General features: G+C 38.2%; 4 protein-coding genes across 9 annotated transcripts; 2 read left to right on the top strand and 2 right to left on the bottom strand.

Annotated features, from left to right (window-relative positions):
• Positions 1–5,940: 5,940 nt before the first annotated feature.
• On the bottom strand, positions 5,941–44,018 carry LOC104118002 (serine/threonine-protein kinase TOR). Of its 4 annotated transcripts, none has more exons than XM_009629163.4 (57): positions 43,621–44,012; positions 42,151–42,489; positions 42,005–42,079; positions 40,189–40,361; positions 39,976–40,074; positions 38,673–38,832; positions 38,414–38,557; positions 38,072–38,241; positions 37,778–37,982; positions 37,507–37,701; positions 35,766–35,918; positions 34,566–34,687; positions 34,374–34,476; positions 34,206–34,301; positions 32,457–32,587; positions 32,058–32,160; positions 31,793–31,975; positions 31,633–31,725; positions 31,441–31,476; positions 24,170–24,268; positions 23,980–24,078; positions 23,699–23,861; positions 23,486–23,610; positions 23,340–23,392; positions 22,660–22,783; positions 22,370–22,555; positions 21,295–21,447; positions 20,991–21,143; positions 19,780–19,851; positions 19,552–19,686; positions 19,401–19,462; positions 19,155–19,252; positions 18,595–18,704; positions 18,341–18,514; positions 18,177–18,242; positions 18,014–18,082; positions 17,814–17,924; positions 17,352–17,492; positions 17,107–17,235; positions 16,841–17,000; positions 16,495–16,709; positions 15,919–16,125; positions 15,045–15,158; positions 14,764–14,967; positions 14,406–14,486; positions 11,132–11,206; positions 10,984–11,050; positions 10,724–10,884; positions 10,397–10,570; positions 10,185–10,313; positions 9,979–10,062; positions 8,589–8,650; positions 8,443–8,515; positions 8,219–8,353; positions 7,550–7,723; positions 7,213–7,475; positions 5,941–6,322 (listed from the first exon to the last, which is right to left on the bottom strand). In XM_009629163.4, exons 1-57 carry the CDS (start codon positions 43,729–43,731, stop codon positions 6,304–6,306), a joined length of 7,410 nt encoding a protein of 2,469 aa, XP_009627458.1. In that variant the 5' UTR covers positions 43,732–44,012; the 3' UTR covers positions 5,941–6,303. The 4 variants fall into 4 exon arrangements, with proteins under 4 accessions (XP_009627458.1, XP_009627459.1, XP_033517641.1 ...); XM_009629164.3 differs by having other exon boundaries at positions 34,374–34,473; XM_033661750.2 differs by lacking the exon at positions 37,507–37,701.
• A 23,431-nt stretch (positions 44,019–67,449) lies between these two features.
• On the bottom strand, positions 67,450–70,674 carry LOC104118001 (uncharacterized). The gene is made up of 3 exons (XM_009629160.4): positions 70,311–70,674; positions 67,997–70,185; positions 67,450–67,907 (listed from the first exon to the last, which is right to left on the bottom strand). Exons 1-3 carry the CDS (start codon positions 70,495–70,497, stop codon positions 67,833–67,835), a joined length of 2,451 nt encoding a protein of 816 aa, XP_009627455.2. The 5' UTR covers positions 70,498–70,674; the 3' UTR covers positions 67,450–67,832.
• Positions 70,675–88,596: 17,922 nt separating this feature from the next.
• Positions 88,597–105,650, top strand: LOC104118000 (aspartate--tRNA ligase, chloroplastic/mitochondrial). Of its 3 annotated transcripts, none has more exons than XR_691189.4 (16): positions 88,597–89,101; positions 89,906–90,049; positions 91,619–91,728; positions 93,517–93,628; positions 93,817–93,888; positions 94,267–94,358; positions 94,601–94,721; positions 101,172–101,294; positions 101,783–101,978; positions 102,313–102,500; positions 102,619–102,690; positions 103,914–104,012; positions 104,115–104,195; positions 104,285–104,342; positions 104,779–104,908; positions 105,065–105,288. XR_691189.4 is itself a non-coding variant. In XM_009629159.4 (15 exons), the coding sequence occupies exons 1-15, from the start codon at positions 88,607–88,609 to the stop codon at positions 105,232–105,234; spliced, it is 2,133 nt and encodes a 710-aa protein (XP_009627454.2). In that variant the 5' UTR covers positions 88,598–88,606; the 3' UTR covers positions 105,235–105,650. The 3 variants fall into 3 exon arrangements, 1 of the variants encoding a protein (XP_009627454.2); XR_001973614.3 differs by having other exon boundaries at positions 104,779–104,917; XM_009629159.4 differs by lacking the exon at positions 104,779–104,908 and having other exon boundaries at positions 88,598–89,101; positions 105,065–105,650.
• A 919-nt stretch (positions 105,651–106,569) lies between these two features.
• LOC104118013 (agamous-like MADS-box protein AGL62) lies at positions 106,570–107,245 on the top strand. The gene is made up of 2 exons (XM_070196114.1): positions 106,570–106,722; positions 106,781–107,245. Exons 1-2 carry the CDS (start codon positions 106,570–106,572, stop codon positions 107,243–107,245), a joined length of 618 nt encoding a protein of 205 aa, XP_070052215.1.
• Positions 107,246–144,179: the final 36,934 nt, after the last annotated feature.

Raw genomic sequence — 144,179 nt, 5'->3', positions numbered from 1 at the left:
CATTCACTATTTGTATTTATAAACATACTATCTACTCTTAGCTAGGATAACTGTTTAATCCGTCTAATATCTTCCTCCATTTCTTGTAATTCTGCCCTCTAATGTATAATTGGAGAACAATTTCTCTAAGTCTACGATGACTTTCCTGCCTTTCATTCTGAAATTTTCTAGCATTTCGTTCACTCCATATGTGATAAACAGTTGCAGCAAACAATCATGCCAGTACTTCTGCTCTAGCTCTGCTTCCTCGACTTTTCTTGGACATCCAGTTCACTTCCTCATTCCATGCCTTGGGTTGTCTACTTCCACCCATTCACCTTAGTAAGGAGGTCCAGATATGTCTTGCATAGCTACATTCAAAGAACAAATCTGCTAATGTTTCTGTGACTCCCATTGAACATAACACACAATCCTTTGGGACATTTATCTCCTATTTCTTTAATTTGTCAACAGTTGCAAGTCTTTGTCTAATGGCTAACCCTAAAATGAATTGATGTCTAGGCAACTGACGTACTCCCATAGTGAGGTGTTTCCATGGAACCTTTGGATATTGTGGCTGGAAGGATAAATAAGCTTTCTTAATGCTGAAGCCACCATCACTGCTGCACTTTTGCAATTCCACCATGAAGTCCATATCTTCAAACCAGTTTCTTGCATCAAAGATTTTTCTGACGAGCCAGCATGCTTGTGGGGGGGGGGGGGGGGAGGAGGGGGGATTTGTGACTAGGAGCTAGATTTTTATCCTTTATATAGTAACCATGTATCCACTGCACCCACTGGAATTCTTTTCTTGATGCAACTGCCCACAATAGCTTGCAGATAGCTGCTTTTATTCCAAAGATTGAAGTCTATCAACTTTAGACCTCCTGCAGCCCTTGGCATACATAGTGATTCCTATGAGGTCAGTGCTTTCCTTGAGGCTTCACAACTCCCAGTCCATAGAAAGGTTCTGCAAATGCTGGTGATTAGTTGTATAACTTTCTGTGGTAATACAAAGATCTAAGCCCAATATGTTCGCATTTCAAAGAGGACAATCTTGATCAGTTGTACTCTCCCACTATAAGATAAGAATTTGGTAGTCCAGCACCTGATCCTTGATATCATTTTCTCCACAATTGGCATGCATTATTTAATGGTGATCTTCTTGGATGAGAGTGGTACATCCAAATATTTGAATGGCAGCTCACCTAATACAAATTGCGTTTCATTTAGGATATGATCCTTTAATACTTATGGAACACTAGAGATGTATAGTGAACTTTTGTCCAAATTTGCCTTCAAACCAGACACACTAGAGAAATGATTGAAAGCTTGAATCATCAGTCGTATGGAAATTCTATCAGCACTACAGCACATAAGCAAGTCATCAGCAAAGCAAATATGCACCAGCTTCATTCTACTACATCTGGGGTAATAATTGAAGTCCGGGTTATGCTGCAGCTGTTTTAAAGATCTGTTGAGATATTCCATGACCAAGACAAATAGATATGGGGACATGGGGTCACCGTGTCTCAGTCCTTTCTTTGCCATAAACTTTAGAATGATTCCACCATTTATTAAAATGGAATATCTCACAGTAGTCACACACTCCATGATCCACCCAATAAATTTCTCAGAAAATCCAAATTCTAAAACAACAACTTTAAGGAAGTCCCATTCCACTGAGTCATATGCCTTCCTTATATCAACTTTGATAATACATCTAGGAGAGATTCCCTTTTGTGTATAACCTTTTACAAGCTCATGTGCCACAATGATATTATCTAGGATACTTCTTCCTGCTATAAATGCTGATTGTGAGGCTCCAACTATTTGATTTACAATCAATTTAAGTCTAGCAGTGAGAATTCTTGCTATCAGCTTATATAAAGTTGTACATCAAGCTATGGGCCTGTATTCCTTCACATAAGTAGGATTTGTCACTTTTGGGATTAGGGTAAGAGTAGTGCAATTGGCCTCTCTTAGCATTTTCCCAGATTCAAAAAATTATAAGACAGCTACACTTACCTCCCCTATTACATTCCAGTATTCTTTAAAAAATTCTGCATTGAATCCATCCACCCCTGGAGCCTTATCATTTGGTAGCTCTCTCAATGCCTGAAGAATATCCAACTTTGTGACAGGTTGAATCAGCAGCATTTGTTGATCCCTCTGCAAGCAAGGGCCATCCTTGGCAATGTGAGTGTTTAAACAGGGTAGTTCTTGAGCTCTGCTTCCCATCAGCTTTTGAAAAAATGCTATGAATTCCTACTGCACCTGCTTGGATCTGTTAGTTTTACTATATTCTCATTGCATATAGTTGCAATGTTGTTCCTGGCATGCCTATCTTTGAGTTGAGCATAGAAGAACTTAGAGTTTGAATCCCCATGTGTGATCCAAATAGCTCTGGACTTCTGTCTAAGGACTCTCTCCTGAACTGTGGCCCATTTCTCCAATTCCAGCACTAACTCTTTCTCTTCTATAATCAATTGAGCATTGCAAAGGTCTGCTTCCAGATCTTCCTGTGTATCTTTAAGCTTTGCTTGCAGGTCCTCAATTTTTTGATCCAGCTTATTCATCTCTTAGTTCATCTGCTTCACAGCAAGTTCTATTTGCTTTAACTTCTTACAAACTCCATACATAGCATATTCAGGTACATTGGATTCCCATATAGACTTCACCACTTCTTTGAATAAATGTTGCTGCAGTAGAACGTTAAGGAGTCTGAATGGCTTTGGGAGTTTTTGTCTGACAATATTAGTAGTGAGTAGTATAGGAGAGTGGTCTGAATATCCAGGATTTAAGTAGTGAGCTTCTATACTACTATACATGCTAATCCATTAGGTATTGCCAAATGCCCAGTCTATCAAGCTATAGATCATGTCTCCAGAATCCCTCTTGTTACACCAAGAGTACTGGCATCCCTTTCTTCTGATCTGACCAAGCCAAACCTCATCCATACAGTCTTGAAAATCTTGTGTTTCAATTTGTTGAACTGGTGCTCCATTAATTCTGTCATTAACAGATAATATGGTGTTAAAAGCCCAACCTCTACCATCATGCTGTTGATTGATCTCACTTGTCTCCAGATGTCTTTCCTTCCATCTATGGTGTTGTATCCATATACAAAAGTTGCATAGCATGCAAATTGAAAGTCCTTATCTTTTACCTTGCAGTGAACAATCTGAGGCTTTGAGAACTAGATATCAACTTCCACCAGTTGTGGTTTCCAGAAGACCCATATTCTTCCATTTGGGCAACCTACATAATCACAGTAAACCTGCCACTCTACCCCTAACTTCCTTTGTATCTTCCCTGCTCTTCTAGCCTTAACTTTTGTCTCAAGGCATCCCAAAAGAGCCACTTTATTCGTAAGTAGAAAGGATTTGAATTCCTTCTGCTTGTAGGGCTTATTCAGCCCTCTAATGTTCCATGATCCAAAGATCATGGAGGCTGCTTGGTTGGAATAATGCCCCTTACCACTTTGTTAGTGGTAACCTCTGGTTGGATTCTCAAAGCACTGAACTGATTCCTTCTGAGCATAAGTTCTAGTTCATCAATCCCCTGGTGCTTATCAGCAGTAATTGGCATTGCTTTCTTTCCCCTGTCAATTTGTTTCCTCTGTTGTTGCCCATCCCCTTTAGCTTCTTGTTCATTCTTAGGTTGCTCCTTGCTAGTATCCTGCTCAGTTACTTGAGCATTAGTCCGATTGTCCCCTGTCTGATTAGGCACATCCTTAGCTTTCCATTCCAACTTCTTTTGTTTCTTTTTGTTATTTTGTTAAGGATGTTTAGGTTCTGTTGGTCCCTCCCTGCATTTCCCTGTGATATGCCCTACTTTCAAGCAATCTTGACAGTACATTGGCTTCCATTCATACTCAATAGATTGTGAGTAGTATTTTCCATCAGGAAGTTCAAGGAAGAGTGAGTCAGGCAAAGGCTGGGATATATCCACCTCGATCAATATCCTAGCATATGCAATCCTTTGCTCTTGAGCAGTTAGTTTATCAGTACATACAGGATTCCCAAGACAGCTTGCTATTCTACCCAAATTGCCAGGGGACCAGAACTGAATTGGCAGATTTGGAAACATAACCACATAGGAATAATTTGAGTAGATTCCTTATTCATTTGAAACTCTGAATCTCACTGTTTAAGAATGAATGGCCTATAATTGAACATGTATGGCCCTTGTTGGAGAATCGCTACTTTATCTTCCTCATTCTCAAATTTGAAGATAAAATATCCATTATTATGAAGAAATACCTGAGGTGTATTGACGAAATTCCAGACTCCATAGACGAATTTGAGCATTTCCTTGAAGGTAGGGTTACCGCCAATCACATAACCAATTAATGCTAGACTCCACTTCTGATTCTGGTCAGCTATCTCTTCGGGATTTAGTTTGACTAATTTCACTCCGTCTTTCATTACAGGTGGAAAGTAATCTAGCTTCAATCCCGTGTGTTGCTCTTTATTTCCTTTAACTACTTCAGCCATTGTAGCCTTGACTCCACTAGATGTGGCAGAGAAAGTCAATTTCCTCGCCGCATTCGTAGCCCCTGCATCATGCTCCGGCGGAGTTTCTGCAATGTCCAGTTTGGAGCCTGTTTGTAGCACAATAGGAGCACTCCCCATTCCTGGAAGCCAATGGCCTAATTGAATCATAGCTAAGATCTGAGAAACGCCTGATTCTGGTGTTATCTGCCTAGATTCCAGCACTAGAGCTTTGGGCGAGACCGGCGCCGGACCCGGTTGCTTTTTCTTCCTCGTCATCTCAGATTGGGCACACGTTAGTAAACCCTAACGTAACATGCGCCGAGAGATTTTCTTGGCTTCAAAATTCATGTTACTTCAAGTGAAGTTTTCCAAATCGAACTTCTACGATAACGAACGGGAAAAAAATTCCACGATAACTTGGAAAAAAAACTTCTGCTGTAACTTTCTCAAAGTGAAGTTCATGTTCAACCGCTATCTTTTAACTTCAATTTCATATAATTTTTTATCAATTTCAACTAATTTCGTCCATACATATCTTTGAATATTTTAATGAAAAATACTGGAATTTTACAAAGAGTATATTATGCTTAATTTCTTAACCTATTAGGACCGGAAAATATTATACCTCTTTCGCCTATAATATATTGTGTTGGAAGAACTTTCGTCGGCTTCAAAATTAACGAGTAAAATGACATTCACTAATCACTACTGAAATATTTAAAAGGTAAAAAATTATCATTAATTATAATAGAGTATAACATGCTTTTTCTTATCACAAAAGATTACTCTGCTTTACCGAACTTTTCTCAAACCTCTTTTTCATTCAATTGGATAAAACCCTCATTTTACTTTAACTTGGAATATCCAAAAAGTCTCTTCCCTTCAATTCTATTTGATAGTCCCTTCCATCTACTCGAATGATGCACTAAATTAATAAATAGCATTTTCGATGAATTGAAGGAAAAGATGCTAGCAACTAGCTGACTAGTACTACTACAATGCGTGGTTATCATTAATCAACATCGCGGTAGAATATTAGCCAATAATTGTGAAATATTCCAAACACGACTTAATTTTTTTGCTGACAGCGAAAATAGACTTCACCGTTCAAGTTCCTGATGTAGATACGTTACCAACTCCAAAAGAACACACATACACGCGATCCAAGCAGTGGCCCAAGCTACTGAGCAATTACAGAAGATTAAATGTAACGCCCCACCTTAATTCATTCCTAAATATACCTCTAAAAACAGCATGCCCATACACTACCACGATCTCGAACTTACAGGTTGAGTGAAGAATATGACGCAGAGAAACCCAGATTCATCAATCAATTTTTTACTTTTGGACTCTGCAAGTTGGATGTAAGGTGATATCTTTGTAGATTCGGTCAGTCAGATAAATGGATAGATGAAATTCGCCGATCCATTCATTCATGCGCAAGAGGGTGATAATATCAAACTAGGGGACCGGAGAGAAAATACTCCTTTCATCATCAAACAGGATTACCAGATATGCTGGAGATCATGAATACAAAAGGCTTTAGATGCAGACAACCAACTAATTCTCTTCACAAATATCCATTTCACTAAATAAATTGCTGTACTATTATTTATGCACTATTCTAGGACTCTAAAAGACTTATTTAACTTTACTTGGAGCTAGATTACATACAGCCGATAAGCTGACTTGCTTAATACAACAAATTGCTACCAATAACTTAGGAATTTACATATACCTCTAAATTATGTACATGATGGACTTTCAAGAAGTTCCCAAAGGATACATTATGTACAAATATCTACATATAATTATCATCTTTAACCTACCAAAATGGACACCACCTGAAATAAAAAACAAGCAACCAATGATTAGACCAAAGAACAAATAAATAACTTTTTACTCTGCATTTCAACCCCCAAAGCCCCCGCCCCAAAAAGATAACGAGAAAAAAAGATGACAAAGATCATGATGATGATGATGATTCACTGAAGGCATTCAGTTGGGCATTAGATACCAACAAGCTTCGCAGATCACTTATCTGATCTACTTTAAATTCAAATCAGGACATTAATTACTAGGGGTCTTTGATTTCTCGACTGGACAGTCCTTTAAGGGCTGTGCATAGGAAATAGACATATCTGCTAAAAATGACACAAGGACTAGTACATGAAATCCAACATTCTGCAATCTATGGCATGTAAATGATCAACAATGCAATATATTTGACTATTGGCATGCAAATTCTCAGCAGTTACAGGAAATGTTCTTATGGTCCAAGTGAAATCTCTTTGATTCATATGATCCTTTTTTGGTCGGCGAGTGGCGGGGTTATTCTAGTCTCCTCAATTCTTCTTCTTAAGCCATGAGGCAAATCTACGGGTTTATCATACATTCAAGGAAAATAAGGGCCACCTATTCTTATGAGTTCTCGCATATTGAAAGTTCAATACCAAGGTGAAATATCAGACAGTAGCATATCTGAGAATTGTTTGCTAAAATAGGTCAGAACTACTGAGCAAGTTCACGCTTGGTGGATGCAGGCTCTTTCAGTGCATTTTTAATGTATTCCAAGTGATTTGGAGTATATAATTAACTCAATAATAAAAAACAAAAAAAATACACCAAAAAGTTACGTTCAGAGCAAATGAAACAATCCAATGAGAGAGAGAGAGAGAGAGAGAGAGAGGGAGGGTGGGAGAGAGAGAGGTTATCCTGGGAATCTGGATCGTACCCAACATAATTTTGGCAAAGATTTTCATGAGACGACGCTTGTTGAATAAGTTTTTGGACTTGTAGTTTCACTGATAAACCATGATCAGCTTCACGCGTCTCTCCAGAAATTAACGTACTGTGGTCCAGTGCATGTTGTAGAGAGCTCGCAGATGTAGAAGCAGCAGTAAAATCACGTCCTGTGAGTTTATTACTCATTCGAGCCATAACAGCCACAGCACGTTCATTTAGAACCTCATTGGCATCACCTAATTGATTGACCGCCTGGAATAAAATTAAAAACGTCAGCATGAAGCATGCATGCCCAGGATACTTGGCAAGCATAATTGATTTAAAACCTGAAGCAGTTCTCTCTCCCTTGCACCCCTTTGTGGCTGAAGAAGCTCTCTATTTGAAGAAGATTCCTCACTGTTCGTAACAGGAGGGACATGTGCACTGGCAAGTGTGGACATTTGCGGAACTTCATTGAAGTTGAAAAGACGCCAATTTATAAGTGGATCGTGAACAAAGGCCTGAAAAGAAAAGAGAAGAGAAAGAGGAAGAATGCAATAAGCTGATAATTTGAAAATGTAATCAAAGATCGCCAACATTTACATTTACAAGACAAAAATGTCAAACTCCCCATTAAGAGCAACCTTCCACATAATTCAAGGAATGAAACCAAGCCATCTCAAAGTGATGAAAGGTGTCCCCCTTTTCACTGTGAGTTTAACTTGCTGTGACAATTATTCATTTTCAATAGTCTTAATTAAGCCTTTCAATCATTCAACATGGAATTAAAGGACCGGATAGATTCTAGTTTTTCAGTTATCTAAGTCATTCCAACTTCAGTTGGACCATAGAACCCTTCTATCACTCGTCTGTACTTGCAGAGTCTATATTCGAGATCTTTTTGGACTTGAAAAAACCCGTAAGTGTACAGCAAAAAAGGAGAGTTCAGCAGAGACCGAAGTACGGTAGCTGGGAGAAAAATATTTAACAAGGGAAGACTGATGCCAAGAAGTTACCTCCATCATAGCCATAACACTATCTTTATGCAGTCGGAGAACTTGCATTACATTCTCACATGTTGACCGGAAATTTCCCTCTATACCACTAACCTCCATTGCTTTTACAAGCATTCTAGTGAGTCGAAAGGGAACCTATACATAAAAGTTTGTTAGGAAGCTATTAGTTCCCGTTAAGAAAGAACGACAATTTGGAAGGCCATCTTTTGAATATAACAGTTTACCTTCTCTGGAAACTTCTCCCGATTCATTGAAGCTTCAAAGCAATCTCCAAAGTCAATATGCAGAATCTTCCCACTGTATGACGAACATAAAAATATTAAAAATTTTGTCATCAGCAAGAAAATGCAATAGCAAAAGTATATAGTACCTGTATCGGTGAAGCATGAGGTTACTAGGATGTCGATCACCCAAACCAAGAAGGTATCCAACCTGGACAGAGCAACCCAGATTCAACAGATGTACACAAGAGAAGCAACTAAAAAGAAAGCATCTCCATGTTTTAGCTTTGCCATTCGAGCTACCCAATTTACGAGATATTAGTTCCATCGAAGATGTTTGACGCCATTACATCAAAGATGTTATCCTACAGAACTTCACATGCAATGATTTTCTATATCAAACTAACTTAACGCCACCTATCTAATATTCTCTTTCACCATTAATAATACAATAAAGAAGCCAAATTCACATCTTAACTTAGTCTCAAACCGAATGACCTTACATAAGATAGGACGAAAGGTGTTTTTGCGAGTAAAACAGTATCTCTTCAGGTCCTAGGTAAGGAAATTAATGACCCTGAATGAGTAGAAAAGTAACTCTTCTTTCCGAACTCGGTCAGCAAATTAACTATTCCTCATCTAAAGTAAGCATTTTAAGATACAACAACAACAACAACAACAACAACAAGCCCAGTGGAACCCCACAAGTGGGGTCTGGGGAGGGTAGTGTGTACCCAGACCTTACCCCTACCCTTAGGAGGTAGAGAGGCTGTTTCCGGAAGACCCTCGGCTCAAGAAGATGAAAAGCAACAATAGAAACAAGAAGTATCAACCACGAAGGCAAGAAAGAAAGTAACAGCAGGAAGGAAGCAATAGCAACAAGCAGTAACAACGGCCATTTTAAGATACAAAGATGTCATATTAATAGCCCAAAAATAGTCCTAGCTGCAGAATTATACAGGTTACTAAATTTCTGATATGCGTTATGCCTTCATAAGGCTGCAATAATTCTGATCAGGCACAGCAAGATCATTTCACCAAAGAGAGGTTCACCATATAAATGCAGCTTATATGAAAGCAAAACTTGTGCGGTTACTATGCATTTGCCTTGTTGTAAAATAATTTCGGCCAACCCAATAATTGCAAATGAAATTCCATAACAAAGTAGTGTTCTCATATATAAAGGCAATGGTTGCATTTAGATTCTGACATATGATTAGAAGCCTCCAAAGACCTTAGCCCCCTGTACCCAGTGTCCTCTTCCTCTTCTCAAATGAAAAGGGGAAAACAAGGAAAGAGGTTATCCAGTGCTAGCCTGTTTTATAGTATTACGCAAGGCTGATAAACAAGTCAATTGATTTACTTTCCTGTTTTTCCAGAGAGAAAAAACGATTATTGTTCATATAGCAAACCCACCCCCACAAAATGCATTGAAGAAAAGAATAAATAAATAAACAGGGAAGCATTGTTCTCATTCGAACCTGAACAGAGAATAAGCTTTAAGAAAGGTTCTGAAAAAAAGAAGGAAGGATCACATACCATACTCATGACAGCCAAACTTCTTGTATAATTTGTTCTTCTGCCCAGCCAGACTTCAGAAGTACGACTCTTTAACCAAAGAACCTATATGACCCAAAAATAAATACCTTAGGAAAACAATAAACAGAACGAAATTGCTAATATTTATCTAACAAAGATGTTACTGCAATAGGCTGAAAGTCAAGTAGTTTTCATAAAATACATACCCTTGATAAGTCATTCCCTTCTGTATTTTGCAAAGCGTATTCAAACACCTCCACCTTAGCAATAAGTGGCAAATTATCATAATCCGGTGCAAAACTCAGCATCAATTTATGCTCTTGATTTAGGGTGATCTGTAAAATTGGAAGAATATATAACATTTAGGCAGAAATACTAGTCTCTTTCAAATAGGAAAAGGTCTAATGATTAAACAAACCTTCCGGGCATCCCTATATTCTCGAATAAGCTGGTGCAAGGTGTCGCAATTTGGAACCCATCCTATCAGTCCGCTATTAGGGGACAATGGAATGACAGCATATCGTTGAATTGATAAATCTTTCTCTGCAGTCTTTCTAGAATTCTCGAGCAAAGTATTAACCAGACCAAACAACTGGTGCATAGCAAAAATCCATTGTATTTTTTAGTTTTAGGTTGAAGGAAGAAAAAAATAAAGCCTCACCAAATGTTTAGGAAACAGAGGTAGCAGAATCCTCCGAACCAGCCTCCCTGTACAAAACATAACTATACACAACCAATTGCTAACCTGCATGACACGTTCATCTTGGCGTAGATCTTCGTGCCCTTTGAGCAAAAAGGCATAGTCTTCTCCATCACTCCCATGGATTGTCAATTTTCGAGGCCGTTGTTTGGATGTAATTACAACAAGTTGGGGTGCAAATGATGCAATTGTCACCACTGGTGCATCTGAGATGAAAATTTTGAAGGATGATATAACGCCACAGTATTAATACGCATGTCACAAAACTGGCTTAACCGGTGTCCGAGTAATAATTTCAAATGTACCTGCTATATAAGTTCCAGGAACAGCTAGCTCCAAATTTCGACACTCCAATAACTCTGGGGAAACAGACTGGCATGAAAAGCAAAAAAACTTAGTTGAAAATGGTGCAACATGACTGATACCAATAACAAAACATAAGATGCTGCTTACCTGCAAATCCAGGGTTGTGAGTGTTTGAAGCTGCTTATCTATCCGCCTGAATACATGATAATAGAGATCCCAAGCCTAGCAAGATGAGAATTTGATTTGTAAAATAATGGACTGTTAACTATAAAGTTTACAGTACCTTCTCAGAAGAAAAAAAAATAGAAAACTATTATACTCTGTCGCAACTAGACAAAACATGAAGATTTCATTTTGAAATAAAATATTTAGGAAAAGAAGAAATTATTTTGTTATGGCCAAGTTAATGGAGATGCGAGAAAGCTTGAGGGACCTTCCTCCTTGCAATTCTTGAGCAGCATAACCACGGCTACTTATGAGCAACAATACTCATTCTACTTCACTCAAGTTTAGGGCCGGGATCAAAAAGCTACCAGCATGTTGCAGAGCTTTCGGCCATGGGAAGATTGGGTCTTTTGGCTCTCCCAGGTCCATGTGAAGCTTCTGCTTTGGCAGCAACGTAATGACGCAAGATTCATATAAAGATATGCACCGTCAGGGGCATATAAATCTTCTCATGTTAACTTTTTTTAACTATTTTAAGGTGAGTAGTGATCCACAAACAAGAAGTGCATCTAGAAACTTATATAGTCATGTCTCGCCAAGTCAAACTGCGAAAAATAAATAAAGTAGGAGGCCCTCCTAGAGAAGTTGATGCTAATTTACAAACTAAACTGGAGAAAGGAGAGATGGGTTAAGGTGTACAATTAGCATCATAACAAGACAATAACACCCTGCTAGTCTACATTCTTTTTTTTTTTTTTGAGAAGCCCTGCTAGTTTACATTGTACAACAAGCTAATTGCTAACAGAACGTACAGTAACGAGGAAAAAGGTCTTCCAATCCATGGACATAAAACCCTTATATTAAGACCAGTACGTACTAGACATACAATGAACTGAATTTACCAAGATGTCAAGAGCCCTATCTCTCCTCATTCTCCTATCATTTTCAAGAGAAGAGTTCAAAAGGACAAGCCTTCCCCAAAATGGGCCTCATTTCCTAGCATCGTTGAGGTGGAAGTCGTGGTCCCTGTTGTAATTTCTTGCAAATATTAAGAGGTTCAACGTCTCAAGTCCGGAGGACCTGAAAAGACGGAACTACTTTCTAAGGTCCTTCTATTATCTCCTTCACGCTACTCAATCCGAACTAATGAGTGCCGGTAGCAGCATTGAGTGATCCTCTTCATCGACACCGATAACCTAGGGGTTACATATTGTGCCAACTCTGCTCTGCTATCTCGAATAAACCGGATAATTTTCTTGCCTCTCTACCTTCACAAGGTAGGGATAAGATCTGCGTACACACCGGATAAGTTATTGTTGTTAGTTTACTTGGAACCCTATACACATATAAATGTTCAAATTATAGCTGAGTGCTGACGAGTGCTTCATGATGTGAAATCCTTTTTGTTTTGAGAAAAGCCCTCCAAGTGTGTCGACTTTCGATATTCCACCCTACTCCCCTAGTGGCTTGTAGTTCGATACTTTGATCTAACATTGTCGAGCTTATTTCGGCATCTCAATAGCAAATACCGACATCATTACAACAGACCTCTTCAACTAGAGAAAAGTTTGGATCGTTACATCTGGACCTACGGGTTTTTAGCTTTCTAATCGGATCTGGACTAGTCTAATTAGTGAACTACTTACATTACTTCTCTAGGCCAGTTCACTAATCCAAGGGAACGAATGCCTATTCTCCCTCATTCTTGATCCTTCTATTCTCACCATTTCAAAATTCCAGACGACCGCACCCCAGGGTGTAGCCTAGTGGTCAATGAAGTAAGTGAGAACCATGAGATCTCAAGTTCAAATTCCAACGGAGTCAAAAACACTAGGTGATTTCTTCTCGTATGTCCAAGCCTTGGTGGACAGAGTTACCTGGTACCTTTTGTTGGCAGGAGGTAGCATGTATCCCGTGGAATTAGTCGAGGTGCGCGCAAGCTGGCCCGAACACCACGGTTATCATAAAAGATCTAGACGACCCCACAATTCTACTTTGTCTTCGACCTAAAAAAATCCTCCTTGCCTACTTTTTTCCTTTCCTGTCTCCCACCCCTATCATCTTTCTTTTCACCTCCCTCTCCCCTAGACCTCAAATATAACCAAAGTCTATATCCTAGTTCTCAACCCCACCCCACCCCCACCCCCCACCCCCCCACCCCACCCCACACACAAAAATTTTGACCCAAGTCATGTCAGCAATGTTACACCCACGAAATATGTGTCTCCCACCTTCTTGAAGAAATCTAAACACCATATTGAACATCCACGAGTCTCCCACATATCTCCCACCCTCTTTAAGAAATTTAAAGAGCACAAGTGTGCTGTGCTAGACTCTCGTGATTCTGATGGGCACTAGTTCTTCTGTTGCTCTTTCATCAATGCACCTAATTGACTCATTCAATCAGTCGGACTTCAGAAATTACTCTCCCGTATCCATCTCTAGTCTTCATCAATACTCTCATGGCTTCTTCATCGTTAGCAAATCAGAGGAGAAATTTGAAGTCTCCTAGTTGCAGGACATCAAGGCCCAATATTCTTCACGCTTATGTTGCCTATTTGAGGACAACTTAACATGATCCACACAAAATTTTCAATTGGGCAAGTAGTCAAGAAGTTTTTTCAGTTTTTGAAGTTGGAATAATTGAATGAGTCAAAGAGATGTGTCAATACTCACGGCTCAGGGCTTCATCGTCGTTAGCAAATCAGATAAGAAATGCGAAGTCTCCAAGCTGCAGGACATTGAAGCCCGATATTCTCCACGATCATGCTGCCTATTTGAGAACAACTTAATATGATCCACCACCCCATAGGACAAAACTTCCAACCAGGCATGTAATCAAGAAGTTTTTTCTCCCCTGAGTGTGTTTGTGGAGGAGTAGATGGTGGGTTCCTTTCGGGCATCTACTCTTCTACATCTTCCTTCTAGTTTCAAAACTTTCCATTTCAAGCTGTATTTGTATGTTTGTAACTTAAGCTTCAGGAATTCTAGGAGAAGTAAGAGCATGTCTCTCTAGCCAATTTATTGCTCGCAGAAAGGACCTCCCATAACAAAAAGGATCATAATTAGTTTCCTATCCTAAAATTGTGAAACGCATCATCCAAATTATTAAGACAAAAGTTATTTAAAAAAACTTTTTAGATACTTGGCACTAGCATTCATCTCATAGAAAATACAAAATAACAAGTTAAAAAGAATTACAAATAAATAAATTAAAAGGCAAAGAACGAGAGAGATGCCAATGTCAAAACTGTACCTGCGTTAATTCAGCATCTTTACCAGTTCTCCGATACTTCATACAACATTCATAGGCCTCCAACAACTCAAGACGGTATGCCTGAAAACATATGTTTCAATCCATCGTTAAATAATGAGTGTTCTCAGTTAGTTAATGAAGTCCAAGAATAATTAACACAACTAATAGTAAGGAAACACCATACACAGAATCTAGCCTTAACTCGCTCAAGCTTAGCCAAACCAATATCATTGCTTCGGCAGACTCACCCAAGCACAGGGAAAAGCAAATGGAAAGGCAGGGAGAATCTACTAACATTGTTAAAGTATGTATGTCACGATAGGGAGAACATAAGCACATTTTAATTAGGAGCAATCACCTGGATGAATGCTTTCTCCTTTATAGTGGTATTGTTCCTCATTGCTCCTTCCTCAAGCATTTCATGCAGAGGCTCTAACACCTTCAGCATGCCCTCGATGTTGTGTTCGCCAAAATATAAACGGCTGGCCTCTTCCAGTGCCTCATGCCACATTTCATGCCACAGTATCGCAACCCTGATAAGCTCCTTTGAGACAAGTTGGGCCTTCAAAATCATGCCAAAAGTCAGAACAGTACATACAGAAACCATCAAACTATCACAGTAAACCAGTTCCAGATCACCTGATCAACGAGTACGCCGCTGTGCTGTCTAACTTTATCAACCACTTCTTGAGCCGCAGCTCTGCGCAAATTGCTAATTGACTTACATGCCACAAGAAGCGGATACATAAGGGCCTGCAGAAAAGGTGCACATATATTAAAAATTGGACAACTAAGAAGAATTATATAAAGGCAACCACAAGAGGTTAAAGATATACTATAGTCTCACTTGCTCAGAACAAAGAAATAAAGTCCTTTTGTGTCTGACCACTAAAATAACTTATAAGCACATGCCATGATACTTTGCTCCTAACTTGAGTGCAATGGTACTGTTACCCTCTCAAGGCTTTCACGTCATTAGGTTTAATTCTGATATACTACGTATTCTCAGCGTTCATTCATTTGCATGTGCATGTCCAGCACTTCTACAATTTAGTAAGACTGCACTTGTTAATTATAGTGTTGCCTAAGTACATTTGCATACACAGATTTTTATAGGAACTAGGTTATTGCTCGTACAGCTCTTCTGTGAAGAGAATGCTGTCCCAAGGTTTAGATCATTTCCATTTATAATCTATCTTTATTATTCTTATAAAGCTGCATGAATAACTTCAAATTACCATGGTAGCTCAGCCATGGATCCTTCATAGCGGGTCTTCCCGTTAAAAAATAGTTAGTTTATGTTCCAATAGCTTATAACAAGGTCAAATATCAAATAAATTAACCCAAAAATAGTAATAGTACACAAGCCATTCACAATTACGCGTTAAAGGAGAAATTAAGAGGGATAAAGTAGGGGGTGGGGATTAAAAGCATATATATTTCACGGGGAAAACAATGATGATAAGATAGCAAAATCAAAATTTTTGCTAGGTGGAAAATATCTAGCAAATACCTGTGGATGACTCTGTCCAATTCGCACTAGCAAGGATTGTATCAGCTCTCTGACAGCATGGTTATTTGAATGTATCCGTGCAATAATCTGAGGTAAAACAACCAACCATGTGTTGATGTTAACATGTGTGAATCCTTTCTGCAATGCCATTTGGACATCCGAAGTAGCTCCGTGGTTAAACCACAAAGTAAGAAGACGAAGAATATCCTGAAACTCAGAAACACGACGATTAGAAAAGTAAAACTATAATGTAACAGAAAAGTCAATGGTGAACATTAGTGAATCTAATAGGAAGGCTTGCTGGATAACAAGGCAACTATGACACAGCGCTGAAAATTAAATTCAATACAACACGTTGATTCAGCTGAACTTGTCCAAAAGATGCATGCGCTTAAAATATAGCAAGAAGCCAGCAAGAAAAGGACACCATGTCACTGCAAGGATACAAAATGCTAAGCAAACACTAAGCTAAAAAAGGACATTTAGCAGCAAGGACAGACCAACGACACCTCCACATCACACAAGGTAGTCTTATAAGAACAACTGAATTAAATTAGCTGCAGATACACAAATTACCTGTAAACTATCATCAACACCCTTAGCATGTGCTCCGCATGCTATAGAGTGAAAATAACCAGTTACGGCAGCAACAACAAACTGTGAAGCAATATTCGCAAAACCTCTCAGTGTGTAATGAGACATCACTGCGGTATTGAAAAGTGCCCAGGTATGCCATGCCTTTCCCCACTTCGTTGCACAGTGAGTAGCATTTCTAAATGCACTAAGAATTTCTGACAAAGACAATATTATCCAAAAAATAAAAATAGTAAGATACGATATCATTAAGATGTCACACCACCAAGAAGAAAGCCTTATTATCTTTTCTTTTTGAGAAGGGGAGTGGAGTGTCTTCACGCTTTACCTTGTATAGAATCATCATCCAAACCAGGAGAAAGTGCCCACTTCCAAGTGCCGAGTCTGAGATATACACGAGCAACAAGTGGCACACCAGAAGAAGCAACTAATCCATTCTGCATTACTGGTTGAAGAGCTGCTGTTCTTGAGAGGTCCATGGCAAGGTCCTTCGACATCAAAATTAAATACATGAGACAGACCACGAAGTAAGATCATGATATTTATGGCTTGTGACAGGTATGTGATTGTAACTTTATCTCTGAAATGCAATACCTGCAACCTAGCAAAGGCTTCCTTTCGCTTATGATCCTCGCCAAGTGACCATTGGTACTTTAAGTATGCTAGCATCACCTGAGGGGGGCCATGATACCGCACAGTTGCAGGAGTTGATTCTGGATCGAACTGCAGGACAAAAGAGATTCATAGAAAGTCAGAGCACAAATAGAGCAATAACAAGAAAGCTATGCCACAAAATAAAGCACACTTCCGTCCACAACCCATAGGGATAAATTACTAACCTGTAAAAGTTTAACCAATGTAGATCTAGCTTGGCTAATTCTGCCATTCTTCCGGCAAAGTGATGCAAACTTGATCCATGTTTCAATGTCTTCTGTAGGAGGCAATACAAGTGCCCTCACAGCTAAAAGTGCTTGCCAAACCTGCAAAAAATAAGAATATGTTGCAGATAACAGAGGAAGAATGTCAGAGAAATGATCCACCAAAGCGGGAAAAACTTATAACTTTTATATATATACATATATACATATATACAGCGAGAGAGAGAGAGAAAGAAAGACAGACAGAACATGGAATCACATTAAGACAGGAAAAAGACCAGACACACAAAGAGCTTCTGTAAGATGCCATGAATTTGAGAATAATGAAAGCTCTCACCTAAGCACCGCTCAGATTGAAAATGTAAAAGATCATGAATATACATCCAAAAACATTCTCACCCATTGTGAGAAATTTGATATTACCTCAACATTTCTTTTTGTACCCTTTATGCGCTCATTCCACATATTGCGAACAAGAGCTCTTCTTCCTTCAGCAACAGCGTTTCCCATAGGAAGAGTACAGTATTCAATCACCTAATTAGAAAGAAGAAAACAAATCATTAGATCATTAAAAGCATAGTATTTAGGAATAACTCAATTAAAGAGACTAAAAAGTATATCACCTCTTCTAATTCAGAAAGCTGCTGAACACGGACCATGTTGCTGTAAGCACGTTCATAGCTCTCAAGAACCTAAACAAATCAACTGAGAACTGTCAAGATTTTTGCAGTAAAATCATCACCAAATGACTATAAAGTGAGGATATGAGGAGATGAAGAAAGATACCAGTGCAGCGAGCTCGGTCGCCAAACATTTCCTTGCTCTTTCAACATATTCACGTGCTTCATCATACTGATGGAAGAATGAACGCAAGTACAAAAATTACTCACACCAGAGCAGAGCACGTCACAACACAAAGCAAATCAATAAGTGAGAAAATGAAAGACTACCTTCCCTCGCCGAACTAGAAGAACGACCCTGAAAAAGGTGCCATTACTACTTCCATCACCACTGGCAGCAGTATTTCCCAAGACTCGGAGTTTGGTTTCATCACCATCATCAAGCCGAGAAACATACTCTGCCATCTGATCCCACTCACCCATGTTCCAGGCAGCACTAGCAGCCTAAACCAATCCAAACATGCATTCACTACTGATTATCGAAACAATAAAAACTCTTATCAATTACATATAAGTTGACAAACCATTGGTGCCATTTCCAGTCGAGCTGCTGGCTCAGCTGGCGTCCAGTATTCCTTACAAAGATTGTTAAGCTCCTCCCACCGAGCTAGAGCAGCAAGGCATCGCATACGCCCTTAAGGAAACACAGAAAAGATACAGATCTTCATCAAGTAAATTAAGTGCACATAATACGGTAACAAATAATATTCATTGTTCCAACAATAACCAGAAGCATAGCACGAACTTGATGTTACAACTTAACTAAATTCCAAGGGCCTACACTAGCATTTATTTAAGCCACCAAGCAATTTAAGAACAAGTGACAAAACAGCCTCCCCTGAAAGCATGATAGAGATTATCACCAAGAACCATGTAAGTATTACATCAGGTAGTTAGAGGGGGGCAATCATTTTCCTTGGGATCTTACCTTTTTCAGTTGAGGAATCTCAAAAGTAAAGATCAATATTCTTTGAAAGAAAACTCAGATCTAGCACGATTTACCACTTGGATCAAATAAGTTCCATAATTGGGCGAGTAGAAAGCATAGATCAGATTATGCAGTAAGTGATCAACTAATACAAACCTAAAGTAGCATCCAAAGCAAGATGTGGACTCGAAGCTTGTGACGCCTTAGCAGTGTATGCTTTAAGAGCATCATCCCAGCGTTGCAATTTCTCATACCTTGAAAAACAACAAATGAAATGACATCAGAGAACGGGAAGATACATTTGAGACCACCATTTCACGTTTAAAACTTATGCGAACTATAGTGACCAATTAAGATTAACAGGACAAAAGAACACGGCGCTACTAAACAGTATAACAGTACCATGACTCCTTCAATTGAACCCCCAAATGCTGCTGAGCATATGTTAATATTCCAACAGCTGCCTGAAGATGCCAAGCATGACAAAGTTTAATCGCCACAAAGTCACTGTGAAACATAAATAAGATGCAACCAGCAACTAAGAAATCAAGACCTCATGTTGATGTAATTGATTATTTATATGGATTAAAGCTTCAACTACAGCAACAGGATTTGCATCCCTCCTATTTGAAAGTGCGCCTTCAAATTCCATTTCCTTGTAGTGTAGGGCCTTTGCAAATGCTCGACACTGAGAGGAAGAGCTCATTATCGATACACCTATTTTACTAGTAACAACAGATGGTATAGATCAATCAACTGCATAATTTGAAAATACACCCACCTTCTCCGCAAGAGCACCAAGCAGACGGATATCTATAGGAAGGGGTCTCTCATCGTGTTCCATAAACTCCGCCTGCAAAGTACAATCAGCCAAACTACATAAAAATTATAGATTGCTGCTTTATATATGGCAGATTACTGTCTCATTACACAGTTCTTTCATATATTTGAGCCAATCATTTCAAAAAAAATCTAGTTAGTCACCCAAGTAAAAAGTATGGCAGTTTTGAAAATATTTCAGAAACAGTTCCATATCATTTGACGATGCCCATGACTCCATAGTCTAGACTCTTCAGTCATTTTATTAGAATATCATTTATTATCATACTTCACCATCCCTTCCACAAGTTAAAATGCACAAAAAGCTTAGTACTTGTCCTCGAGGAACTAGTATCATAAACTAAGATATGTCAAAAATAGGTGTATTTTGCACCAAGTGCACTCTTTGCCCAAACAGCCTCCACGAACCATTCCAACTTCTTTTCTTAAATAAGTATGAACCTTTCCAACTTGCAAGTAAATTTCCTCTCGGATCCCAATCAAACATACTTCTAACCTAGAAGACCCTAAAAGAGGCAAACGAATATGATCCCATATCAAGTTCCCACACAAACACGAATTTTCCGAGCTCAGGTTACTCCTTCATCAACAGTAGTACTGCGAAAACAAACAAACAGAAATTTTCCAATGCATTCGTTAAAACTACAGTACAATCCTGGTGATTATTCAAAATAATTATCTAGTCATTGCCCCCCATCCCTCCCCCGCCTTATAGTTAAATTATGATATTGTCCCAACACCTCATCCAAAAAAATCAACATCCAATAACTCAAAGACACGAGATAATACTATTACCATTATGATTTAAAGTGTGGCTGTACAGCTCTGAGCACTTCTGCTTTTCCTAGGGGCATGTCTATTACAGGAAAATTGGAGAGAATATCTTGTTAAGGTAATTCTTCTGGAGATTCTTTTTTTTTGGGGGTAAATAATATATTATATAAATATTTGCACTAAGCCAGTGCAAGAATATGAAACAGCAACATCTTTTATACATACATTGATTCTCCTAACCATAGATGATGAACAAACATGTATATGCCTCTTTTTGGAGCTCAAATTTCGTATTAACCTCATTTCACGTGAACATCAATGGATCAATAGTTTCAAAATCGAAGAACATGCTCCACTTGAGAAGAATGAAAAACTAACCAAGTTCAGAAGTGTAGCAAGAATTTCAGGAGGGATATTTGGAGAAGAAAACGCCATTTCTAGACTACGTACTAGCTGCCTTTGACTAGCCTCATTAAGTTGTGACCAGCAACTAACAAAACCTGCAGCAAACAACTCTCGCCCAACAAAAGGCTGCAAAAGTTCAACATTAGAAAAGAGGAACACAACCAGAAACCCCTGGATATTTCTAGCACCTCCTCTTTGCTTGAAACTCTTTTAACTTTTGTTTCATTTTCTTCTCCTTGAACAACAATGAGGAATAGAAGGTTGAAGAGGATACTACCTGCAGTTGAGCGAGTCTTGCACAAGTTCGCAATGCTGGACTAGGTGATTCTTTCAGAAGTTCAATGCTGAAATGCCTCATCCACTCTGCCCAATCCTCTTTAGTGCTTCGTTGAGAAGCCTCACCAGCGGTACGCAATCTGCCATCATTAACCTACATAAACATAAACTAGAGTCAAAATACCTGACTAAACATCATGGGACTTTTGAAGAAAAGCAAACAAGCAAATAAATAAATGAAATGAAATAAGGCAGACGTGAAAATAGAAATACAACAATCCCTACTACAACTCAAACTACAGGCACTAACTTCATATCTAACATCATGTTTCCTACATTAAGAAAGGAAGGTGCAATGATGGGCAAGGGATTTGACTCCAAAAATGGATTGAAGGCAGCCCCCACCTAACTGGATACCTACAGAATTCCTTTTATTTTTCTATTATATAAGAAAAGATTATATCTCCCTTCTTTGGTAAGTAATAGGGAAGTAACTTTTTTCCAACAAGAAAAAATAAAGGAAAGAGAGGGAGTAAATGAGTTTCATAACCTCCATGTCAGCTTTTTCAGCCCTTTCTAAATTGGACAGACAAGAGGGAATATATATCTGCTTCCCTTACAATGGTACCAAAAACAACACAAGGTAACTAATGAATTATCTACCTAGTGGAAGTGATCAAAATTTCCTTGTTCCTTCACACTTTGTCTCCATTCATGAAATCAACCATACTGTAAATATCTCAAGACAGCAAAGCATATTCTAAGCTCACTCGGAATTAGATTTATAGCAAAGTACAGACAGAAAGGCGCATACTATCACCTTGCCAGACAACTCCGTGCTGTCAGGAGTCTGCAACTTATGGCAAAGCATATAAATAACTAGCAAATAAGTAGGACTCTTCCCCTTATGTGGGGAAGGGAAGCGGCATTTCGTTTCTTTTGTTTGGTAGAGGGAGAAGGTGCTGTTATAGTTATGGATGGTCAAACTCTTAAAGCAGTCAGAAAGGATGTCATCCCTGCCAGTAAGTACAAGAAACTTAAGTTCCAGTCCCTCACAAACAAAGAAGACAAACTACCTGATGGCTTTTAAGCTGCTTATGCATGTCCGTCCCAACCTCGTAGTGGTCATTCTCTCCATCACTCAAAGGATCACTGATGACCTCAACCGGGAACCGCCGATTTAATCTCTGAGCTGCGGTGCTCCCCAAAATCAGTGGCTCACGTTTTTCCAGTCGTCCTCGGATTTCTTCAAATTCCTTGTGCTGTATATGAAATACTTATTGTATCAAGAACAAATTCCTCAGCAGTATAAACCTTAATAATGTTGGGATGCTAGTGATGATAGGGAAAAAAGACTAACTCAGACCTGCAGCCTATGTTTAACCATAAGCTTGTGAATAGAAGGAATAAAAATGGTGAAGTCCTCTCCAAGAGCATGAGCTAGACAACAGAGTGCATCAACAGCATCCTTCCTGAGCTCTTCTTTGTTCCTGTAAATGGAAGGGGCACCCACAATTTATCAACACAAACTCCAAAAAAAATATCTCAGAGATCACATAGTACAAAGCTTTTATCAGGTAAGAACTTGCAATCCGGTCTGCCTCGGAATTAAAACACGATTTGAGTGATAAGGTAAAAGACCAGTAATAGAATCATCCAGCAATTGTCATGAAGAATAAGGTAAGAATTGGCATGAAAAGGAAAGATAACTAATTTTTTAACAGAACTACTAAAATTGAAACACTAATAAAATGAGTAGCCACTCAGAATTCTGAGTTCAGCCAAAAATTACTTGATGACCTTCAGTAAAAGGAAAGGCAGTTACAACTAATATATACTCCAAAGTAATAAATTAAAATAAAAGGTTGTTTTTAACACAAGTGAGTCCATAGATAGAGGATTTGATATCTGAGAGTGTACCCACTAGAGTCAACATCAGAACAACGTAGAACAGTAAATCTTTGTCATTTCATTTGTTATCTATTTCTTGAGAGAATAAGTCTCATATATTCTCGGTGAATAATGTGAGGGAAAAAAAAATCAGACCCGTCCAAGACAAGCTTCAAGTGATGCACAAGAGAAGATATGTGTCCAGTGACCTGCAAAATGGAAATAAAGAGAAGAAAGGAGGTAAGGAAAATATGCCATCAAATGGACAAAATGAGCTTGGAAGGACTCCCTTTTAGACCAACCTGCACACGAGGTATCAATCTTGTGAGAGTTTTGATTGCACCGCGTCTTACTTCTACTGAAGCATCCAATTTAAACAACCGAATAAGTGCAGGAAGAAGCAGATGCATATGCTCATCTAATGTCCCTGCAAAGTAAGATGAGACCAGTAGATACCTCAACATCAAAGTGATACAAACCAAGACATGGAGCAGAGAAAACAAAGGAAGACTGACCACCAAAAACTTCAAGCGTGTGGAGAATAGGAATAACGTATGTGTAGTCATTAAACCTCTCTGCATCAGTAAGAACTTGAATACAGCAGGGAAGTATATCAGCAAGGTACTTTCTGAACTCATCGTTGAGTGCCAAGCAAAGTTGCTCCACGAGATGCAGAATCTAAAATCAGAAAATAAAATGACCAGTAAGATCATTAATCAAAGTATCTGTTCTAAAATGCCCCACACGAAAAGTATGTGCGGTATTTTAATACCAACTGAAATTCTAATGGTCTTACAGGAGCAATGTGAACAGGTCTGTTAGCAACAGGCAAGCTGAAGGATGACCATATTTCTGATATCAGAGAGAGCAATTCTGGCAGATACTTACGGATGTGCTACAAACACAAAATCATTTAAAGATCTGAAGAAAATTACTAATCCAAAAGAATGACAAGACAGATAATATTATTAAAACGAAAATATTACCTGGCGGACAATAGATACCAAGGTTCCAAGCTTCCATGTTATAAATTCTTTAAGACCATCCTCACATGTTCGTACAATATGAAAGAGATCAGGCAAAACCTACAGAAAAAATAAAAGAAAGAGTCATAATTTTGAGCATCTCTGCAAAAACCATTCCGTAACAAATCTATATTATTATAAAAGCATGAATATAATATTGGATTACAAAAATAACCTTCTAATATTAAGCATAATAACTCACAATAAAAGGACATAACCAAAATTCTAGACATTAACCTAATAATCCTATTAGTTTTAGGACATATACTACACGTTAGGAATCCTACATGATTACCTTTAGGAATTCTATTAGTATAATTACTTTCGGGCATAAACATATAATACTACATGTTAGCATGTAAATCTAATACATTTAGGAACACGTTACGTACTTCTTAAAAATTTCTATTACTAATTTAATTTGAAAACGTATTATAATATCCTATTACTAATTTAATTTGAGAATGTATTATATTGTTCAAATCCATTTAGAAAAAGGAGAGCCTATATATATTATTATAAAAGTACGAATACAATATTGATAAACCATAATAATCCTAAAATATTAATTAGAAGAACTCATAGGGAAAGGACATAAATATAATAACCTATTTTTTGGACTGCAATACCTTGTATGTTAATTTTATTAATATTTAAGATTTTAACATTATAAAAATTTATCTATTAAATTCTTATTAAAAATATGTACAAAGGTTTAATAAAATCAATTTCATAAGAATCCTCCGTATTGGCAATACGTTACCACTCCAAAATGTCCAATACCAAGAAAAAATAAAAGTAATGTTAAATGGAATGCATAAAGCATTGAAATTGATAAAATAAAATATCCCCACGATAATATACTTTTATATTTATATTTAAACTGTTTTCCTACTCAAATAAAAATATATTTATCCATTTTTTCGTGTAATATTGAAAAATATACCCAATTATTAAACAACAACTAAGAAAATAAAAATATGTGAGAAAGAGAAAGAAATATGGTTGGTAAGAGTCAATACCAGTAATAATTCTGCAAACATAAAGATCTAAAACTGAAATGTTAGATCGATCTTTTTACTCTTTGAAAATAAAATTTATGGTGAATAAAATTATAATTAAGATTAAATATTCAAAACAAGATATGAACTAATATTAAGATCTAGATCAACATAAAATAAATTATTTTTCATGTTAAGACCAAATAATTAACCCTTTCAATTAATTATTTAGCAAGAGAATCTAATTCAATTATTTTTTTTTATCATCATATGAGTAAAATTATTTTTCAAGTTAAAAAAATCTTAGGGTACATAAATTTATTTCATAAAAAAAAGTGTTAGATTAAAAAAAAATTAGAACACAAAGTAAAAAATGTTAGTATAGTATTAAGAATCAAAATGCCATATAAGTTTTTGAATAAACACAATCAAAGCTAAATCCTGAACAAGACAAGCTTTCAAGACTATATTATAAAGAATCGGACTCTGGTATAGCGGGATTATCCTTTGTAGATGTCTCCGATGTAATCGAAATAATATTTCTATGTCATGCATTACTTGCAAATGTCATATCAAGGGGCATGATACTAGGGTTGTGCATGGATCGGATCAGATCGGATCGGATTTAGCACATTTCAGATTGAAATTTCGGATTTTTGATTCTACAAAATGCAATCCGAATTAATATCGGATCGGATCGGATCGGATTTTAAAGTTTGGATCAGATAAATATTTCGGATTTTCGGATCGGATTATACGTATTATTAAGACTATTGCTAATCTAATCGGCTAATGCATCTGCCTTATCTGCCTCTTCTGTGTTCTGTGCTAATACAAACATCGCTTTGCTTTTCATCCCTTTTATCAGCATTGCATCTCTAAGAAAATATTTCTCTGGAGGTTCGAGTGTTATGTCTTTAAGTTGCAAAACTCATACTTATATTTTCTTTGTAGAAGAGGCAATACAGCAAGAAAAATTCATGTTTATGCAATTATGAGGGTACTATGGTGCCAATATAGCTAAATTCAGCAATTGTAAAGGTAATAACTTGGAGGAAGAAGTGAAGGAAGTACTGGATATCTGAAATTAAAGTTTAGCATTTATACATGCCCTAATAATTTCGGATCAGTTCGGGTTAAAATTATACCAATCTGAATCCGATCCGGATATCCAAAATTTTAATAAACATAATCCGAAATCCAAAATCCGAAATTGAGCGGATCGGTTCGGATTTTGGATATCTGATCCAAATGCACAGCCCTACATGATACTGTTAGCAATAATAACAAGTGGTGTACCAACAACAATTTTATTACGAGGCCACTCACTTTAGACATGATATTTCTCTTCAAACAACTGAAATAACCATCACAAATATATCAAAAGCAGAGCAATAATACTAAATTTATAACGAAAGCAAAATTGATAATATGGGATGAAGCGTTTATGGCCAAGTATCAGATGATCGAAACAATTGCGTAGAGTTCTAGAGATATATTGAATATCAATGACCCGTTTGACGGAAAATTAATAGTTTGGGAGGTGATTTCTGTCAAGTACTACCGGTAGTTCCAAAATCGACGAAAGTAGAGACTGTAAAAGCTAGCTTGCCAAAATTATAATTATGGCCTCAAATAAAAAAGATCCATATGCTAAGAAATATAGAGTAAGAACATATCCAATATTCAGTAACTTCTTTCTTCGTGTCGGAAACAAAAAAAGAGCATCCAATAAAGATAATTTGGTTATTCCAGAACACTTGGTTATCAACCCCAATGGTAATAGTAGTGCATTTAATAAGGGAAATATTTCTATCATTAGATTAAAACGCAATTCGCAAATTGCATGATAGAAATTAAAAAGTTATCTTAGCTAGCAGAAAAAAATATGTTGATCAACTAAATAAAATGTTGATAACAAATTTTATGGTAAAAACAAAATGTTTTTCCGTTTTTGACTCAGCCGAAGATGATACCAATAGTTACTACGGAAAAAAAATACTTAAATACTTTAATACCAAATGGCCTCCTACCTTACATGTTTGTTGTCAAGTTTATTATTACTTACGTCTGTTAGTTCACCGTATATATTATGGACTAAGTTAAATTGATATTCCATTATATATAAGTTCATTTTGAAGAAAAATATGACCATCATGCTACTGAAAAACTTAGATCCGCCGAATAGCTAATGTAATATCACACATATGATATATAGAAGTTTTGACAATAATGTCATACATGCAAAATTATGATACTGGCAAATGTGCTTCTAAGTATATTTTTATCCCCGAATTCAACTTTCGTCTTCCGAAACTAAAGAATATCCTTTTAAATTTGCGTGAAAATAATTTTCAGTATGTTTATATTTTGCAATTAAAATAAATAAAACACAAGGATAAACATCCTAAATATTGGACTATATTTACCGCAATAAATTTTCTTGCACAAACAACTATATGTTACACTTTCAAGAGGGATATCAATATTGACAACAAAAGTTCTGGTTATGGCAGAGCAACCAAAGCATTAGAAGGAAACATACACAATAATAATATCGTTTACAAAGAATTGTTCAGTAAGATACCATCACATTAAATACTTTTAAACTTTAATACATAATTATCTAACTAACGTGACTAAATTGATCATTTGTGTAAGTTCTGATGAAGTCCTATCATTTTGAATTCACGTATTATACTAATGTAATCAGTAATATTTTTCGGTATTTAGATGATTGTTGTATTATTATACATAATTTTTTTCTCATTAATTAAATTTTGTTGTTCCGTCATATAAATAAATGTTTAAACCATCACGTGCCATTATTACTAGTGTTTAGAAAAAGTATCTGTCATAGATACTTGTGATGACCCAAAAATGTCATCTTTAATTTAAACATTCATTTATGTGTTTTATGAAGACGTTGGGAGCTTACCTGCTATGAGTTAAGTATCACCTGAATAGCTGATGTTAATGACGTTCATTTTCTAGAAATATATTACTTATGAGGCCACTGTTAGTATTGGTTTCATTATATGTTACGTTGATTGGATTATATGTGTGTTGTTAGGATTGGTTTTTTGGATTCTCTGGCAGATGGATAGGCCCAGTTACAAAGGAAACTCTGGCGAAATTTTTGGAAATTTTCGGAGTTAGTAAAATTCGGGAAATTGAAATGTGCGAAAGAAGAGATAAGTTATGTTATGTGTTTGGGGGCAGACTCTACTTTTCATTCGAGGACTATTAACATGATGGACATCTATTGGATATGATAATAAGTGTACGAGGCATATTATAAGTGATATGGGGTCTAAGGAAAGTCCTAAGTCTAAGCCAAGTTGGAAAATTTCATAATAGACTAAAGTTCCAAATGAGTACGCACAAGACCTAATTTGGACGAGCATATCTACATATATATATAAGGAGTTATGTGATGGACAGTCTATCAAATGAAAGATCTTCGAGTCTAGTTTCTAACGCTTCAAACCGTTCGTCATTTGGATATGTATACAGAAAGTTATGGCCATTTTACTGGACTTGTGTCATATGGGCGCCCAGATGTGCGGCCGCGCATACTTGAGACTTTCTGCCTCAGGTGCGCGGCCACTTGCCCAGGTGCGCGACCGCGCACGTAGGAGCTCATTTAATACCCCCAAGGCCGGGTAGGGAGAGGGGTTAAGTCATTTTTGAGCCAAAACCTGATATTTTTAGAGACAAGTGAGAGTGTTCTAGAGAGAGGAAGAAGCTCAAGTGTCTTGTTCATCAAATCTTGCCCAAGCCTTGAAATCCAACAAGAAATTTTTCAAGTTCTTCATCTAAGAGGTAAGGTTTCATACCCTAGTTTTTCAATTTTGGATTTGGAGAGAAGATGGTTGATTAGGAGTATGATTCTTGGGTGTAAGAGTATTATTTATATATGCTTATACCAATAAGGTTTGTGGGAAGATTTTTGAGTTCAAATGAGTAAAGATTGGGTTGAAAATGGTAGAAATCTTCAAAGACTTTAATTTAAGATTTGAAAGTTCATTTGACATCGAAATTTGATAATTTTTGTATGGTTAGACTCGTCTCGGAACGAGTGTTCAGATTTCGTAAGTTTTTTCGAGATTCGAGACGTGGGCCCCACTGATGATTTTTGAGATGAATTTCGGATTTTAATCCGGAAAATTAGTAAATTCATATGGAATTAATTCCTACGATTTGTATTGAGTATATTTTTTTGACAATGATTTGTATTGAGTATATTGAATTGTTTATGACTAGATTTGAGAATTTCGGACACGAATTCGCGAGGCAAGGGTTTATTGGATTGATTAAATTGGAACAAGTCGAGGTAAGTGACTTGTCTAACCTTATGTGGGGGAAATTTCCCCTAGGATTGGTATTGATGTGATAATTGTAATGTGTTGAAAGTCGTGTACACAAGGTGACGAGTGTTTACACGGGCTAAATGTGAAAGATTATATTTTTAAATTGTGTAAATCACTGTTGCATATTAATTAAATTATTTTATCTTGTTATACTCTTCTTCATTGATCTGATTTATATACTTTAAATTTGCTTGACCTTCTCCTGCTAATTGTTTTTACCTGTTTAGCTGAAACTTGGTTTCTTTTATTCTGTGCATTATTTGAAGGTGAAATTTTTTTAATTTAAATATTATTAAAAATGAAGTATTTTACATTTAAAAATTTGATATTTAGACAAGGTGTTAAATTTGTAAAATATTATTTTTGCTGAATATTTTGTAAGATTTTCGTACTCATTGTGATGGAGCTGTGAGCTCTATATTGTGAAAAAATATTATTGTTGATTTAGTTTGGCATGAGCCGTGAATTCTTTATTGTGGAAAAATATTGTTGATGTTATTATTTTGGCAAGTTGAATTATTTGCGCACTTGAGGTGCAAATTGTGATATATTGTGATATTGATACGTATGCGGTGGTATAAGGTCTGGGTGTTGAAACGCATGCAGTGAGATAAGGGTGGCTTGATACGCGTGGCTAGTAGGGGAACTACTAGAAGTCATGCGGTGTGATAAGGGTGGCTAAAACGCGGGATGCTATTTCGGGGAAAAATATTTTCTTTAAAATTAAATGTGAAGGCTCCCGCGGTGATATAAGGAAATGAGATATTGTGAATTTATTTATGATTTGGGATTACGAAGCGGTACCTCGGGAGTGCCCTTGTTGATATTTATTTATGGTCGCAGTTGCCTTTGATTATTGTTGTGATTTTCTTAAAGTTGAAAAGAATTCTGTTTTGTTTCCACGAGCTATTATTTGCCATTATTTTGTGTAATTAAATGGTGACATACTACTTGATTCATTTCCATTGTCATTTTATTTTTATTATATTGTTAAACATTTTACCATGCCATTATTATTTTCCAGTAGGGCCGACCTGACCTCGTCACTACTCTACCGAGGTTAGGCTTGGCACTTACTAGGTACCGTTGTGGTGTACTCATACTACGCTTCTGCACATCTTTTGTGCAGATCCAGGTACATCCTACCAGCCCAAACATCAGTGAGCTACTAGTGTACGGAGACTTCAAGGTATATCTACCAGCGTCCGCAGACTCCGGAGTCCCCTTCATCCTTATTATGTTGCTTCCTTATTTCTTTAGAATCTGATATATATAGAGAAACATTAAGGATAAATTCTTAGAAGCTTGTGACTTATTTCTACCGGGTTTTGGGAGTTGTAATTATGTGAATTGCAGATTTATTTATTTTATATTTTTATTGTTATTCCGCATTGATAGGCTTACCTAGTCTTAGATACTAGGTGCCATCACGACATCCTGCGGAGGGAATTTGGGGTCGTGACAATACTAGTGTTTAGAAAAAGAATATACGAATTACCACCACTAAAATTTCAGTATATTCTACTTTAAGTTTTCAACTTGCCCAGTATCACTAGCTGGTTGTCCCCTACTTTTACATGTTTGAAAGTAAAGATTTGACTTTTCTTTCGGCAATCAAAGAGTAATGCCGTAACGATTTGAGTTATCTTTATTCAGCTCAGATTCATTATCTCTTTCACCTTTTCGGAATGTCTGCCGGGCGTGGAAACTGTTCGCGAACCCTCAAAGAACCACATTTGATGAACTCACATTTCAAACATTAATTTCCAGCCAAATTAAAAAGTAAGGCTACAATGGAATGAGAGCAACAATTCCCGTATCTGTCCTTATTGTAATTTATGTGAGCTAGTAAACTAACCTTAGGCAAATAAGGGACACAGCCGAGGCCCATGGACTGTACATGCAAAAGTGAGAAGACAAAAACAAATAAGTCCCAGGACTAACAGTGCCAAAAGTAGAAAGGAACAAAGCACGATAGTAATATAAGAATCCTGCTTAAGAAAGAGCTGTAAAGCAATGAGAAACAAGATGCCCAACTGAGTCTCCAGACCTTGAAAATAAACATAAGAGATCCAACCACTTTCTGGTGGTAACTTGACAGAGATGGATCCCTGAGTATCCGCATGAGTGAGTTGATAGCAACCTGCAGCAGTAGATTCCAGTTGGACAAGCTAAAAATGAAAACAATAAGTTCCAGGTTTAAGTCTCACAGTGGAATAATAATCTTCAGATGTTGCAAAGGAGGGCCAGAGATCCATAGGCAATTCATCCATTGATCTTATATGTTGACCAGGATCACCGGTCACCCGGGTAACTTCACCATGGGATCCAGGTAAGCTTTGCTGATTGCGCTTGTGCACATGGGGATCTAACGCACCCATGATGCCAAGAACCTACAAAATTTATCCTCAGTGAGCTTACGTACTGCCTAATCCTAGGAAAAAAACAATATCGGACAACAGCGATTGCAGTTACCTTCAAAACCTCTCTTCTGGTTGACCAAGCCAGTTCACCATTAAGCAGTTTCAAGAGTAACCCAAGCAACTGAGGATACTCATTGTATGGAGTTATGACATATCTACAAACATTACAAACAACAAAACTTTCAGGCAAGATTTTTTAATATTCAAAAATTATAGTAGTGCACCGGAACCACGAATAAACGATGTGGTGCAAACTACCAGCAAAAAATAATGGAAGTTTGAAAATTATAGATAGCACGCCCAAGTCCAAATGATAGAAAAAGTACGTATGTGGCACAAAAAATATTAGAAATAAGCCCCCATCATAAATTTTCTAGGAACCAAAAGAAATAGTAAGCAAAAGACTGATCGCAAAGGAATAATGAGATCAAAGGCTGAAGAAACCACATACCCTGTACTCTGTACAACTTGACCAAGTGTTGAAACGGCCACTTCCCGTTTCGTGGCAGCTGCCCCATCCAGTAGAGCTTCAACGATTAATGGCATAAGTTCTGAAATATACTGCCGCATGGCAAAGCCACCCTGAAGAGAGTACAGAAAAGAAGCAAAACACGAGAGTCAGGGGTCTCAAAATGCACAAAACTATCTACATGCATGATGACAACATTTGATCGTCTTGGATCTTTTAATGCAATCAAAATATCTGATATATGCAAGGATGTAGAGTCATGCATGGGCTTTAATTTGTATCTCAATCTAGTGATCTTTTCATTCTAGACCTGATCTTTTGGCCCCTGCCTTGCTAAGCTATGATATCATTTAAGCTGCAAAACAATTCTTGACTGTATAGAAAAACAGAGGGCACAGAAAAGACACCAAAAATGCAGCCGAAAGATCTCAGGGAAAGACCAAACTATAACGTTCAAGAAACACTCCATCTATCTCAATTGTTTAGGACAGTTTAACTGGACACGGACACACGGCGCTAAGAATACACCTTTTAAGACATAGCACAGTTGTGCATAAAATACCAAAAGTAAGTACCATTATACCAAATAATTTAGTTTTCTTATTTAGTACAAAAAGTCCCATCATAACAAAATAATTTGTATTTTAAGTAGTGGGACGTACAACAAGTCACGTCAACGACAAAATGGGAATGTAAAACTTAACTAGTTTCTAGATAGAGAAAAATAACAATCACTTGTTTCTTTTTTTATAACCTAGAAAAATACCAATCAGTTTGAGGCGGACAAAAAAGGAAACAGTGTCAAGCAAATTCAGACAGGGGGAATATATCCTATATAGGCATTCAATCCACCCAGGTCACCGACAGGCTCGGATACAGGCTGACTTAAGCCCCTTATTTAATTTTCAATCGGAAATGCGAGACAAAAGTTGGAGTACAAATAAATCCAATGCGACAAGGAAGTCAACAGCACAGAATATTGGAAACAGCCTATCCATGAAACAGGAATAATCCAGCATTCGTCAGTTCTCCTAGAACTTGAAATGCACTTTTACTAAATGAAAGAGGCTGAGAAAATAAAAAAGAGAAAGGAAGTAAAATTTAACAACAGAGGATCATATCATGTCTTGAGGTAAAGTTAAAAAGTACACATATAACTGAAAAGTACTGTGAAATACCTTTATTTTATTGAAAACTGTAAATCACCTTACGATAGGATGTTCTCACTTAATAATCGAGTAAAATTAACAGACGCATAAAATAAGATCAAGTACCACAAAGCTAAATGCAGAAAAAGGCAACTCTTAGGTCACGGTGATTGTGATGATATAGGAAAAGATTAGAGCAAATAAGCGCACATTGAGCAAATGATATATCTGGGTCTGGGTGAGCTAAAAAAGAAATATGTGGATTCTGTTCATTACCATCGATGCTAGAGAAGCAAGGAGAAAAATAAACTAAACTTCTGGCTAATAGGAAACACACACTATTGAGGAGTTGAAGTCAATTTATTTACAATATCATTTCTGGTAAAGCCCAAAGTCTTTTTTTCCCATCCCAGTGGGGAGAGATGACAACCAACCCTCTTTACAGTATAAGAAAGCATTTTACAGTTTTAATGTATAAAGAGCCAACGAAAGAAACAGTACACAAAGGAAACACGCTAAGCTTCTCTAGACACTGCTGCATGAGAGAGATTAGGTAAGGGGGATCAGTGTGGAGACTACATACCACTCTGGCAAGATCTCCAACAGTCACTAGAACTCCACTAATAATGCCACTATTCGCATTGACTCCTGTGCCTTCACAGAGTTTCGCAACAAGAGCCTGAAATAAATGGAATTACAAAAGAAAAAGGAATGAAAGATGGCACAGTACATATAAGTATAAATGTTGGACCTTGTGTATGGGAGCAATGTATGGAAGAACTAATCGTTCACAATTGCGAATCAAGCAACCCAATAACTTTGCACTCTCTTCTTTACATTTATTATCTGCACTGCTAACAGGGTAAGAGATGTAAACATAACAAGCTTCAAGGAGATCAAAAAGGAAGGAGACTCTTTCCATTATCAAAGGCCATATGAATACCTTTGTTCTAGGTAAGTTAACAGCTGAATAAGATGGCGACGAAGTGCTGGAAGAACATATGCTGGATTCTTTTCAGATAGTCTACCAGCTAGTGAAATTGCATAGTCACGAACTTCAAAATCCTGGAAAAAGAAACTATGCACATAAGCATGGTAAAAGTACATATATGATGGAGAAGAAGACAAGGTAGTCCATGTCCTAATAAATCATATAAAGAGGCATTCTGCTGCATCAACGCTAAAAAATAGGTATTAGATATTCAAAAAAACAGACAGGACTTTTTCGCAGGTTGAAAGTTAGGCTCTTGTATATTTTCCTCATGTCCAATCTCAATGTTTTATACTTCTAAGCTCTTATTAGCCAAAAACTACTTGAAATTTGCACATACACAACGAGCCTAAATATCTGAAATTTTAATTCTGTGTAACAAAGAGCTAGTAACAAAAGAGGATCCATGTGTCCCCCGCTTCTTACACAAGCGATTAAATTGCCTACAACACAATTTATCTTTCTCAAATTGCAAGCGATCAAAATGGCACGCAATGCAGCATGCCATGAGAAAATGGCCTTCAGAATGCTCTAGAGTCTAGACTTCTATAATGACTTCCAAACAAGGGCTTCAGTTAGCATCATTCAGTCAACTTTGTTGACTTTTTCTGTCAATGCTAAAACCTAAAGGACAAATGCATATACTTTCTTAAGTAGCAAAAGCATTTATTCTACTCCTTTCTAATATATAAAATCCGTCTTCTAACAAAAATATCTATAGGAAAGTACACCACTAGAATACTTCCCATTTCGACTACCCATAGCTCAAATGAAAGAGGAGACTTAACATATAGGATTGTTTTGGAAAGTAAACAAGAAAGATTTTGAGTGAGAAAGCTTGCAATAAACAGCGGTTGCAAAATGAACGGCTGAGTTTCGAAAACCATGCATTAGTTTATCCATAAGTTTTTAAGAGCACGGACGTTACTCCCCTTCCCTTTCCTGAATAAGTATATATAAATAACCATGAGAAAGTGCATTTTGCCTTCCATTTTTGCATTCTTAATCTTTTTTCCATTTTGGGAGTTGAACGATGTGCTAAGTAGTTTTATTCATGTACTGAGGCATATAACACTGGCGTCATCTAAGCAGGCAATTACAACACGTTGAAGAGATTGACATTAATAACTACAGACCACGTGAATTAAATACCTCGTCATTTAGAGTGGCAAATATAGCTGTCAAACTATCAGCCTGAGCCAGAAACTCATCGAATCCTCCATCAGCATACAGAGAAGAAAAAATCGAATGCCGAACAGTAACATCAGCGTCCGCAACAGCAGCAATGAGAAGTTTTTGCACAATCTGTCAAAATTAACTCAGTTAAAAAAGACTCCTAAATCACCATGCGGAAGACCAGAAATCAAAACCTTAATATGCATGATGTCAAGGAGTACTTATCCACCAAGTGGAAAAGACACTTAACATGAGAAACTGCTCAAGGTTTATTGACAGTCTTCTGGAGATTTATTTCTGTAACAAGATTTTGAATCACTAAGAACTAAGATTACCAAGTGAAATGACCTCAATGGCCAGCTAATTATATGATCAGGCCAAACATGAGACTACGAACAAGTACAGAGATACTCGCAAGTTTTACTCACACTACAAAAAACATTATCATGAAGAGAATGAAATAAAATGGTAGAATCCAGGAACTTGAAACAATTTATCCCAGTAGACCATACCCATCTGCCATAGAGACCAAATGACTTGAGACACCACCAGAAAAGCACATCATAAAGCTATACAATTTCTCTTTTTCATGAAAAGCCAACCCTTGAAGACCCTTTCTAAAATCAGTCAACGTTCAGTAAGAAAGCACAAAAAAACAAAGAGAACCAAAAGATAAACCTGTGAATCTCCCCTTGCCTAAAACCATCATTATAGTCCTATATTGACAAAGTCTAGAGGGTAAAGTAAATTGAAATCATATGATACCAATTGTTTTGGAAGAACTTATAAAAATGACATTGAAATATGATTTATAGAGTAATGGCATAAAGAAGAGATCAAATGTTGCACAGCACACACTATACAAACACTAATGACCAACGGAAAGAAATTAGGACAGTTCTTGGGATGAAGCAATTAACATGTGCCAAACATTGGACTTAGCTGACCTATGAAAAGAAAGTCTAAGTTGCGCGGACTCTTGGTTTTTGGTGCCGCACCCGTCTCGACACGGGACGGGAGCGGGTGGGGGAGCGGGATACGTCCCGGATTCGGTCAACTAACTTCGGATACTTTGACCAGAGTCCATCGACAAATTTGGGGGGAAATTGAGATTTTGATTTCTCAAAATTAAAAATAAAACAGATTTAAGACATGCGAAATGGCATACCTTCAATATTGTAGTACTTTTGTCTCATATTTGCTGCATTGTGTTCCAGAAAAGAAAAAAAAGAATTCAAGGGGTCGTGTTCTGAGTTCGGACTTATAGCTCTATTTTTTATAATTTTAAATTTTTTTAGCCGAATCCCCGCACCCGTATCCATACCTGGAACCGCACTCCCGAATTTTAAAATTTAGATTTTGCCGAATCCGACACTCGGATCCGTGCCCGTATTTGGGATGGACGGAGTAAGTAACATATGCTAAACTTGGGATCAGTCCAACCACTAAAAGCTAGCTAATCTTTATAGCAGGCATCCAAAACTCAATCCACTAAGAGAGACGCCTGCCACCTCTTTCACGAAAAGGGGATAAACCGGCTGAGAGATTGACAGAAAAACTATATTATTGAAGCTACTAATAAAACTGAATTATACATCCTTATACAGATATTAGGGAAAAGATTCTTTTCATAGGCACGTATTTGAATGCGCAGATAATTAGGAAGTGACGAACCAGGGAACCATATAATACCAAGAAACATTGTTTAAAAGCAAACCTCTTCAACAAGTCGACGTCGCTTTCCACTGGCACGATTGATTCTACTAGGACTAAACTGGGTAGAAGACATCGCCAAGAAAGAATTTGCTACTAGTTTGCAGCAACATAGCGCAGCATCTTTTCGTGTAGCTCCATCCTCATCTTCTAAATATACAACAACAGACTCCCTTGCAAACTCAAGAAGATCATGGCCCTATAATGCCACAGGTCTTCTATCAAAGTAAACTAATGAGAAGGGGAATAGAGTGCACAAAATATAGACGACAAACCTTGAAATTAAAACGAGCTAGAGTCTGCAAAGCAAGTTGAACTAGCGCAGGACCACTCAGTTCTGGTACTTGGGGGATAACTGTTGCAATATGCCCTCGACTCATAGCAGTTGATTGTCTTGAGAGTGCATGATGAGATCTGGAGAGAATTGCTGAAATACATTCAAGCAGTCGATCTTGAATGGTCGGCAACAAAGATGGAATGCTGAGACACAGAAATACACATGTTATCCTTGAGCAACACCAGACAAAAGAACCCAGTTCATGAAACTTCTGCTCAAATTCAGAAATAACCTTTCAGTTATTTGCTCCAAGGCTTCCACTAGTGTCAGGGAAAGCCCAGCAGAAAACATAGCATCCAAGAGACCACGAACATGAGGCTCCATGGCTGGTCCCATTGCTTTAGCAATATTTCCAACACATGCCAGAGCCTCAAATGAGGGCCTGCCTCTGCGGGGAGCAATCTGAGAGAAACATACGCATGTCAGGGTTATTGCTTCAAGCATATACATGTCACAGAAAGAACCTACAACACCTGGAAGATAACTTCTTTTAATATAAAAACCCTGAAAAGATAAGTTATCTGGAAACAGTTTCAGTTACTCAAGTACATCTGCAATGACATATATGGCATACCGCATCACGCAAGTGAGAGGTTATTGTCGGCAAATAGTTAATGAGTTCACCATCCAGAGCACCAGCCATCTCCCCAAGAGCGATGAACCCACTGGCACGTTCTGCAGGTATTTTAAGGACATGAAGTATATGATTCATGCATATCTGTAGAAGCAAAATCAACAAACTTGAGGTTACAGCAGTCAAGATACAAGATGTAAATCTCAATCACCCAGATTTTCCAGCTTGAATCATTAAAATGAAGTCAAATGTCACAAACCGTTAAATAGTTAGTCACAAATCGATCACGCAGGAAATGGGCAATTCGAGGAAGTAGAGAAGTTATGCTGAGACGAACTAGGCGATCTCGGTGCTCCAGGTATCTTATAACAATTTCCGCAACCTCCCTGTATCTTGACATCATGAACTCTCCTGTATTCCTGCACATTTTGATGAAGAAATCTGCATGCATCAGGTAACATTTATCATACCACATCCAGATAATAGTGGGGCCAATTCCCACATCATGTGACTTGAGCATATTATTCAACTTGCGCCTGTAATCTGACATTATTGTTTATGAAGGAGACAAAGGCAACTTACTCAAATAATAAGCAAATAAATCCTTGAGACTATAGTAGTCATGGAACATACTAGCATAAGTGCATACATGGCGATACAGCAAAGAAAAATTTGTCCTCCTATAGCTTACTCAACCAGTTGACCACCACCCTCTTTATGCAGTCATTCCTCGCCTCAGTACCTACCCTTCAGTGTTATTCCTCGCCTCAGTACCTACCCTTCAGTGTTATCAAAGGCAAAAAGCGCAAAAAAGCTCTAAGGTCTGTTGGGGCCTCAACCGCAAATAAAGCGTGGGCTTTAATGAAGAAAGGTGAAACTAATTCCAGCAAAACAAAATCACAGCCTATCATAAAACTGAAACGAAGAACACCAACTCACACATGTTTCTGAAGGTATGATACCCATCAAATTTGTTTAAAGTACAAACAGAGAAATCCATGGCAAAGTAACAAGATAATATCTTGTACAACTTGACCACATAGTATAGCTCAACAGAGGATCCTGTACATATACATAGTCAACTAATGATAACTGAGAAGAGGAATACCAGCAACAGCCAAAACCCAATACTTTTTGCAGAGGACTGTGAAAAGGACTGAAAACCCCAATACTTTCTTCATTAAAAGGACTGAAAAAGGAGGTACCTCGACAGATCGTAGTCAAGCTACAGACCACAAATACATTATAGATACAACGGCTAATAAGAACAAGCAGGTAGTACACACTTTTTGGTATAAGTCTTGTACATGGAAATTCTTTCCCTCATTTATAAAATTATTTGCTTTATTCCAAAAAGGGAACAAGAAGGTAGTAGATGATTGCACCTAAAACACACATGTAAGTGGCCTCAGACTTGAGGTAGACTGACTCCTAGGTCCTACATGATATAACCAAAGATTTTAAGTCTCCAGATTATCAGACAGCCATGATAGCAATTTAAAACAGCACAAGGAACTCTCAATTATTTTCCTAAAATGAAAAATTACAGTTTGATAGCAAACCTTAGCAGCTCTCCCACTGCGAGAAGGGAGCCATGTATACTATGAACAGGCGCAGTTCTGGTCAATCCATCTTGGGTAGCCTCAAACATCTTATAATACCTGCCAGCACCACCAATTTTAGAGCAGATGAAATTTGCCACAACGTTCATAAGATATTGATAAAAATGACATTTTACTGAAAAACAATAAGGGAGGAGAGAGAAGTAGACATACCACTGAACACGCCATCGGGTCTCGCGCTTTTCAATAACGCGAAGGCAGGCACGCAATGCCTCGACAGCCTTCTCTCGAACAGCCAATGTTGGATCCTTCAGAGCAACCCAAATAACCTCCACAAAGTCCGGCACATGAACATTGAAAACAGTTGAAGCATTTTCCGCCATTTCCTAAATTCAAGACAAAGATGGAAACAGGAACAGCATCAGCAAGTACTTAGTAACTGGAATTCAATAACAGCTGCTATGTGGTGGGTGATATCGAGAAAGAGAAATTATAGATTTGTTTGGGGGGAAAGAGAATTTTAATTAATCTGTAACATAGATGTATGTTTTTGCTAATTTTTTCTGTGACATGGCATATTTAAATCATGTGAATGCCATACTTGACTTAGTTGGTTCATTACACAATCTGTAATGAACAATTACTGGAACTTGACAATAAATTATCTTTACCTATCAATGAAAAGAAAATTCAGGAAGGTTGGACCCATTTAGAAACTCCAGATTGCCAAATAGGCACTTGAAAATTAATGGGGACTCTGCTGTTTAAAGTTAGCAGCTAGAAATGATTGAATAGTGTACGGATAATAACTTCTTTAACTGTATTACTTGACAGATTAAATCTCAGTGGCATATAATACTTGGCTTTCAGTAATTGATTAAGACAGAATTTGGTTTAAATAACCTACTCTCTAGCAAAGTATGTGTATTTGAATATTGACATGTTACCTTCCCAATTGATCATTTATGGCTATTGCTTACTGAAATGACATTGCAGCTTGAATGTGTGTTTAGCTATTTGAATTTCTTTTGACAAGCTACAACATAAAGAAGTTTATTAAAGTAATATAAGAATGACAACTATATTTCTACAATATGAACCAGTTCACTCTTCGTTCCACGATAGCAGAAAAACACTAGCTAATCTTTAGGATATGATTCTAATAGTAAATACTTTGTATTCAATTTTGAGATAGCTTAGGTACTTTCTAAGACAGTGACTGATACAATGGCAAGTTGGACAGTGGAAAAGTTTTTGGATGATTTGGCGAGGACAGAACAGTAGAATTTTTGAAGGGCGGACTGTGGAGAGACTGTATCAGAAAAAGAAGGCTTCATTTCAGTTGTATCTTCGGTGAAAATAAAATACTCCTCTCTTTTGGGATATTTAAATGAATTTTTTGAGGTCTAAAGTCAAATCGCTATATAATATTACCACAATATTAGTGTGATATCTAATGAAAAGATCTTGATTTAACCTATCAACAAAAAGATCCTGATTTATCCAAAAAAGAGTTACCAACTTAAAATTTATGTAATGAAAATCACCAGCTTAAAGTGTTCAAAATGCTCAATGACGTAAGTTTCACATTATTTCAATGCTCTATGTTCATATACACCAAACAGCCACTGAGCATCCCCTGGGTTAGTAACTACGGTTATGTAATGTTTCAATAGTAACTAATTGCTCCAACATAAAGAATTACACAAGATACTTGTACTTTTATGGAGAATGAATAGCATTAACAAAATGAATAAGACAACACCGAAACTGGAAAATAACAGAACAAAAAAGAATTGACAGAACAATCCGAAGACGACCACCAAATGGTGAAAGACCTATCTTCAAGCAACGGGAAAACATTATATGACAAGTTCACCAGCTTTTTGTTTGTAAGCTAGCAGTCAAGTCTATAACATTTATATATAACTCAAAGCTTCCCCATCACATAAAGATGAAAGAAATAAAACCCAGCTTCAAAGCTTCTGCTTATACATCATCAAATCATGAAGGAAGATGCTAATCGTACCTTTAATATTAAGACGGCAGCAAAGAAACGATACTCAATTCTTTCACCACGAAGCCATCCTAGTGCAACTTTTACCTGAAAACACGAAAGAATTGAGATCCTGATGTCAGAGAATGAGAAATCTGAAGTAGCACAATGTTACGCACCTGACGTTCCACTTCATCTGCAGTCATTGCACCGCCAGATCTAGCTAGGTGACCCAGAACTTTACTAGCAAGGACCAAGATTTCACGATCACGCTTTGTTTCAAAAACAGCTCGCATGTAATTGGAGAATTTTGCCACTTTTGATGCATTTTCACTGATGGTGACATCTATTAGCTCATCAATAGCCCTCAATGCTCCCAGATTTTCAGAAACTTCATTACTATCAAGAAATGTAGTAATACGTTCATATAGATGATCCATAAAACGAGCAAAAGCTTCTCCACTGAGATCACGAGCTTCTTCCTCTACGAGCCGCCTCAAGGCCAATGTAGCTCCATCCTACCAGGGAGTGTAACATAAGTAATACAGGCATGGTGCAAAAGTTTGCAACATCGACACAAGTATTTAAAATGAATTTAGAAGAGAGAGGAGTGCATCCAACAACATGTAATCTAAAACAACAAAAACAACAACACCACACATAACATTTTAAATGCATATACATTTAAAGCAAAAACCCACATCAGTATCAATATGAAGCACTATGTGCAGAAGACTGCTCTGTTAACCCTTCAATAGACAAATGAAACTGGCAAAAGTGAATGAAAATACAAAAAAAAAAAACCTGGTATTCCCATGATTATCCAAGCCAACGGTTCACCAAGATGGTCTGATATAAAATTAAAAAACAGGACTGTTCCATCTTTCTCAATAGATAGAGGAGGAAAATAAACAAGCGTAATTAACAAGAAGCTTAGAGGAGAAGACTTGTATATAAACAGTGATCGGCCACTTCTATCTGATGGCATGATTTCAAACAGGATTAGTCATGATAAATATTAAAAACAGGGAAAGAGAAAAGGAAAAAGGTCAAAAGTGATTATTGACCTTTTCTTTCTTGCCTGAAACTAAAGTGTATCTAGAATTGTGCTGTCTTTCTCGATATCATCTTTTGCATACAGGGTTACAAATAACTATGTCCAAGATTTTCGATGGATAATCAAGAAACAACTCAAGATGTTTTTTGTTTTACTTCTAGTGTGGAATGGAACTTGCAAATGAAGCTGAATCTATCTTAGAGCTCCTATGGATTTAGATAGGATTATACTTAATGTACATAATTCCAGCACATTGTTAGTGCTGTTTATGACCATTTCAAAAAAACGCAAGATATGCCATGAGCTAAAATCTTGGATAAAGTTACTCATAAAAATCTATAATAATAACAATAACTGTGTCCAAGATTTTGTTATGGCATATCTTGTGTCCTCTTTTTATCCTCAATTCATCATACAATCGAAATCAGAGCACTAGATGTATGTCTGGTCACACTTACTCACAATTCAGTCAAATGTAACAGCACAAATAAAAAAAAAAATACACAGCAACTTAAAAGAGAATGGCAAAACGAAAATTAAGTTAAAGAACGAATTTAGCAAATAACTCCAAAAAAAGAGAATTTGAAAGAACCTTAGGATTGCCTCTGGTGCAGAGGTCAGCAAGAACTCTATTGAGAGCATCAATATTTCCGGCACCGGTGGTTGCAACTGGATAACGGATCGCCTGACTGGTGGTAGCCATGCTGAATTCACACACGCGCCACCACAAAAAACCCTAACACGATCGACAGAACATTTTATTTTCGTGTGATGTGCTGCTGCTATACACAACAAGAGAAATTATAGCAGTAATTTGTAAGAGAGTGAGTGAGCTTCTCCGGAAGAAAGTAGGATAAATCGACGTTAGGTTTTTAACGGGTAAAAAACCCTTGCCCACTGTGATTCCGTTTTATTACAACGTTGTGTTGGGCCTGTGGGGCGGACACGTTTACGCGCTCCGTTTCCGTTTTATTCTCGGTGAAGGAACGAAACAACATTTGATCATTGCTCTATTTGCTAAATTGCTAGTATTTGATTCTGTAATTAAATGAGACGTTAACTTATAGCTTGTTTGTATGGTTGTTACGTATCCAATGCATTATATTGTATTATTATATTTTAATGTAAATGTTTATTGTTTTTCATGACATCAACAGTATAAAGAGCATTATATTGTATTATTATATTTTAATTAATAAATGTTTATTGGTTTTCGTACCATCAACAATATAAAGAATAAACTTATAATGTAATACACAAAAATTAGGTACGGCATAAATTACTATATAAAAAATGCAGGGTAAAGAATAAAATATGATTATTTAATAATAAGGAATTAATGACAAGATAAGAAAAAAAATAAGATAACGAAATGACCATACCAAATATGATGTTACATGATTTGGCACTTTTCATCATATATGATACGATAAAATTTAAGTAACAATCAAAACAAATATTGTATTTAAGAAGAATTAACCCAAATAGACGTCCACTCAATCACTTAAATTAAAAATAGCCAGTGAATGTATAATATATGCATACTTTATGTATTATACCAATATAATTATGTATAATCAATGAATAGTCTGTGTATATGGTTAGAAAAAATAAACAATTAATATGACCGATTATTTATATAAACATTCGTATATTTATAGTAACAATACCATATAATACATAATAGTCATCCAAACAAACTATTAATTAGTTTGGATTGTACATTATCCGATGAATAACCTATCAAAGCTGAACAGAAGTATAAGCTGCTATAAGATGCTAAATAATTTTGATTCAGTTACTAATTAAGTGAAATTATTATGTAAAGATTGTTTATGCATCAATAATAAAGAGATTGTTATATATGAATTACTTACTTTACAAAAAAAAAAAAAAAAGGCCAAATACATACACAGCCCATTAAAGTTGTCATGGATTTTAATTTACACATCTAAACTAAGGCTTGTTCCCATTAGACACTTAAAGTACTTCTAAAATGTATCTATTAAGCCCTTCGCAGATAACCAATCAAACAAATGAAGTGTGTGTAATGCACACGCGGATGATGTGGCAAATTAGCGAATTAAACAAAGACATATGGCGTTCTAGGTTAAAATATAAAAAAAAAAAAAAAGGATTTTGAGCCAAAAAGAAACAGAAAACTATTTTAACGTAAATATCCCTCCCCCTTCATCGTCTTCATTGCCCGCCCCACTCCCACCAATGCTGTCACTCTTTCAATCTTTTTTTTTCATCGCTTCAGTTCAATCTAAGCTACTTTACTAAGGTTGAAGTAAGAGCAAAATGGGCGATTCTCAGCTTCAAAAGCTTTTGGAATACATTGATCCCTCTTTAACCTACGTTACCACTATACCAAATCCATAATCTATCTTCTAAATCTAGTGGCCTTCCTCATTTTTGCAATTAAATAGTGTGTAAATGTACATATTTTTTTCTGAAATGTAAATATTGATATATCCGATTGATTGAGTCTTATTTTCGATGAATTGTTCCCGGAATCATGCTCAATCAAAAACTGACCAAAACCACTGAAGAAGACGGAGGGACTCCTTCTGATGCAGTAAATTTGAAAAACTTGAGAAGTGAGACTTTATGCCATATTTTTCAAATAATGCAAGCTGGATAGTCTTGGTCTGAGCGGAAATAGGATTTCGAATCGCCGTCGCCGATGAGGAGAGAAGATGACAAGAATGGTGGCAATGGTTCTTAGAAAAAGTGATTTTTTAAAAAAAGAAAAAATATAATTTTAGACCAGTTCATGCGCCCAAACAACATGAGAAACACTTCTGTGGCCATGCCAGCCCATTGTGTTTGATAGGTACACTTTATTGAGGTTGGAGTGTCTAATAGGAACAAATCTTAGGCCTCATTTGTTTTTTTTAAGATTAAGACGTATGAAACTAAATACACATTTGAATATCAAGATGTGTATTAAGATATCTGAATCTGAATACACATCTGAATATTAAGAAATGTATTAAGATCTGAATACTAAATGATTAAGACTGTTTGATTTTTAATATTTGAATGTATAAAATTTATCTTTATTTGAAAATTAATAAACATAAAATTTTAATAAAATATTAACTGATCTAATATTCTATCAATAAAATATATAAATTTTTTATAATATAGTAGTTGCTGGTGGTGATTATGAATGCCGACTATAGGCAGTGATTGGTGTTAGGTTTGTTGATGGCGGTGGTAGCTAATGATGATTAGTAGTAGTGGCAATTTATGATTGAGGATGGTGGTGGTGAGTGGTGATAGTTAATAATGGTGGGTGGTGGATGATAATTATGATTGAGGAAGGTGATGGTGGGTGGTGGCAGTTTATAATGATGGGCAGTGCCGATTATGGTTGTTGACGGTGATGGGGTGGTTAGTTGTGGTAGTTGAGGTGGATGAGTGTTATTTGTGGTTGAGAATGATGGTGGTGGGAGTGGTGGGAATAACGGATGGTGGTAGTCGATTATGGTGGTAGTGGTTGAGTATGGTGGTGGCGGTGGTTGAGTATGGTGACAGTAGTGGCTGCATGATGATAGTTGATAATGGTTGGCGGTGGCGACAATTAATAATGAATATGGATGATAGCATTTTAATAAAATTAAGTTTTTGTTATGTATCTTAATCATACAAACCTATTCAGACCCATTAAGGGGTTCTGAAGTGAAAAAAATAAATACACTTAATGATTAAGATATGAATAATTAAGATTCAGACTTAAAAAATAAATGCACTTAATGTCTGAGATCTGAATGATTAAGATTTAGACCTCCATTAAGTGCAAACAAATGAGGCCTTAGTTTAAGTGTCTAAATGAAAATTCGTGCCAACTGTAAGGGACCGCGTATGTATTTGAACAAAAAATAATAACATCCTATGTTAGTCGGCCCAATCTCACAACCAAAAAGAGCCCATTTTTAAAATTTTACTCGACATAGTTATATAATGTGTAAAAAAAAAAAATTATATCTGTTAACCTAGCGTGAAAAAGAGAGCTGGACAATCTTCTTTATCCATTTTCTTTTATTTTTTCAACTTTCAGAGTGAAGATGTCAATGACGAAGTCAATCAAGAGGTCACCGGCAAAGTTAACGATGTCATCGAAAAATAAATCTTCTGCGGTGGATAATCTTCTTTACCCATTTTTTCCCTTCAATTTTCAAGGTAAAGAGGTCAACGCCAAAGTTAACGAGGTCATCGGAGAATGAATATCTGGTGGTGAATAGTCATTTTACCCACTTTATGCTATTTTGTTCTGCCGAAAAAGAATCCATTTAAAGTTGAACCATTTTTGTGTTTTAGCAAATGATTTGTTCTGGTGTATCATTCAGACAATTTTCAAGTTATTCAAATGATATTCAAGTTATTTATCTTCTTTTATAAAATAAAAAAAATCCATCTCCATCTTCTCTCCTCTTTAATTTTTAGATCTCACTTCCTTTGAAAAACTCTCTTTTGATATTTGGTGCTGAAATAGAGGTGTAATTGTGAACACAAGATGTTTTCTGGTGTAAATATTGTATAACCACTCCATACATACTTATACATTGTTTATAAATGTGTATATTTATATATAAATGTGTATATGTTTATAACATTACAAAATTATTTATTTCTCAATGTATAAGGATATATAGTCAAGGGTGAAGCCACAGTATGGGTTGCGGGTTCTGCCGAACCCAATAGCTTTTGTTCAAACCCTGTATTTGTATTAAGAAATCTAATAAATATGTACAACTTATTAATTTAGAACCCAATAATTTAAAAGGATTATACTAGAACCCATAAGATTCAAATCTTAGCTCCGCCTATCGTATATATACATTGTCATTATATAAGAAGCCTCCACCGAAGTTTGACACTTCTCTTCTTCTTCTTTCTCTTATTTTTTGATATACATTATTATGCATTCGATATAAAATTTATACACAGTTATACATCATTATACATATATTGCACATGTATAATGAAATTAAATTTTGTTTCACGTTTTCTTTCTTTTTTAGAACAATTCATGTATAAATCTACCTTTCTTGTTGATTTATCCGCCAAATCACGAACTTGCAGCAATTGCTTTTCAATTTTACCATATAAGCTTAATCAACGAAATTGAAAAAATGTAAGCTACTTGGTTCTTTATCTTGTTTACCATTTTTTTTAGGAAGAATCCTTTGGGAAATGTTACATACTTCTTTATGGTCACTATTTATGATAATTTTTTTACAATTATGCGTAGCCTATTTTAGCTCAAACTCTTTATTGTAATTATATAATTATAATTTTTGCAAGCAAGTCGTGCAATTTTATGTTTTGATTTTAGGATGATATAATAGGAGAGATCGCTAAAGATAAATTGGGGGAGAAAGATCAAAATCAGATAATGTAATAATCAGAAAATTCCAAGACTTCATTTGAATAAGATAATAGTCCTAATGAAACTCCTCTGCTGAATAAAAAACCCAGAAAATACTTTTTTTTCAAACTTCAGCTTATTATTTTTGGGCTACATATTTGTAAAGTTATGACTGGCTATTAGATTGCAACACATGACTATGGGTTGTAATTACGTGTAATTCTCCCAAATATTTTTATGTTTAAACTATTTAATTTGTCACATTTTATCCCGGATAACACGTAACACATAGATTCTCACATTATGTGATGGTCAACTCCTAACCTCTATGATAGATTTAGACCTATTATTGTCATGGATTATCAAATTGATGAAATCATGGAACTATAAAATGGATTATCAATCGTATTGATGAGTTTTTTGAAGTCATAAGGACATAGCTGGTGATGATTCGATCGAATTGGTTGTTAACCAACGAGTGTAGCTTGATTTTGCATTGTGATAAAAGATTTTGGTATTTTTTTGTTTTTTTCGTTCTAAATAATGGGTTTATTTTGTGATATTTAATTGTATTGGGAATATTTGGTGTGGATTTGTATCTATATATACTTATACTTATATTTATATTAACTAGTTTAAAAGTGGGAAGCTCTAAAATAGAAAGTTGAAAGACTAAAATATCATTAATAACATTAATAAATAAATAAATAAATAGTATTGGAAACGGTGTCATCCGTTTCTACTTTCTAATAGTTACATCTTTCACTATAAGGTGCGATAGTTATTTTTTCACTACCTATAAATATTAAATTATTATGCAATTTCAAGCACTTTAAACTTTTAATTGTAGCGTCAAAAAGTTTATAGCACTTAGAGTAATTTTAGCACTGGAAAATTCCACCACTTGAAAAATTCCACCAAAATAATCAAGTCTGGAACAATCACATATGTTCCAACCACTATATGATGAACCCTTGTTAGTTCAAGCATTAAAGAAGGGCCTTGTATAGTTTTAACCGGAGACAGACGGATATAACATTTCAAGGGATTGTCATTGATCTTGCTATATGTAAACTACTCCTCTATTAACTAGTACTATCGTAAGTGTTTGTCGATGGACTTGGAAAATATGCCCATGCTAAAGCTCGATTGAAAATGTCAATATTGAAATTTGAATCGAATAGACTTTTATTTTCTAGTCGAAGAGACCCGCATAAATCAAGATATACTTCGAATCGTCATGAGCTTATTTAAGTAGAAAAAATTATTTGATTGCCAATTGTTTTATCTTTTCACAAACATACTATTAATTTATTTTGCAAGGTAACTATTCAAGGAAACTTTTAACAAGTAACCTAGATTATTATGCTGGTGTAAAATAGTGTGGCTAAAATATATTTTAACTTTTCGATACTATTTAAAATAATATAACAACTACATGGCAACTCTAGTTTGTTATTCGAATCTTCGTAAAATATACTAAAAATATGAGGTATTATCAGTAAATGTGTGATATTTTTCACTCATAAGCACAAATATTATTTTCTATATATTGATCATAAGATAATATATATTTTACATTAATTAAAAATAGATATAACTTTTGTTATTGTTGCTATAGCCGGTGAAATTTTTGATTTTGCATTCTATATTGTCATAAGTGTGATTCCTCGTGTATTAAAAATATTGTTCTATCTTCTTATACCTATGAAGACATTTAACCTAGAATTTTCAAGTTCACTAAAAAGGTATAAATACCATATATTGAAGGGTTGAAACACAAATGCAATTAGTGTGAATACAAGTCAATACAATGTTCTACTCTTGTGAAGCTGTTTTTCTACAATTCATTTGAGTTTATTCTTCTATTAAGTTAGCTAAATATGATCAATGTTCATTATTTTCAAGACTACATGCCTTCTTAATTTATTTTAATCAAACATATTATTAATATATATATATATATATATATATATATATATATATATATATATATATATATATATATATTAACATGGGATATAAGCGTCTAGTTAAATTGATAAAAGCAAGTGCATATTACTTAGAGGAAACTAACTTATAATTAACTATATTAAAGAGAACATGTGCTCGAGATATGTCACAATATCATTTAGAATCTAACTTAAGAATATAAAATCCAAAGAGACAACACGTAGAAGAGGAATAAAATATTTTAAACTAATTTAAAGTTATAATTTAAAACAAAATATGACATTATTTAATTATAGGTAAAATATTAATATGGAAAACTGATTAAAATTTTATAGTAGGGAAGAGAATGTATAAAGACAAAAAATAGAGATAGTGTGAGGATACTTATACTTTAAATTTATTTAAAAATAAATAAATTAAATAATACTCAAAAATATTATTGATAGATTTAGATCATAAAAGAGTTTTGAGTAAGAGCATAAAAACGTAAAAATGCATTAAATTTCAAGAATAAAAAAGTTATATATATCGATGATAATTAAAAAGGTAATAAGCAAGAACCAAAAAAAAAGGTATGTGTAAATATTTAAAATAAGACTTATTTGAATTTTAGATGAAAAACAAAGTGGTAGTGAAATTTTTGTTTGTATGATCTAATATGCTAAAACTAGACAACTTACCAATGACATTTTAGTATTCTTTAATATTGACGGTGAAATGAAATGTAAGTACTAAAATTACAGGGTTAGATTGTTGTAAATATATATAAAAATAACTTATCCATTATGAAATTTGATAAATGATTTTATGTCTTACTTCTTAATTAATATCTAATGATTATATATAATTTGTATATATTTATATTTTAAGGTTATTTAAATATAATTCAAATAATCCAAATTACGATTCTGATTTGTGTTCTCACATCGCTACTAGTTTGCGTATTAAAGAGAACATGTGCTTGCTATATGTCACAATATCAGTTAGAATCCAACTTAAGAATCCATATCCAAAAAGAGACAACACGTAGAAAAGGCATAAAAATCAAGCTAAGCTATAAGTTACTATGTTTTAATATCTAGGAATATATACAATATTTAAATCATTGAGATTTGCTGCGAGCTGCTAAATATCCTCACGAGTGGTTTTTATAATTCCCATGTGAGATGTGACGGCTACTTTTATTTTTGGTAACCATATTAGTCAAGATATTTTTTAATTGCATTGGCTTCAACAATTACAACCTCGCTTTACAACTTTATGGACTAGAAATAGTAGGCTTTGTAAAATTACAAGCATAATGACACGAATGCATAGATTCCTTCAACTTATTAAATTTTTTAAAAAAATGCTTTTGACTTAATTTCATTTGATTCCCATAATTCATTATTAAAGCACCGTGCATTTTAGCTTTTCAGATATACCAAATAATATTGTCCCTCAATTTCATCAGTTGTAAAGAGTCAAGCAATTGTTTTACTTTTACATTCAAATACAACTGATGGCACAAAACAACAAAATCATTGACCTTTTTCAGTTGGGCATAAAGATATTTGAAAAGCATATATTCTAATGCATACATGACTCGCGAATGACATTAACTCTATTTGCTAAGATGCAGCTAACAGGCAATATATTTTTTATAAAACTGCATTTTAACATCTCATCTGACATTCGCATCAAATAATCAAGCATTCATGTCATTTAAATGATGTTTGCAACGTTACAGTCCTCTTACTTTCCTTCTAGTTTTTCACAGAGAAGGATTTAATCAGCCAAAAGTTTTAGGTTCAGTTCTTCACATTTCATAGAAGACTGTAAACTAGAGCAAACTAACTGTTTTCAAAGAAATGAATATGAAATTGGCCTCTAGGAAACCAACTGGCTTAAGAGATTCGAGTACACTGCTAGCCATTGAAAGAAGGATCTGGTCGGGTGTTTTCACATATGCAATTTAGGGACTCATTCTATAGAAAGAAGGATCTCAAAAATCTCATATCCCCTACACAGGTTGCAATATACACTTAATTTCAGGTCATTTTTATCTCACAAAAGCTAGAGTAAGGTCAGTCTGGTAGGAAGTTCTTTGCTCACGCTTTTTATCATGAAGCAATTTTCACTCTAATTCTTGAAAACTCGGTCTTAGGTTGAAAATAACCAGAAGCACTCTGAGAAAAAGCCATAAAAGTTGGTTCACATAGTAGAATAAGTTTTCAATTCATTGCGAGATTACTTGAAATACTGAAGATCATTGACTATACAAGAACCCGAGGTAAGTTCCCGTATCACAATATATTAGTATAACAAAGAAATCAATGTATTCAAACTAGAGATAAAGTGTGATGACCCAAAAGGTCATCTTTAAATTTAATAATTAATTATGTATTCTAAGACCTTAAAAAAGTACTATTTTATTATTTTTCGACTTACGTACACAGTCCGTATAATTTTTCGGAAAGTTTTTATATGAAAAATTGATTAAAATGTGAAATAGAGCCTTAAAACTCATCTGAGTTGACTTTGGTCAGCATTTTGAGCAAACGGACTCGGATCAGTATTTTGATAGTTCCGGTAAGTCCGTATCGTGATTTGGGACTTGGACGTATACCCGAAATTTAATTTGGAGGTCCCTAGCTTTAATTATCGCCAGTTGGCGAAAACTAGAAGCCTAAAGGCTTAAAGATTTCAAAGTTTAACTACAAATTGACTTTTATTGATATCGGGGTCGGATTCGAATTCTGAAAATTTTTATAGGTCCGTTATGTCATTTATGACTTGTATGTCGAATTTGGTGAGAAACGGAATTGTTTAAAAGTTATATTGGGGGAACGGGTTGCACGCCGCAATAGAAACAAGTTGAGGGATTGTGACTGTTGAGTTGATTTCAATTATTAATATTATTTATTGGTCTTACTAATATTCCCGTTATTATTATTGTTGTTATTACTACATGTTAAATGTAAGTGACCCGCCTTAGCCTCGTCACTACTTCGTCGAGGTTAGGCTCAACACTTATCAGTACACGGGGTCGGTTGTACTGATACCACACTCTGCACTTCTTGTGCATATTTCAGAGTTGGTCCCAGTGGCGTACCATAAACTTGCTCGGATTTCAGCTACTCAGAGGAGACTTGAGGTATAATTGCACAGCGTCCGCAGTTCTGAAGTCCCCGTCTACTTTACTTTAGCTGTGTGTTTGCTTTCAGACGACTTTATTTTATTCAGATCCTTATTTGTATCATTCTAGAAGCTCGTGCACTTGTGACTCCAGTTCTGGGATGATATTTAGATATCGCGATTATTATGAATTATTTCAGACATTATTTTCGCATTTGTTTCCTTGGTATTAATTAATTTAAAATTTTGTTAAAATGGCTAATTATATTCTAACGTTGGCTTGCCTAGCAAGTTTAATGTTAGGCGCTATCACGGTTCCGAAGTTGGGAATTTCAGGCCATGACAGTTGGTATCAGAGCACTAGGTTACATAGGTCTCACGAGTCACGAGCAAACTTAGTAGAGTCTGAAGGATCGGCACAGAGACGTCTGTACTTATCTTTCAGAGGCTATAAAGTTTAGGAACAATATCACTTATGTAAGGCCCCGTAAAATTTTGCAAAAGAAAATAATATTTCGTGGCGCCGAATTGGTTTTACGTGTTGAGGATTATAGAAATTCTTCCATTGGGTGGTTTGAAATTGGGGAAGCAGAGTTGATAGGGCCAAACCTCGTGCATCAGGCTATGAAAAAAGTTAGAACCATTAAGGAGCGGTTGAAGACTGCTCAGAGTCGTGAGAAATCCTATTCGAATGTTCGTCGTAGGGATTTGGAGTTCAAAGAAGATGATTGGGTATTCTTGAAAGTTTTCCCCATGAAGGATGTGACGCGATTTGGTAAGAAAGGGAAATTGAGTCTGAGGTATGTTGGACCGTACAAAATCATTCAGAGGATCGGTGAGGTAGCGTACAAGCTTGAGCTTCCACCTGAGATGTCATTAGTACACCCGGTGTTTCATGTGTCTATGTTAAAGAAAGTAGTTGGAGACCTGACAGTCATTGTTCTGGTTAAGACTATTGAGGTTAATGAAGAATTGACTTATGAAGAAATTCCAATTTCTATTATTGATTGACAAGTCCGAAAGTTGAGAAATTAAAAAATTACATCCGTAAAAGTGCTATGGCGAAACTAACACGTTGAAGAGGCTACTTTGGAGGCCGAAGAAGAAATGAAGAAAAAGTATCCTTATTTGTTTGAATAGCCATGTATTTATAATGTTGTGATCTATGAAAAATATTCTTAGAGTTGCTTTCTATGAATTTTGTATCATTTGTATAATTGGCGTTAAGGGTGTTCTTTTCTGGGTGGTTTGAAATTGGGGAAGCAGAGTTGATAGGTCTAGACCTCGTGCATCAGGCTATGGAAAAAGTTAGAACCATTAAGGAGCGGTTGAAGACTGCTCAGAGTCGTCAGAAATCCTATTCGGATGTTCGTCGTAGGGATTTGGAGTTCAAAGAAGATGATTGGGTATTCTTGAAAGTTTTCCCCATAAAGGGTGTGACGCATTTTGGTAAGAAAGAAAAATTGAGTCTGAGGTATGTTGGACCGTACAAAATTATTCAGAGGATCGGTGAGGTAGCGTACAAGCTTGAGCTACCACCTGAGATGTCATTAGTACACCCGATGTTTTATGTGTCTATGTTAAAAAAGTAGTTGGAGACCTGACGACCATTGTTCCGGTTGAGACTATTGAGGTTAATAAAGAATTGACTTATGAAGAGATTCCATTTTCTATTACTGATCGGCAAGTCCGAAAGTTGAGAAATAAAAAATTACATCCGTAAAAGTGCTATGGCGAAACCAACACGTTGAAAAGGCTACTTGGGAGGGCGAAGAAGAAATGAAGAAAAAATATCCTTATTTGTTTGAATAGCCATGTATTTATAACGTTGTGATCTATGAAAAAATATTCTAAGAGTTGCTTTCTATGAATTTTGTATCATTTGTACAATTGGCGTTAAGGGTGGTCCTTTCTGGAAATATATTGCTTGTGAGACCACAGTTTGTGTTATTTTGTATTATGTTACGTCATTGGATTATGTATATGCTGTTAGGGTGTGTTTTTGGGGCCCTCTAACATGTGGATATGCCTAGTTACAAGGGAAACTTTGGCAAAATATTTTGAAATTTAGGGAGTTAGTCAAATTTGGGACTGCTGGTGTATGGTATGAAAACTGAGTTACATAAGATGCTAATAACAAGTTTTGACCCTCATTCGAGGACGAATGATCCTAAGTGGGGGAGAATGTAAGGTCCCGTAAAATTTTGCAAAAGAAAATAAGGTTTCATGGCGCCGAATTGGTTTTACGTGTTGAGGATTATAGAAACTCTTCGCGGCGAGCTTGCTCGCCGCGGCTCGGACTTTTTGGGTTAAACAATGTACCGAAAAGTAAAGAAAAATTTTTGGCGAAAAAGCGCGTTTATGCGGTCCATTATGTGACCGCATAATCACTCTGCGGCCCGTATAATGGCCGCATAAGTGAGCAGGAAAGGGCCATTCTGGAAGCAGCTATGCGGTGCGACCGCATAGTGACCGCATACACAGACAGATTTTTGATCATTTTTGTCATCAATTATGTGACCGATATGCGGTCCGCATATATATTATGTGGTTGTATATGCGACTGGAGAACCGTTCCGGAGCTTCATTTTTAGGTTTTTAAAACCCGACCCTATTTCGTTAAATGCACTCTTTGGGGCTTTTTGAGCTATAATCTAACATTTTAGAGTGAGAGAGAGTGCCCTAGAGTGAAAAGGTGTTCTTCAATTTTTGCTCAAGTGTTGGAAGATTAAGAAGGGAAACTCGCTAGGTCTTCATCCTAGAGGTAAGATTCTACACCCTAACCCTCAATTTCGAATTTTGTCTAGAAATGGGTAATTAGCAAGCTAATTTTGGGCATGAGGGTTATTTATTTTACATGCATGTGTTATCAAAGGATATAGTGTCACAACCCAAAATCTAACCATGGTCGTGATGGCGCCTATCGTATTACAAGACAAGCCTATTCCCCAAAATATTACTACTAAACCGATTATGAGAATTTAATAAAGCATTTCAACATTTGAATTTCTCATAAACTAAATCAACTTTAAATATAATTTTAGAAATACGGAAACGAGCCCCAAACATCGGGGTGTCACTAAGTCATGAGCGTCTAAATCTATGAACTAAGAAATGAAACTGTCTAACTGTCAATACAATCCAAAAAAAGAAATGATAAAAGGAGTAACAAGGTCCTGCGGACGCTAGCCGCTACCCTGCAATCTCCACAGATAGCCGGCCTGAACTCAACGATCGCCGCGCTCTAACTCACCTGGATCTGCACATAAAGTGCAGGGTATAGTATGAGTACAACCGACTCAGTAGTAATAGAAATAACTAAGGAACTGAGCAGTAGTGACGAGCTAAGTAAAATAGCCCAATTATTTATTTTCACAATTTAAAAATAAACAGAAATAAACAGGTAAATTCCATAACTCAGTAAATGCCACAAAGAAGTTTAACAGATAAATGTAACAACAACACAAATAAATACAACCTCACAGCAGTGTCACTCCATCACTCACCACTCGTACTCAGTACTCAACACTTAAAACACTCAACACTATGCGCTCACTGGGGGTGTGTACAGACTCCGGAGGGACTCCCAAAGCCCAAGCGCTAAGCACGGACAACTCGCGTGCCATCATATCAATACCCGGATCCGCACGGTCAACTCACGTACTACGCGGACAACTCATGCGCTATGGTATCAATACCTGGACCCGCACAGTCAACTCACGTGCTACGCGGACAACTCACGCGCTATGATATTAATATCCTCACAACTAGGCCCTCGACCTCACTCAATCATGTACCTTACTAGTCTCATCATCACCAACAAATAAGGGAACACAGCCCACATCAAGTATCACCGCATATTAGCAAATAATAAAGACTGAGGTAAACATGTACAATAATTTCTATGACTGAGTACAAATAATGTGAGCATGAATAAAGCCTAAGCATGATCTCTAACATGAAGGCAAGCAGGTTCAACAACAAATAAACACATAACCACATATAATAGCCACTAGGCCTCACAGCCTCACGGGACGGACCAAGTCTCAATCCCTCGCGATGCACACCCACATGCTTGTCACCTAGCGTGGGTATCACTTCCAAACCATCGCGTGATGTCAAATCTGCGGGTTTATACCCTCAAGGCCAGAGTTAAAACTGTTACTTACCTTAACAGCATAAAGATCCTACTCCGGGATGCCCTCGTCTCTGAACTCGGTCTCCAAATGCTCTAAATCTATTCACAATCAGTACAATACCATCAATATATGCTAATGGAATGAATTCCGCAAGAAAAACTATCAAATTATGCCAAAAATTCAAAACCGACCAAAACCCGACCCCGGGCCCACGTCTCGAAATCAGTAAAAAATGGCAGAATAATAAACCTTGACCTCTCCCGAGTCTAACCATACCAAATTCATCAAAATCCGACATCGTTTGTTCCTTCAAATCCTTAAATTACTCTCCAAAAATTCCAAGCCCTAACCCCTCATTTTCACTAATTACCTTGATTAAACAACGGAAAATCACCATATATACAAGTATTAGGGCTCAAGTAACTTACCTCAATGAAACCCCCTTGATTCCCTCTTCAAATCTCTCCCAAAAGCTCCAAAAACCGAATAGAAATGGTGAAGAATGAACCAAAATCGCGAAGTATGATATATAGAATCTGCCCCAGGGATTCCGCACCTGCGGACCCTTTCTCGCACCTGCGGACTCGCATCTGCGGTCCCAGGTGCACATATGCGAAAGTCACTTAGACGCCAAGCTTCGCACCTGCGGCTGCCCCTTCGCACCTGCGGGCTTGCAGGTGCGATCCTCTCTTCCGCACCTGTGCTCAATGCCAAGCCTCCATTTTCCTCATCTGCGACATGCCATCCGCACCTGCGGTTCCCAATTTGCAGGTGCGGCCACACCAGCAGCTTCCAGCTGCATTTTCCAACTTCCAAACTCCCCGATACCCATCCGAAATCATCCCGAGCCCCTTGGGACCTCAACCAAAAATACGAACAAGTCATATATCAACATACCAACTTAGTCGAACCTTCGAATCACCCAAAACAACATCAAACCGTCAAATCACCCTCGGATTCAAGCCTAAGAACTTCTAAATTTCCAAATTCGGCAACCAATGCCGAAACCAACCAAACCACGTCCGAATGACCTCAAATTTGCACACACGTCACAAATGACACTACAAGCCTACTCCAACTTCCAGAATTCCATTCCGACTCCGATATCAAATATTCCACTGCAAACTGAAATCACCAAATTTCCAACTTTCGCCAATTCAAGCCTAATTCTACCACGGACCTCCAAATTACATTCCGGACACACTCCTAAGTCTAAAATCACCCAACGAAGCTAACCGAATCATAAAAATCCAAGTCCGAACTCGTTTACTCATAAGTCAACTTCCGGTTGACTTTTCTAACTTAGCTTTCTAACTAAGAGACTAAGTGTCTCATTTCACTCCAAAACTACTCCGAAAAAAAACCTACCAACTCGATACAACTCAACACAATTGAACAACACATAAATAAGCAGAAATGGGAAAAACAGGTCTATGACTCTTGAAACGACCGGCCGGGTCGTTACATATAGGAAGATTGTTGAGCTAAAAATGGTAAAGATTGGGTTGTGGGATGATGGAATCCTCCACAAAAGGACCTTGAGCCTTAATCCACACTTAGTGTTTGATAAAATGCTCAAATAAGCTAGAACCATGAGCAACTTCCTAATTTTGATTCAATTTGTTATATTTCTACAATAGATTGAAGTTGCTAAGAATTCCGGAACATTTTAGAGTTTAAGGAAGCTTAATTGAGGTATGTTGGCTAAACTCTTCTCTTAGAATTGAATCACACGATATTCATGAAAAATATGTAAGTCCCGAGTGGTTCATTATAAAAATTGGCTATTCCGAGTAAGATTGCGTTAAAAGATATATATATATTCGACAAGTATCTCAAATGCTTTATTCATGTTATGTTATCAATCGAGAATGTGTTAAAATATGGGTTGTGCATTAATAATATTTCGACTTCAAGTCAAGTTCAAACGAAGGCTATTATGCCAAATTTTGTGAAATATCTCCATGTGCTTTAGACTTTAAACTGCTCACATGTGTACTACACACTTTGATTTGAATTGTATTTGTTGTTATTGATGATGATGATATCCGAAATTGAAAAGGGTGAGCATGAAATACTGAATATGGCCAACGTGCCAAGATTGATCTTATAATTATGGCCATTAGTGCCAATGAAATGAAAATATATGAAAGTAATATGAAATGTGATGATTGATATAAAAAGGTTGATGTCTTGAATAAGACAGCCTAGCCGGTCGGGTCGTGATCGGACACCATGCCGCACACATGGTGGTGATTGTGCTGGAAATTATATTTGAAATTGTGATTGTGGTCGATGTCTCTAATGGATAGCCTAGCCGATTGGGTTGTGATCGGACTCCGTGTTAAAGACGGTGGTATTGATATTGAGAGTAATTGTGGTTGATGTCTCTAATGAGATAGCCTAGCTGATCGGGTCGTGATCGGACTCCGTACTGATAATATGGTGGTACTGGTATTGTGAATAATAGTATTGTGAACAATGGTATATCGATACTAAAAACCTCCCAATATGAGATATGGAAATTAATTTGAACACTGTCTTGATCGTAAATTGAGGTTTGATATTGATTAGTGCTTTCATTGATATTATAATAATCTTGTTTGTATTATTTGTCATTCTATTGAGAGGGTTTTTAGTTATACATACTAGTGCTATTCGACGGTACTAACGTCCCTTTTGCCGGGGGCGCTGCATCTTTAAATGGATGCAGGTGGTTCCACAGTAGGAGATATTGATCAGTGATAGAAATACATCTTTTTCCCAGCTGATTTGGTGAGACCCACTTCATCCCGGGGTCATAAATATTTTGTACATTGTGTATTCTGTTTGAGGTATAGCCGGGGCCTTGTTGCCGACATTATCATTATACTTTTCCTTATCTATAGAGGCTCCATAGATATAGTGTGGGTTGTGTATTGGTGCTGGGAAAGACAAACTATGTTATGTTGTGGTTGTATTACTTGTCCATTTGAGACTTTAAAAATGATGAAACTTATGGAAAAAAATTGGTAATTGCAGACATGACCACTTTATTGTTTAATTAAGGAAAACATATATTCTCTTTATCCATGAATGAGTTTGGGTAGAAGGAATCTAACATGCTTGCTCGGCCGGGTTCACTCGGTTAAGCGCCGGTCACGCTCCTCGGTTTTGGGGCATGACAAACTTCTTTCTTATTCTGTCGTGCGATCTTATTCTATCATCGATAATTGAACTATTATATTCTTATTCTCTCGCAGATGGTGAGAACACGTAATACATCTACCGACAGACAGGGACTAGAGCCCCCGGTGGCAACTATGGCCAGTGGTAGAGGTCGAGGCCAATGTCGTGCTAGAGGCCGAGGTAGAGGTAGGGCTCAGTCTAGAGCTCGAGCAGCCGCACCTGTTGTAGAACCTTAGGCGGAACTTCAGGAGGAAGTTCCAGTTCAAACTGTACCAGTTGGACCAATTTAGGTCCCTGAAGGATTTATAGCTACTCTAGTGCTTCTGGACACTCTAGTCCATTTGGTAAGTCTTATGGAGGGCATGGCCCAGAATGGTACATTTCCAGTGGCACCAGCCGTCTCACAGGCTGGGGGAGGAGCACAAACTCCCACTACTCCCGCACCAGAGCAGATGGCTCCCTAGAATCAGGCTCTCACAGCCCCGCCAATTGGGGTAGTTCAGTAGTTGTTGCGGCATAGACCGGTGATAGGCCTGCCATGTCTTTTAAGGCCTTATTGAGACTGGATAAGTTTACTAAGCTCTTTGCAGTTCACTTCAATGGTACACCTTATGAGGACCCACAAGATTATCTTGATTGCTGCCATGAGGTGCTGCGAAACATGGGTATAGTTGAGGCCAATGGGCTTGATTTTGATGTATTTCAGATGACGGGTTCCGCCATGAAGTGGTGGAGAGATTATACATTGACCAGACAAGTTGGATCGCCTGCACTTATCTGGGAGCAGTTCTCACAACTATTTGTGGAGAAGTTCCTTCCTATCACACTAAGAGAGGATTACCGCAAGCAATTTGAGCGTGTACAGCAGGGCAGCATGACTGTTACTCAGTATGAGTCCCGTTGTGTGGATTTAGCCCGTCATGCTCTCCTTTTACTACCTACTGAGGGAGAGAGAGAGAGAGGAGGTTTATTGAGGGACTCACTCACCCTATCAGGCTTTAGATGGCCAAGGAGACCGGAAGTGAGATTTCCTTTCAGGCAGTTGCTAATGTCGCGAGGAGGATCGAGATGGTTCTTGCACAGGAGAGAGGGCAGAGGTCTGATAAGAGGCCTCGTCAGTTCGGTGGTTTCAGCGGTGCCTCGTTTGGAGGCAGGGTAATTTTGGTAGGGGTCATTCTCCTAGATCGTTTCATTCAGCACTTCAGGCATCTCCCGGTGCTTTAGGGAGTCATGGTCCTATTATGCTTTGCTTTGGGCAGGCAACATTTAGTGCACATTCAGCTCCTATCAGTGCACCACCACTCCAGAGTCACTACAACGGTTATCCGGCCCGTTCGGGTCAGCTTTAGCTTCAGCAGCCACGACATCAGGATGGGTGTTATGAGTATGGGAACATTGGTCACGTCAGGAGATATTGCCCTAGGTTGTTGAGTAACAGATCTCGGCAGGGTTCTCGTGTCATCATACCAGCACCGGTTACTTCACCGCCTGCTCAGCCAGCTAGAGGTAGGGGTCAGGCAGCTAGAGGTGGAGGTCATGCCATTAGAGGTGGAGGCTAGCCAGTTAGAGGTCGTCCCAAAGACACAGTTCAAAGTGGTGGGGCCCAGCCCCGATTTTATGTTTTTCTAGCTAGGTTTGAGGCCGAGTCATCTGATGTTGTGATCACATGTATTATTCCAGTTTGCCATAGAGATGCTTCAGTTCTATTTTATCCAGGATCTACTTATTCCTATGTGTCCTCCTATTTTGCTTCATATTTGGTTGTGCCTTGTGATTCTCTGAGTGCTTCTGTGTGTGTATCTACACCGTGGGAGACTCTGTTGTAGTAGATCATGTCTATCGTTCGTGTGTGGTTGCTATTGGTAGTCTTGAGACTAGTGTGGATCTTCTACTTCTTGATATGGTAAATTTTGATGTCATCTTTGGTATGGATTGGTTGTCACCTTATCATGCTATATTGGATTGTCATGCCAAGACAATGACCCTAGCCATGTCGGGGTTACCTCGGTTAGAGTAGAAAGGAACTCATGGTCATTCTACCAACATGGTTATTTCTTATATGAAAGCTCGATGTATGGTCGAGAAAGGGTGTCTAGCCTATTTGGCTTATATTCACGATCCCAGTGCGGATGTTCCTTCTATGGATTCAGTACCAGTTGTTTGTGAATTTCCAGAAGTATTTCCTGCAGATTTGCTGGGGATGCCACCCGACAGAGATATTGACTTCTGTATTGATTTGGCTCCGGGCACTCAGCCCATTTCTATTCCACCATACCGTATGGCCCCGCTGGAGTTGAAAGAATTGAAGGAGCAGTTACAAGACTTGCTTAATCAGGGATTCATTAGACCCAGTGTCTCGCCCTGGGATACACCAATACTATTTGTAAAGAAGAAAGATGGCTCTATGCGGATATGTATAGATTATCGGCAATTGAACAAGGTCGCTATCAAAAACAAATATCTGCTGCCAACAATTGATGACTTATTTGATCAGCTTCAGAGTGCCAAGTTATTTTTGAAAATCGATTTGAGGTCTGGTTACCATCAGTTGAAGATTAGGTCATCTAATGTCCCTAACATAACTTTTCAGACTCGGTATGGGCATTGCGAATTCCTAGTGATGTCATTTGGGTTGACAAATGCCCCAGCAACATTTATGGATTTGATGAATCGGGTGTTCAAGCCCTATTTGGATTCTTTTGTGGTTTTATTCATCGATGATATATTGATTTACTCCAACAGTCGAGAAGAACATGAACATCATCTTCGGAGTGTGCTCTAGACTTTGAAAAATAATCAGTTATATGCCAAATTTTTAATTGGTTAGACTCAGTTGCCTTTTTTGGGGCATGTTGTATCGGCAAAAAGCATAAAAGTTGATCCTAAGAAGATTGAGGATGTTCAGAATTAGCCTAGACCTACTTCAGTTACAGAGATCCGAAGTTTCCTGGGTTTGGCAAGTTATTATCGTTGGTTCGTGGAGGGGTTTTCATCTATAGCAAGCCCATTGACCAGACTGACCCAGAAAGGTGTCCCATTCAGATGGTCAGACGAGTGTGAGTTGAGTTTTCAGAAGCTCAAGACTGCTTTGACTACGACGCCGGTGTTGGTATTACCCACATGTTCAAGATCTTATACGGTGTATTGTGATGCATCTCGCGTTGGACTTGGTGCAGTATTGATGCAAGATGGAAAGGTGATTGCATATGCGTCGCGGCAGTTGAAAGTTCACGAGAAGAATTATCTTGTTCATGACTTAGAATTGGTAACCATTGTTCACGCGCTGAAGATTTGGAGGCATTACCTCTACGGTGTCTCGTGTGAGGTATTTACTAATCATCGTAGCCTTCAGTATCTGTTCAAACAAAAGGATCTCAATTTGAGGCAGAGAAGATAGTTGGAGTTGTTGAAAGACTATGATATCATTATTTTGTATCACCCCAGAAAGGCTAATGTGGTGGTTGATGCTTTGAGTATAAAGGCTGTGAGTATGGACAGTCTTGTGTATATTCCTATTGGTAAGAGACCGTTAGCTGCAGATGTTCAGACTTTGGCTAATCAATTCGTGATGTTAGATGTTTCGGAATCCAGTCGGGTTCTAGCTTGCACCGTCGCTCGATCTTCTTTATATGAGCACATCAGAGAGCGGCAGTATGATGATCCTCATTTACTTGTCCTTAGGGACACGGTACAACACAGTGATGCCAAACAGGTTGATGTGGGGGAAGATGGAGTTCTGCAAATGCAGGGTCGTGTTTGTGTGCCTAATGTGGATGGGCTTCGTGAATTAATTCTGGAAGAGGCTCACAGTTCCAGGTATTCTATTCATCCAGGTGCCGCCAAAATGTATCAAAATTTGCGGCAACATTATTGGTGGAGGAGAATGAAGAAGGATATAGTTGCATTTGTAGCTCGGTGTTTGAATTGTCAACAAGTTAAGTACGAGCATGAGAGACTTGGTGGTTTGCTTCAGAAGTTAGAAATTCCTGAGTGGAAGTGGGAGCGTATCACTATGGATTTTGTTGTTGGGCTTCCATGGACTTAGAGAAAATTCGACGCACTTTGGGTCATTGTGGACAGGTTGACCAAGTTAGCACATTTCATTCCAGTGGCAGTTACCTATTCTTCATAGCTGTTAGCTGAAATTTACATTCGTGAGATTCTCCGCCTTCACGGTGTGCCTGTGTCTATTATTTCAGATCGAGGTACGCAGTTTACCTCACACTTCTGGAGGGTTGTACAATGTGAATTAAGCACGCGGGTTGAGTTGAGTACAACATTTCATCCACAGACAGACGGACTGTCAGAGCGCACTATTCAGATATTGGAAGATATGTTTCGCGCTTGTGTTATAGACTTTGGAGGTTCTTGGGCTCAGTTCTTGCCACTTGTGGAGTTTGCTTATAATAATAACTACCAGTCAAGCATTCAGATGGCTCCATATGAGGCATTATACGGAAGGTGATGTCGTTCGCCAGTTGGTTGGTTTAAATTGGGAGAGGCTCGGTTGTTGGGTACCAATTTGGTACAGGATGCCTTGGATAAAGTCAAAGTTATTTAGGATCGACTTCGCACATCTCAGTCTAGGCAAAAGAGTTATGCCGACCGTAAGGTTCGTAATATTGCTTTCATGGTTGGAGAAAGAATATTGCTCCGGGTTTCACCTATGAAAGGTGTAATGAGGTTCGGAAAGAAGGACAAGTTGAGCCCTAGGTATATTGGACCCTATGAAATTCTTGAAAGGGTGGGTGAAGTAGCCTACATGCTTGCACTACCACCTAGTTTATCAGCGGTTCATCCGGTGTTCCATGTGTCTATGCTCCGAAAATATCATGGTGATCCGCCCCATGTGTTAGATTTCAGCTTAGTCCAATTGGACAAAGATTTGACTTATGAAGAGGAGCCAATAGCTATTCTAGCCCGGCAGGTCCGACAGTTGAGGTCTAAGAGTTATCCTTCAGTTCGGGTATAATGGAGAGGTTAGCCAGTAGAAGCATCTACCTGGGAGTCCGAGTTGGACATGCAGAGTGAATATCCACACCTTTTCACCAACTCAGGTACTTTTCTAATTCCGTTCGAGGACGAACGTTTGTTTTAGAGGTGGAGAATGTGATGACCCAAAAGGTCATCTTTAAATTTAATAATTAATTATGTATTCTAAGACCTCGAAAAAGCACTGTTTATCATTCCTCGACTTGCATGCGCAGTCCGTATAATTTTTCGGAAAGTTTTTATATGAAAAATTGATTAAAATGTGAAATAGAGCCTTAAAACCCAATTGAGTTGACTTTGGTCAACATTTTGAACAAACAGACTCAGATCAGTGTTTTGATAGTTCCGGTAAGTCCGTATCGTTATTTGGGACTTGGGCGTATGCCCGGAATTTAATTTGGAGGTTCCTAGCTTGAATTATCGCCAGTTGGCAAAAACTAGAAACCTAAAGGCTTAAAGATTTCAAAGTTTGACTACAAATTGACTTTTATTGATATCGGTGTCGGATTCGAGTTCTTAAAATTTTCATAGGTCCGTTATGTCATTTGACTTGTTTGTCGAATTTGGTGAGAAACAGAATTATTTAAAAGTTATATTAGGGGAACGGGTTGCCCGCCGCAATAGAAACAAGTTGAGGGATTGTGATTGCTGAGTTGATTTCAATTATTAATATTATTTACTGGTCTTACTAATATTCCCGTTATTATTATTGTTGTTATTACTACAAGTTAAATGTAAGTGACCCGCCTTAGCCTCGTCACTAATTCGTCGAGGTTAGGCTCGGCACTTACCAGTACATGGGGTCGGTTGTACTGATACTACACTCTGAACTTCTTGTGCAGATTTCGGAGTTGGTCCTAGTGGCGTACCATAGATTTGCTCGGATTAGAGCTACTCAGAGGAGACTTGAGGTATAACTGCACAACGTCCGCAGTTCTGAAGTCCTCGTCTACTTTACTTTAGTTGTGTGCTTGCTTTCAGACAGCTTTATTTTGTTTAGACCTTATTTGTATCATTCTAGAAGCTCGTGCACTTGTGACTCAAGTTTTGGGATGGTAATTAGATATCGCGATTATTATGGATTATTTCAGACATTATTTCCGCATTTGTTTCCTTGGTATTAATTAATTTAAAATTTTGTTAAAATGACTAATTATATTCTAACATTGGCTTGCCTAGCAAGTGAAATGTTAGGCGCCATCACGGTTCCGAATGTGGGAATTTCGGGTCGTGACATAAAGGCCCATGATGTACTATCAATTGGCAGTAAGATGACTACATGTTCTGCAATTGACAGTATAATTTATTCAAAGGAATGTTAAGGCCAATGGCTAGTTTTAGAACTTTAGCATGGTTTCTTTTCCTCGACTATACGCGAGACATTGTGTGATTGAGAGGCTGGAGCTATGACTTGAATTGCAAGTGTATTGTTCAGTACAGCTTGCAGTTTTAGCAGCAAACTCAATCTATGTACGGAACATTCAGCAGAGTTTAGCTAAAATGATTCATTCTATTATCAACAAAATGCTGCTATGTCTTGCAAATTAATTTTAAAACTAAGCCAAGAGATGCATATTTTCACAAAACTTCAGATTTTAAAGGTAAATCAATGTACCACCAAAAGGTTGAGCGAAGAAAGGAAGAGTAAAAGATGAAGCAACGGCAAACGATGTGTAAGAAGTTACTCCAATGAATAACATTCAAGAAATGAAGCCAACAATCAGATCATCCTAAAATTTATAGAAGCAAGGTCAAACAAAGCGCTATCTATGCACAAGCTACAGGAAATCCTCAACTAATAAAAGAAACTTCAACTGACTGAGGCAGCATGTAGAAAGTTCCGCTAACAAGATAAAAAACATCAGCTAACTAAACATTAAAATCCTAAAAACCACACTTGAATCACTTCAGTTAAGTCATAAGGTATAGTTAAGGAATGACTATGCCTAGGATTGACTTGCTGAGAAGCCAAAAAAACAATTTCCTTCAGTGACATGCATAAGTGACGTGACTTCTCTGGTTTCTGCTCTAGCACACACGCAACCATCTTCAGAATCAAGGAGGGGTGACATGGCTTCTAATTCTGCTTGAGCGCCTTACAGGGGTGATGACTTCTTCCCCTACACTTGCCTAAAATTTCACAATGAAAAAATCAGAAAGTGTTCAAAGTAGTACAGAAAAAAATAGATTTGGTAGGTAATGTACTAGTCAGTACTCACATGCTTGATAGGAATCCTCTCATAAGTAGTGAAACTTCCATAAGAAGGTGAACCCAACGAATACTCAGACGCAGCCAATGACTCTCTCCTATTACTCTTTCTTGGTTTCTTCTCCATGCTTTGAGCTTCATCATTTGCTGATTTGGGATATTTCTTACTATAAGATGAACTTATCTGAAAGCTGCTCATTTCTGAGGGACAAGACTCTCCCATGACGTCAACCTCCGTTGGCCAGTTTTGAGAGGAATGTTTCTCTTTGACAATATGATCAGAATAGACTACTGACTGCAGAGTCTTATCGTTTTTCGTCTTCAAATAGATAACTATAGCAGCTAGCACAGAAAGGATAACTGAGGAAATCCCAAGGATCTGATATGCTCCAACATTGTCTCCAAGTCTATCATCAATTGGAGAGTGCACCGTTTCAACAGAAGAATCATCTTTCACTAAGCTTTCAGGGTTGTCGTTCACTGACTCAACTACAACATCAGAACTGGCATCATTATCAACATTGAAAGATTCGGTTTCAGCCAACTCATGCTCCCCTTGGTCTAGATCCCTTTCTGAACTAATAGACTCATTCCCCTCAGCTACTAGGACAACAGAAACTTCTTCGGTATCCAAGTCATGTTGTCCTTGTTCTTGATCATTTTCTGAGCTATCAGCCTCATTTTCCTCATCTAATTTAATTGCTGAAGCTTCTCCAATCTCCAACTTATGGGCTCCTTCAACTTCCTCTTCATTGCCATCATCATCAAAATCAGCTTCCTTTTGAACTTCTTCCTCTTTGGGCTCAGTTTCAGACTCTTCATCCTCATCCAATTCAGCAAGTTCAAACCCTTTATCCAACTCCACCGAACCAGTACTCCCTTTCAAATACCAGTAATCTATGCTACTATCTTGTACATCAGTCAAGTTCATGAATTTTAAAGGATGCACTGGAATATCTGATGGAATGCTACCAAGGTCATAAATCAACTTTGAGAAGTAAGAAATGGCTTCACCAGAGAATTGCTTAAAGTAACTATTAGCCTTCACCAACACTGGAATGTCTGATGGAATACTCAGATTAGAAAATCTTAAGTCTATGGACCCAGGAGTAGTAGTAAGTAAGGGAGAATCAGTAACTGAGATCAATACTAAAGCAATCAATAGTACCAACAGCAGAGAAAAAAACTTTGATATTACTGAAGATCTTGGCTTTGTTCTCATTTTTGCTTCTGCAATTTCCTCAGCAGCAGGTTCAGGAATTTTGGGTTCCTCTTCCTCTTCTTGATCAACTGCTGCTTCAAGTAACATCTCTTCTGAAGAAGAACCATCAGATTCTTTCGGCGATTCTTCAGCAGTTTGAGAAGCAGGTTCAGGAATTTTAGGTTCCTCTTCCTCTTTTTGATCAACTGCTGCTTCAAGTAACATCTCTTCTGAAGAAGAACCATCAGATTCTTTCGGCGATTCTTCAGCAGTTTGAGAACTTTCACTGTCCTCTGTGTCTGAAATGTTATCAGACAGTAATAACTCAGACAAGAAGCTGTCATCTAGACTCTTTGCTCCTCCTACTACATCCAATCCTTTTTCCTTATTGAGTAAAACCTCAATTCTTGGGTTGGGTTTGTAGTGAAGAAACTGAGGCCTGGGGGAGAGGTAATTGGTTTTAGGGTCATATGGAGGTAGAGAGGGATCAGCATCAAGTGGGGCTATTAAAGTAGAAACCAGTATTGGCTCATCATTGCAAATATCAGAATCCATGGTTACAGTATCAGAAATGAATTCAGAGGGTAAAGGTACTTCCAAAAATGTTACCTTTTTAGGGATTTTGTTAACTGGAGGTAGACCTTGTTCTTCAACAAGAACGTTCTCCTCCTTAGGGTCCAATAAAATTTCAGTTTTTTTCATAGATTTTACAGTACTGTTGCTCTGTTCAAAACCCACATCATAATTTTCGGAAGATGCATTAAAAAATGTAGCTTTACCGTCAGATAAGGAAATTGAAGTTCTAAGAGGGTCATTTCTTTCCACCAAGATTTTCTTTTTAGGGGATGAAGCAATCTTGGAAGAGGCTGAAATTGTTGGAGACATAAAATTCTTTGAACCCTTTGCCGCCGGTGACCTCAGTTTCGCTGATTTCAACTCATTCTCTTTCTCTTCAAAACCCCCTTCTTTCCCTAAATTAGACACCCTTTTAGCAGAATCTACAACAACAACAACAACAAAAAACAAGAAAAATACAGCAAAGTGATTAATCAAATCAAGAAATATTGCAACATATTATTGACATTTCAAATAAAGAAATTGAAGTGGAGGAAGGAGAAATTACCAGCAGGGCTATTGGCAGGTGTAACGGGGTTGAATCCTCTGTGGGTTGAAAGAACTGAAGGTCGTGAAAAAGGGTTGCCGTTAAAACTTCTCCTTGCTGTAGAATTGGTGTTTTCAGAGGTTCTTGGATGAGGAGGAATGGGTTTTGCAGAAAGTGGAGAAGGAGATCTGTTAGAAGAACCCGCCATTGATGGACTATACCAAGAAAGGTAAGAGAATCGTTTGCAGAAAATAGATAAGGAAATGAAATAGGGTAGTGAATTGAGAAAGGAAAGTGAATTTTTTTAGAGAGGATATCTTGTGGGTGTTTGATTCTATGAAGATGCTGTAAATCTTTTGTAACGGCTACTTTTGAACTTTCGGAATAGGGGTTTTGGTATTTGAATGCTGCCTTGTTTTGACCGTTGGAGTGAAACGATCAAAAGCAGTGACTTTTGATGATTTACTTCCTTTTTTCTTGTGGCGATAAAGGTGGATTTTGAATTAAGATAACAAACTTTAATTCAAATAGAGCCTGAATTAGGGGAAAAAATAAAATAAAGGTATATGATGTATATTTTTTTTTTATATTAAATCTTGTTAAAAGTTATGTTCTTCCGACCTTAAGTAGATTAGAAGTCGTATGCTTCAATAACTTAGTAATTATTATACATAACACAATACAACGTGCAAAAAATATAGGAGATGATACAAAATCTATATCTTCTATATCTTATTATATTAAAAGAGGGTAGTATGCATCGTGGTTAAGCCAAATGGCAAGCTAAAATGAAGCCACTTGGCAACTTTAGGATAATATTAATAATTAGAAATCTATATTCTATTAAAAGGAGGGTAGTATACACCAATAATTATAAATTACAAATTATAAATAAAAACATAATTAATGGAAATAGTTTAATGAATCTTATACATAATCTAAATAGATCTTAGACAAATCTAATATATATATATATATATATAAATCTACTCATAGATTTTCTTCTATATTAGCTAGAAATATCTATATTATATTAAAAGGAGGATAGTTGTGACGACCTGACCGGTCGTTTTGAGAGTTATAGCCCCGATCCCATATTAACTGCTTCCCCCGTATCTTTTTCTGCTATTGTGACTTATCGGGAGGTTTCGTTTTGGTTTTTGGAGTATTTTGGGACACTTAATCCCTAAACGAGAGCTTAAACCTTAGAATTTAGACCGCAGTCGGAACTGTGTGAAGACAACTCCGGAATGGAGTTTCGTCGGTTCTGTTAGTTCCGTTAGGTGATTTTGGACTTAGGGACGTTTCCGGATTATGTTTTGGAGGTCTGTAACTCATTTAGGCTTGAAATGGCGAAAGTCAAAATTTTGGAGATTTTGACCAGGAGTGGAATATTTGATACAGGGTCGAATTCTGATTCCGGAAGTTGGAGTAGGTCCGTAGGGTTGAATACGACTTGTGTACAAAATTTGGGGTCAATCGAACGTGGTTTAGTTGGTTTCGGCATCGGTTGTCGAATTTGGAAGTTTCAAGTTCTTTAAGTTTGAATCGGAGGATGATTCGTGATTTTAGCGTTATTTGATGTGGTTTGAGGGCTCGACTAAGTTAGTATGGTGTTTTAGGATTGGTTGTTATGTTTAGTTGAGGTCCCGAGGGCCTCGGATGTGTTTCGAATGCTTAACGAAGGACATATTGGACTTAGAAAATTTCTTAAGTTTGCTGGTTTCTGGTGTTTCGCACCTGCAGTGGGGGAAACACAGGTGCGGGGGCCGCACGTGCGGATGATTAAGTGCAGAAACAGATTTGGAGGGAGTGGTCAGGGGTCGCAGATGCGAGGTGAGTTCCGTATCTGCGATGCCCGCAGATGCGCTGGAGAGATCACAAGAGCGATGGAGGACCGCAGAAGCGGACATAGGTCCGCAGGTGCGCACACGCATGTGCGGCCTTTTAATCGCAGAAGCGGGCGATGAGTTTTAAGTGAAAACCGCACCTGCGAAGGAATTTCCGCATGTGCGGAACCGCAGATGCGGTTGAAGTTTGACTGGCAGAAAAAAAGGCTAAGTGCGAGGGTTTGATTTCATTCTTCATTTTTGGACTTGGGAGCTCGGAATTTATCGATTTTTCGAGAGATTTTCAGAGGAAGGTTTGGGGTTATGATTCCTAACTCACTTTTGGTTGTATTCCATTAATCTATAGTTATTTTCTTAATTTAATTTCGGATTTGGGGTTGAAAATTTGGGAAAAAGTTGAGAAAAGTTATTAGGCCGAATTTTGGGATTTTGATCGAGATTTTGGTATCAGATTTGAGTAATTTTGGTATGAGTGAACTCATGAGTGAATGGGTGTTCATATTTTGTGACTTTTACCCGATTCTGAGACATGGGCCCGGGAAGGCTTTTTAGGGCGATTTTCCAATCCCTTGCTTTAGCTTTGATTTCATTAGCTAGTTTACTTCCTTGTAGTTATATTTATGTTATGTAATTGATTTTGGCTAGATTTGGCCATTCGGAGTTGGATATCCGTGGAAAGAGCATTGTTACGGATTGATTGAGCTTGGTTCGAGGTAAGTGGCTTGCCTAACCTTGTGTGGGGGAACTCCCCTTAGGATTTAGTACTATTTTGATATGTGAGCGCCGTGTACGTGAGGTGACGAGTACGTACATGGGCTAATTGTTGTAAAAACCCCATTTCTGTTAAGTAATAACCTGTTTTCCTTCTTATTTGAGTCATATCAGCATGTGTAGTATCTTGTTAGATTAGAACAACATGACTACTTGCCTTAATTGTTTATTTGAACTCTGCGTAGCATGTCTAGTAAATTTCCTTTTTTTCCTTGTCTTGTAATTAGTTTAAATTATAGGATCTCGTGTTGTAGCTGTTGAATTCTATTGTTTGAGTTGTATATTTACTTTTGGGACTACGGAACGGTATTCAGGGAGATCCCCCTACATATTTACTTTTGGGACTACAGAACGGTATTCCGGGAGATTCTCATGTCTTGCATATTTACTTTGGGACTACGGAACAGTATTCCGGGAGATCTCCCTGCACATTTACGTTTGGGACTACGAGACGGTATCTCGGGAGACCCCATGTTGTTATTTCTGTGTACTAAGGTGTTACATTTCTATGTTTTCATTCTTGTTAAATTTCTGTCTTTATTGTATTGCGATATTTCATTCTGCCTTGTTTTTATTATATATCTATATATACCAGTAGGGCCCTGAACTGACCTCGTCACTACTCGACCGAGGTTAGGCTTGGCACTTACTGGGTACCGTTGTGGTGTACTCATGCCCTTTCCTGCACATATTTTTCGTATGAAGATCCAGGTTCCTCCTACTAGCCTCGTCCTTAGTTGTAGTCACTGCTATTTTCGGAGACTTCAAGGTACATCTGCATGCGCCAACAGATCCTTGGAGTCCCCCTCTATTCCCCTATGTTTATTCTTCCCTTATTTCTATAGACAGTGATGTATAGAACAGTTAGAATCTCGTAGAAACTTGTGATTTACAGTATTCCGGGTCTTGGGTGTGTTATGTATATTCCGAGAGTTGACTATTGTATATGCCGAGGGGCATCTCAATTGCTTATATAGATTATCTGCTACTATTAGTTGTTAATTTTCATGTTTTCATTTCATTTCCGTAAAGTGTTAGGCTTACCTAGTCGTAGAGACTAGGTATCATCACAACAATTCACGGAGGAAGAATTTGGGTTATGACAAGTTGGTATTAGAGCTCTAGGTTCATAGGTGTCGTGAGTCATAATCCGATTTATTAGAGTCTCGCGGATCTGTACGGAGACGTTTGTACTTATCTTCTGGAGGCTATGGAACTGTAGGAACAATCATACTTCTTTTGATTCCTTGTCGTGCGAGTTATTGGCATCAAATTCTAAAATTCTCTTTTCTATTCTTTCTCACAAATGGTGAGGACCTGTACCGAGAGATATGACGACCAGGCACCCGTGCCCCCTGCTAAAGCCGCCAGAGGCCGGAGTCGGGGTAGAGGACGACCACGCGGTGCAGCCAGAGCATCCGCGTGAGCTACGACAGAGGAGCCCCCATCAACTCCAGTTGGAGGGCAGGCACTAGAGGTTCTTATTATTGTACCAACCCTCCAAGAGACTCTAGCCCAGTTCATGAGGATGTTCAGCACCTTAGCTCAGGCTGGACTGATTCCACTAGCTCCATCCACATCTCAGGCCGGGGGAGGGGCACAAACTCCTGCAGCCCGTACTCCTGGGTAGAGGGTCTAGGTTGATGAGGCCCAGAGTTCATTCCTATGCAGCCGGTAGCTCCTGTTCAGCATGAAACCAGGACAGCCGCTTCTGAGGTGGAGTAGCTCAGACTTGAAAGGTACAAGAAGTACCACCCACCTACCTTCAGCGGATTGGCTACAAATGATGCTCAGGGTTTTCTGGAGGAGTGTCATCGTATTCTCCGTACTATGGGCGTAGCGGAGACGAATGGGGTTTCTTTTACCATTTTCCAGCTTAGATAAGCAACCTATCAGTGGTGCTGTACTTATGAGTTGAGTAGTCCAGATGAGGCAGCCTCACTCACATGGACTCAGTTCTCGGATATGTTTTTGAGAGAGTATGTCCCTCAGAGCCTCAGGGATGCATGGCGCTTTGAGTTTGAGTAGTTGTGCCAGGGTTCTATGATTGTGTCAGAGTATGCAGTCCGTTTCAGTAATTAGGCCTGATCTGCATCGGCCTTGGTTGCTACAGTTCGGGAGAGGGTTCGTCGCTTTATTGAGGGACTCCACCTCAGCATCAGGATTAGTATGGCCAGGGAGTTGGAGATGGATATCTCTTATCAGCAGGTTGTGAGCATTGCTAGGAGATTGGAGGGCATGCTTGCTAGGGACAGAGAAGAGAGGGAGGCCAAGAGGTCTTGAGAGACTGGTTATTATTTTGGAGTTCGTGCCCCAGCAGCTCGCCATGGTAGGGGGTTATGTGAGTCGCCCCGTTCATTCAACTCTTCCAGCTGCCAGTGGTGTTCCAGCCCGTTCTAGACCTTAGGAGCCTTATTATGCACCGCCAGTATCTAGTGTGCCTCATGCTCGGGATGCTTTTAGCGGCCAGTTCAGCAGACCTAGCCCGAGTCACTCACAATAGCCACGCCCTCTGATGGGTTGTTTTGAGTGTGGCGACACTCGCCATATGGTAAGGGATTGTCCCATACTTATGAGGGGTTCACCTCCACAGACTTCTCAGCCACCACGTGCTCCACCGGGTCCTCAGGCTATGATTCCAGCACCAGCTATCGGCCCACCTGCTTAGCCATCTCGAGGTGGAGGTCGGGGAGGTCGAGGTCGCCCTAAAGGGGTAGGCCATTCCAGGTATTATGCTCTTCCGGCTCCTGTAGAGGCAGTTGCTTCTGACTCTGTCATTACAGGTATTGTTCCAGTCTGTCATAGAGATGTGTCGGTATTATTTGACCCAGGCTCTACGTATTCCTATGTGTCCTCTTATTTTGCCCTATATTTGAGCGTATCTCGGGATTCTTTGAGTTCCCATGTTTATGTGTCTACTCCTGTATGAGATTCTCTTATTGTGGAACGTGTATATCGGTCGTGTTTGATTGCTCTTAGTGGTTTTGAGACCAGAGCCGATTTATTATTACTCGACATGGTATATTTTGATGTTATCTTGGGCATGGACTGATTGTTGCCCCATTATGCTATTCTTGATTGTCACGCTAAGACCGTGATACTGGCTATGCCAGGCTTACCGTAATTAGAGTGGAGAGGTGCCTTAGAGTATACTCCCCGTAGAGTTATTTCATTTCTTAAGGCTCAACGAATGGTTGAGAAGGGGTGTGACACGTATTTAGCCTATGTGAGAGATGCCAGTATTGATACCCATAGAGTTGAGTTAGTTCCAGTAGTGCGGGATTTCCCAGATGTGTTTCCAGCTGATCTTCCGGGCATGCCGCCCGACATAGATATTGATTTCGGCATTGATTTGTTGCCGGGCACTCAACCCATCTCTATTCCTCCATACCGTATGGCTCCTCCTGAGTTGAAGGAGCAGTTGCACGAGTTGCTTGATAAGGGCTTCATTCGGCCCAGTGTGTCGCCTTGGGGTGCTCCGGCCTTATTTGTAAAGAAGAAGGATGGTTCTATGCGTATGTGTATTGATTATCGCCAACTGAACAAAGTTATAGTAAAGAATAGGTATCCATTACCTCGTATTGATGATTTATTTGATCAATTACAGGGTGCCAGGGTATTTTCCAAGATTGACTTACGTTCAGGCTATCATCAGTTGAAGATTCGGGAGCCAGAGATCCCGAAGACTGCCTTCAGGACCTGATACGGTCACTATGAGTTTCTTGTTATGTCTTTTGGACTGACCAATGCCCCAGCAGCCTTTATACATTTGATGCACAATGTGTTTCGGCCTTATCTTGACTCCTTCGTCATTGTGTTTATTGACGACATTCTGGTGTACTCCCAGACTCGGGAGGATCATGAGCAGCACGTGAGGACTGTGCTTCAAACTCTGAGAGAAAAGAGGTTGTATGCAAAAATTTTGAAGTGTGAGTTTTGGCTAGACTTAGTGGCATTCTTGGTTCATGTAGTATCGAGTGATGGGATCAAGGTAGATCCGAAGAAGGTGGAGGCAGTGCAGAGTTGGCCTAGACCGTCATCAACTACGGGATTCGTAGTTTTCTTGGTTTGGCGGGGTATTACCGAGAAGGGTGTTCCGTTCAGGTGGACAGAGGAGTACGAGGAGAGCTTTCAGAAGCTCAAGACAGCTTTGACTACAGCCCCAGTTTTGGTATTGCCTACAGGTTCGGGGTCCTACACTGTATATTATGATGCATCTCGGATTGATCTTAGCGTGGTGTTGATGAAAGACGGTAGGGTGATTGCCTACGCGTCCAGACAACTGAAGGTGCATGAGAAGAACTATCTTGTCCACGACCTTGAGTTAGCAGCTATTGTTTATGCCCTGAAGCGCCACTATTTGTACGGTGTTCCTTGTGAGATTTACATTGATCATCGGAGTTTACAGCATCTGTTCAAGCAAAAGGATCTTAATTTGCATTAGCGGAGGTGGTTGGAGCTACTTAAGGATTATGATATCACTATTTTGTACCACCCGGGAAAGGCCAATGTTGTGGCCGATGCTTTGAGTCGCCGGGCGAAGAGTTTGGGGAGTTTAGCATGTCTTCCAGCAGCAGAGAGGCCCTTAACATTGGATGTTCAGACTTAAGCCAACCAGTTTGTGAGATTGGATATTTCTGAGCCAAGTCGGGTGTTGGCTTGTGTGGTCTCTCGGTCTTCTCTTTATGATCTTATCAGGGAGCGTCAGTATAATGACCCCCACCTGCTTGTCCTTAAGGACACGGTCCAACACGGTGATGCTAAGGAGGTCACTATTGGGGATGCTGGCGCATTGAGGATGCAGGGCAGGCTATGTGTGCCTAATGTAGATGGTTTGCGTGAGTTGATTCTTCAGGAGGCTCATAGCTCGCGGTACTCCATTCATCCGGGTGTCGCGAAGATGTATCAGGACTTGAGGCAACATTACTGGTGGAGGAGAATGAAGAAGGGCATAGTGGAGTATGTGCCTCGATGCCTAAATTTCCAGCAGGTGAAGTATGAGCATCAACGACCGGGTGGGTTGCTTCAGAAGTTAGAGATTCCGCAGCGGAAATAGGAGTGGATCACTATAGATTTCGTTATTGGACTCCCACGGACTTAACAGAGGTTTGATGCGGTTTGGGTGATTGTGGATAGGTTGACCAAGTCAACTTATTTCATTCCTGTGATGACTACATATTCTTCCGAGCAGCTGGCTCGAATCTACATCCGTGAGATCGTTAGGCTTCATGGCGTACCGGTATCTATGATCTCTGATCGGGGTACGTAGTTACATCATGGTTTTGGAGAGCCGTACAATATGAGTTGGGCACTATAGTGGACCTGAGCACAACATTTCACCCTCAGACGGACGGACAGTCCGAGCGCACTATTCAAATATTAGAGGATATGCTTCGTGTGTCTATGATGGAGTTTGGAGGGTCATGGGATCAGTTCTTGCCACTTGCAAAATTTGCCTACAACAACAATTATCAGTCGAGCATCCAGATGGCACCGTATGAGGTTCTATATGGTAGGCGGTGTCGGTTCCCAGTGGGTTGGTTCGAGCCGGGCGAGGCCAGATTATTGGGTACAGACTTGGATAAGGTGAAGGTGATTTCGCACAGCCCAGTACAGACAGAAGAGTTATGCGGACCGGAGGGTTCGCGATGTAGCATTCATGGTTAGAGAGCGGGTCTTGCTTCGGGTATCGCCTATGATGGGCGTTATGAGGTTCGAAAATAAGGGCAAGTTGTGCCCGTGGTACATTGGTCCTTTTGAAGTGTTGCGGCGTGTTGGGGAGGTTGCTTATGAGATTGCCTTACCACCCCAGCCTAGCAGAAGTTCATCCGGTATTTCATATTTCTATACTCCAGAAGTATCACGGATATCCGGCTCATGTATTGGATTTCAGCTCAGTCCAGTTGGACAAGGACCTATCTTATGTTGAGGAGCCAGTGGCTATTTTGGACAGGCAGGTCAGAAAGCTAAGGTCAAAGAACATTGCTTCAGTAAAGGTTCGGTGGAGGGGTCAGCCGGTCGAGGAGGCGACTTGGGAGACAGAGCAGGATATGCGCAGCTGTTATCCTCATCTGTTCACAGCTTCAGGTATGTCTCTATACTCGTTCGAGGACGAATGGTTGTTTTAAGAGGCGGATGATGTGACGACCCGACCGGTCGTTTTGAGAGTTATAGCCCTGATCCCCTACTAACTGCTTCCCCCGTATATTTTTCTGCTATTATGACTTACCGGGAGGTTTCGTTTTGGTTTTTGGAGTATTTTGGGACACTTAGTCCCTAAACGAGAGCTTAAACCTTAGGATTTAGACCGCAATCGGAACTGTGTGAAGACGACTCCGAAATAGAGTTTCGTCGGTTCCGTTAGCTCCATTAGGTGATTTTGGACTTATGGACGTGTCCGGATTATGTTTTGGAGGTCTGTAGCTCATTTAGGCTTGAAATGACGAAAGTCGAAGTTTTAGAGATTTTGATCGGTAGTGGAATATTTGATATCGGGTCGGATTTCGATTACGGAAGTTAGAGTAGGCCCGTAGGGTTAAATACGACTTGTGTGCAAAATTTGGGGTCAATCGAACGTGGTTTGGTTTGTTTCGGCATCGATTGTCGAATTTGGAAGTTTCAAGTTCTTTAAGTTTGAATCGGAGGATGATTCATGATTTTAGTGTTATTTGATGTGGTTTAAGGGCTCGACTAAGTTCGTATGATATTTTAGGATTAGTTGGTATATTTGATTGAGGTCCTGGGGGCCTCGGGTGTGTTTCAGATGCTTAACGGAGGAAATATTGGACTTAGAAAATTTCTGAAGTTTGCTGGTTTCTGGTGTTTCGCACCTGCGGGGGGGCGTACGTGCGGATGATTAAGCATAGAAGCGGATTTGGAGGGAGTGGTCAGGGGCCGCAGGTGCGAGGTGAGTTCCGCAGATGCGATGCCCGCAGATGCGCTGGAGAGATCGCAGGAGCGGTGGAGGACCGCAGAAGCGGACATAGGCCGCAGGTGCGCACACGCAGGTGCGAACTTTTGATCGCAGAAGCGGGCGATGAGTTTTAAGTGAAAACCGCACCTGCGATGGAATTTTCGCAGGTGCGGAACCGCAGATGCAGTTGTAGGCCCGCAGAAGCGGTTTGAGTGGCAGAAAAAAGGGCTAAGTGCGAGGGTTTGTTTTCATTCTTTATTTTTGGACTTGAGAGCTCGGAATTTGTCGATTTTTCGAGGGATTTTCAGAGGAAGCTTTGGGGTAATGATTCCTAACTCATTTTTGGTTGTATTCCATTAATATATATAGTTGTTTTCTCCATTTAATTTCGGATTTGGGGTTGAACATTTGGGAAAAAGTTGAGAAAAGTTCTTAGGCCGAATTTTAGGATTTTGATCAAGATTTTGGATCGGATTTGAGTACTTTTGGTATAAGTGAATTCGTGAGTGAATGGGTGTTCATATTTTGTGACTTTTACCCGAATCCGGGACGTGGACCCGGGAGGCTTTTTAGGGCGATTTTCTAATTTTTTGCTTTAGCTTTGATTTCATTAGCTAGATTAGTTCCTTGTAGTTATATTTATGTTATGTAGTTGATTTTGGCTATATTTGGGCCATTCGGAGTTGGATATTCGTGAAAAGAGCATTGTTACGGATTGATTGAGTTTGATTCTAGATAAGTGGCTTGCCTAACCTTGTGTGTGGGAACTCCCCTTAGGATTTGGTACTGTTTTGATATGTGAGTGCCGTGTACATGAGGTGACGAATACGTACACAGGCTAATTATTGTAAAAACCCGATTTCTGCTAAGTAATAACATGTTTTCCTTCTTATTTGAGTCATATCAGCATGTGTAGTATCCTGTTAGATTAGAACAACATGACTACTTACCTTAATTGTTTATCTGAACTATGTGCAGCATGTCTAGTAAGTTTCCTGTTTTTCCTTGTCTTATACTTAGTTTAAATTGTAGGATCTCGTGTTGTAGCTGTTGAATTCTATTGTTTGAGTTGTTTATTTACTTTTGGGACTACAGAACGGTATTCCGGGAGATCCCCCTGCATATTTACTTTTGGGAATACGGAACGGTATTTCGGGAGATCCCCTTGTCTTATATATTTACTTTGGGACTACGGAACGGTATTCCGGGAGATCCCCCTGCACATTTACGTTTGGGACTACGAAATGGTATCTCGGGAGACCCCTTGTTGTTATTTCTATATACTGAGTTGTTACCTTTCTATGTTTTCATTCTTGTTAAATTTATGTCTTTATGTTATTGCGATATTTTATTCTACCTTGTTTTTATTATATATATACCAGTAGGGCCCTAACCTGACCTCGTCACTACTCGACTGAGGTTAAGCTTGACACTTACTGGGTATCATTGTGGTGTACTCACGCCCTTTCCTGCACATATTTTTCGTGTGCAAATCCAGGTTCCTCTTACCAGCCTCGTCCTTAGTTGCAGTCGCTGCTATTTTCGAAGACTTCAAGGTACATCTGCCCGCGCGCAGCAGATCCTCGGAGTCCCCCTCTATTCCCCTATGTTTATTCTTCCTTTATTTCTATAGACAGTGATGTATAGAACAATTAGAATCTCGTAGAAGCTTGTGACTTACGGTGTTTCGGGTCTTGGGTGTGTTATGTATATTCCTAGAGTTGACTATTGTATATGCCGAGCGGCATCTCAATTGCTTATATAGATTATCTGCTACTGTTAGTTGTTAATTTTTATGTTTTCATTTCATTTCCGCAAAGTGTTGGGCTTACCTAGTCGTAGAGACTAGGTGCCGTCACGACAATTTACGGAGGAAGAATTTGGGTCGTGACAGTAGTATACTTCGTGGTTAAGCCAAGTGACAAGCTAAAATGAAGCCACTTGGCAATTTTAGGACAACATTAATAATTAAAAATTATAAATAAAAATATAATTAATGAAAGTAGTTTAATGAATCCTATACATAATCAAAATTGATCTTAGACAAATCTAATCAATATATCTATATTTATATTTATATGTATATTTGTATCTATATATATATATATATATATATATATATATATATATATATATATATATTGATCTACTCATAGATTTTCTTCTATATTAGCTAGAAATATGGAGGTGAGAAATTAATTAAAAACTATAATAGAAAAAAATAAAAAATATATAAAGACGTAAATTGAGATAACCCGTGACTATTTATACTTTGGAGTAAGTTAAAATATAAAATAAAACTAAAATTTTCTTAAGATATTATAGATTTATTAAATTTAAAAATTAAATAACTTCAAGCAGCAAAATAAGATCTTACATAAAATATATAAATTATTTATAAGGTAAGAGAAAAATTAAATAATCAGTAAAAGATATTTTAATAATAAGAATAATAAAGTTATATTAATATTGATAAATCATACAAACGAATATTTTATACGTAAATATTACTACAACATTTAGATATAATGTGTTCAAACAATTAAGAAAATTATTTTCTATGATTAATATTTGAATTGAGTTTAGTTAGTTTAAGTTTAAAAGCATAACATAATTTTTGAAAATACGGTCCAATTAAGAAAATAGAATGATAAAAATTATTTGAATCTGAGATCAGAAAGTTTTTTAATCTTTTTCTATATTATATTAGAATGAGTGTGGTAAAAATAGATATTAAATTCAAACAAGCTAATAAAAATTCACATGACAATGTAATAATATTAAAAATAAAGAATAAATAGAGAAAAAATAACAATTCAGATTTTTATCATAGAGAAAAAGGGTAAAACTTATTTAAATTTGAGATGAGGAAGTTGTTTATATTATGATAATAAAAGTCATAATATAAGTCCACATAATTCAAGTCTAATAGATAAAATTAAAAAACTAAAAATAAATTAGAGATAATGTAATAAATCATAAGTTTAGAAAATAAAATAAACTAAATATACAATACTTAAAAATATTCTTAAATTTTAAATAATTTAAAATTTTTGAGCAAAATTTTTAAAACAAAATAAATATTTATTTTATAATTAAAAAATTGTATATTTATCTATATATTATTAAAGAAAAGTAGTTGATAATGATATTAAATAAAGTTACAAGTTAATGAAAAGCCACATGAAACATAATAAGACTATATATTAGATTAAAAAAAAAGCAAAATTCTGTTAAATTATTAGAAATGAAAGGAAAAGATTATTTGAATTTGAGATTAGAAAGTTCTTAAAACTATGATGAGAATGCTCAAATTATGGATAATATCACAAAATTGAAGTTTTATTTATGAAAAATAAAAAAATAATAAAAAATTTTTAAAATACAAAATAAATTTCTAATATAGATAATCTTACTAATGAAAATTAAAAATTAAATTTGTATCTTAAAACTAAAAAAGAAAGAAAATTTATGTAAATAAATAAGATGATAGTGAAAACATTACTACAACATTTATATATAATATGTTCAAACAATTAAGAATATATTTTTTATGATTAATATCTGAATTGAGTGCAGTTAGTTTAAGCTTGAAATTATAGCATAATTTTTTGAAAATGCGATCCAATTTAGAAAATAAAATGATAAGAATTATGTGAATTAGAGATGAGATTTTTTTGTTTTTGAAAATATTACGTAATGAAATAAAATGACAGTAAAAATATTACTACAATATTTAGAAATAATATGTTGAAACAATTAAGAAAATATTTTTCTATGATTAAATAAAATTTTAAAAATACAAAATAAATTTCTAATATTGGTAATTTTACTAATGAAAATTAAAAATTAAATTGTATCTTATAGCTAAAAAGGAAAGAAAATTTAACTGCATCTAATACAAAATTAATTATAAGAAAACTCAATACATTTGGAACATGATAATCAAATAAATTATGTATTAATATTTTAGACTAATTAAAAGTTACAATTTAAAATAAAATATGACATTATTTTGGTTATAGGTAAAACATTAATATAAAAACTAATTAAAATTTATAGTAAGGAAGAGAATGTATAGAGCTAGTGTGAGGATACTTATACTTTAAATTAATTTAAAAATAAATAAAATAAAATAATTAAATTATATTTAAAAATATTACTAATAAATTTAAATGATTAAAATATTCTGAATAAGAGGATGCAAGCATAAAAATATATCAATTTTCAAGAATAAAATATTTATATTTATTAAATACTATTAAAATAATAATAAGCAAGACATTAATTTAATTATAAGCTAATAAAAAATTATATGATAGTATAATAATATTAAATAATAAATAATACAATAACTATAAGAAAAGAACAAAAAGAAAAAAAAATTACGTAAAAATGATGTGATGAATAAGACATATTTGACTTTGAGATAAAAATAAAGTGATAGTAAGAATTTTGTTAAAATAATATGATCTAATGTGCTCATACTAGACAGATCACAATATGACATGTTTAGTATTCTTTAATATTGACAGCGAAATGAAATGCAAGTACTAGAATCAAAGGGTTAGGTTGCTACAAATATTTAAAAAATAATTTGGTTGTCTACTACAAGATTTAAACAATAATTTCATATCCTGCTTCATAATTAAATTCTCATGTTATATAATTTTTATCTGAGAGATTTATATTTTAAGGTTAGCACATGATTCAAACAACCTGCATCGCAATTTGACATGATTTGTCAGCGCATCGCACGAGTACTAATACTAGTGAATAGTAAAAAAAAGAAGAAAAGGAACGAGATTCGAGAACTAACTTGATTAACTGATGATAATCACCTATTTATTATCATAGTTTATAAACATCTATATTACCTGAATTTTACTGAGCTCAAGACTACAGTTTCCTCGCTGGCATGCTAGGAAATAAGTTAAAGCAAAAGAAATCGAGCATCAAAACAAGAGAATGAGACAATAACCGAAGTAGCCTACCGAATATGTGATTTATTTTCTAATGAATAGTTGCAAGCAAGTTGAAAAAGTACGGATATAGCCGAAATTTGCTCAAACTTACCAACAATTAGCCGGCAAGCACTAATTATAAAAAATAGCCACGAAAAATTGCAAAATTTAAATACTCCTGTTTGTAATCTTTCGATTATGTTAAAAATCTTTTTGATCAAATCTTGAACTTCCTTCGAGGCTCTCTTTTTTATATCATTCTTTCTTGTTAGTTTAACGTTTTAGAACTTCAGAAACTAAAATTACTCGTACTTTGATTTTTACACAAAGATAACTTAGAAATTGCACGTTCCTCTCTTTCCTTAGCATTGCAAAAGGTAGTTAACAAGGGGGAAGTGAACATTTAGCCACTAATTAGAGTTTTTAGCCACTATTTAAAATATATTTACTCTTTAGCCGGTGCTTAATAAATTTTTACTTGCCCAGACGAAAATACCCTTGTGCTAGACATGGGTATTGTGTAAATATTAAGGACATGATGTCCTTAACTTCATGAATGCTGTGTAAATATTAAGGACAACGTTTCATGTATTTGCACCTTTCGTTGTTAAACTTTAGGACATCATATCATTAACTTCATATGTGTAGTGTAAATGTTAAGGACATGGTGTCATTAAGTTCATGTGTGCAGTGTAAATATTAATGACATAATGTCCTTAACTTGTATTTGCACCTTCTGTTGTTAAACTTTAGGACCTCATGTCCTTAATTTCATATGTGTAGTGTAAATGTTAAGGACATCACGTGTGCAATGTAAATGTTAAGGACATGGTGTCCTTAACTTTATGAGTGTTGTGTAAATATTAAAGATATGGTGTCCTTAACTTCATGAATACTGTATAAATATTAAGGACAAAGTGTCCTGTATTTGCACCTTCCGTTGTTAAACTTTAGGACATCATGTCCTTAACTTTATATATACAGTGTAAATGTTAAGGACACAGTGTCCTTAACTTCATATGTGCAGTGTAAATATTAAGGACATCGTGTCTTTAATATTTACACAACACTCGTGACAAAAGGGTAAAAATATATTTTTGTATTCATTTTAATAGAGTAGTGGCTATTTTTTCTCATCATTAAAAATACTGGATAAAAATTAAATACCATATTAAAAAGTGATTATCCCACGCCATTTCTACTTAACAAGGTCCTCTTTCCCTTTGCTTGAGCCTTGATTAATCATCTAGTCTGTATTACAAATTTAAACTCTAGGCAATATGCAAAGTTTGAGAAAGATTGAAAGTGATTTAGACTGGTTTGGAGTCAAATTTGTAGTCAAAATCGAGTTTAAAAATTTCTTTGTGATACATGTATGTAATATGTATCTCACACATAAGTATACATGGATACACATGAGATATATATTTGATATATATGGGATACATAAATGATACATGTGGATATACAAGAGGATACACATCTCATCTTCTTCCATGTTCGTCTTTCACTTTGATTTTGGCTCAATTTTCAATTCAAACTATGTCAAATCTCTATCAAATCGTCTCATGATTAGGATTCAAACTCCTTGAGATGTACCGATCTATTCCAACAACATCCGCTCGAAATAACGGAATTACGCCAGCAGCTGACTGCTAAAACCTAACTAATTATAAACATAAAGGAATTGAAAAAATATGCTAGCAAATGACTACTAACACCTAACGCAATTATAAACACAACGGAAATGAGAAATACGCTAGCAGTTGAGTGCCAAAGTTTTCATAACTTAAACAAGCTAAGCAGCACAATGGAGTTAGGCTTTTTCTTCAATGGGTAGTACTCAACTCTTCCTTTTAGGATTCCTCATCCCAACGTTCTATCTAATTTACTTAAAAAAATTACATATTTAAATATTTAGTAATATTTATCATAAAAGAAAGATGATGTCATCTTGTGATTTTATTTTGTCTAATTGAACTTGATATTTAAGAGTTAACCATCAACTTGGTTAGCTTTTATTACTATTAAGATCGACTAATGAAACAAGACGAATAAGAGCTTAAATGCAACATAAAATAAAACAAAACAAAAAATTAAAAAATTATGAAAAGAAATGATTAGAGTATATGATTAACATGATTAATATACAAAAAGGGAAGACTTATGGTCACTTAAATACTAAAAATTAATTGGCTAATATTTGGTAGCATCCGGCTATTATTGATAATATTTTATGAATTGACTAATATTGGTAGCATTGTTGCTCTAAAAGGACAAACTTGATAGTTTCTCAAAAAAAAAAAAAAAAAAAAGAATAGTTGCGTACAACCTTACATTTGTTGTATCCCTTACAACATAGAGTCTTATTCAATTGGAGAATTTTCCTTCCTCAATACCAACAACAACAACATACCCATTATTATTCCACACCATGGGGTCTGAAGATGGTAGTGTGTACGCATACCTTACACCTACCTTATGAGGATAGAGAGGTTGTTTCCAATAGACCCTCGGCTCAAGAAAGTAAAAACACCACATTAATAAAAATATAGACAAAAAGGGACAGTACCAAAAAGTCATATAAAAGCACAATAAAAACAACAAGATAGTAAGGTGATCAACAATGAAAGAAATCAACGGTTAGTCATAAAAATCTACTACCAACGAAAGCGAGACTGCGTGCCAATATTACTGTTATGAACACTCTAGACTACCTACTATACTACCTTAATTCTCGACCTCTATACCTTCCTATCAAGGGTCATGTTCTCGGTAGAAGGTGCGACATGTTTTGCCTAATCACCTCTCCCCATCTTTTCTTTGGCCTACATCTACCTCTCCGTAGGCCCTCCAATGTCAATCTCTCCCACCTCCTTACCGGGGCGTCTGTGCTCCTCCTCCTCACACGACCAAAACCACCTAAGCCGCGCTTCCCGCATCTTGTCCTCAATTGGGGCCACACTCACCTTGTCACGAATAACCTCATTTCTGATCCTATCTAACCTGGTGTGCCCGCACATCCATATCAATATCCTCATCTCTACTACCTTCGTCTTCTGGACATGAGCGATCTTGACTGACCAACACTTAGCCCCATACAACATCGTTGGTCTGGCCACCACTCTGTAGAATTTACCCTTAAGTTTCGGTGGCACCTTCTTGTCACACAAAACATTGGAAGCGAGTCTCCATTTCATCCATCCCGCCCTAATACGATGTGTGACATCTTCATCAATCTCCCCATCCCCTGAATAATAGACCTAAGGTACTTAAAACTCCCTCTCCTAGAGATGACCTGCGAGTCCAGCCTCACCTCCCCTTCCCCTCCATGAGTCTCGCCACTAAACTTACACTCCAAGTGCTCAACTTGAAACCTTTAGATTCTAGAGTTTGCCTCCATACCTCTAATTGCGCGTTCACACCGTCTCGCGTCTCATCAAACAATACTCCTTCCTCAATACCCTAACAAGAAAAATAAAATAATGTCTTCTACATAATTTGCTTTCTAGACGACCAATTATTTAGGTTGCTATAGCTAAAATTGTCATAATATTTTCAGATTATTTTCAATATTTAAAAGCATTTTTTAAAATAAAATGCATATCATATGCATTGTATTATTCAACAAAATATTTCAATACTTCGTCGATTCCAATTATATGATGATATTTGATTTATGTATTATTTTGTGGTAGTAAAATTATTGATTGGAAAATTCAACTAATCTGCAATTTTAATTATAATCGCGTTACATTAATGAGATATATATCGCGTTGTGCTAATGCGACTTATAAATCGCTTGGGATAAGCCGAATTATGTATGAGCGCACACAACGGTCCAATTCAATCTGCTCCAAAACCTCAAATCTTGTCCACAAAACTGTAAAACCTCTAAAGCAAAAAAATCCTTCCCTGTTCTTCGCCATGTCCCTCTTCTTCCGTTCCTTACCCACCATAGGTCTTCGCTCAAAACCTTCCCCTCTCACTTCTCTACCTTTCTTCTTCCTTAATAATTTCCACAACCACCCCATTATTATTACCCCAACTTCACTTATCAGTAGCCGCACGCTTTCTTCCGCCTTTGCCACTGGTCCTTTAACTTCCGTTGAAACACTTACCCCTAGCACCAAAAATTCTCTATCTCCTACAACTACTGATACCCTTCAATGGGTTAGCAGGACTCAATACTGTGGTGAATTATCGGAAAACGATGTGGGTAAACGGGTTCGGCTTTGCGGGTGGGTCGCCCTTCATCGGATTCATGGTGGTTTGACTTTCGTCAACCTCAGGGACCAAACTGGAATTGTTCAGGTGAACCCCCTCACCTCCCCCCCCCCGTAATATTTCAATGCAAGTTGACCCTAATTGAGCCGAATGGATTTAGATGATTCATATTAGAATCCAAATTAGTTTTTTATTGAGGATTAGTTGATTATTGTTATCCCCATTGTTATATTAGGGAAACGCCACATGTTATAAGATCTTCTATTTATGTATTATGATAGAAATTTGACACTTTTGAAAGTTTGCCTGAGTTATCTTTAAGTGACCCCTGTAGTATTTGAATGAAATGGCCACAATAGAGCTGAACGAATATAGAAGATTCTTGTACTGACACAACTATTTTTGGATTGATGCAAAGATAGATCGATTGATTGTTAAACCCATCTTTATATGCAAATGTGACATATTTACAAGCTTTTATCTTTATGTATGATGCAATTTGTTTTTGAGGCATACTTGATTGATTGTATTTTTTCCCGATTTTTATATGGAAATGTCACGTCTTTACAAGCTTTTATCTTTATGTATCATTATAAAAATTGACGATCTCTTAGGTTGCTGTGTTATCTCTAAGGAACCCGTTAGGTATTTGAATGAAATGGGATCTGAATAGAGCAGTATTTATATACCGGCAACTAGTTTTGAATTGATGCGAAGTTGATTGAATAATTGATGTCCCAATTTTCTTATGGAAACGTCATTTCTCCTCAAGTTATTCTCTCTATGCAGCATTATCTGTAGAAAATTGTAGTCTCTCAAAGTTTGGTTGTGCTCTCTTGATGTAAGTGATAGACCCTAAGGCTAAACTGGTGATGAAACTCTTCATTTCAGATTACGACACTTCCTGATGATTTTCCTGATGCTCATTCTGCTGTGAGCGATCTGAGGCTTGAATATGTAGTTGCCATTGAAGGTGTTGTTCGGCCTAGGCCAGCTGACTCTGTCAACAAAAAGATGAAAACTGGCACGATAGAGGTAACTTGAGACGACTTTTGATTCACCACAATTACTTCTCTCTTCTTCCATCTTTTTCAGTGAGTGTCGAACTTCTGTCTCTCCTCATTTATAGTATTAGTTTAGTTTTTTACTTGATATAATTGCGTTCATTGGTTGCTCGTAACAATTGAGAATCATGTGGCATTTCTAAAGTTATATTTACCTTAAAAACTTATAAAAGATCCTCAAGGCATGAAGCTTTTAATGAGTTTACATGACGTTCCAATTTGTAATGGCTCTGATATTGCAGAATCTTACTTATGTCAAGTAGAGCTTTTCCATTAGCTTCCCAGCTTTCTCTGGCGACTGCTTTTGTCATGAGGCATGTTCATAGTATATTATGCTGGGGGATCTGAATATTTTGTTCAATGGTACAAGCATCTTGTATGCATACATCTCTCCATAATGAACGGTAAACAACAAACAGGATGCCATAGAACTGATCAAATTGGTGTAATTGGACTTTAGGACTTGTGATAACTAGTAAAGGTTTTTAGGCTGTAGCTTAATTGCAGCTAAAATAGTTAAATGTTGCTGAAAAAATGAGAAAGAAAAAATGGCATACATTTTACGGTTGGATAAATTGACCTCTAATTAGGAGTGAGCATAATTTGGGCAAACCCGAAATCCAAACCAAAATTCGAATCTTTTGGATATTTGATTTGGATTTTAGGATTACGGATTGGATTTCGGAATTAATTTTTAAAATTTTTGGATTTCGGATTGGATGTTGGATTTAGTACTTTGATTTTTGGATATCTGAAAATCCAATTTTTTTATACTTTATATTTAATCCATTATCCATATGCCTATTACTAATACGTTCAATACCATGCCAATTAGACATTATCTCATATATCCGATACTAATTACTAAGTTACTGTCAGAATACTTTCTATCTGGACATGACTTTACTATTGTTAATTCTTATCGGCCTTATTAATATCTCTGTTGCATTTTCTTGATGATGATTTCATTACTTGAACACTTTATTTGGATGATTGCAGTGAGAATGAGGAACTTTTTAGGCAATGTAACATGAATACTTCATTTGGATGTTCATTTTTGTAAGAAGAAGAAACGTCTCAACTTATAGGCTTAAAACCAATAATCCAAAATATTCAAACCGATTAATCCGAAACCGAACTTAAAAAATCCGACCCAATCCGAACTTATTTGAATTGCATTTGGATTGTCATTTCTTCAATCCAAAAGCCGAATATCCAAACCGAAATTTTCATATCCTATCCGAGCTGCCCGAACGCCCACCCTTACCTCTAATCTAAAGTGCTGTTAAGTTTCTGAATAAGTACCAAAGTATTACTAGTCAAATTAAATCAGAAACTGGACAAGGGCCTTAGTCAAATTTCTAAAGCTGAGGTTCTTATCATCCAAGGACGTTTGTCTTTTCACTTTCATGATCTTCTAATTATTTCTTAATTGATTGGATCTGTTTAGTGGCTTTGACTGTATCCCGTCATGCAACTTTTTTATATGCCAGTTGCTTACCAAAGTTTTTATATTTCCACTAATTGGTTATGCGCGCAGGTTGCTGCAGAGGATGTCCAGGTGTTGAATGCAGTAAGATTGAAGTTACCCTTCTTGGTAACAACTGCAGACGATGCAAAAGATTCAGCTAAGGAAGAAATCAGATTGCGGTAACTAATGAATCTTCTACAGCTGTTTGTTGAATCTTTTGTTTGTTTTCCTTTTATGTTTCGTATTCGACCTCATGATCTGCTTCAGGATTCTAAATTCTTATCTTCCCTTGAACTTGCTTTAATTCTCATCTAGTCTCGTATCTATTTGCTGTGACCTTCCTCCATAGCAGTTGATCCTCAATGCCAAGCTCCCAAATTATTTTCTTATTAGGGCTTTGCTAAAGCCTTTAGGTCCCTTACTCCTAAGCTTCCAATCTTCACATGGGATGTGAGTATGTCCTAATTTGTTAGTGGGTACTTCTTTACTCCTTATTTGTTTCCCTTAGAAAGTTCCTTGGCAGTTTGCCCGACTCCATTGCCCATGGTTGCAGGCATATGCACTAGAGACATGTAGTAGGTGGAATACCAGATAGAGTGTTCTTTATCAGTATCTCTTTGAATCCTTTTGGAATAGATGTGTTCCAATCTTCACAGGAGATGTAAGTATGTCCTAATTTGTTAGTGGGTACTTCTTTACTCCTTATTTGTTTCCCTTAGAAAGTTCCTTGGCAGTTTGCCCGACTCCATTGCCCATGGTTGCAGGCATATGCACTAGAGACATGTAGTAGGTGGAATACCAGATAGAGTGTTCTTTATCAGTATCTCTATGAATCCTTTTGGAATAGATGTGTTCCAATCTTCACAGGAGATGTGAGTATGTCCTAATTTGTTAGTGGGTACTTCTTTACTCCTTATTTGTTTCCCTTAGAAAGTTCCTTGGCAGTTTGCCCGACTCCATTGCCCATGGTTGCAGGCATATGCACTAGAGACATGTAGTAGGTCAGTATCTCTATGAATCCTTTTGGAATAGATGTGTTCCAATCTTCACAGGAGATGTGAGTATGTCCTAATTTGTTAGTGGGTACTTCTTTACTCCTTATTTGTTTCCCTTAGAAAGTTCCTTGGCAGTTTGCCCGACTCCATTGCCCATGGTTGCAGGCATATGCACTAGAGACATGTAGTAGGTGGAATACCAGATAGAGTGTTCTTTATCAGTATCTCTTTGAATCCTTTTGGAATAGATGTGTTCCTTTTACCTTCCTGATTTTCTCGACCCTCTCAATCACCAGATTCCAGTAATGAGCATCCCTTTTGATGGATGCCAATGGTAACCCCTGGCAACCCTGCTATGGGGTAATTTTGCAGCTAGCGGATGTTCTTCACCTCTTCCACTAAAATGTTTCTAACACTTACAAGAGCATGCTGTTATTGACATGTTGTTAACAACCCATTAAGGATTCCGTCTTTGAGGCCCGTATTTTACACTATTTAAAAGCCGGTGTGAGGTTAGTATGACTGAAGAAGAATACAATGCTTTAGAAGTCATTATAATTTTGAAGGACAAAAAGAGAGAACCTTATGGTAAAGGTCCTCCCCCTCCAACCTAAAGGCGAGTTACCAAGAGAGCAAAGTGGAAAGGGCTACTTTTTGGCTCGTAGGTTGGAAGTTTAGGGTGTTGGTTTGTCATATTAAAAAATAATCATTATTTTTTCCATTGTAGTCCTGTGTTTCACTTTTCTGTCTCTTTTTCTACCAATGCTTTTGTATTGATGTGATAAGGGCGTAGTCCAGCTCTCTTGGACATATCAAATATCATCTTTGATCCGTTCTGGATCTTGTATGTGTTCGGTGAAGACAATCCTTTTCTTCATTGCAGAAACTGTTTCCTTATCCTAAAACTTTTGACCCCGTTCTTACATTGATGCATTGCTTCTTGCTAGAAATTAATCTTGTACACATTTTTAGATATCGATGCCTTGATTTACGCCGTCCACAAATGAACTCAAATATAATCTTGCGACATAGAGTAGTGAAACTTCTCCGAAGATACCTAGAAGATGTGCATGGTTTTGTCGAGGTAATACCTTTGCTCTCTAATTGTATTTTTATAGAATTTGGACATCTATTCTTCTTCTTCTTCCTTTTGTGAATAGGTAATCTGGTTATCTGGTTTTGATGAAAATGTTTGCATTGTTATTTTTTATTTTTTTTTTCGTGGCTTTTGTTGTTAGTGTTGACCCCAACATTCTCATGGTTACAAGGTAGATTGAGACTCCAATACTATCTAGATCTACTCCTGAAGGTGCTCGTGATTATTTGGTCCCTTCTAGAGTTCAGGTACTCTTTACTTATCTTCTGTTTTGGCACTTTTTGTGTTCATTCAGTCCCTCTATTTGCTGTCATTTTTTTAAAAGGTTGTTGGTACAAAAAGAAGCGAGTTTTCTTGCAAATAACACTTCTTGTTCCTCCAGTCCTCTGATTTATTCTTCTTTCTCTTTTACCTTTGAAGTGAAATACATTTATGGAGAACAAGGAGAGTTGTGCTTAACAAAATGAGAACTTGTCCAAAATTATTGCCCTTATGATGGATAAAAAAACATTACATCTAACTGATATTTTTTTCTGATGGACAATACTCATATTTCAATTGGAAAACTCTTTTTCTCCAATTATTTCTTCATGACATGGAACTTATTTCGTGGTTGTGTTATAAAGTCAGGAACATTTTATGCACTACCCCAGAGTCCTCAGCTGTTCAAGCAAATGCTAATGGTCTCTGGTTTTGATAAGTACTATCAAATAGCAAGGTATTTCATGTGTATAATAGCATTTTAGGATATTTCTGCATCAGATCTCTTGCATGCAAAATTCATGGTGATCCAGATATAAAAGCTCAGGCGTTTTCATCGCTAAAAACTGTGTGAAGCAATATAGTTTTACGAAACCTAAGAGTAGTTATCTTATTCTTATTATAAAGAAAAAAAATGTATGCATGAGCATGTACCCCGTGAGTTATGACTCACATTAGTCTGTATGGTGTAATTTTCAGGTGCTTTAGGGATGAAGATTTGAGAGCTGACAGACAACCTGAGTTTACACAGCTGGATATGGAAATGGCTTTCACTTCTATGGAGGACATGCTGAAACTCAATGAGGATTTGATTAGAAAGGTTAGTTAAATAGTTTTCGAATGTCAATGCACGGAGTAAGCTCGGTCGAGAATTAAAAAAACAGCATGTATTTGATAATGTATGTGAGAAGGCACGGGAGAAAATATGTTATTGATATTTGAATTAGTGAATAATACTACACAAGAGGTCCTTATTTATAGCTATACTATACAAGGACATACTACTCCTCTACCAATGCGGGACAATACTACACTATATACATGCTGTAAATTAACACTCCCCTCAAGCCGGTGCATACAAATCATATGTACCGAGCTTGTTACATATATAACTAATACGAGGACCAGTGAGAGATTTGGTGAAAATATCTGCAAGTTGATCATTTGACCTCACAAACTTTGTAGCAATCTCTCCTGAAAGTATCTTTTCTCTGACGAAGTGACAATCAATCTCAATGTGTTTAGTTCTCTCATGGAACACCGGATTTGATGCAATATGAAGGGCAGCTTGATTATCGCACACAAGTTCCATCCGACTGATTTCACCAAATTTCAACTCCTTGAGCAATTGTTTGGTCCAGACTAGCTCACATGTTGCCATAGCCATTGCTCGATATTCTGCTTCTGCACTAGACCGAGCAACTACATTCTGTTTCTTGCTCTTCCAGGACACCAAATTTCCTCCTACTAAAACACAATATCCAGACGTAGAACGTCTATCAGAAGGTGATCCTGCCCAATCAACATCTGAGTATCCAATGATTTGCTCATGACCTCGATCCTCAAAGAGTAACCCTTTGCCTGGAGCCGATTTTATATATCGAATAATGCGGACAACTGCATCCCAATGACTATCACAGGGACAATTCATAAACTGACTTACAACACTCACAGGATAGGAAATGTCGGGTCTAGTCACTGTGAGATAATTTAATTTTCCAACCAGCCGCCTATAGCTTGCAGGATCGCTAAGCGGCTCCCCCTGTCCTGGCATAAGTTTAGAATTCGGATCCATCGGAGTGCCAACAGGTCTGCAACCTATCATCCCGGTCTCCTCAAGAATGTCTAAAGCATATTTTCTTTGAGAAATAACAATACCTGAGCTAGATTGGGCAACCTCAATACCCAGAAAGTACTTCAATCTGCCTAGATCCTTAGTTTGGAAGTGCTGGAAGAGATGCTGCTTCAGATTGGTAATACCATCCTGATCATTGCCAGTAATAACAATATCATCAACATAGACTACCAGATAAATACAGAGACTTGAAGCAGAGTGCCGATAAAACACAGAGTGATCAGCTTCACTACGAATCATGCCAAACTCTTGGATAACCGTGCTGAACTTACCAAACCAGGCACGAGGAGACTGCTTTAGACCATAAAGTGACCGACGCAAGCGACATACAAGGCCACGAGACTCCCCCTGAGCAACAAAACCAGGTGGTTGCTCCATATAAACCTCATCCTCAAGATCACCGTGAAGAAATGCATTTTTAATGTCCAGCTGATAGAGGGGCCAATGACGAACCGCAGCCATGGATAGAAAAAGGCGGACTGAAGCCACTTTAGCCACGGGAGAGAAGATATCACTGTAATCGAGCCCAAATATCTGAGTATATCCTTTGGCAACAAGACGGGCCTTAAGTCGATCAATCTGTCCATCGGGACCAACTTTGACTGCATAAACCCAACGACAACCAACAATAGATTTACCTGAGGGAAGAGGAACAAGCTCCCAAGTACCACTTGTATGTAAAGCAGACATCTCGTCACTCATAGCCTGTCGCCATCCTGGATGAGACAACGCTTCACCTGTAGACTTAGGGATGGAAACCGAGGACAAAGAAGATATAAAAGCATAATGGGGAGATGACAGCGATGATAGCTCAAACCGACATAATGATGATTAGGGTTAAGTGTGGTCCGTATACCTTTCCAAAGTGCAATTGGTGTACTAGGAGCAGGGTCCGCAGCAGGAGCAGGGTCAGGTGCAGGACGAGAACCAGTTGGGCCTGATGGAGGACGCAAACGACGATGATAAGTCAAGAGTGGTGTTCCTGTGGCTGGGGAACTAGGGGGAACAACACTAGACTCCTCAACGGTTGGTATGGATGAAACCTCTGTGGTCGAAGGTGGAGGAGGAGCTATAGTAAACTCCTCAAAGGTCGGTATAGGTAAGACCTCAGATATATCATGGTGGTCAGCAGAGGTAAAGAAAGGTTTAGACTCAAAAAATGTGACGTCAGCTGACATAAGGTACCTACGAAAATCTGGAGAATAACAACGATATCCCTTCTGAACACGAAAATAACCAAGGAAGACACACTTGAGAGCACGAGGAGCTAACTTATCTTTCCTAGGGGTTAAGTTATGAACAAAACACGTGCTCCCAAAAACACGAGGTGGAAGAGAGTATAAGGGTGACTGGGGAAACAATACTGAATGCGGAATCTGATTCTTGATGGGAGATGAAGGCATCCGATTAATCAAATAACAAGCTGTGAGAACTGCATCGCCCCAAAAACGCAACGGAACACGAGATTCAATTAGAAGTGTGCGAGCAGTCTCAATAAGGTGCCTATTCTTTCTCTCAGCAACCCCATTTTGCTGAGGGGTATAAGGACAAGATGTCTGATGAATAATTCCCTTAGAAGTCATAAACTGCTGAAATTGAGAAGATAAATATTCTAAGGCATTATCACTGCGAAAAATGCGAATAGAAACACCAAATTGGTTTTTGATTTCAGCACAGAAACTCTGGAATATAGAAAATAACTCAGAACGATCTTTCATTAAGAAAAGCCAAGTACATCTTGAATAATCATCAATGAAACTGACAAAGTAACGAAATCCCAAGGATGAACTGACTCTACTAGGACCCCATATATCAGAATGAACTAAGGAGAAGACAGACTCTGCATGACTCTCAACACTACGCGAAAAGGAGGCTCGGGTATGTTTCCCAAGTTGACACGACTCACAATCTAATGTAGACAAACTAGATAAACTAGGCACCATCTTCTGAAGTTTGGATAAACTCGGATGTCCTAAACGTCTGTGGATTAGATCTGGAGGATCTGTAACTAGACATGTTGTGGAAGGACTGAGTGAGTTAAGGTAGTAAAGGCCTTCTGATTCACGTCCTGTACCAATTGTCTGTCCCGTACTGCGGTCCTGCATAATAAAAGAATCGTCAATAAAATATATACCACAATGGAGGGCACGAGTCAAATGACTAACAGATGCAAGACTAAAAGGACAGTCAGGGACATAAAGAACGGAATCTAGGGTGATAGAAGACAACAGATTAGCTTGTCCAACTCCTTTTGCCTTAGTTTGACATCCATTGGCTAAAGTAACAGTGGGAAGAGACTGTGAATATACAATATTTGACAAAAGTGATATATTACCAGAGATGTGATCAGAAGCGCCGGAGTCCATGACCCATGGGCCAAGAGTGCTAGACTGGGAAACACAAGCAAAAGAATTACCAGAAACAGAAGTATCAGTCTGAGCAACTGAGGCTACTTGTGGAGATGTCTGCTTACTTGCTCGATACTGAAGGAGCTCATTATATTCTTCTTTAGATAAAGAAAATCCTTGGTTACCTGGAGTCTCGGTCTGAGCAATGTAAGCATTTTTGGGTGGACGACCATGTAAGGAATAACACATTTCACGAGTGTGTCCAAGTTTGTGACAATAAGAACACTTGGGTCTAGATCTTCCAAAACGACCTCCTCGTCTATGCTCCATAGTTTGAGATGCCCGAACATCCATTGTCTGGGATGCAAGAACAGAGGAATCAAGTATCTGTGATGAGATCACTGGTGGACTTGGTGCTGCAGCAAGGCGGAGTAATCGAGAGAATAATTCATCAACTGTCGGGACAGACGGACTAGCCAAAATCTGGTCGCGTACTGAATCAAGATCATTAGGAAGTCCAGCGAGGGTAAGAACGAGAAACATCTTTCTGTCGCTGCTCTTGTTGTTTTTCCACACTAGCCGAAACTGGCATCAACTTCTCAAATTCCTCCATGACTGCCTGTACTTGACCCAAGTAAGTAGACATATCCAATTCCTGCTTCTTTAAGTTTGTCATCCGTGATATCACATCATAGAAGCGAGATATGTCATTAGTGTATAAGGTGCGTGCCTTTGCCCAAACCAAATAACATGTCTGGAATGGACGAAACAAGGGCATCAACTTGGAATCAATAGATCGCCACAAGATGCTACATAACTGAGCATCGATTTTTGCCCAAAGTGCTATTGCCTTTTCATCTCCATCGCTAGACTGTTTGATTAGATGATCTTGAACACCTTGACCTCTACACCATAACTCGACAGATGAAGCCCAAGCTAAGTAGTTTGAACCTCCCATTAAAGGTTCCGAGGTAATAATAGCACTAGAGTTTCCAGAACTCATGTTTCTAGACCCAAAAGCATCAAATCCCAAAGACATTGTTGCAAATTATTGCCAAATAGGAGAAAGAATCAACTGTAATCCACTGAAACAGTGTACGGAAACACAGAAACAGAATACTGAAACTGTAGCTGCCGGAATCTACTGTAGCTGTTGGAATAGTACTGTAGCTGCCGGAAAAAACTCAAAGTTGTCGGAATGAAATGAAAACAGTAGGGGTAGGATCGGAATTACCAGGCGACCCAACTGTTCTGAAGGAAGATTTTCAAAAAATGGCCGGAAGTGGTCGTACGCGCGGCGCGTGAGCTTCTGGTGGCGCGTGGAGGCGCGTGAGGCTGCTTCTGCCGGAGTTGTTCACTGGGGTTTGGTCGCCGGACAGTGACGACTCTTGTGGTAGTGTTGGATTTTGCACAACACTGACAGAAATGAAGCAGATAGAAAACAACCTTAAAAAAAATACTGATTTCTCTTTCCCGGAATCGCTGGAATTTATGCACAACGATAAGTCTCTCACAATTGCTCTGATACCATGTGAGAAGGCACGGGAGGAAATATGTTATTGATATTTGAATTAGTGAATAATACTACACAAGAGGTCCTTATTTATAGCTATACTATACAAGTACATACTACTCCTCTACCAATGTGGGACAATACTACACTATATACATGCTGTAAATTAACAATGTAAAAGGCAGATTACTGGAGAAAGTGTTTCCTACAGTAGTGCATCTCAAGTTGTTGGGAAACACTTTCACTATCTTAGAATTTATGCAACATGGACATGCCTATGGGGAAATACATTTCTCCAGAGATGCTGGAGATGACAAAGCTGTGAAAGGATTGCCGCATTTATATTAGTTATTTATTAAATCACCAAAATATACATGTGGTGTCAATCCTAGGGTGTATGGTTGTCAGTACTAGGTGATGGCTACAGTGTGGTAAGATATGAAAAAAGATGCTACAGGTTGAGCTATGGACCTTAGTCACATTACACATAAAGTAGCTACAGCCTTGTGTGTATCTTAACAGAAGTTTTCCTGCAATAAAATATTAAGCTGCTGTAGGGTTTATTTTTTGGTTTCCCCCCTATTTAGTGTGCGTTGAGCATCTTCTTTTGCAGAGACGTGGGTATAATTGCTGAACTGGGATATATAGCTACATTTCTTGAAATGTGAGCTTTGATATGCAATAAAATATTAAGCTGCTGTAGGGTTTATTTTTTGGTTTCCCCCCTATTTAGTGTGCGTTGAGCATCTTCTTTTGCAGAGACGTGGGTATAATTGCTGAACTGGGATATATAGCTACATTTCTTGAAATGTGAGCTTTGATATGCAGTGGAAAGTGAAAACTCAAAGTCTTTATCTTTTGTCAGCATTACTTGAACATGGGTTTGGCATGCATTCTTATCAGTCAATACTGGCACATGGGTATTACTTGTGTTAGCACAAAATCTATCCTCTTTTCTTTCTTCCAAGTTTTAGCACTCTTCAAAGATTGTAAGTTGTGTGCTTATGCTTATGTGACATGTCTTGTAGCTGACCAAAGAAACATGTCTTGTAGCTGAGCAAAGAAACTAAATGATGTTAAATACTGGTGGTGGTTATAGTTGTTCGAGTCCCGCATGGCGCACTGAGTGTTTAAGACATTTATCTTTGGAGGCTCCTTTGGCCAAGATCTCTATCTAGAACTTCAAGTGTTTAGAATGAGGTGGAATGACGTCATACAATTTTGTTTAAAAATTGCTAAGCAGACTATTCATATGCCAAAAGAGTGTCTTGTCAGAAATTCATGGGATGATTTGTCTAAAGTACTTAATGATGTCCTTATTTTTAGTTTGTCTTTACAACAACAACATACCCAGTATGATTCCACAAGTGGGGCCTGGGAAGGGTGGGTGTACGAAGACCTTACCTCTATCTTGTGTGAGGTAGAGAGGTTGTTTCCGATAGACTTAGTTTGTCTTTGCACGGTAAAAAGATTCAAAGCAAGTGAAAACTTTTACCTTTCTATCCAGGAAAAAAATTCAAAACAAGTGATGCATGGTCACATCTTTTGTTGCAGGTTTTTCAGGAAATCCAAGGTGTCCAACTGCCAAATCCTTTTCCAAGGCTTACATATGCTGAAGCAATGAGTCGATATGGTTCAGACAGACCAGATACTCGTTTTGATGTCGAATTGAGAGATGTAATTCTTCTGCAGACTCCAATATAGATCTTTGCTCTTCTTTGTTTCTGTTTGTCTTGACAGTGTATTTCTTCTTTCTTGCTATAATGGACATGTATTTGTTGTCTTGTTGACATACCTTATTCTTTCTCTTACTCTTTTGGATTGGGGCTTTTGTTTTAGGGCTCAGGGGTGGGGTGGGGGGAGCTGGAGGTGATCATACCAATTAAGTTCGAGCACAACCCAATTCACTTGCCTTGAATTAGTATATCTGAATTTACCTTTTTCACAATGATTTTGCTCTTTTCTGTACAACTGATTGTGTTAAGAGCATTTAGTCTACAAGCTTACTGCTTCTGCGTTGCAACTTCCGCTCCTTGTCTATATAGTTGTATTATCTGCATAGGTGCTCCATATGAAGAAATTTAACCAAGTATGTCATTTATGATACCACCCTTAGTTTGGATTTGGCAGTGTTGCTGATGATCCTTGTTTTGTTTCACATGCAGGTGTCCGGCATTTTCTCCAATTCCACATTCAAGGTTTTCTCAGATGCCTTAGCAAGTGGAGGAATTATTAAGGCCTTATGTGTGCCTTCTGGGACAAAAACTTATTCAAATACTTCTTTGAAGAAAGGCGACATATGTAAAGAAGCAATCAAATCTGGGGCAAAGGGTTTGCCTTTTTTAAAGGTCTTGAATGATGGTAATGAAAGTTCTACTTATGGTTCTCTTTTAGCCTTAGATGAAATTCTTCTTTAAGTTTAGTAACTTTGTGGGGTTAGTCCACTTCCCGCAATGAAGGGATTTTCTCAATAATTGCCATACAAATGAAACAGTTCTTTCCCTCCCCCACAAAATTTACACATCCATGGCTTCCAAGTAAGTGTGAAGAAGAAAAATTAGGTCCAGGGTGTGGGCCATATCGAGGCTTCAAGACCTTACACTTTATGTGGATGTACCTTCACGTTTCTCTCTCTTGCCTTACTTATCAGAAAAGTTTCTCTCTTGCCTTATATTGGTTATTTGAAATTTCTCAGGGAGCATTGAAGGGATTCCCCAGCTGGTTTCTAGTTTGGATACGGAAAAGAAAGAGGAATTGCTGAATCAGTTGTCTGCGGTACCAGATGATCTTATCTTGTTTGCTGTTGGTCACTATGCAGAAGTCAATAAAACTTTGGATCGTCTGAGAACATATGTAGCACACGAATTGGGTTTAATTGACAATGTAAGTTTCTGATGTCCAAATTTGGGTCAACATGATGTGTTTATCTGTAGAAGAGCTAGGTTCATGACTAGCATCTTGTATGTCCTGATGTCCAACTTTCTTTTGTTTGTATATCTAGTCCAGGCATTCAATACTCTGGGTGACTGACTTTCCAATGTTTGAGTGGAATGATTCAGAACAGAGATTTGAGGTATGTATGGTGCCTAGAATTATCTTCCATGATATATGTGCACGACTAGTCCATCAGTCATTTTGCTTCTTGGCCTTAGGTGGTTTACTTTTGAATATCAAAGAGAAGTAAAATAAGCGAGCCCAAGGTGTCCTTTATTATTGTGAGGTATAGCCGTATAGAAGTAAAATAAGCGAGCCCAAGGTGTCCTTTATTATTGTGAGGTATAGCCGTATAGTGCCCTTTTAATGATGCAAGAGGTCCATGAAAGAAAATCACGGAAGAACTCAATGTTTAATTATCAAAGGAAAGGATTAAGGAGCACCAAAAGATCTCAATGTTTAATTATCAAAGGAAAGGATTAAAGAGCACCAAAAGATCTCAATGTTTACATATAATGCTACTGCTTTAATAGACTAAAAAGAACATTTAATGCTACCGCATACTTGGCTCGTTTGTTGGTGAATATGAGCTTCACAATTATTTTATGTGGTATTGCTCTTACCTGTTACAACCTTACTAGCTGGAGAGATACAACCCTCATGTTTTCAATGGCCAAAATAGTTTATCATGATCCTACCCTGATTTTCTCTAGTATGCATTCCTTTTTCAGTACCTCAAAACTCTACATATCAAGATCTAGAAGGCGCAGGTCAATAAATCCATACCAATCACGAATTCTACCTCTAGAACTCTCACCAGTAGCATAATATTGGCATGCGATGATTTAAATGGAGTATTATAGGCAGTGAGGATTCATATAGCCGGCCTAACTTGTTTGGGATTGAGGCGTAATTGTTGTTGAATAAGAAATGTGACAACAACCCAAGATTCTAGATTCTAGAAGTTTGTATTTCGCTGCTTTTGATATTATGAGCAAATTAGTGCCTTACATTAATTGTTAGGACTTTGGACTGATCTAGCAAGGATATCCTTGATTTTGCATTTAAGTTGTTTCAATCAAATAGTGGCATTTTTCAAGAAGGGGAGCCTTGGAGTAACGGTGAAGTTGTCTCCGTCTGAACTTTAGGTTACGGGTTCGAGCCGTGGAATCAACCACTGATGCTTGCATTAGAGTAGACTTCCTACATCACACCCCCTTGGGGTGCGGCCCTTCCCCGGACTTTGCATGAACGCGGGATACCTCGTGCGCCGGGCTGCCCTTTTAGTGGCATATTTCAAAGACTAATCTGTTTCTCGGTTATGATATCTCGTTAAGTGAAGTGACCACAATTTTCCTACAGGCCTTGCATCATCCTTTCACCGCACCTAATCCAGACGATATAAATGACCTCTCTTCTGCCCGTGCCTTAGCTTATGACATGGTTTACAATGGAGTTGAGGTACATGAATTCATGCTCTCTTTACTAGTTGCTTCTGTGAGAGAAGGTAATAATGTGATGGAGATAAATTATGTTCTGTTGTTACCTTACATCTTGAATTAGATTGGTGGAGGAAGCTTGAGAATTTACAAGCGTGAAGTCCAAGAGAAGGTTCTCAATATTGTTGGCATTTCCCGAGAACAGGTAAGCTGACTCCTTTGGTTTGCATTGCATTTGGTGGTTGTCCAGTTTTATAGAATACTCCAGATATGCACTCTTTTTGTTTGTGGCAGGCTGAAGCAAAATTTGGCTATCTTTTGGAGGCTCTGGACATGGGTGCTCCTCCTCACGGTATTGCTGAATTCTTTCTGTTGTTTGACACTTTATTTGTTCTGCTAATCAAATGTTACAGAGTTTTTATACAACAACAACAACAACAACCCAGTATAATCCCACTAGTGGGGTCTAGGGAGGGTAGTGTGTACGCAGACCTTATCCCTACTCTAGGGTAGAGAGGCTGTTTCCGATAGACCCTCGGCTCCCTCCCTCCAAGAACTCCCCACCTTGCTCTTGGGGTGACTCGAACTCACAACCTCTTGGTTGGAAGTGGAGGGTGCTCACCACTAGAGCAACCCACAACCTCTTGGTTTTTATGTGAATACTATATTATGAAGAACTACCTTCCCTATCCGCTATGACAGATATAGCTGGATTTAAACTTCTATAATGTCATGGTGATCTTTTCTCATGATTTTCGGTATGGCATTCATTGATGAAGTAGTCCTAGACCCCTGGCCTTGAGGAATAGATCTGTCCCTTTGTAGCCAAAGGGACAGCTACTGCTATTGATTCTAAAGTGGAACCTCAAACCTGAACTGGAACGAAATTGGAGCTTTTCTCCCCAGGAAATTTCCTTGGTGTACATAGTAACAGTCCTGATCTTACCTAATTCCTTAAACTATTTTTAGAGCAGTTGCTTCTTCAGGGTTATAGTTTCTATTATGATGTTATTTGGCCTGAGAAAATCTTGCTTGGTTCGTGTGGGTGGTACTTAAAATATGAGATTGTTGCAGGAGGAATTGCTTATGGGTTGGATAGATTGGTGATGCTCTTGGCTGGCACTAATTCCATCAGGGATGTTATAGCTTTTCCAAAGACAACAACTGCTCAATGTGCCCTTACTCGTTCACCATCAGAGGTCGATCCACAGCAGCTTAAAGATCTTTCATTACAGAAGATGTAGGTTCTTGATTTGTTTTAGGAAGTACTGTGTACTGGAAAAATTGGAAAATCAAAAGGAGATGGTGGCTAGCTGGGGCAGGGGTAAAGTCCACAGATGTTGGAGGAAATCCCTGTCATTATGGCGATATTGTTATCCTAAACAATTTTTATTGCAAGTAGAAAAGGCGCCATCATTCCCCACAGTTTCTTTGAAATATTACATTGTAGCACCAAAATCATTAGGTTCCAGTTTTCATAGCTGAGAGTAAAGATGTTACTCTGATTTTCTGAATATCTGCTTTGTTGACATACTGATAAAGGAAAGCGAGTCTTTTTAATAATGTAGATAATTATTTGACCTTGGAATATTTGGTGAAGTTGACTTATACTGTTGTCTTGCCCGAGTATTAAAGTAAAATTTCGATCTTTTTTATTTCACTTGATTAGGATTTTGTCAATTTTTTTTTCTTTTGTATTATTTTTCGTTGCTGATGAGTATTATTTTTCCTCATAAAACCTAATCCTAATCCTAATGCTAATCCTAATCCTAATCCTAATCCTAATACTCACGACAAATAAAAGAATTTGTAATAAAAAACCTAAGCTTTAACGTGAAATAAATTATAACTTTTATAAATCTAAATGCCCTCGTACACTTGATGTGACACACACACACACACACACACACACACACACACATATATATATATATATATATATATATATATATATATATATATATATATATATATATATATATATAAACTCATTAAAAAACAATTGCTGATAAATTGGTCAATACTTTTTGAAACATTATTCATAAATGGAAAAGTCGTGTTATTAAATAAAAGGTTATACTGATTATTTAATATATTCTTTTTATATATATATATATATAAACTCATTAAAAAACAATTGCTGATAAATTGGTCAATACTTTTTGAAACATTATTCATAAATGGAAAAGTCGTGTTATTAAATAAAAGGTTATACTGATTATTTAATATATTCTTTTTAATACGTTTCTTCAATTTGTTCTCAAATTATAAAATGGTGGTCAAGTGCAATCCAATAATATAATTCTAATTAATAAAAGTATGTATTGTCTAGTTATGATCATTAAGGACTAGCGCAGTCGAGACAAAGAAACAAAGAATGGAGGCAAAATGGGTTTGGTTCAATTCCTTCATAAAAAAGAAAGAACACAAGTTTCTAGACTCCCAAGTTATTTGAATTCATTTACCTAAAACAATTACAATGAGAATGAAAAATAACAGTTTCTTACGTAAAGCTCTTGGTGTTGAGACTCAAAATCACCAATTTCTTTGTTTCTCAAATCCCGAGTGTTTAATTAGCCATGGCAAAAAGGAGTAAGGGTCGCCAAAAGGTTGATATGGTGAAGATGCAGAACGAGAGTAATTTACAAGTGACTTTCTCTAAGCGTCATGCTGGTCTCTTCAAGAAGGCTAGTGACCTTTGTACACTATGTGGTGCTGAAGTCGCCATTGTGGTATCTTCCCCGGGCAAGAAAGTTTACTCATTTGGCCACCCTTGTGTGGATTTGGTAGTGGATAGGTTTCTCACAAGGAACTCTCAACCAAATAATGGGCCATAACCAGCTCATTGTGGCTCATCGAAATGCTAGTGTCCGTGATCTCAATATGGAGTTCACGAACATTGAGGGGATTCTCCAAATGGGAAAAAATTGCAGAGAAGCCCTACAAGCAAGGAAGAGAGATAACAGTCATTGGTGGGAAGCTCCAATTAAAGAACTTAGCTTTTTTCAACTGCAACAACTGAAGGAGGCAATGGAAAGCATAAAGAAAAAAGTTGAAAGAGAGGCACAAAACCAACAAATGGTGACTAGTAATGCATTCCCATTTCTCACCTTTGGAAGTGCCTTGGATCCTATTGGTGCTAGGGCAAGATCTTCCTATGGCTCTTTTCCATTTCAAAATAAGGTTTCAAGACACAACTTTGGTGCGCCTTTTGCTAACAGGGCTTGTGGATGTACTTCTTCAGAAGTTCCTTAGTAGTTCGACTGTCATTCCAGGAAATCCCGGGACTTCAAAACCTAGCATGCATAATTGAATTTTTGAAAATAACATGCTTAATTATTAAAAGCTTGATTATAAACGTCTAATTAAGTTCATTTTCCATTTGAGTTATCCGATGTGTGTGTCTTTTGTTAATGATCATTAGTTATAGTTCATGTTACTAGGAATTCAAAGAGTTCAAACAATAGCTATATAAGTGATCAGTCGAGTGTGTTGTCGTAAGGGTGGAGTTATGTTTTATGTTTGTCCTGCTATTCCATTCTTTTGTGCCTTATAAGTTTTATATTTTTGAATGGCGTTACTCATTTCATTAACTTATCATAAAGTGGTAGAGCTCCCTAGTTTAAATTCCAACAAGAATCAGCCATACAGAGACATGGTGGTGTTACGACCCAAAATCCACCTAGTCGTGATGACATCTAACCCAACCCGTCCGGTAAGCCAATTAAAAACTTTCAAATTTAGATGAGATTTATTAAGAAAAGAAAGGATAATAAAACTGCTTTTATACAAGAATTCCCAAGGACTGATAGTACAAATCATGAGCTTCTAAGATTAGAATTTACAAAGCTGGTATGAAATAAATACATCATATGTTCGAAATGTACATAAACAGATTTTTATAAATTTAAGGCTACTATGAACAAGAGGCAGCTACAACCGGAACGCAGGTACGTCTTCAAATCCCGCTCCTGTCGATCACAACAACATCAACATCCAATATCTGTACGCAAGGTGCAGACGTGTAGTATGAGTACAATTGACCCCATGTACTCAATAAGTAATAAACCTAACTTTAGGTTGAAAGTAGTGACGAGCTGGAACACACGTCAAAGTCCAACACCAATAGCCAACAACAGCTCATAAAAATATAATAAAAGTGGTACAGAAAATAACTCAGAAATAAGATATTCATCTCGTTCACAGTTCCAGAAAATAGACATGCTTTTCAAGTATAGCAGTGAAAACCTAAATCTTTTACCGAAAATACCAAAATATGAGTAAGTTTGTAAAATCGTGATTTTCCCTTCCAAAACTTTTCAACATGTAAATGTTTCATTATCAAATTTCATGAGGAAAAGTACATCTCTATGTCAATGTGTATGAGAAGTCATGAACGACATGAGACCGTACAACATGAGGAAAAATGCATCTTTATACTTGTATGTCAAGTGTACATGTCAATGCAGTACAACATAGTGAACAACCGTATGCATACTCTCAGAGTATCAATCCACTCAGTCCTCCCAATCACTCGACACTCGCACTCAATAGGTACCTGCGCTCACTGGGTGTGTGTGCAGACTCCGAAGGGGCTCCTTCAGCCCAAGCGCTATAATTCGCACGGACAACTCACGTGCTGCACGGACAACTCACGTGCTGCACGGACAACTCACGTGCTATAATATCAATATCTGGATCCGCACGGACAACTCACGTGCTATAGTATCAATATCTGGGTCCGCACGGACAAATCACGTACTGCACGGATAACTCACATGCTATAGTATCTATAACCTCACAATTAGGCCCTCGACCTCACTCAGTCATCAATCTCTCTAGTCTCTCGTGCTCACTATGTCATGGAACTAGCCCAAAATAATGATATGATGTATCAATGATTAACAACAGAGACTGAGATATGATATGCAATGAATGTATATGACCGAGTACGAAATTACAATTTAAAAGTATAATTCGACAACAGAAATGATCTCAGTGGGTCCCAATAATACCGGCATTTGCCTAAGCATGATTTCTAACATGAGTTACAACTCAGTTTCTCTAACACATTACAAATACGTGGAAAGATACAAGTTAATTGACTACACAGCTCTACGGAATCGACTGAGTCTCAATTTCTATGGTGCACGCCCACACGCCCGTCACTAGCATGCGCGTCACCTTCAAACAATTCATATAACACGTAATTCGAGGTTTAATACCCTTAACACCAAGTTTAGAAGTGTTACTTACCTCGAACAAGCCAAATCTAATATCGAGCAAGCCAAACGATGCTACGCAATGCCATCTCGCACGTACCGACCTCCGAACGGCTCAAAACTAGCTAAAAGCAACTCAAATACATCAAGTAAAACCCAAGGAAACAATTCCAATGATAAATGTCGAATCTTAATAAAAAACCCGAAATTGACCCAAAAGCCCAACCCGGGCCCGTGTCTCGGAACCCGATAAAAATCATAAAATTCGATAACCCATTAAATTACGAGTCCAACCATATTAGTTTCACTCAAATCCGACTCCGAATTGGCATTCAAAACTCAAAAACTTACTCTATGAAACTTTAGGTTAAAATCCCCAATTTTCTCTTTAAAGCTCATAATCCAATTACCAAAAATGAAGATAAAATCCGATCCCATAATATATTCATATTCATTTAATTCCGTTGCGGCGTGCAACCCGATCCTCAATATATCTTTTCAATCAATTCTGTTACGACGTGCAACCCGCTTCTCTAATATATTCATTTCAATCAATTCTGTTACAGCGTGCAACCCGCTCCTCCAATATATTCATTTCAATCAACTCTGTTGCGGCGTGCAACCCGCTTCTCAAATAATATAATTTACCAATTCTTATAAAAGAAATTACTCCAATAAATGCAACAATTAATATGAAATTATAAGACAACAAGCATACAATAATTATGATTTATTTAGAAATAAGTGATGACAAGTAGCAATTAATTGTGGAAACTAAGGAGGAAATAGGCAATTTAATAATTAGTATGCTAAATGTCAAGTAGCAATTAAGTCACATAAATCAAATAAGCATGTAGCAATTATAACATGGATTCAAGGCATAATATTTAGCAAGGAATATGAGAGAAACAATTAATATAACAATTAATTCATAATTTAAAATAATTTATGATTTTCAAATAATTATGCAAACAATTAATTTGACGACGTATAAACACTCATCACCTCGCCTATACGTCGTTCACATGAATTTTACATAACAAATAATTCAAGGGTTCTATTCCCTCAAGTCAAGGTTAACCACGGCATTTACCTCGCTTCGCAACCAATTTCAAGATTCCAATAAACCTTCGCCTCGCGAATTCATGCCCGAAAGCTTCAAATCTAGTCACAAACAATTCAATATGAAATTAATTCCATATGAATTTACTAATTTACTGGATTAAAACTTGAAATTTATTTTAAAAATCGACAGTGGTACCCACGTCTCGAATCCCAAAAAAACTCACGAAATATGAACACCCGTTCCGATACAAGTTCAACCATATAAAAATTATCGAATTCCGACATCGGATTGACCTTCAAATCTTCATTTTACATTTTTGGAAGATTTTATAAAAATCTAATTTTTCTTCCATAAATTTACAGATTCATGATGTAAATGAGTATGGAATCATGAAATATAATCAATATAGGATAAGAAACACTTACGCTAATATTTTCTCGTGAAAATCGCCTTACCCGAGCTCAAAATCGTGAATAATAAAAAATGGGGCGAAATCCCATTTCCAGAACTTAAGTTTTGTTGTCTAGGGATATCTTTTTTGCGAACGCGACAGGACCCTCACGTTCGCGAAGCACAAAATTATGCTGCCCAAAATTACTCTTCGCGAACGCGAAGGCAACCTCGCGAACGCGATGCCTTACCAAGCTTGGCCTTCGCGAACGCGAAGCTTTAGTGCCCATTACCCGACCTGCCTCGCCCTTCTACGCGAACGCGAATGCCTTCACGCGTTCGCGATGAACACTGCCATCGACCCTTCGCGAACGCGAAGAACAAAACTCGCCTGCCTCCAGTTCCCCTTTGTGAATGCGAGACCTCTCTCGCAAACGCGAAGAAGGAAACCAGACAGTGCATCAGAAAAATTCCAGCAAAGCTCCAAGTCCAAAATTCAACCCGTTAACCATCCGAAACTCACCCGAGGCCCTCGGGACCTTAACCAAATACAACAACAAGTCCTAAAACATCATACGAACTTAGTCGAAACCTCAAATTACATCAAACAATGCTAAAACCATGAATCATACCCCAATTCAAACCTAAGGAACTTAAGAATTTTCAACTTCTATATTTGATGCCGAAACCTATCAAATCAAGTCCGATTGACCCCAAATTTTGCACACAAGTCATAAATGACATAAGGGACCTATTCAAATTTCTAGAATTGGATTCCGACCCCGATATCAAAAAGTCAACTCCCTGGGCAGACTTTCAAACTTAAATTTATATTTTAGCCATTTCAAGCCTAAGTTTAACTATGGACTTCCAAATAATTTTTCGGACACGCTCCTAAGTCCAAAATCACCATACAGAGCTATTGGAATCATCAAAATGTTTTAAAATGAGTTTTAAAGCACTATTTCACATTTTTATCAATTTTTCACATAAAAACTTTTCGGAAAAATATACGGACTGTGCACGCAAGTCGAGGAAAGCTAAATGGTGCTATTTGAGGTTTCGGAATACAGAAATAAATATTAAATTTAAAGATGAACTTTCGGGTCATCACACTCAACCACACCACGCAGGCCGCCAAAACCCACGAACATTGCCATGAATCACCTGTAGAGACTCGCCGCATCATAAATACCCAAAGAACTGATCATATCCTTTACCGTGCTGATCCAACCTACTATCAGGCTGTCCTATTTCCCTGAGTTCCTTCCTAATTACCCTCAAGTTGACAATTCTTCTTGCCAGATCCTTACCCAAAGCTCACCACCGGAGATCTTAGCATAAAACCACACCGCCCTATGGCCCATAAGCCGCTGTATTCCCTCTCAAGCACCCCAAAAGTACCACAACCGAGACACTCACTCTAAAGAGACCTTCTATGAATCTAAAGCCGTTAACTTCACCTTCCTGATGCTGAAATGTATAATCCATAATGATATAAAAATCTCGTGAGTCTCGACACCATCCATTGCAAAATCTCAGATGCTAACCATATACCAATCTAGAAAATTCTCAACTGCTGCATATATAAATCTTGAACCCATTAGGCCCTTCTCGAGAGTCATCCACTCTGCTCGAATCCCAATTTCACCGCCCAAACGGGACGAACGACATGTGCCTTATTAGCACAACAACACCTAAGGAAATAACCTTGCCTTAACACAACCGATCAAATTCATACTCCATGCACACTACATCCTTCACACATAATAACTTAAATCATTTCCATGATTTCCATATACCCATAAAGTGTAATATAATCCGTATTCAGAAATTCCCTTACTTGAGTCATCCTCGATCTCAACCTCTGCAAGTCATAATCGATCCACAATTATGCCTCAGACCAAAACCAATGCAACACGTAACCACACAATCAAATCGTAGGTAGCGGACTCCACCACTTGGCTCAAAGCCATAGAATAAAACATCTGATAACTCAACATACCCATACTCTATCACTTCCATAATACCGCTGGGAGATTCAACTAAATCCTTCATAAGCTCACATACATCCACATGAAGATCATGTCAAGTTTCTCAACCAAATTCAAATTAGAATTTCAACAAATATACCCTGCTGGTAGAAAGGAAACTCTCCACACAACATTACAAGGATCACACCTCCGTAGATTACTCCGCAGGAGATAACCCGCCTGCTTAGCCTCAAATTGGCATCTTGCTATACCCTTTCGCTGCCGCGATTACTATGCCATCACTTAATCTTCTTGAGTCTGAAATCATCACAAGACATGAAAATCTACTTTGTTCTACAATTAAACAACATGAAAAATCTTCCAACACATTCCACTCGAGACTATACGTCACATCAAGACATAAATATAGCAACCAATAGCCCTTTTTACATCTCAAGCAACTCTTTTCATCACATTCAAACCATCCGAACACATCCCGTAGTCACATCATACTTATCATACAGCCATCCAGCCACTCATCGAGCCATAAATTCCACTCATAGGGACACTGCCGGACATATAAGTCCAAAAGTACGTGCTCACATAACTGATATCCCCGTGCTCAAGCTACAGTCATAACCCGGCCTCAAGTCCTCCAGACTGGCCCATCATCAGCACACATAAATCACATCTCGCACCTCATCCATAGAATCACAAGCTGTCGATGCACAGCCGATACCGAGCGCTTATGTGCGCATACGAATGCGTGGAAGGAATTCAAAGAGTTATGTTTCAAGCTAAATCAATTCCGCACAATAAGGAAAGAAAGAGGAGAAATTATCCTAAATTCCCTGTAGCCTCTCGAAGATAGGTATGGATGTCATCATACTGATCCGCAAGACTCTACTCGACACTTGCTCATGACTTGTAGAACCTATGAACCTAGAGCTCTGATACCACCTTATCACAACCCAAAATCCACCTAGTCGTGATGGAACTTAACCCAACCCGTCAGGTAAGCCAATTAACAACTATCCAATTTAGATTAGATTTATTAAGAAAAGAAAGGATAATAAAACTACTTTTATACAAGAATTTCTAAGGACTGGTAGTACAAATCATGATCTTCTAAGATTAGAATATACAAAGCTGGTATGAAATAAATACATCATCCGTTCAAAATGTACATAAACAGATTTTTATAAATTGAAAGCTACCATGAATAAGAGGCAGCTACAACCGAAATACAGGCACGTCTTCAAATCCAGCTCCCGTCGATCACATCAACATCAACATCTAATATCTGCACGCAAGGTGTAGAAATGTAGTATGAGTACAACCGACTCCATGTACTCAATAAGTAACAAACCTAATCGTAAGTTGAAAGTAGTGACGAGCTGGAACACAAGTCAAAGTCCAACACCAATAGCCAACAACAACTCATAACAATATAATAAAAATGGTAGAGGAAATAACTCAAAAATAAGATGTTCAGCTCGTTCACAGTTCCAGAAAATAGACATGCTTTTCAAGTATAACAGTGAAAACCCAAATATTTTACCGAAAATACCAAAATATGAGTAAGTTTGTAAAATTGTGATTTTCCCTTCCAAATCTTTTCAACAAGTAAATGTTTCATTATCAAATGACATGAGGAAAAATACTTCTCTATGCCTACATGTCAATGTGTATGAGAAGTCATGAACGACGTGATACCGTACAACATGAGGAAAAATGCATCTCTATGCTTGTATGTCAAGTGTGCATGTCAATTTAGTACAACATAATGAACAACCACAGGCATAATCTTAGAGTATCAATCCACTCAGTCCTCCCAATCACTCGGCACTCGCACTCAATAGGTACATGCGCTCACTGGGTGTGTGTGTAGACTCCGGAAGGGCTCCTTCAGCCCAAGTGCTATAATCCGCACGGACAACTCACGTACTATAGTATCAATATCTGGATCCGCACGAACAACTCACGTGCTGCAAGGACAAATCACGTGCTATAGTATCAATATCTGGGTTCGCACGGACAACTCACGTGCTGCACGGACAACTCACGTGCTATAGTATTAATAACCTCACAATCAGGCCCTCGACCTCACTCAGTAATCAATCTCTCCAGTCTCTCGGGCTCACTATGTCATGAAACTAGCCCAAAATAATGATATGATGCATCAATGATTAACAAAAGAGACTGCGATATGATATGCAATGAATGTATATGACTGAGTACGAAATTACAATTTAAAAGTATAATTCGACAACATAAATGATCTCAGTGGGTTCCAATTATACCAGCATTTGCCTAAGCATGATTTCTAACATGAGTTACAACTCAGTTTCTCTAACACATTACAAATACACGGAAAGATACAAGTTAATTGACTACACAGCTCTACAAAATCGACTGAGTCTCAATTTCTACGGTGCACGCCCACACGCCCGTCACCTAGCATGTGCGTCACCTCCAAACAATTCATATAACACGTAATTCGGGGTTTAATACCCTCAACACCAAGTTTAGAAGTGTTACTTACATCGAACAAGCCAAATCTAATACCGAGAAAGCTAAACGAAGCTCCGCAATGTCATCCCACACATACCGAACTCCGAACGGCTTGTAACTAGCCAAAAACAACTCAAATACATCAAGTAAAGCCCAATGAAACAATTCCAATGATAAAGGTCGAATCTTAATAAAAACACCCAAGATTGACCCAAAAGCCCAACCCGGGCCCGCGCCTCAAAATCCTATGAAACTCACAAAATCCTACAACACATTAAATTACAAGTCTAACCATACTAGTTTCACTCAAATCCGACTCCGAATTGGCATTCGAAACTAAAAAACTCACTCTATGAAACTTTAGGCGAAAATCCCCAATTTTCTCTTTAAAGCCCATAATCCAATTACCAAAAATGAAGACAAAATCACGAAATATAATTAAAACCGAGTGTAAAACACTTACCCCAATCCTTGTGATAAAATGAGCTTCCAAAATCGCCTCAATCCGAGTCCCACATCTCAAAATATAAACAAAATGACCAAACCCTCGATATATAGCTTTTGCCCAGCATTTCCGCATATGCGGTCACATTATCGCATCTGCAACCTCTGCTTCTGCGAAGCCCTCTAAAGACCAGACTTCCGCACCTGTGGAGCTTTCCCCGCTTCTGTGCCACACGACGCTTCTGCGAACGCGCAGATGCCCCCTTACGTCCGCTTCTGCGGTCTTCCTCACCAGATCGCACCTCGCTTCTGCGACTCCTCTATCGTTTCTGCGACCATCTCACATGTGCAACCCAGCCGCAGGTGTGATCACACTAGAGCTGCCACCAACAACTTTAGCAAAAAATGATCCAAACAAATCTGAACCTCGTCCGAAACTCACTTGAGCCCCTCGGGACCACGTCCCAATATACCAACAAGTCCCATAACATAATACAGACCTACTTGAGGCATAAGAACATCAAAACGATGAATCCCACCTCAAATCGAACTTAATGAACTTTGAAATTTTCAACTTCTATAACTCGCGCTGAAACATATCAAATCAACCCGGAATGAACCCAAATTTTGCACACAAGTCCCAAATGACATAACGAAGCTATTCCAATTCCCGGAACCACAAATCTTAATTCGATATCCTCAAAGTCAATTGTCGGTCAAACTTATGAACTTTCCAAGCCTTCAAATTTCCAACTTTCGCCAATTAGCGCCAAATCCTTCTACGGACATCCAAGTGTAAATCCGGACATACGCTCGAGTCCAAAATCACCATCTGAACCTAACCGAACCATCAAAACTCCGTTTTGGGGTCAAATTCACAAAAGTCAAACTTGGTCAATGATCTTGTTCAATTTCACTCCTTTATTCGAGGTTATGAAAATGGTCGATGCAATAGTAATACCCAACAAGAGTCGGGGTCGAATTCCGCACGGAGCTATATGAATGGGAGTTAGTAGTATATATCTTAGTGTGTGAGTTTGTATATCTAAATTTGTACTTCCGCAAAGTTTGGTTGTTTAAAAACCTAAATTACAGTACAATTGCAATTTAAAGACTGAAACTAGGAAATTATTTTTGTTGTTTTTCAAATGATATAAAAGGCCTAGGGCTATGACCTTCACCTAGGTGTTTACCTAATGGGTTGTAAACTTTAAAAATTATTTTCTTGGTCGGGGTGTATTATAGCTATCAACACTCGGTTACCCACTCAATAGCTCTCGGCTAGAGAGATTTTGCCAAATTTGGCTTTCTCAAGTCCGAATGGGTATTGAACAAAGTGGTTGAATAAAAGCTCAAGTCGGGTTTTACTATCTCTAGGTTCAACTCTTTTATTAGGCTTATCAATCTCTCGATTAACCCAATTTCTTGTTAGCCAAGTTTTCCTAGACTAAGTCTCTCTTCCTCAAGTATAGACCAAGTCAAATAGGAATGAACTAATATTTACAACCATTAATTATTCAAATAAAAGCAAGAACAAGGCTAAATATTAAACACCTAACCATAAACAAGCAATAAATCAAACACCCATTAAGTTTACACACTAGGGTTGGGTCACAACCCTAGTAAAAATCTAGCTACTCATGCTTAAATTGGAAGAAAAATAAGAAAAAATGATAATTAAACCCATATTGCTAATTAAAATGATAAACTCTATGTTCAAAAAGCTCAAAATAGCAAAAACTACTAAAAAGAGTAAAAGGAACCGTCTACTGTAGCACCTGATGTCAAAAGTTAACCTAAAAAAGTGAAACTCTTCTATTTATACATGGTTGGAGTTTTCGGACAAAAATGCCCTTTCAGAGGTTTTGCGGCCGCACAATTCCATGTGCGGTCCGCACTTTTCTTCAGCTTGACAGGATTGGAAATCTGCGGCTGAATAATTCTGATCTGCGGCCGCACTGCACTCTTTCTGTGGTCTGCACAATTGTAAGTGCGGCCGCACCTTGTTCTTATGTGGTCCACACAAATGTGACTGCGGCCGCATAGCTCTTCTTCGGCGGTCGCACTTTTGGTGGACTTGAGATGCAGGTTCTCTGAACGTTTGCTCTGACCCATCTTCTGTGGCCGCACACTTCATGTGCGTACCGCACTTTGCAACATTCTCTGATGGAAGATTCTTCATAACCCTGGGGCCGCATATGATATTCTTTGGTCCGCACTTCTGATCTTTTGTGCCTGTTTTTGTCCTTGAGTTTAGATTACTCCTTCTTGAGTTGGATTTCATCTCGGGAGCTCATCTTCCAATATTCCTGTAATTAAGTACAATTCATCAGTTTTCGGGAACACAATTAAGCGCTTTTGGACTAAAACAAAAGCTAAAGGGCGCTAATAAGTAGTCAAAATCCCCACTTATTAACTCCCCCAAACTTAAGATTTTGCTTGTCCTCAACCAAATAAAGTAGTTCCCACCTCCACAAGCTAGGAGCCATTCCATCTAATCAAAAGTGAATCAATCACACATCAATTGGGACCAACAATTATCCACAGCACTTATGAATTATCAACAAGGCAACAAGTTAAAATTTTAAGCACAATTAGTTCTAGTGTGACACTTGAGCATCAAGAGTTGACTTTGTTCATAAAGGAAGCTCGCTCTTTCATGTAGGTCATTGTGGATCCCAAACTCCCCCTCCTCTACTCTCCGTTTGCCTATCTCACTTAAAAATATAGCACTCAATCCAAAGTTTTGTGAAAGTTTAGCTCATCTCTCTCAAAAGAATGTCGCAAGTACGAATTTAAGTACCATAGGCTTGCCCCTCATGTAAATCACCACTAATGTAAGCTCACTCGGCTTGAAATCACGTAGGGCTTTTTTCGTAATGCAATGAAGGCTTTTGGACTAAGGTTGGAGATGCTATGATAGAACAAGTTCATCTTTCCTTAAGCACTCCATTTTCTTTTCTAGGCTCATGCTTTGCCAACTCTTTGAGGCATTTTCTTTTTCTTAGGGGAACTAGAGAGATTTAACATCACTCTTTCTTGGTCATGATATTCATTTTCTCCTTCTTTGTTTTCTCCATGCTTTGCATCATCACTTTTCTTTGAATCCCTTCAACTCTTAAACTTATTCACTTTCTTTTTGCATTTTTCTTTTTGTTCTTTCTTTTTCTTGCCTTTTCTTCTCTTCATTTCTTTTCTCTTTTGTGCCTTGATACCTTTTTCAAACTCCTCGTCTCTCCCCCAAACTTATATTTTTAGCCAATTGTTTCACAAGAGTGTTAAGGAAAGCTCGGGTGCTAAGAGAGAGTCACGACAAAACGGGTAAAGGTTTGTTACATAGTTATCAAATGAGAAAGGTCTTAGGCTCGAATGGGTTGACTAGGGATAACAATATTGGTGGGCAACGAAAAATTTCAAGCGGGTCAAGGAGAGCCTACAATCACTTCTCAATCCAAACAAAACTTAAAATTTTGCCTAGAAACACATTCGGGGCAAGTTCTAGACCATTCGCCCGGGTACTTGGACTTGCAACAACAACATCTCACCTCTCACGCAGCTGGATTGTTAAAGAGGTTAGAGTCTAGGGTCCACAACGATCATATTCAAGATAGAAAATTACTGTGGTTCGACTATATCACTCGATGATTGCCTAAGTCGACACAGGAGTCAAAAGGTCACTAACTAGAGCTATTTCTTTCCAAATACCTTGTTTTTAACCATAAGCACGTAGTTAAGTGTGTTGGTACCAAGTGAAGCATGTTTGACTCTTCGAGCATGACTCAATTAGGTCTTTTTACAGATATGTATAGTGTAGTCTTGTCCCACATTGGAAGAGGAGTAATATCTCCTTGTAGTGTATAGCTATAAATAGGGACCTCTTGTATTGTATTTATTATCTAATATCAATAAAATATTTTCTTCCATGCCTTCTCACATGGTATCAGAGCATTAGTGAGAAAACCATCGATGTGCATTATTTTAGCGACTTCCGGGAAGAAAGACCTCTTCGCCTTGTAATTTTTCGGCGACTTAGAAGGCTGTCCATAAGCATATCACTTTCTGTTAATGTTGTGCAAAAACCAACACCACCACAAGACTCCTCAGGCTCCGTTGACCAAACCCCAGTCAACCCCACCGGAAGACACACGTCCACGTGCCCTCACGCGCCTGGAAAAGAAAAATTTCCGGTGAGATATGACCCATGCACCGGCACGTGAGCACTGTTCCTGTCAGATTTTGAAAAGTTCCAGTTGAACAGTAGGATAGCTTAGTAATTCCAATCCTACCCTCACTGGTTTTGTTTAATTCCGACCATTTTGAGTTTTTCCGTCAGCTATAGTAGATTCCGGCGTGAACAGTGTTCCGACGTAGAACAATGCTATGTTTTTACTGTTGTAAATAGTGTTTTTCCAGCTATTTCTTAAGTTTTCTCACCGGAGTTACTTATTTCCACTATTTCAAGTTAACCCTACTACTACAAATTATAGAAACATGGGAACCGATGCTTTGAATAGTCAGATGGTTTCTTTAGCATATTATATTGAGTTCCTTCAGTACAAAGCATGTAAGCAGACATCTCGTAGCGACATGGGAACATATGCTTTGAATAGTCGGATGATTTCTTTAGCAGATTATATTGAGTTCCTTCAGTACAAAGCATGTAAGCAGACATCTTCTGAGATAGCTTCTGTTGTTCAAACAGATAATAACGTGACTTGTTTCTCCCAATCTTCATCCTCTGAGTATTGGGTCATTGATTCAGGTGCATCAGATCATATTTCTGGTAACAAATCTCTTTTCACTACTATTTCGTATTCTCAATCTCTTCCAAAAGTCACAATGGCCAATGGGTCTCAAACCATGGCAACTGCAATAGGTCAAGCAAGCCCACCTCCTTTCTTACCTTTAGATTCAGTCTTTTATGTTCCCAATAGTCCTTTTAATCTCATAGCTGTTAGTCGCTTAGCCAAATCACTTAAATGCACTGTTTTATTTCTTGATGACCATGTTTTTATACAGGAACACAGTACGGGGCGGATCATTGGTACCTTGCGTGAATCAAACAGACTTTATTACCTTATCCTTGCTAAATCACATGGACTCACATCTTGTCTTCCTTCTACAACTTGTCCTGTTACTGATTCACCAGATTTATTACATAAACGGTTGGGACATCCTAGTTTTTCAAAACTTCCAAAAATGGTATCTGGTTTATCTCACTTGTCAGCTCTAGAGTGTGAGTCATGTCAGCTCGGTAAGCATACCCGCTCCCATTTCCCTCGGCGTCTTGATAATCGAGCAGAGTCACCTTTTACTTTAGTCCATTCAGATGTTTGGGGTCCTAGTCGGGTTAGTTCCACCTTAGGATTCCGTTACTTTGTCAGTTTCATTGATGATTATTCCAGGTGCACTTGGATATTTTTGATAAAAAATCGATTTGAGCTTTTTTCTATTTTCCATACCTTCCACGCTGGAATTCAAAATCAATTTGGGGTTTCTATTCGCACATTTTGTAGTGATAATACCCGAGAGTATTTGTCTTCTCTATTTCAGCAGTTTATGAAATCTCATGGGATTATTCATCAAACATGTTGTCCGTACACATCTCAACAAAATGGGGTAGCTGAAAGAAAGAATAGACATCTTATTGAAACTGCTCGTACCCTACTCATAAAATCTCATGCTCCGTTGCATTTTTGGGGGGATGAAGTTCTTACATCTTGCTATCTTATTAATCGTATGCCATCTTCAGCTATCCAGAACCAAGTTCCATTCTCTTTCATGTTTCCCCACTTACCTTTGTTCTCTCTTCCACCTCGTATATTTGGAAGCACTTGTTTTGTCCATAACCTTATTCCAGGAACAAATAAGTTAGCTCCTCGTGCTCTTAAGTGCGTATTTTTGGGTTTCTCGAGAACACAAAAGGGGTATCGATGCTACTTTCCTGGCCTCTAGCGGTACCTTATGTCCGCTGATGTTACCTTCTTTGAAACCCAATCATACTTCACAGGTTCAGGTTATCACTTAGATATTTTTTAGGTACTACCAATTTCATCTTTTGGAGATTCAATCACTCCAGCTCCACCACCTACAGCTCCAGTTGTAGCTCCACCACCTATAGCTCCAGTTATAGCTCCACCACCTATATCTCCAGTTCCACCACCTACAACTCCACTTGTAGCTCCACTACCTATAGCTCCAGTTCCTCCACTTAATCCAATTCAACCTTTTGCAGCTCCACCACTCTTGACTTATCATCGTCGTCCACATCCAGCATCAGGCCCTAGTGATTCATGCCCCGCATCAGATTCTGCACCTACTGCGGCCTTGTCTCCTCTTAGTCAACCAATTGCACTCCGCAAAGGTGTACGATCCACACTTAATCCTAATCCCCACTATGCCGGTTTAAGTTATCATCACCTGTCGTCACCTCATTATGCTTTTATATCTTCTTTGTCCACTGTTTCTATCCCTAAGTCTACAAGTGGAGCACTATCTCATCTAGGATGGCGACATGCTATGATTGGTGAGATTGGTATCAGATATTGAGAATATGAAATAGTAGTAAAAAGAGATTTGTTACCAGAAATATGATATGATGCACCTGAATCAATGACCCAAGACTCATAGGATGAAGATTAGGAGAAACAAGTCACACTATTACCTATTTGAACAACAGAAGCTGTCTCAGAAAATGTCTGCTTTACATGCGAGTGGCACTTGGGTGCTTTTTCCTCTTCCTGCAAGTAAATCTACTTTTGGTTGTCGTTAGGTTTATGCAGTCAAAGTCAGCCCGGATGGCTAGGTTGATCGGCTTAAGGCTCGTCCTGTTGCTTTTTTGGGCTTGATTATAGTGATACTTTCTCTCCCGTGGCTAAAGTAGTATCTATTCGTGTCTTTTTGTCCATGGCTGCTGTACGTCATTGGCCTCTTTATCAGTTAGACATTAAGAATGCTTTTCTCCACGATGATCTTGAGGAAGAAGTTTATATGGAGCAACCACCTGGTTTTGTTGCTCAGGGGGAGTTTAATGGTTGTGTGTGTAGATTGCGCATGTCACTAATGGTTTGAAATAGTCCCTTCGAGTTTGGTTTGGTAAGTTCAGCACAATTATTCAGGAGTTTGGCATGACTCGTAGTGAGGCTGATCACTCTGTGTTTTATCAGCATTCTGCTCTTAATCTGTGTATTTATCTAGTGGTTTATGTTGATGATATTGTTATTACTGGCAATGATCAGGATGGTATTACTAATCTGAAGCAACATCTCTTTCAGCACTTCCAGACTAAGGATCTGGGTAGATTGATGTATTTTCTAGGTATTGAGGTCGCTCAGTCTAGCTTAGATATTGTTATTTCACAGCGGAAGTATGCCTTAGACATTCTTAAGGAGACTGAAATGATGGGTTGCTGACCTATTTACTCTCCTATGGATTCGAATGCTAAGCTTCTGCCTGGACAGGGGGAGCCTCTTAGAGACCCTACGAGATATAGGAGGTTGGTTGGCAAATTGAATTACCTCACAGTGACTAGACCTGACATTTCTTTTCCGGTGAGTGTTGTAAGTCAGTTTATGGATTCTCCCTGTGATTTTCACTGGGATGCAGTTGTTCACATTCTTCGGTATATAAAGTCAGTTCCAGGCAAAGGATTACTATTCGAGGATCAAGGCCACTAGCAAATTATTGGGTACACAGATGCTAATTGGGCAGGATCACCTTTTGATAGACGTTCTACGTCTGGATATTGTGTTCTAGTAGGAGGTAACTTTGTCTCGTGGAAGATCAAGAAACATAATGTAGTTGTTCGATCTAGAATATCGGGCCATGGCTATGGCGACGTGTGAGTTAGTTTGGGTCAAGCAGTTGCTCAAGGAGTTAAAGTTCGGAGAAATCAGCAAGATGGAACTAGTGTGTGATAACCAAGCTGCTATTCATATTGCATCAAATTCGGTGTTCCATGAGAGGACTAAACACATTGAGATCGACTGTAATTTTGTCAAAGAAAAAATACTCTTAGGAGATATTGTTACAAAGTTTGTAAAGTCGAATGATCAACTAGCAGATATTTTCACAAAGTCTCTTATTGGTTCTCGTATTAGCTACTTGTGTACCAAGCTCGGTACATATGATGTGTATGCACCGGCTTGAGGGGAGTGTTAGTTTACAGATATGTATAGTGTAGTCTTGTCCCACATTGGAAAGGGAGTAATATCTCCTTGTAGTGTATAGCTATAAATAGGGACCTTTTGTATTGTATTTATTATCTAATATCAATAATATATTTTCTCCCGTGCCTTCTCACAATTATTACTACTATTATTACCTAAACACCAAAAACAGACTCAATCCCTTAAGAAAGTTGTCACGCCATCCATCGTTGGGAAGAGCCAACTGGTTTACACAAAAACCACCTTTGGAAAGAACTGTGGCATTAAGAAAACCAAAGGCTTATTATCCACTAAGACATAAAAAGAAGTTATTAAATAAAAAGAAGCTACTAATTCAAAAAGAGGACAAACATAAAGATAAAGAAGCTTTAAAACAAAAGAACTATTGAAAGCTAAGCGAATATACATAATGAGAGATAAGAGGGAATATATACATAATGAGAAAGAGGAAGAAAATAGTAATAAGATAATTACTGGCCAAATGTCTCATAGTTATCAAAATACAGAATCATCAAAATGTGTCAAAGAAACTCCACCCCCCCGAATAAAAATAAGCATTGTACCCAATGCTTAACAACATAAGAGTAAGAGAAGGGTGAGAGTGAAGAAAACTCCCTATGGCTCTGTTGCCATCTCTTTGTCCCCAACAGTGGCACCGACCTCAGCGTCATCCAATTGGATCTTATCATCCTCAAGTCCGGGAGTGGCTGGGTTGGTGAACATCTGACAGACTACCTCAGCATTGTCAATAGCAGTGTCTGGCTCCTCAGAATGGCCAGCTGGTACTGTAGGTACTGTAGGAGCTTGGCCTGGGTGGTGCGGGTCTATCAACATGTCAATTGGAATGTCTTCGGCTACTGCAAGCTTTGTAACCTGGCTCCGAAGCTCGTCCTCTGACTTCTTATATGCCTGCCACTTTCTCATTTTCTTTTACTCTTTGGCCAACTCTTCGATCACTGCCCCATGCTGCACTAAAGTGGCCATGATCATGTTTTGATTTTCCAGGAGCTTCTTCAAAGTTTCATCAACTGTTGGGGGAATCTGGGGTGCCGGAGAGGATGACTGTGCTACAACATGACTGGATATGTTAGTCAGCTTTGCAGTAGCTGTCTGCATCTAGTTGTTGAGGCTTGCCAGTGTCTAGGAGACTCGCAGCATAGAGAGTAGAGCAGATGGCATAGGTACCGGCTTCAAAGCCGAGGTGGGAGGTATTGAGGCTAAATGTGGAGGCATAACAGTTGCTCTGGTAGAAGGCTCTGCTGAAGGGGATGGCATATCAGCTGTCTCTGTACCCACCACCGATGGCTCATCATACTGGCCTACGGTGGTAGTCGGCTGAACCTTTCTCTTTGGGTTATGTGCATCCATCAGAGAATGCCAAGAGAAGGGCTTCTTCGCCCGAACCTTCGTGTCATAATATCTGGGCTCTACCCGTGCATCCGTAAGGTACTCAGTGATGATGTTGGGATACTGGTAGGAAGTATCAGCCTGCCTGGTGACCACTGACATATTGACTGACATCACGACACCCGCATTGATCGGGTACCCGGCCATAATAGAGGCGACTAGAACTGCCTGTGGAATAGGTAAGTTTGTCTCGTTCTAGCATGGGTCTAGTATGCTGCATACGAAAGGTCTGCCATCCCTTCGCCTTGAAATTTAGGGTATTCCGCTGAATAGGAACCTTTGCAGTGATCCATGGTGGTGGTGGCCCTGGGGCTGCAATAAGCTCAACTAGCCGTGGATGAGCTGCATCACCCATTGCCAGCTTCTCCAAATACTGTGCCAGATCAACATCCTCAAACCCCAAGTAGGAGTTCAGTGTGTGTTGGTCGAACTGCACCTTCAGATTTCTCGCTTTTGTAACTTTGTCCCTTTCTTTATGTGTGCCACATTGGCATAGAACTCCCGAACCAAATACTCCTTGGTGTCCACAACTGACTGGGTGAACTACATCCACCATCTCCTTTCTCGGAACTATCTCAACATTTCTGGATTGTACTTGTCAAGATCTTTAAGCTGGAACTATAGCTCAAGAGTGAGCGATCTCACCGGCCACCACCCACGGAAGCTGGTGAAGGCAGCTAGACTCACAAAACTGTCCTCCCAGACCTCTTTATTCTTCGACCTCTCAAGGCCGACAACTGCAGTATCACCCCCTCGGCCATCATCTAGAATAACGTCAACAATAGCTACTGGTGCCTTAGGGACAAGTGTTGAAGAGGGATCTGAAGCCTGGCTTGCACTCTCCGAACCCTTGGAAGTTCTATGTGAGGAGGAAGGCTCGTCCCGGAGTTGATACCTTCCCTGTGGCTGTCGTGGTAGTGATTGGGCTGCAGGCTGCTCTTGCACTAAGTCGCCATCCGATGCTTCCTGAGATGGGGCATATGAACTAGATTCGGAGGGCTCAGGCTGTCTTCCTCGGCCTTCTGCAGCTTTCTTGGTGATTATCTTCTGGAGGGCGAGGGGTAAAGTGCTTTTGGCTCAGCCTCTAGAAGGTTCACCCCTCCCCTTTGAAGTGTCACCGCGGCCACGAGATCTAACCATTTTCTGCAACAAGCAACAACAGAAGTCAGTTGTAATTCAATTGCATACAGACAATATATCACAGTGTAGAACATGAGTGCAGGGTGGGGAAGATGTGCGGACCGCACAACTTGAACTTGCGATCCGCACAATTTTGTGTGCGACCGCAGAATAGAAGTGCGGTCCGCACATTTCTTATTGCGGCCGCACATTAGAATTCCAATAAGTACCAACTCTCTGATGACAGAGATTGGTCTGATCTGCGACCGCACACACTTTTCTGCGGCCGCGGTGGAATTTCTGCAGTCCGCACAATTTCAAGTGCGGCCGCAGAATCATGCTTGATCAAAGAACCCTATTCTCTACTTCTGCGGACCGCACAATTTCTTGTGCGGCTGCAGTGGAATTTCTACGGTCCGCATAATTTCAAGTGCGGCCGCAGGTTTCAAACCAAAGTCGATCAGACTCCTAGGGTTTACAAATTTTTTCAACAATTGACATGATATTAACAATTAAGTATGCAAATCAATTTACCCAGTACCCATAAAGCAATTAGTAGTTGACCCAACACAGATTAAACCCCACATGGTAGTAAAATTTAAATCTATTGATAAATGGCCTAAAACTATATAACAAATTAAAAATTTAACTAAAAGTTGAAAAATTCTATGAGAAATTAGACATACCAGATATGAAGGAGTGCAACTAAGTGATCACATAAGTGTATGGAGTGTGGCAGATGATTTCCAAGTTTTAAAATTTAGAGTGCGCAGAGAGGGAAAAAATTTAGTACAGTGTCCTTAGGATACTATTTATATTTGCAGGCAGACTTGGGAAATAAAGGAGGAGTGCGGACGCAGAATTCCTTCTGCGGTTCGCAATCTGTTACCTGGAGGCTCAATAGCCTTTGTTGACCTGCAGTCCGCAAAATTTGTTGTGTGCCCGCAGTTTTTGACTGCGGACCGCATAATTCGATGTGCGGCCATAGATTGGCCATTTCTCTGACAAAACAAACTTCAGAGAGTTTGCAATTTCCCATCTCAATTTGTGCGGTCCACACAAGAATTGTGCGGTCGCAGTTGCCTTCTACTGCAGCATTCAAAATTGTGCGGTCCACACGTTTTCCACACTAAGCTAATTTTCTGAGCACAGTTCCTGTAAAGCACACTCATTCCTGCAACTCACTTCAAATCCAGTTAGCACAAAATAACACCTATCAACAAAAGAAGAAAAGAAAAAGAAAAAAAAAAGAAAAAGAAAACATGGGTTGCCTCCTAAGTAGCGCCTGATTTAACGTCGCGACACGATGCAGATTAGCATTACTTCAAATGAAAAACTGCCACCACGTGGCCATCATCAGCTTGCCCCAAATAATGCTTCACCCGGTGACCATTGGCTCAGAATACCTCATCATTTTTGTTCTTCAAGTCCAATTTACCAAAAGGTGTCACACCCACAATTTCAAAGGGACCACTCCATTTGGATTTCAGCTTTCTGGGAAACATCTTCAACCGTGAGTTGAGCAACAAAAGAAGATCGCCCACCTTGAACTCCTTGTTTCAGATGTATTTGTCATGAAGGTACTTCATTTTCTCTTTGTACAAGGACGAACTTGCATATGCATGGTACCAGAATTCATCCAATTCATTCAAATGTGCAACCCGCAAGTTAGCGGCTGCATCCTAATCAAGATTCAGCTTCTTTAAAGCCCACATGGCTTTGTGCTCAAGTTCCACTGGAAGATGACAAGCTTCGCCAAAAACCAACTGGTATGGAGACATCCCAATAGGAGTTTTGAAAGCAGTCCGATAGGCCCATAGTGCATCATCAAGCTTCTTTGGCCAATCTGTCCGGTTAGCATTCACTATTTTTGACAAGATACTCTTTATCTCCCAATTTGAGACTTCCACTTGACCACTAGCTTGAGGATGATAGGGAGATATAACTTTATGAGTGGCACCATACTTACTAAGCAAAGTGTCAAATGCCTTGTTGCAAAAATGCGACCCCCATTGCTTATGATAGCCCGCAGAGTACCAAATCTTGTGAAAATATTCTTCTTCAAGAACGCCACCACACTCCTCGCTTCATTATTGGGTAGAGCAACGTCCTCTACCCATTTCGACACATAATCAGCCGTGACCAAGATGTAGGTGTTTCCACAAGAACTCATAAAAGGACCCATGAAGTCAATACCCCAAGTAAACTGGGCAGCTGGAGTTTTCTTCTTCGCGAACGCGAAGGCTTAGTCACGAACGCGAAGCGATGGGGGCGTTACCCTTCGCAAATGCGACCAGCTCCTCGCGAACGCGTAGTGTTAGGCACACCTGGGGAAGAGTCGATCGTTCCTTCATCACAAACACGAGCAATGTCTCGCGAACGCGAAGGCTAGGGGGGTAACAATCGCGAACGCGAGCCAGGTCTCGCAAACACGAAGGCTTGGCAGCCAATGCTCTTCATGAACACGACAGTGGCCTCGCGATCGCGATGCACACTGTCGCCCAGCACTTAATAGAATCCAAACACGGGATTTAGCCCAAAAAATTATTTTTCTCAAAAACCAAACAGTGAGAGGCGATTTTTCAAGAGTCATTTCTTCACCAAAATATTGGTAAGTGATTCTAAATTATTTTCTTTCAATTTTCCATTACATTTTATGAATTATCAACCTAAAATATAGAATTTTCATGGTAGAATTAGGGGTTTGGGTAGAAACTAGGGATTTCGAAAATTTGGGGATTTAGACCTCAATTTGAGGTCGGATGCCAAAACCAATTATATATTCGGGCTCGGGGGTGAATGGGTAAATGGATTTTGGTCCAAACCTCGGGTTTTGACCAAGCGGGCCCGGGGTCAATTTTTTGACTTTTTGGAGGAAAATTTGAAAAATTTAATTTATGCAATATAGTTGATTCCTTTAGCTATATTTGATATTATTGAGTCATTTTTGAGTAGATATGAGTGGTTTGGATGTGAATTCTAAAGGAAAAACTGTGATTGAGGATTAAGTGGCCTTCGGAGCGAGGTAAGTGTTGTGTCTAACCCTGACTTGAGGGAATTAGAAACCTTAAACTATTTGCTATGTGAAATTCATGTGAGCGGCGTATATGTGAGGTGACGAGTACTTATGCGCCGCCAATTTACATTTACGTCAAAGATATCGATCTCCAAAATGATAGTGAGAGGTATTTCATTCTTCTTCGAGATTCCACCGGCCCGTTGGCATTCATCATATCTTTTCACCATATCACTTGCATCTTTGTAGAGAGTGGGCCAATAGAATCCACAACTTAGCACTTTAGCCGCCGTTCTTGCTCCGCCATGGTGACCACCATAAGGCGAAGAATGGCAAGCCTCAAGAATAACATTTTGCTCTTCATCCGGTACACATCTTCTAATTATCCCATCCTTGCAAATTTGGAAGAGGTAAGGCTCGTCCCAATAATAATCTTGAGAATCCCGTTTGATCTTCTTCCTTTGATTTGAAGAGAACTCATTCGGGATGATTCCACATAAAAGGAAGTTTGCTAGATCAGCGAACCATGGCTTCTCCTTTATTGAAATGTCCAAGAGTTGCTCATCGGGGAATGACTCATTGATTTCACGGCCATCATGCATCCTATCCTCCTCATCCAAACGAGACAAGTGGTCCGCCACTTGATTTTCACTCCCTTTCCGATCTTGAATGTCAATATAAAACTCTTGCAACAATAGCACCCATCTCATCAACCTAGCTTTTGAATCTTTCTTGCTCATAAGATAGCGAAGTGCTGTATGACCCGTATGAAAAATAACCTTTGCACCCATCAAGTATGGGCGGAACTTCTCAATTGCAAACACAATGACAAGGAGCTCTTTTTAGTAACGGTATAATTTACTTGGGCATCATTCATGGTCTTACTAGCATAGTAGACCGGATGAAAAATCTTGTTGATACGTTGCCCCAAAACTGCTCCAACCGCTACATCACTAGCATCGCACATGAGTTCAAAAGGAATACTCCAATTAGGAGCGGTGATAATGGGAGTTGTTGTCCATTTAAACTTTAGCAATTCAAAGGCTCTCATGAAATCATTATTGAAGTGAAACTTAGCATCTTTCTCTAAAATCTTGCACAAGAGGTTCATTACTTTGGAAAAATACTTTATGAAGCGTCGGTAGAACCCCGCGTGACCCAAGAAACTTCTCACGCCTTTCACTGATGTTGGAGGTGGAAGTTTAGAAATCACCTCTATCTTTGCCTTGTTGACCTCAATGCCCTTCTTTGAAATTTTGTGTCCAAGGAGAATTCCCTCCTCGACCATGAAATGACATTTCTCCCAATTCAACACCAAATTCATTTCTTCACACCTTGCCAATACTTTATCCAAATTTGCCAAGCAATCATCAAAGGAATCCCTGACTACCAAAAAGTCAACCATGCAGACTTCAAGGTAGTCCTCGACCATATCCATAAAGATCGCCATCATACACCGTTGAAATGTTTCCGGTGCATTGCATAAGCCAAATGGCATCCGCTTGAAAGCGAAAGTTCCATAGGGACAAGTGAAAGTTGTTTTCTCTTGATATTTCGGGGCAATACGGATTTGGTTGTAGCCCAAATATCCATTTAGAAAGAAATAGAAAGCACGACCGGCCAACCTATCAAGCATTTGGTCAAGAAAGGGGAGTGGGAAATGGTCTTTCCTTGTCACTTTGTTTAACTTCTGATAGTCCATACACACTCTCCACCCGATCATCGTTCTTGTTGGAATCAACTCGTTCTTATCATTGGTGACCAGAGTTATGCCCCCATTCTTAGGGACACATTGCACCGGAGAAGTCCACAAAATGTCGGAAATGGGGTAGACCACCCCGGCATCTAACCACTTGATGATCTCTTTTTTGACCACGTCTTGCATGGCTTTATTGAGTATCCTTTGATGTTCTATGGAGGGTTTGGCATCTTCCTCCAAGTTAATCTTGTGCATGCAAAATGCGGGGCTTATTCCCCGAATATACACCAAAGTCCACCCAATAGCTTTCTTCCTCTTGTGGAGCACCGCCAATGTGGAGTCAACCTGCACGTTAGTCAAACAAGAGGAAAGAATAACCAGTAAAGTAAAATAAGGGCCAAGGAATTCATACCTGAGATATGGAGGCAATGGCTTCAAGTCCAATATAGGGGGATATTCAATTGAAGGCTTTGTAGGAGGAGTTTTCCTGTTCTCAAGATCCAAGGAAAGCTTCCGGGGTGCATAATTGTACGACCCCATTCCTTGCAAAGAATTAACACATTCTATGAAGCCATCCATCTCGTCATCATCAAAATTTAGCAAGACGGCCTCCAACATGTCACCCACATTAATCGTGGCTCTTGTATCATCAATAATCACATCGGTTACCAAGTCCATGAACGAACACACTTACTTTCTATTCGGTCGCCTCATAGATTTGCACACGTGGAACACTACCTTTTCATCACCCACCCGAAAAGTGAGTTCTCCGGCTTTCACATCAACAAGAGCCTTCCCCGTAGCAAGGAAAGGTCTACCAAGAATAATCGGGACCTCATAGTCCACTTCACAATCAATAATAACAAAATACGCTGGGAGAATGAACTTATCAACTCGAACCAATACATCCTCAATCACCCCCAATGGTCTCTTCATTATACGATCGGCCATTTGTAATCTCATAGATGTCGGTCTTGGTTGCCCAATTCTCAATGTCTTGAAAACTGAAGAGGGCATCAAATTGATACTTGCCCAAAGATCACAAAGAGCTTTGGCAAACTCGGCACTTCCAATGGTGCAAGGGATTGTGAAAGCTCCGGGATCTTACAACTTAGGAGCCATCGAATACACAATTGCACTCACTTGGTGAGTGACTTTGATAGTTTCAAAATTCATCGATCTCTTCTTTATCACCAAGTCCTTCATAAATTTTGCATATCCGGGCTTTTGCTCCAAGGCTTCAACTAATGGCACATTTATCGAGAGAATCTTCATCAAATCAATGAACCTTTTAAATTGATTCTCGCCATTTTTCTTGGCGAGCCTTTGAGGATATGGAGGAGGTGTCTTAGGCAATGGTGCCTTAGCATTTTACACTACCATCTCTAATATGTCAATCACATGCTCCCTAGACGGGTTAACTTCCTCTCGAGTCTCGTCCACCGTGTCATCAATATCAATCCACACTTCATTATTAGCTTGCACTACATTGGTTGGGATCTCCTTTTCTTCTACCACTTGCTCATCATCCACAAGTTGCCTTTGACTTGCGGTGGGTACATAGTTCTGCGGACTCGCTTCTGCGAGATTCTATCCGCTTCTGCGGACTTCCCGCTTCTGCGATGCCAGGCTCGCTTCTGCGTGCTCGCACCTGCGAGCCAAATTCCACAGGTGCGATTGCATCAGAAGGCAGAAATTTACAGATTTCTTCCAAGTCCAAAATTTAGTCCGTTAACCATCCAAAACTCACCCGAGGCCCCCGGGACCTCAACCAACTACACCAACAAGTCCTAATGAAACTAAGAACTCTCAACTTCTACATTTGATGCTGAAACCTATCAATTCAATTCCGATTGACCTCAAATTTTGCACACAAGTCATAAATGACATAACAGAGCTATGAAAATTTTCAGAACTAGATTCCGACTCCGATATCAAAAAGTCAACTCTCCGGTCAAACTTCCAAACTAAAATTTCTATTTTAGCCATTTCAAGCCTAATTTAGCTACGGGCTTCCAAATAATTTTTCGGACACGCTCCTAAGTCTAAAATCACCATACGGAGCTATTGGAATTATCAAAACTTTATTTTGGGGTCGTTTACACATAAGTCGACATCCAATCACTATTTTAACTTAAACTTTAAACCTTGGAACTAAGTGTTCCAATTTATTCCAAAACCTCACTGGACCTGAACCAATTACCCCGGCAAGTCACATAACAGCTGTAAAGCAAAAATTGAGCAATAAATGGGGGAACGAGGCTGAAATACTCAAAACGACCGGCCGGGTCGTTACATTCTTCCCCACTTAATCATACGTTCGTCCTTGAATGTGCCAAGAGTTGTTTCCAAGCCACACATCACTATTCCATCTTACCATGCACACACCCGAGGGTGATCCCACCACCCTATTCCATATAGGCCTGACAATACCACGTAATTGAAGATCATTTCTTCAACCTCTGCCCATAAACCTTGGAATTCAATTTCCAACATTCAGAATTTCTTTTCAAGACCCGAATCTCACATCTACACACTGTATGAGTCTGAACAAGCTGTATCAAGCCATAACCATAACCCCAGATATTATCACGTAACATACTACACAACTCGCATGCTCGCAGCACGATTGCCGATCACAGTAACTATTCCAAACTAACACGGTAATAGTATTAAACCCCATATCAAGCCAAACCTCGTTCCAAAAACTTCGTATACTGCTGATATTAAAAGAAACACGCGGAATCTTATAACCACTTATTAGATCAACAAGTCATCGAGCTCTCTCGCCCCAACCCAAACCATAATCACTTTCTAAGCCGACTTTCGATGTCATCCTCCCAAATATACCGTAACCAAATCCGATAGCACACATTCTAGGCCCAATGACCTTATATTATTAAACACAACTATCCCACAGACATGCCACATCAATATAACTCAAGCCACAACTGTGCAACCCGTGTACCCAAAAATAGAAAATGTCTCAAAGAAGAGAACCGTATTGCGAGTTCAACAAGCACCACCACAACTGCAATGCTATAAGCTCATTATATATAGTAGAACCAAGACACACAAATTTAATAACAGTAACCAGCTCTTCTAGAGCTCACATTAACATCACTCGCACAGACAACTCACGTGCTATAGTATCAATATCAGGACCCGCACGTACAACTCACGTGCCAATAATATCAGTATATGAATCCGCACGGACAACTCACGTGCCAATAATATAATCCGCATGGCATTGCCACATGCCTCCAGTCCAAGCATATCATACATGAGAAATCAAATAAGTACACATGTATATGATAAATGAATTAAGATTCTCATGCTTCTGGACTGGTATAAATAACACGCAATAGAGTAGGCAGGTGCAAAGTGTGCTATCACCACTAGAATCGGCAAGTTAATGCAAAAATAGTAACTACCCAATTTATTCAGGGAATTAGTCTCTTTGTAGCCTCAAGTGTAGTCCAGATAGTTCTCGACAAAGGTACGAATACGAGAAATGTTATAACGTTATGCTTAACAGTCAACTCTAGGCATATTATAGCCTAGGAATTCTTCTGAGTATGAATACTTGCTCCGATGCCCACACATGGGCTCAAACCATACATATATGCGCACTCATAGCGCGTAGCTACCACAAATAATTAACGCAACTAGTGCCTCTATTGAGTTTAAATAAAAACACTCACCTCAAACAGGCCGCCACCCTAAAATAATATGCTTATGAGAACTCTCAGTCTCCAAATTCATAGAACACATGAATCACCGTAACTGATCTCAACTCCAGCGCTCGAATGACTAACACATCTTTCATGCACGATCATCCCACTAGGAATATTTCCATAATTCTTCCGTGCCGCATAGAGATAATTGGAATATCAGCAGCCTATCACCCATGTGAGTACCGCAATACCGATGAATATCCGTAAGTCAAAACACAATGCGCCTTCTAAAATACGCAACCTTCTCAAGGAGTACCGAGTAGTTATAACATTAATCTAAATATCTGAAACTTACCATTCTATCCATAATTCGTGACCTTCCCTTCAAGAATAAACTGCCACCTTGTACATGTAAATCTTAATCCCGCACAACACACTACATCTATCATGCCATCATGTGACAAGCACAAGAATTCGTTATTTACTCTGGTAACTAGCAAATTACATACTCCGTCATTTAGAAACCTTCCTCTTGCTTTCTTCCAGGAGGAAATCACAATAAATAACACGTTCCCCACACCAATAGAAAATATCCGGTTCAAACCATGGTAGAAACCATCAAGAACACTTTGAAATCAATTTGCACCTAATCAAACTATCAGAACTAAATTCCTCTAACTCGACCAAGCCACGCAAGTCACCAAACCCAAGAATATTGCCACCAAAACATCTACAGAGCCTCACCACATCATAATTACCCTCAAGTTGACACTTCTCCTTGTCAGAACATTACGATCCTTACCCAAAGCTCACTACAAGACATCCTAACGTAAAACCATACCGCCCTAAGGTCCATAAGCCACTGTATTATTCTTAAGCACCACAAAAGTACCACAACCGACACACCCACTCTGACGGACCTTATGTGAATTTTAAAATTGTTTCTCTTTCCTTTTTATACTGAAATGTAGAATCCATAGTCATAAAAAATTACCGCATGTCCTGATACCATCCAATTTAAATAACCGATTCTGGCAATATACAAATTTCAAAAAATTTTTAATTGACACATATACATTTTGAATCCATTAGAGCCCTTTCGAAAGTCACCCACTATGCTCAAATCTAAATTGCACCGCCCAAACGGGCCGAAAGATACAAGACCCATTAGCACAACAGCCCCCAAAGAAGTAACCCTGCCTTAACACCACCAATCAAATTCATACTTCGTGCGCATTACATCCTTCGAAATAACAATTTAATCATTTCATGATTTTTTTTATATTTTCATAAAGTGCAATATAACCCGCATTCAAGAAATTTTCTTACTCGAGTTATCCCCGATCTCAATCTCTGCAAGTCATAACTAATCAACAAGTATGACTTAGACCAAAACCAATACCGCACATAAGCGTGCAATCAAATCGTAGATAGAAGACTCCCCCGCTTGGCTCAAAGCCATATAACAAAACATATGATAACTCACCATGCCCATACTCTACTATTGTCATAAACCCGCAGTCAATTTCACGAAACTTCTTCACAAGCTCAGGTAACACAAACCATAAAATACCTCAAATCATCTACTAAGCTTGCCTTCATATCTGCGATGGTCAAGTTAACTTTCTCAACTAATACAAACTCAAATATCAACGCATATACCCTGCTGGGAGAAAAGAAACCCTCCACTCAATATTATAAGGAACACATATACATAGATTACTCCGCAGGAGATAACCCACCTCCTTAGCCTCAAATTGGCATCTTGCTATACCCTTTCGCAACCACAATTACTACCGAATCACTTAATATTTTTGAGTTTGAACTCATAAACACGACATGAAAATATACTTTGCTCTACAATTAAACAACATGACAGATCCCTCAACGCACACACAACTTAAGACCGTACGTCACATCAAAACAGGAATCAAGTACCCAATAGCAAACTCTTGATTCACAAGTAAACTTTATTTGTCTGATTCAACCCATCTGAACACATCCCGCATTCACATTATACTCATCATATAGTCATTCAACCGCTCATCGAGTCACAAATTTCACTCATAGGGATACTATCAAACGCATAAGTCCAAACGCACAAGTTCTCACAACCGAAACTACCGAGCTTAAGCCGCGGTCTAACCCTGGCCTCAAATCCTCCAGAATGGCCCGTCACCAAAACACAGAATGCTTTTCTCGAACCTCGTTCATGGAATCACAAGCCGGCGATGCACAAACGATACCGAACGCTCACATGAATGTGTGGAAGGGAATCAAAGAGTTATGTTTCAAGCTGAATCAATGTCGCACGATAGAATACAAGAAAGTGAAATTTCCTAAGGGTTCAGAAGCCTCTTGAAGATAAGTATAAACGTCTCCATACCGATTCACAAGACTCTACTAAACCCACTCATGACTTGTGAGACCTATGTAACCTAGGCTCTGATACCAACTAGTCATGACCCAAAATTTAACCTGTCGTGATGGCACCTATCTCAATACTAGGTAAACTGACAATCTCAATAAACCACCATATATTCTAAATTTGAAAACATAATATTTAAATTCAGCGGAAGAAATCTCACAAATATAGATATAAGCACTCCCAAAACCCGGTGTCACTGAGTACATGAGCATCTAATATGAATTCAAAGTCTGACTGATAAAATACTGTTTGAAAGTATAGAACATTACAATAACTGAAGGAAAGAGAGTCAAGGTCAACGGACGCCAGACAACTACCTTGATAGTCCCCAACTGATAGCACTTTGAGATCTAACAGTCGCCGTGTCCGAAAGCACCTGGATATGCACACGAGGTACAGAGTGTAGTATGAGTACAACCAACTCAATAAGTAACAAGACTAACCTCTGGGCTGAAAGTAGTGACGAGCTCCGTAGGTACAGTCCAGTATATATAAATAATGGTACAGAAATGTAGGCATGCTTTCAAGTTCAACAATTGAACTCAATACAAGTAAAATAGATCAATATTGCATGATATGCAGAATATGACATCTCAGTGGAAAGACCTCATGTACTACTGATCACTAATCATTCGGTCACTCGGTACTGTTTATGGCCAATCCAACCCAGGGATATTCCATCCTGTATATATATATATATATATATATATATATATATATATATATATATATATATATATATATATATATATATATATACACATCTATTGACAGTCAGCCACTCAGTACCATATAAGGCCAATCCAGCCTAGGGTAATTTATCCCCAAATGTAAATAATACGGACAAGATCCATGTCTAGGGAAATTCATCATAATATAAATAAGTAAGGCAAGTCCATGCCTGGAAAGTCCATCTCGAATATATATATATATATATAATCATCTACGCTCACTAGGGGTGTGTACATACTCCGGAGGGGCTCCTTCAACCCAAGCGTGATATAAAGCCGATATGGCCTACTGTAGGCGGGCAGTCCCGATCCGTATAATAATAAAGCCTATAAGGCCTACTGCAGGCGGGCATCCCTGTTCCATATAGTAATAATATATATAAAGCCAATATGGCCTGCTACACAAGGGTAGCCCCGATCCCATAAATATACTCACAATGAATGAACATGACTGAGTATGAAATATACATTTTTAAAATAATAAAATTCAACAGCAACACGACCCTATGGGTCCCAAAATATCGGCACGTAGCCCAATCATGTTCTTTAATATGAGTCTCAGCTTAATTTTCCTAACACGTGAAAAATATTCGGATAATAACATGATTCTTTAATTTTACAACTACACAAAATTTGTTCAAGTCACAATTTCTATGGTGCACGTCCACACGCTCGTCAACTATCGTGTGCGTTACCTCCAAACAATATATATAACACAAATTCGGGGATTCATACCCTCATAACCAAGTTTAGAAGTGTTACTTACCTCAAACCGTATAATTTCTTACTGCGCTATGCCCTTGCCTCGCGAATTGGTCTCCGAAAGCCTCGAATCTAGTCATAATTAATTCGATTCAGTCAATATAATTTATTGGAATTAATTCCATATGAAAATACTAGTTTTCCAACAAAATCCGAAATTTAACTCAAAAACATCGCCTGTGGGGCCCACGTCTCGGAACTCAACAAAAGTTACAAATATGAACATCCATTCGACCACGAGTCTAACCATACAAATTTTACCAAATTCCGACATTAACTCGACCTCCAAATCATCAAATCTTATTTCCAAATCCCTAGGTCCAAATTCCCGATTTACACCTTCAAAATACGTAATCTAGTCGGATTATTCGATGATAATTCAATATTATGGAGTAGAAATGATCACAAATGACTTACCTCAAGTTTCCTGTGAATTCTCTCTGAAAATCGCCCCAAAAACCGTGCTTGAAGGTCTAAATATTACGTAATCTAGTTCGCTTCTACGATTTGCCCAGCCTCCCTTGCCTCCGCATCTGCGACCTTGGTGTCGCTTCTGCGGACTCGCTTCTGCGAGATTCTGTCCGCTTCTGCAGACTTCCCACTTCTGCGATGCCAGGCTCGCTTCTGCGAGCTCGCACCTGGGAGCCAAATTCCGCAGGTGCAATTGCATCAGAAGGCAGAAATTTTCAGATTTCTTCCAACTCCAAAATTTAGTCCGTTAACCATCCAAAACTCACCTGAGGCCCCCAGGACCTCAACCAAATACACCAACAAGTCCTAAAATATCATACAAACTTAGTCGAGTCCTCAAATCACATCAAACAATGCTAAAATCATGAATCATACACCAATTCAAGCCTAATGAAACTAAGAACTCTCAACTTCTACATTCGATGCCGAAACCTATCAATTCAATTCCGATTGACCTCAAATTTTGCACACAAATCATAAATGACATAACAGAGCTATGAAAATTTTCAGAACTGGATTCCGATTCTGATATCAAAAATTCAACTCCCCGGTCAAACTTCCAAACTTAAATTTCTATTTTAGCCATTTCAAGCCTAATTTAGCTATGGGCTTCCAAATAATTTTTCGGACACGTTCCTAAGTCCAAAATTACCATATGGAGTTATTGAAATCATCAAAACTTTATTTCGGGGTCACTTACACATAAATCGACATCCGGTCACTATTTTAACTTAAACTTTAAACCTTGAAACTAAGTGTTCCAATTCATTCCAAAACCTCACCGAACCCGAACCAATTACCACGACAAGTCACATAATAGCTGTAAAGCACAAATTGAGCAGTAAATGGGGGGAACGAGGCTGAAATACTCTAAACGACCGGCCAGGTCGTTACAACACACTTCCTTGATGAAGGTCAACACATCTTCTTTCGAGGTCAAACTCTTCCATCGGATGGTCCGAGTTACTCGATCAGTGCCTGCCCGTAACATCATATCATCAACTTCCGTTAACCTAATTCTTGAGGAGTCCATATCTCTTTCCAGTAACAATAATTTGAGCTCTAATGGATTATTGGTTGCTCAGCTAAGCTTTATATACTATATAGTAACATAAATGGAGTAGTGCCTACCTTTACGAATTGTTAGTCAAAGGTCAAAGGTACTGGGTTTTTTTATGTGAGTGTCTTTTGTGTCATCATATAATGGTCATTAGTTATAGTTCACGTTACTAGGAATTCAAAGAATTCAAACAATAGCTATATAAGTGATCAATCCAATGTGTTGTCGTAAGAGTGGAGTTAATTAGAATATTATTAGTGTGTTTTATGTTTGTCCCGCTATTCCATCCTTTTGTGCCTTATAAGTTTTTATATTTTTGAATAGTGTTACTCATTTCTTTAACTTACAATAAAGTGGTAGAGCACCCTAGTTTAAATTCTAACAAGAATCAACCATACAGAGACATAGTGATTTTAAGTATCTAAGGTTATTTTATTTTATATATACAGAGACAATTACATGTATATTTTATCCTTGCTAGTGATAGCTCGGCGTGGGTAAATATTAACTATTAGGTTCGTAGTATATATCTATAATTTCTTCTCAAGAAGTAACAAAAGGATCTCTTAGTTAAAATTGTGAAGTTCGTGTGTGTATATATATATATCAAGATATTAGAAACAATATCGTAGAAGAAAAATCACGATGTGCCTGCATATATTGTATATCGTGTGCTAGATATATATACTTATATAGTGACTGCAAGATATGATTGATTTAATCTATACGTGAAATAATCATCTTTTTAAGAATTAGATATATATTACATTATAATCCATATGTTACTATTGCCTCATTTTGCGTTGTAATTTGCTTTAAATCTAAGCCCTTGTTATATTTTCCATGGAAACAAGGCCATTTTAGGTCTAATTCTCCTCCACGTGCACTCCCCCCCCCCCACACACACAAAAAGAGAGTTCTAACCCTGTACTTGGGGCTAGCGCACAATATATAACTTTCTATCTGATATATAAAGAGTCATTTCTTCAAATTTAATGTTGGTTTTCAATTTTATAGGAGTATAAATCGTACATTGTGTATTGGTGGAAAAACTCACGACACGTGGAACGACATTAAGCTGACGAGGCATGACACGTGAAGCGTCGATGTAGAGACAAGCGGCATTCTCAATTAAATAAACTAAGGATGCGCGAAAGGCACAAGAGAAACACCCATGGGACATCATAAGAGAAAAGAACCGAGCTGTAGCGACCCGACTTGTCGTTTTGAGAATTTACATTTCGTTCAGTGACTTAAGGTCCCGAACAATTTCGTAATATGTATTATGACCTGCGTGTAGGGTCGAGTTTGGTTTTCGGAAGATTCGGAATTTAATTAAAAGAACAATTCTCATTTATAAAGTTTGAATTTCTAAAGTTTGACCGGAGATTTGACTTTTGAGCAAAAGACTCCGGAATAGAATTTTGATGATTCCAGTAGCTTCATATGATTATTTCGGACTTAGGGGTATGTCCGAATTTAGATTTGGAATTCCGTAAGAAAATTCGACGCATTTTGGCGAAAGTTGGAAAATGAAAGATTTTTAAAAAGTTTGACCGAGGAGTTGAATTTTCGATATCGGGGTCGGAATCCAGTTCTGAAATTTTTTATAGTTTCGTTATGTTATTTATGACTTGTGTTAAAAAATTTAGGTCAATCAGACTCGATTTGATAGGTTTCGGCATCGAATGCCGAAGTTGGAATTTGTTAGTTTCATTAGGCTTGAATTGGGGTATGATTTATATTTTTAGCGGTGTTTGATATGATTTAAGACCTCGACTAAGTCCGTAATATATTTTGGGACTTATTGGTATATTCGGCCGGGGTCCCGAGGAGCTCGAGTGCGTTTCGGAGTGGTTTCAGATCATTTCTAGGCCATTTTTAGCTGCTGGTGTTTTGGCTACAGCAGTGTGCATCGCAGAAATTTCTGCTGCACAGAGCTAACTTTGGAAGCTTATATCTCGTAATCTATAAGGAATTTGACAATGATCCAAAAATAAAAGTTGTAGCCCTTTGTATCTAGTTTGCATAAATTTAAACCGTTTGGAGTTGGAGTTGGCTACAAAAAGTTATGGTTGATACACTACTAGCCGTCTGGGAAGAGTTTTTGGAAGAGTTTGGTGTTTTGAGTATAAGCATGTAATGATCCAAAGGTCCATTTTTAGTTCTAGAGATTAAAATTTGATTTCGAGACTTCCGAGAATTTGATAATGAATTATAGGAAATATCTAAAATGTTTGGCCTAATTTCATCAAGTCGCGATTGAGTTTTTAGCACGAAACATGAGTTAAATGTTTAACGAGCGAATATGGTATCACATCAAGCAAATGAGCTCCAAATTGAGTTTCGATTGAACGACTAGGTTCATATTATTATTTGTGACACATAAGAATACGAATCATCGAATTCCGAGTTCGTATGATGGAGTTAGAGCCTTTTTAGTAAAATATTAAATTGTTGGTGCAAGCAGGTTCTGGTGCGAACCTTTAGTGACGAAAAATGGGTTTTTATTGAGCAGTTTCATTTTTTAGCTCATTTCAATATTTTTGGAGCTAGGGAACTCGGATTTGGGTAATGTTTGAGAGGATTTTCACCAAACGGATTGAGGGTAAGTGTTTCCTACTTGGTGTCCATTATATTTCATTATTCCATGTTTATTTTCATCTTTTATTTGTGAATCAATTGGAAGAAAATGGGATTTTTGCAAAATCTTCCAAAAACGAAAATTTAAGATTTGGAGGTCGATTTGTTATCGGAATTTGGTAAATTTGGTATGGTTGAACTCGTATCGGAATGGGTGTTCTAATTTCATGAAATTCTGTCAGGTTCGGAGAGGCGAGCCCCTCGTTGACTTTTTAGAATAAAATTTTTAAGTCGACGTTTTATTATCCAGAATTTTTTCCGATGAATTTTAATAAAGTTATACAATTAATTTGGATAGATTTGAGCTGTCCAGAGGTCAATTCAAGCAAGAAGGCTATTTTGAAATATCGGGCTAACTTCAAAAAGGTAAGTATCTTTCCTAATCTTGAGTGGGGAAAATTACCCCTTAGGCATTGAGTCTTATGTGGAAATTGTGTGATAGAAAACCATGTACGCGAGGTGACGAGTACGTACTTGGTTTATATGTGCAATTTATACTGGTTAAAATTTGTAGATACCCTTATGCATTAAATTGAAAAATTATTGGAACTCAGTAAATCCTTGATTTGTCATGCCTCATTCCTTGTTTGTCGAGTTTGTATTTTATATGATAATTTGGAGTGATTGCAACTTGGATTTTTATGTGAATTTTGTGTATTTGTTGATTTGATATTTCTTGGAAATAATCACATTATGGATTTTTTATCTGCAAATAATTAATTAAATAAGTTTAAATTGAGGCGTTTATATATTTATCTAAAATTTGGATTAAAGAAGGTGTTGTCCTATGATGAGTTATTTTTCCATCCTTGTGGTTGTTTTTGAGATTTTATGTACATTGTGTTGAGCCGTGGACTATCTGTTGCGAAGTTAATAGACTTTGTTGTACCTTTGGAATGGTTGTGGCCTACAGGCAATTTGTAAATACGAGTTGATGATGTTGTGCTGTTGTGATAATATTTTATGTGAATTGTTGTGTGATTTGGGTTAATGTTATGCGGCATATAAGGGTGGCATTCCATTGTTGACATTATGCGGGCATAAGGGTGGCATTTCACTGTTGTTATGTATGTTGGGATATTGTCCGGGTGGAGTGATAAGGGAGGCTATTAAACAGAGCGATAAAGGAGGCTATTATAGGAGCGATAAGGGTGGCTATTGATATTGTTAGGGCGGGGGGATAATGGAGGCTATTATAGGAGTGATAAGGGTGGCTATAAGAGAGATAAGGGTGGCTATTATTAGGGATGATATGTGATGATGTGGGGTTATTCTGTTGGTAATTTTTATGTGATGATGTGGGGTTATTGCGTTGGTAATTTTCATGTGATGTTGTGATTTTCCTTGTGTTTATTTTTATATCTTGTGCAACTTGTCTTGTTGTTTCGGTAAACTTGAT

Source organism: Nicotiana tomentosiformis, chromosome 1 (genome assembly GCF_000390325.3).
Source record: "Nicotiana tomentosiformis chromosome 1, ASM39032v3, whole genome shotgun sequence".
Taxonomy (NCBI): domain Eukaryota; kingdom Viridiplantae; phylum Streptophyta; class Magnoliopsida; order Solanales; family Solanaceae; genus Nicotiana; species Nicotiana tomentosiformis.
This window is presented reverse-complemented; position numbering and strand designations above follow the sequence as displayed.

Bases quoted from the DNA above. Each gene is read 5' to 3' on its own strand.
- LOC104118001 (XM_009629160.4), bottom strand. From the start codon at position 70,497: ATGGCGGGTTCTTCTAACAGATCTCCTTCTCCACTTTCTGCAAAACCC. The intron at 70,186-70,310 runs GTAATTTCTCCT...TTGTTGTTGTAG, and splicing joins ACCTGCCAATAGCCCTGCTG to ATTCTGCTAAAAGGGTGTCT. The intron at 67,908-67,996 runs GTGAGTACTGAC...GTGAAATTTTAG, and splicing joins AGAGGATTCCTATCAAGCAT to GCAAGTGTAGGGGAAGAAGT.
- LOC104118013 (XM_070196114.1), top strand. From the start codon at position 106,570: ATGGCAAAAAGGAGTAAGGGTCGCCAAAAGGTTGATATGGTGAAGATG. The intron at 106,723-106,780 runs GTATCTTCCCCG...TGGATTTGGTAG, and splicing joins GTGCTGAAGTCGCCATTGTG to TGGATAGGTTTCTCACAAGG.
- LOC104118002 (XM_009629163.4), bottom strand. From the start codon at position 43,731: ATGGCTACCACCAGTCAGGCGATCCGTTATCCAGTTGCAACCACCGGT. The intron at 23,862-23,979 runs GTAAGACCATTA...TTCTGATTTTAG, and splicing joins GACCTGTTCACATTGCTCCT to ATTCTGCATCTCGTGGAGCA. The intron at 23,393-23,485 runs GTTGGTCTAAAA...TCCATTTTGCAG, and splicing joins GATTGATACCTCGTGTGCAG to GTCACTGGACACATATCTTC.
- LOC104118000 (XM_009629159.4), top strand. From the start codon at position 88,607: ATGTATGAGCGCACACAACGGTCCAATTCAATCTGCTCCAAAACCTCA. The intron at 93,889-94,266 runs GTACTCTTTACT...TGTGTTATAAAG, and splicing joins TGGTCCCTTCTAGAGTTCAG to TCAGGAACATTTTATGCACT. The intron at 102,501-102,618 runs GTAAGTTTCTGA...TTGTATATCTAG, and splicing joins AATTGGGTTTAATTGACAAT to TCCAGGCATTCAATACTCTG.